Below are 143,310 nucleotides of genomic sequence, written 5' to 3'. Positions count from 1 at the left end.
TTCCAGCAGCCACGATTTAGGCTTGGTTTAGTACTGAGGTGATTCTGAAAAAATCTGATATCAAAAAAAGCTCGGAGCTGTTTTTGTGTTTGGTAAACATTCAGCTTCAGTTTTTTTTCACAGTTTTGGGCGAAAAAAAGCCAAAAACAAGAAGCTGCAAAACCCAGCTTTGAAAAATCGGCTTTTTTCACATCTGCTTTACATAAAAGTTTACCAAACACTATAATACTGTTTTTTTTTTTCAAAAGCACTTTTACAAAAAAGTTTACTAAACACTCTGTTGCTTTATTTCACAGCTGCTTATTCTTACAGCACAGCATAAGCAATTTTTTTTCAAAGCACAGCAATACCAAACTAGCCTTTATACAACAACAATACTAGGCTATTCAAAACATGAATATGAGCTCTTACTCAAAATTATTCATTATTAATTTATAAAACTTCGTGTTTATAATCCAAATCATTCATACTATAAATCATCCTATAAAGATTATTTCTGCAAAAAAATAATTAAAACTAAGGTTGTTTATTCATCGAACTATATAAAAACAAATGAATGAAATTAGTAAAAGCAATACGAACCGTCTATGTATTTACTAGAATATATTGACTAAACGATCCTAATTTTAATTTACTTTTTGCAGAGATGATATTTACAGTGTGATTGATAATATCAATGATTTTAATTATATGCACAAAGCACTATGATTCAAATACTAAAAGTTTTGACTATGAGTTCCTAGTCTAAATATTGTAATGCAGTTTCCATGTAGACTAGGAAAGGTTGGGTTGTTAATATTTACCCAACATGCCACTAATCCCAATCGGTTGCCCATTGATTTGAAGTTTCCTACCTATTTGAAATATAAAATCAAACAGTCTCTATTCTCCGCCCATCACCGTCTGTCAATCTGGAGCCGTCGTTGTTTGAGATATCGCAGTTTTCTGGAATTTTGGGACTTGGTGTGCTGTGCATGAACTGATTTTATATGATTATGATATGTCCCTTCCAGTATATAGCTTCCAATGGATGAACCTAATTCAGCATGTGATTTCTATTAACAAACATGATATTTATTGATTTTCTAATTAATAAATCTGAGTATTTCAAAGCCCCTGGTGGTAACTAAAAGATTTAAGGTATGTGATTACCTGATGGAGAGGTGAATAGAACCAGTGCAAAAGCAATCAACGTGAAAGTGAAAATGCCATAAACAAATAACTGCAACAAATCAGGTCATTAATCAGATAACGCTGCGTTGGAACCATTTATTTCATAATTTTTAACCCCCAAAGCATCGAAAGGGTATAAACGGTAATTACGAAAGAATTGTGAAAGTATACCCTTAAAATTAGGCTGAATCATCATTACAAAGATTAGAGCTATGTTCGCCCTAGTGTTTATCTCCGCACTCACTTTATATTTACACCCATTGTAAAAAGTGAAAAAATACATAAACTCTTCCTCCACTCACCATTATTCACCTAATACATATTTCTTGTCCAATTTTTCCTTGCTTTAAAAGTTATTATAGTTAAGATAAAAATACCATTAAACAAAATTACCCCCAACACCTAATGCCCCTCCTCGGTCACCAACCATCGCAGCACCACCACATCTCATAAATTGCTCCGATACCCAATTTCCATTGTTTCCCAATTTAAATTCATATCACACAAGACAGAGAGTGATTAAATTTGAAAAGTAATGAAAATTCAGTAATTGAATAGAAAATTGAAAAAGCTTGGCAATAGATTTGAGGCAATTAGAAGAGCTTCACTCATAGTTTGGTGCTATTCCGGCTTTTTCTCTAACATCATATTTCTCCATATTCAAAATATGGTAGGTATCCAAATTGTTCCAAAACATCAAATACGGATTGGGGTTCTAATTGTGGAGGTGGAGGGGTTTATGGTTTTTTTGGTTTTTTGGTCAATATAACTAATAATTATGTGGTAAGACGTGGTTGGTTATTTTTAGGTCTTTGAAGGTCATTTTTTATACAAGGATAAATTTGTCAATAAAATTATCATTTTAAAGTGGCTCGGAAAATAAGATATTGGGGTGCATTTATGACACACCCCGACCGAGGCCAAGGCATGCTGGCCGTCACGTGAGAATGAGGTAGCCATGTGCACAGTGAGGAAGCGATAAAGATAGCAAACATACGAATAATTAAAAACCATATTAATAGAGTGCACTACTAGCAGGGAGTGATAAGAGTTAGTTACAATCGTAAACTCTCCTAATCAGAGCATAATAAGTCTACGTGCAGTCCAGTAGGACAAGTACTAGTTACACAGTACCAGGAATGTCCTACTATAATATAGAATAGTCTTAACAGTCGATGTCCTTCAGCCACCAACGGCAACTTAAAACTTGGAGGGGCGCAAAACAGAAAACGTGAGTGAGTAAAAACAAATGTTTTACAAAATCATTTCATTTATCAACATACTAACCACTCGATGTAAAACATGTAAAATTTTCCCAGAATTGAGTTATAAGCATATACGTATATATATATATATAATCAAATCAATTCAGTTCATGCTTCACATAATCATATTCATAGGTATATATACCATGTCAAGATATAATAGAGTAAACAATTCAGGTAAGAATAATTTCATAGAAATGTGATATGTTAGCCATAACTCCTGTGGTAGTCTGTACGGCTGAATTCATAGCTCAAACTCAATCTGGCCGAAGTCACTACTATGACCTATACGGCAATATACTGCACATAAGTCGGAACCCCTAGACAGGGTCTGTACGACAAGGTTAGGTGTAATATAATTATGCTTAACTCTATTCTTTCATAATAGCCGGGCGATAAATCGCTAGTCACCTACGAGTCGGAACCATGAATAAGGTCTGTACGACAAGACTGTGCACTTAAGTTGGATCCAATATGAGCATATAGTGCAAGAGGTGACGTAAATAAACAGACATGTACCTCATATCTCTGGCTAATTCACAATCACTCTAGGTGCAGCTTTATGAGCTCAACATTACTTAATCACATATCACATATCACATCATCGATGATTCACACAACCAAACATAACTTACCTGAACTCACCTGTGCCTCCACATCACCACATTTATTTATATATATATATATATATATATATATGCAACCATGCAATGCATATTCAAAATATAGAAGCATTTGGCATATTATTTCTAAGCATACTTTCCTTAAAAAAATGCATTTATGGGAAATATATCAAGTATATAAGTATGTACTAAAAACAAAAGCTCACTCACTGATATGTCAAAGGGTCGTAGCCCCCGAGTCACCCGTGGATACGCTCGTCCTCAGGATAAGCCTCACCTATATGCGAATTAACTATAAAAACGTTATTTTAAAGCACATATACAAAACTAGCTAATAACTTCTCATACATTGCTCAATTTTGGTATTTAAATATACCAACATGACCTACACAGCCTCACGAACATCGTGATATTTTTAGATAAATTTTTAGGTGGCTCACGCGCCCCCACGCGCCCAACACGCGCATCATCTTCAACCTCTAGACGCCAGAACTGTTCACCGGCGCTGGATTCTGGGCAGACCTTCAAACTCACTATTCTCATTCGTTTCTCAACCATTTTTCATGCAATTGGTACCAAAATGAAGGTAGGGACATCTACAATCACGTTATACTACTTTTAAGCCTTGAATTCCACTAGAATCTACCTGAGGAAGCTCGATAATCCGGTCGACTTGAAAAGCTTCGATCTCGGCCCTCCGACGTCCAAACTCTTCCAACGAACTACCCCAAGGCTCGTGAGGACCTCCTTAAGCCTTCTATGAGCTTAGAATTCCCTGAAAATCGAAGAATAAAAGTTGCATGAACAGTGCATGGAATCGGATTTTGTGGTTCTACGTGAAATCGAAGGTAACCTTACCTATTTTTGGTACTTTTGAACTCACGAGGACCTTAGGAACACAATGATACCATTTTCAACCTCGATCTGCAAGGTTTGGGGTGTTCTTGCCCTTGTCCGTACGTAAGAAGGAAGAGAGAGAGTGAGAGTCCGAGATAGGTGAGAGGACACGGGGGGGGGGGGGGAGATGAGAGAGGGAAAGTGTGTGTGGCCTAGGATTGGTCAACCACCAAAAGAAAACATAACTTAATCCTAATTGGTTCCAAACAATTAGGATTTAAGTATATTAACCCAAAGCTACCCTTAAACCACATTACACAACTAACATTCAAAGGTATTTTCGTTAATTCACGCCGTCGATAAATATATATTTGGGACAGGCTGTGACAATTTAGCAGCACTCATCACAAAATAGGACTGTTAGTCGGATCATAAGTCTACATGATTAGTCTTATACCTAACTATCTCGTAAATTTATGAAGTTTTGGCACTAGACATTTTACTTATTGATTTTGACAACTTAAAATCACTTACAAATTATATCAACCTTTAAATATAATTATATAGCTAGTTTATTGCTTTGATGAAATTGTTAAAATTACGCCAACGAGAGAAGGTAGAGTTGGTGATGATCATTTTTTTTGTTAGACTATGGCCTAAATTCGAGTCCTGTTACCGACAATCTTTCTTAATGGGTGATCTATAAAAACCAAAAAAAGAGCTGAGACCACATCAGTAAGTCCTCAAAGAGGTTTGTGATATACCCTAGCCCTAGGATGGGGTAGCCTCCTCTCCCACTAAATATTTTTTTTTTAAATTGTTAAAATTATTGTCTTGATAATTTTGGCTTCTATAGAATAGAAAGAACTAAAAAGAATAATTGATTTGGTTGTTTCAACTTTCAAATACAGAATTATTATGCTTCACTCAACACCACTACCATTAGAAACTGAGACATATAAATACGATTGCGCTAAATCACTAAAACAAATTAAATATATTGAGCTTAGACCTAACCGATAAACCGCCCAAATCAAACAATCCACTTTAGTGATTTTGTTTGGGTTGGTTTCTTTCCTTATTTAAACTCGAACTACATTGGCTGCGTTTAAGGTAAAATCGATCTTTAAATATCTTGATTTTTTCTGGATCTACCTACCAAGATTCCTTGGACCAAAGGTGGCCAATGTTTAATAATTTGGTCTTTAAGCACTAGCTAGCACTGCTGAAACAAAACACCATAGCAAACTTTGTTTGTCAGACGTAGGATTAGGTATATCAAAATTCAAAATTACGCGCAGTACGTAACTGTTACTTGTTTTAGTTAGTCACTCTCGGGCATCTTACTATACTTCCCACCTATCCATCCATTTTTGTTTGGTTTTTCACCACCACCATTCACCGTCCCATCACCACTTATATTATATACAAATACGTTCCGAGACCGACTTGAATCTGACCATGCCGACTGCCATGCGTCCACAAATAATATGTGTTAATAATATTGTAACTTCTTTAGTTAATCACTGCAACACTTGATTAGATGCATATATATTCTGTGGTGCAATTCACATGCATGTTCTCAGTAAAAGAAAAAGAAAGTAAAGGAGGCGCTGATTTCTTTTGTTTGTAAGAAGCAGTTGACCGGCATTTGGCATTTGATTTCCTACAACTTTCTCACTTTTATGGAGTTTTCTAACAAAACTTTAATTAGTCTTCCTCACTTTTACTGAGTTTTCTAACAAAACTTTAGTTAGTCTTCTCATTTTTACTGAGTTAGTCTACGGCTAAAATAGAAAAATTAGTATTTGGTCAATTGTTACTAATGTTTATTAATTTATACTTTATTAGTTTTTAGATTTTAGTCGAAGTCTTTAAAAAAATATAATAACGTACATAAAAATAAAAAAAATTAGTATTCGGTCCATTGTTATTAATGTTCATTAATTTAGACTTTATTAGTTTTTAGATTTTGGTCGAAGTCTCTAAAAAAAAATAGTAATGTACGTAAAAATACTTATTACATTAACGTCAAGGACTTTGATAAAAAACTGAAAACCAACAAGATTTCAGTCATAGAACATTGATAACCAGGGCCACCTCTAAAGTCTCTCTAAAAAAAAAAGATATTGGTATTCTTTAATTTGAACGATGATTTTGTTAGGTAATAACGTTTACATATGCTTAACAACCTACATTAATAGAAGACGTCCTTAACAAAACACTAATTTTGTTATGTAATAACATTTTTTTTTTGTGATCTTGACATTGAGTGTTAACATGATGTAAAATCATTAAACGTGAAGATATAAATTTCAAAAGCAAATAATGAGGATGAGTAATTATGTGACATCCACAAATAATTATATTAAAACAAGAGAGACTAGACTAATATTTACAAAAACAGTTATTAATTCATCTAGAATAAGCAACAATACATCACGACATAATGTTAAATTCATAACATATTAAATTCTTAACATATGTGTCAATTGAATTCAAAACCTACACCAACAATGATGAGGACATCATTGTAGAATTATCAGAGAAGGCCTACTTCCAGATTCCAGTAATATTGATATTGGCTCAAACTTGGTAATTACCATATGCACAAACCTTTAGGTGTCGGGTTTTATTATAAAAAGTCTCGGTATTAGTTAAAGTATGGTTATGATATTTAAACTATTACTTTTGTTTTTCTACGACAGATGTGGGATTTAACATGCCCCATCATGTGAGACCCAATTAGTGGGTCACACGTGGGAGATCCACACATTGACAACCATGTAGAGCCAAGGGGATTCACCCTACACGCGGGGTTAAGGGACCCACCATCATTGTGAGGGGTCGGAACCTACCATCATCGAGCGGGACCAGGGGGACCCATCCACCACGTGGTAGTACGGGTCCGCTCCCTGACTCTGATACCATGTAGAATTAGAGAGACAGGCCAAAGACCAACTTCCAACAACACCGATTTTGCCTCCAACTTGGTAATTACCACCTGTACAATCCGTTAGGTGTGAGATTTTATAATAAAAGGTCTCGGTATTAGTTGGAGTACGATTAAGATATTTAAACTCTTCTTTTATCAAAGATACGGTCGATGTGGGATGTTTAACACTCCCCCTCACGTGAGCCCAATTAGTGGGTCACACGTGGGAGATCCACACATTGACAACCACATGGAGCTAAAGGAACTCACCTTACGGGCCCAGGTGACCCAGCTTCTTCGCGCAGGGCCAAAGGGACCCATCCATCACGTGGCACTATAGTATGGGCCCACTTCTTGGCTCTGATACCATTTAGAATTATCAAAGAGACTGGCCAAAGATCCACTTCCAACGATACTGATATTGTCCCCAACTTGGTAATTACCACCTACACATTCCGTCAAGTGTGAAGTTTTATCATAAAAGACCTCAGTATGAGTTAGAGTAAGGTTATGATATACTATTACTTTTGTTTTTCTATGACAGATATGGGATTCAACAATACCACATATAATATTATTAAATAATTTGGTTAAGAAAAGAATAACAAGAAAGTCCATCATATTATATGTATGAAGAGATTTTTTAGTGTGTCCAAAATATGGAACGGTATGCCACATATTATTATACAATTAGAAGAAAATTTTATTTTCAAATGTTTCTTTAATTGTATAATAACATGTAATGTTTCACTCCTGTTCCGAGCACATTAAAGAAAAGTTCATATGTTTGAGAAATTTTTTAATGTGTTTAAAATACAGAACGATACACTACATATCGTTATGCAATTAAAATGACACTTTAAATAAAAAACAAAAATTTTCTCTACTTACAATAATAACATGTGACGTGACTTTAATTTCGAGCACATTGAATTTTTTTTTCATTTGTCTGAGTCGTGAGAGGAGATGGATATTAGACAACACACATCAATCCCCGCCGAGTGTTGCTCCTTTGCTGGCCATACTTTTCTACGCTCTTCTCATGCTTTTTGACTTTTCCGTATTCAAACTTGTCTTCGTGTTCCTTCTCACTTCCTTCTGCTGCATGCTCTGCCTTCTTCCTCCTCCTCCTCCTCTCCTATATATATACCCATCTACCCCTCGAATTTTAATCCCAAAATATCTCCAAACCCACATCTCTTTTTCTTTCCACTGTTTTTCACAACTTGTTGAATAATTAAATCGACAAAACTTTTGGATATTGTGAGAAAAATCTGAGCAATGAACGGTCATCACGACGAGGAAGGGATGCTTACGTCCTCGGAGTACAACTCCGACACCGAGTCGACTCAGTCCACCGCGCTCGGAGGTAGCACCCGGTTCGAAAGACGAGCTTTCAGCGGCCCGCTGGGAACGTCTAACTACGCACCGACCACGTCCTCCAACTCCAGCCGCGCGTGGCGGCGGAATAAGAGCACCAAGGTTGACAACTCCGGCGGCACGGATAAGACTACTAGTACTACTTCCGACAAAAACAACGACAATGATTACGTGGAGATCACTCTCGACATCCGAGACGACTCCGTCGCCGTCCACAGCGTCCAGGCCGCCGGCGGTGCCAGCAGCGAAGATCCCGAGCTGGCTCTGCTCGCCAAGCGGACGCTGGAGGGGAAGAAGTCGTCGTCGTTCCGGTCGTCACTTTTTCGGAACACGTCGTCGCACATCCGGCAGGTCTCTCAGGAGCTGAAGCGGCTGGCTTCCTTCACCAAGAGGCCCTCCAACGCGAAGCGGTTCGATCGGACTAAGTCAGCAACTGCCTACGCCTTGAAGAACCTCAAGTTCATCACCGCCAAGACCGGCGCCGCCTCCACCTCCGGCTGGGCCGCCGTAGACAAGCGCTACGACGAGCTCACCGCCAAATCCAACTGGCTCCTCCACTCCTCCCTCTTTGGCGAATGCATAGGTCCGTTCATCTCTCATTTCTCCTGTTGCACTCTATATCTAGACCTCCGGCTGAATAAATCAAAGGAGAATTAAAACCACCGAAACAAGAGTGGGATTAGAAATTTAGAAAGGAGTGTGAAAATCACTAGGTTAATTAATTAGTAAATTTTGAAAGCTAAATTAGTCAACTAACGCGGTTTAATACTTTGCAGGGATGAACAAGGAGTCCAAGGAGTTTGCCGGAGAACTTTTCCGGGCACTTGCTCGGAGGCGGAACATAACCGGCGATATTATCAACAAGGCGCAACTGAGAGAATTCTGGGAGCAAATCTCCGATGAAAGTTTTGACTCCAGACTCCTAACATTCTTTGACATGTACTACACTAACACATCATCATTACATAACCATTTAATTTTCATTTATTAGGCTTCTTAATTAAGTTAATCTTGGTCAATAAATTAATTGGTGCATTAAATAAGGGAACTTTAACGAAAAGCAGCCGGTACTATTTATTTTAACGAAAAATCACATTTTTACACTAAAAATTCAATCATGGTACTATTCATTTTACCCTTTATTTTGTTTTAATACTCAAAGTTTTCAAGTCATTTTCATCAGTTTCTTAAATATATTAACTATTATTAATGTGTGTGTAAATGCAGGGTGGATAGAGACGCCGATGGAAGAATCACTGAAGAAGAAGTCACAGAGGTAGGCCACCGGCGGTTTACTGATTACCGCCGGCCACATTTCTTAATTTTTTATTAACTTAACCACCGAGCTAAATATGCTTGGAATTATGTAATCGAGTTTTTACTTGCCGACGACATTTTTTAAAATGCTAATAACAGTTTCTTAAATTAATGGCATATGTGTTGCAGATTATAAGCATGAGTGCTTCCGCAAACAAGCTCTCAAACATTCAGAAACAAGCAAAGGAATATGCAGCTTTGATCATGGAAGAACTCGACCCGGACAATGTCGGTTACATCATGGTTGAAAATTTGGAAACTTTGTTGCTGCAAGCTCCGGTTAGCCAATCTGTGAGCGTAAACGAAAGCCGGGTTTTGAGTCAGCTTCTGAGCCAGAAGCTGAAGCCGACGCAGGAGGACAACCCAATCCGAAGATGCTACCAGAAAACCAAGTACTTCGTGCTAGATAACTGGCAGAGAGTCTGGGTTATGATGCTCTGGCTTGTCATAGTTTCCGGTTTATTTGCATACAAGTTTCTGCAGTACCGCGAAAAAGAGGCGGCGTTCGAGGTGATGGGATATTGTGTCTGCATTGCCAAAGGAGGAGCAGAGATTCTCAAGTTCAACATGGCCTTGATTCTGCTTCCCGTCTGCCGAAACACAATTACTTGGCTCCGAAACAGGACCAAATTAGGCGTTGTCGTCCCGTTTGATGACAACTTAAATTTCCACAAGGTAGTAACAAAAACAAAATGTCACTCTCTCATTCGGAGAATCCAATTTTGTGTCCAAAATTGAGTGAAATTGAATTGGTCTCGCAGGTCATTGCTGTTGGAATCATAGTTGGAGTTGGACTACATGCGGGGTCGCATTTGACGTGCGATTTTCCACGGATTCTACACGCGACCGAAGATGAGTACGAGGACTTGAAACCTTACTTCGGCGAGGAGCAGCCTCCGAACTACTGGTGGTTTGTGAAGGGAGTGGAAGGGTGGACAGGTATTTTGATGGTGGTATTGATGACCATAGCCTTCACATTGGCAACTCCTTGGTTCAGAAGAAACAAACTCAATTTGCCAAAGCCTCTCAAGAAGCTCACTGGCTTCAATGCCTTCTGGTATTCCCACCACCTGTTTGTCATTGTCTATGGTCTCCTCATTGTCCACGGCATCAAGCTCTACCTTACCAAGGAGTGGTATAACAAAACGGTCAGTCCCTTGCACCCGAGTTTGAATTCTTTTACCTGTAGATTAAAATAGTTGAGAATATCGCATTGACAAAGACAAACCGTTAGTTCCTTAAAGGTAATTGAGTTGCATGATTTTGAGAGTGGATTTACTTCTTTTGGTGGCAGACATGGATGTATTTGGCGGTTCCGGTCACCCTCTACGCTTGCGAAAGGTTGATTAGAGCTTTTAGATCAAGCATCAAGCCAGTCAAGATTATTAAGGTACTTAATTAGTTGATAATATTTTGGCGACCAAGCTATTTGGTTCAAATTTTATCATCATTTTCTTAATTATCTGTTACATTGTTATGAACATTGAAGGTTGCTGTTTATCCTGGAAATGTTCTTGCACTGCACATGTCGAAACCTCAGGGCTTCAAATACAAGAGCGGGCAGTACATGTTTGTCAACTGCGCTGCGGTTTCTCCTTTCGAATGGTAAACACTCATACATTTTGTGCACAAAATGTTCTAACCATGTCTAATTAAACACACTAATTATGTTCTAACTTTATCGACAGGCACCCGTTTTCCATCACCTCAGCGCCTGGAGACGACTACCTGAGTGTACACATTCGAACACTAGGCGATTGGACGCGGCAGCTCAAAACTGTTTTCTCTGAGGTTCGTTTGAAATTGTCCGATCACAACTTCTTAATCTTAGAATTTCTTGCTTTAAACCCTCCAAAACTTGTGCATGATCACTAATTATTTGTTTGTGTTGGTTGATTAGATTTGTCAGCCACCAACTGGTGGGAGGAGTGGCCTACTCAGAGCTGATATGCAAGGAGGAAACAATCCCAGGTACATTTTTAATTTTACATACATACCTTTAAAACAAAAGGAGGATTTAATTAAAGTGAATAATGTGGATTGATTTGTTAATTAATGGGTGTTACAGCTTCCCTAAGATATTGATAGACGGTCCATACGGAGCACCGGCACAGGACTACAAGAAATACGACGTCGTATTGCTTGTAGGGCTCGGAATCGGAGCCACTCCCATGGTGAGCATTGTGAAGGACATCATCAACAACATGAAGATGAAGGGCAAGGAAGATGATGATTCGGAGTCCGCCCTAGAAAGCGGCAGGGCCACTCCGAATGCCTCGAGCCATAACAACAGCAACACTGGGAAGAACAAGAGCAACAAAGGGTTCAAGACCAGAAAAGCCTACTACTATTGGGTGACGAGAGAACAAGGCTCGTTTGAGTGGTTCAAAGGGATTCTGAATGAGGTGGCGGACATGGACGAGAAGGGTGTGATCGAGATGCACAACTACTGCACCAGTGTGTACGAGGAAGGGGATGCCAGGTCAGCCCTCATTGCCATGCTGCAGTCCCTCCACCACGCCAAGAACGGCGTCGACGTGGTGTCCGGCACACGCGTCAAATCCCACTTCGCCAAACCCAACTGGCGCCAAGTTTACAAGGATATCGCCCGCCACCATCCGGGCAGCCGAGTGGGTGAGTATAGTAGAAACGTGCTCACCAACCTCAGTCCACCTTCTCTTGCCTACCACTTCATGTTTTCAAAATTCACAACCAACTAAAATATAATGTCAAAGTCAGTCGTATGTCGGCGCATAACTGATTCTTAATCGTTCATGTGAGCGAGCTTTACTATGAAACGCACATTCAACAGCGATTAAGAATCATGGCCGCCCTCTTAATCAAATCCAACATCTTTAGCATAATTATAGTTAACATCATTCATCGTAATCATGACGAAATTGATGATTATGCTGCAGGGGTGTTCTACTGTGGGGCACCAGCACTAACGAAGGACCTGAAGGAGTTGGCGTTGTACTTTTCACACAAGACGACCACAAAGTTCGAGTTCCACAAAGAGAATTTCTAACTGTTCAAACAAAGTAGATGGATTACAGAAGGAGAGAAAGAGATTAGAGCCTGTAATTATCATTAGCTGATCTAATGCTTATTATGCAAGTGTAATCAAATTAGAGGATTTGGGTTTTTGCGCACCCAAAAGTAGAGCAAAAGGAGTGAGAAATAATGGGGTGAGGTGAGGGTCCACCGCATGTGGTGGGTGTCGGTGCAATAATACCTACTGCAAGTAAGTACCATCTGACATCTGTGAGGAAGGTGGGGACATCGAGAAAAAAGGGGACCCGCCGCAACAAGTGACCACCGATAATGGAGAAGATTGACATCACCACACCAGTCACGAGTCACCAGTCAGCAGCACCACCCAATTGCATATATGATTATGTTTTGTTTTTTTTTGGTATTTTGGATAAGTTTTTGTCCGCATTTTATTAGTGTATTCTTTATACAATAATTGGATGTCATTCTTTGAATTGAAAGAGTTTAATGCCATTTGCCTGATCGCATGCAGAAGTGTTTGGGTAAAAAAATTACTTCAATTATTGGTGTCACGATATTTTCATACTTCATCTTTTAAAATTAAAAATGTCATACCTCATTTTACTAATTTATGACAATGGTATACCTTCCATTAGGGTTGGAGTGAATTTCTCAATTAAATGCTGATATGGCTTGATCTGGGGTCCATTTTCTATTAAAAAATTAATAAAATATTATTTAAAACTAAAAAAATATATTTAATATTTTTTAAATATTAAAATAATAAAAAAAAGTTAAAAAAAAAAAAACATACTCAGTCAATTTGTCCTCTCCCCCTTCTCTCTCTTCTCCCCCATCATCTTCTTCCCCGTTCCTGCAACTGCAACCTAGAAAAAAGAAGAGAAAATAAATAAATATCAATTTGTCTTCCCCCCTCCCCACCCTCCCCCTCTTCTCCCTGCACTCACTCTCCGCACCCAACCTCCCCACCTTCGCACCCAACCTCGCACCCACTACCTGCAACCCAAAAAAAAAAAAAAAAAAAAAACCCCAAGAAAACCCAGATCCCATTGAGGTGGAATCGGGAAACCTTCACCAGGCCGATTTCGAATGTTGAGAACCTAGGCGCGAAGAAAATGGGGGGAATGGGTGTGGAGGGAAGAGGGTGGGTGCGGCGGGGGACGGACGAACTGGGTTTTTTTTTGTTTTTTTTTTCTTCTCTCTTCTTCTTCTTCTTCTTCCTCCTTCTTTCTGGGTTTGTTGGGGAGGGGGGGGGAGAACTGGGTTGGGTTGGGTTTTTTTTTTTTCCTTCCTCCTCTTCTTCTTTCTGGGTTGCAGGAAGATGGGGGTGAGAGAGAGAAGGGGGAAGGACGAACTGAACTTAGGTTTTTATTTTATTTTTTTACTTTTCTTTATTATTTTAATATTTAAAAAATATTAAATAATTTTTTTTAGTTTTTAATAAAATTTTATTAATTTTTTAATAGAAAATAGGTCACAGATCAAGCCACGTCAGCATTTAACTGAGAAATTCACGCCAACCCTAATTGGCACAAATTCGTAAGATGAGGTATGACATTGTCAATTTTAAAAGATGAGGTATGAAAGTGTCGTGACATCAATAGTTGAGGTAGTTTTTTGTACTTTACCCTTAATTAATTGAGGATTAGATACTTTGTTAATTTAGATTATATCTACACCTTAGTGTTCACTGCATTAAGCATTGTTTATAGTGCTCTCCAAAACCACAAGGCACAAGTTGAATACATTCTCCTATCCGATAGCCGGATCACGTTGCCCATTCGACGATAGTCACAATCAAGAGGCCGCCTTATTGAGGACGGTGAGATCGGAGTCGTGTGAGATCTTAATACAGAGAAAATCCCTCCTCTTATATGTATTTGTCGCGGAAAAGTTGACGTGATCGGAAGAGACAGACCTAAGAAATTTTCCACAAGCTGGCCTTGATTTTTAAAGTCAATTTAATATCACAAACAAATTGGAATTTGGTCTCTCATTTTTGGTGTTGAAGTTGAGCATATAGTTTTGAAATTCCTTGCTCAATCATGATGATGTATTTTCCTTTAGTCTTAATTCTTGAGTTCTACGGACCTCCCATGTCCCAAAAACAGTAAAGCTTCCTTTTTTCGATCATTTATGTGGGGTAGTGTTACAACACGCTCATTTTTATTTCTCACACCTCTTTTAATTTTCAGTTGTCGGATCCAATAAATTGAAGAAGATTAATAATAAAAACTTTACGAGGAGGTGGGAGAAGTAAAAATTGATGTGTAGATAACACTTTTTTTTTTTAATGTGTATGAGAGCTCATGCCTATAAATTGTTTCAAAAAGTGATTCTTACGTCAAATGATGATAATTATCAATGATTATGAGTAGTAACACTTGATTAAGATATATTTCAAATTTCTTAACCCTATCCAAACAAATGAATGTGACATCAAGACTAAGAAAGAAGTTATCCTTTAGTTGATGACATCTTGCTTCCATTAACTTCTAATGGAGGGAGAAAAGTTAAGAACCACCACAAATATCAGATGCATGTGGCAGAAGACAAAATGTGATGGTGAAAGGGGCATTGTGGCCTATGTCATATTCAACATTTGACATGGTAGGAAGTCGATTATGTTAACAAAAAAGGCAAGGAGATATTATTGTCGACGGCTACTGCGTCAGCTCTTTCATAAGAGGCGAGGCCTTCGTGTGGATCTCACCTTGCATGAGAGAGCTGACACGTGCCGCCGCCGGACGCATCTCTAGGGAGTCAATTTGGTAGAGCACATGGATTTTGTATGAAATACCATTTTGAAATGGCAAGATGGCATTGTGTGTTTCAACATGTGGGTTTGGTGGTGTTAAATAATGGCAGGAGCTGAATTTTTCACGAGGAATGCTAGCTTCCTTCACCATTTGATTTTCTCTACTTACATTTCTTATTTGTTGTATGACATGTGGCTTCCACTATAACTTAAAACTAAGAATTTAATGTGTTTGAAAATTAAAAATTTATTTTCCATGCATCCCCTCATAAATCAAATATAACTCATTTTGCTTTTATTCTTAATAATAATAACTTTTATTAGGAAGAATAAAAGTAAGAAAACTTTTATGAAAAGAGTTTGGACTAAGTTTATTTTAACAAAAAACTATGCTATAATTTTATTTAATGAAAAAAGACTTAAATTTTAATGAAAATGACAAAAAAACTTAAATTTTAACGAAAAAAACATAATTTTATTATTAAATAAAAAAACTACTCGCGCGTTCTCACACAAACTGTTTATGAAACTTACTACACTGTTTATGAAACTTAACGGTACTACACTGTTTATGAAACTTAACGCTGTTTATGAAACTTAACGATACTAAACTATTTATGAAACTTAACGGTACTACACTGTTTACGAAACTTAATGGTACTATGTTTATAAACCTTAACGGTATTACATTGTTTATGAAACTTACTACACTGTTTATGAAACTTAACGGTACTACGGTACTATACTGTTTATGAAATTTACTACACTATTTATAAAACTTAACGATACTACACTGTGTATATACGTATATCATTTCTTTTGCCTTAAGTAGGTACGAGTGAGAATATATATATTATTTATTATGCACATGAAAATACACCTTACGAGATTACAATACTAGACGTGTGTTTGTGTTATCTTGCTTTGTCAAAGGCCAAGTTTGTGAATGGAAGTGACATGTTTTGCAATGCAAGATTAAAGTTAATTCCAAGTATTGTTGAAGAATATTGGATGGTCAAGTGCGTGTGATATTGGAACAAATGCTTACCTATCGAGGAAGGTTGTATCCTATAGTATATGAGGCAAGCCAATTTCCTAGAAATTGATGTAGATATTTGACCATCATTTGTGGCGAGGAGTATCATCTTTACTAATCATCTTTGATTTTTATCAAAGAGATCGCTGCAATGACGAGGAAGAAAGGTTTTTGGTCGCCAATGTTTTTTTTTAATTCTCTAGTCCTTATCATTAAATAAAGTTATTAGGTGGTTTTTTTTTATTAAAATGCAAAATTTTGAAGTCATTTTTATTAGTTTCCTTAAAAATGGAACTTTTATGAAAAGGGTTTGGGCTAAGATTATTTTAACCAAAAACTATGTTATAACTTTATTTAATGAAAAAGACTTAAATTTTAATGAAAAACTCTTAAATTTTAATAAAAATGACAAAAGAATTTAAATTTTAATGACAAAGACATAATTTTAATATTAAAAAAAAAAACTGACGTGCAGGACCTGTGCGTCCTCACGCAAACTGTTTATAAAACTTATTACACTGTTTATGAAACTTAACGATACTACATTGTTTAAGAACCTTAACGATAATACACTGTTTATGAAACTTAACGGTACTACACTGTTTATGAAACTTAACGGTACTACATTGTTTATAAACCTTAACGGTACTACACTATTTATGAAACTTAATGGTATTATGGTACTACACTGTTTATGAACTTTAATGGTACTAAACTGTTTATGAAACTTACTACACTATTTATGAAACTTCACGGTACTACACCGTGTATATACGTACATTATTTCTTTTGCCTTAAGTAGGTACGAGTGAAATCTACATATATCACTTATATAAATATATATATATATATTATTTATTATACACATGAAAATACACCTTACAAGACAATACTAGACGTGTGTTTGTGTTATCTTGCTGTGTCAAAGGCTAAGTTTGTGAATGGAAGTGACATGTTTTGCAATGCAAGATTAAAGTTAATTCCAAGTATTGTTGAATGATATTGGATGGTCAAGTGCGTGTGATGTTGGAACAAAAACTTGTCTACCGAGGAAGGTTGTATCCCGTAGTACTTGAGGCAAGCCAATTTCTTAGAAATTGATATAGATATTTGACCATCATTTGTGGCGAGGAGTATCATCTTTACTAATCATCTTTGATTTTTATCAAAGATTTGATCGCAATGACGAGGAAGAAAGGGTATTGGTTTGGTGGGAGGCGTTGGGCCAAGGTTTTTTTTTTAATTCTCTAGTCCTTATCATCAAATAAAGTTATTAGGTGGTTTTTGATTAAAATGCAAAGTTTTGAAGTCTTTTTTATTAGTTTTCTTTAAAAATAAAAGTTATTATTAAGGATAAAAACAAGAATTGAGTTAAATTTGATTTGTGCGGGGATGATGTATGGAAAAGTAATTTTCAATTTTCATACACATTAAATTCTTAGTTTCAAGTTAGTGGATGCCATATTTCACACAATGAATGGAAAAGGCAAGTAAGGAAAATCAAATGGAGAAGGTAGCTAAAATTCCTCATTTTCCACATCATATATGAGAAATGCTAAGGAGACTCTCAAAGTGAGATTTTGTACTCTCTGTCATTTCACAGCTTCATGTTAATTCCTACACCAACATTATAAATCATTGTGCAAAAAACATAAGATGACAGAGGGTACATAAAGAATCTCACTTTTCAATCAATCTCCTTACCATTCCTCTACATATATTTCAAAAGGAATATCTATCGGCTTGACATACATAAAAAAATATCATTCATGATCTTCAAATTCCAAGAGCTAATGCTTTGAATTGCCCTTTTTGACCCACAAGACAAACTAGAATGAAACCAGTGTTTGAATTTCAGGGGGGTTAATGCTAATATATGAAACAACAATTTTGATCAAATTAACACTAATGCTAGAAGGTAAAGTCAACGATCTTCAATCCTGAAGCCTCGTACCTTTCTTGCAGCATGTCTATGTGCGTCAGTGTGTGTGTGCGGAGATTAACAGTTGTAATTAGTACCTTAATTCTATGACAAATACGAATCATACCCTACCCCAACCTTAAAATCAACATAAACCATCATTTGAATGAACAGCAGCAAATTCTAAATGCACATTATGGCTAAACAGCAAAAAGAAAGAAATGCTACGATCAGTGCATTAGTAACAGTGGCATTAGAAACATACCTTGTTCGTTTCACATCATCGATGTAATTGGCCCTTGTCGTGCCATATAATGCACAGAGTCAACGTGCACAAGTCCTTGCTGCCTCAGACAAAAATCATTATTCAGCATTTAGTGTCACTAAACCAAAGAAAGGTATAACGGAAACTTCGCAGACACGACAAAGCCAAGACTTATACAGTTCTACCATTGCAACTGAAAATAGCAACAACAATACACAGCCATTATTTATTCCACAAGATCTTTCAGCTTTGCAATAACAATTGTAATGGTACCTTCATCTTGCTACGTAAACCACTTTCAGTTTATAGCATGCATGAGAACATAGGAACTTTGAGCTAATCACAAAATTACTCGTATAAGTAGAATTAACTAACCAATTTTCGGTAAAAAATGGGACCATCCAACTGTCTTCCCTACGGTACCTCCTACTACCTGAACATGCCCTTGCTTAGTTTTCAAGAAACTCCACAATGTGATTAGAGTAGGCTAAGGGAAGAATGGAGGACCTAATGGAAACAATAAAATAGCATATCATCCAACAATAATCATCCAACAATGCAGATTGCAGATAACAACGAGGGACCTCAACAGCAAAACTTGCATCAGCAGCAGAAAATGGTAACATTCTACCAAATTTAGGGTTTACAAATCTATTACTGACCCTTTTTCAGGTCCTTGTCATTAGAGCTAACTATGTTACTAGAGTCGTGACTTGGAGATGATTTAGCCACTAAATTTTCAGTAGAGTACTTCTTAATTCTCAAGGAAATAACAACGCTTGACACAATTCCTAGTAGAGGAAAAAGGTACGACCAAATTTGAGATTTCTGAGAGCCAGATGCCGAAGAAACAGTAGCACCAGCCAGGCTGCCAATGGATGTGTTTTGTAAAATCATCGGCATGCATCCAATAACCGTTGGCAGCAGAAAATCCACAACAAACCGAACTTTTGTAGCAGCAAGGGCGTAATTTATAATGTAAGATGGCATCGGCGAGAACCGGGCGAGTAGGACAAACCTCCAACCATCTCGCTCAACTCCTCTTGATAGGACATTGAAGTACTTATTCTTCTGGACCCAGTCCATTGCTGAACTTGAGCTCTTGAATATTAACCTGGAAACGGCACAACATCAAAGCAGTTCCTAGAACCAATCGCTGAAAACACACAAATTTAAACTGCAGCCTAATTAACAGAGCATAATCCCAACAAACTGGCACAGGGGCAATTAGGCCATCTCCAACCAAAGGGTCCAGAGGGCCAGAGGGCTGAAAATAACCCTAAAACCGTCTCCAACCGAGGGCTAGGCCAGAGGGCTCTGGAATCTGCGAGGGCCCCACGGGATCGGAGAGGGCTGGAGGGCTGGAGGGCTGGCTATTTTTTTTTTTAATGTTTCCTATTGTTGTCGGTTAAAACCGACAGCATTAAAGAGCTTTTTTTTTTTTTAATAGTTCTACTAACCGACACTAATAGTTTAAAATGTTTTTTAATGTAACGGCTAGCTGAGTCAGCTAGCCGTTGCAACTAGCCGTTGGTTTTTTTTTTTTTTTTTTTTTAATTTTTTTTAAACATTTTTTTCTTCTATAAATATGGTGAAGTTCTTTCAATTCTTCACTTCATTTGCAATATTTCCTTCTTCAATATTTTTCAATATTTCCTTCAATATATTTCTCAATATTTCCTTCAATATATTTTCTAATATTTCCTTCATCTATAATATTTGTTTCAATTTTTCAATATTTATTTCAATATATTTTCCAATATTTCCTTCATCTATAATATTTGTTTCAATATTTCCTTCATCTATAATATTTCTTCATTTCATTTGCAATATTTCCTTCAATATTTCCTTCATTTTTTTTCAAAAAAAATGGCCTCATCTGCAATGAAAGGTAGGGCTTGGACCCGAAAAGAAGATGAAGCTCTTTGCAAGGCTTATAGATGGATCTCAGAAGATAGTGTGAGGGGGATTTCTCAAACAAGTGAAGGTGTTTGGACTCGTGTGTCCAAAAAATACTTAGAGTTCTACGAAGGCACCATTCCACCGAATACCCGAAACCACGAAAGTTGTTCTTCAAGATGGAAGAAACATCTTCATCCAAGTTTGAATAAATGGCATCAAGCACTATTAGCAGCAGCAAGTAGACATGAAAGCGGCGCCAATTACTATGACGAAGTTAGTGTTTTTACAGTTTATTTTAAATGTTTAATTATATTACATTAATTTCGTGAATTAATTTCCTAAAATTTTTTTAATTATATTTTCTAGGTACGCCAAGCGGAGAAATTGTATATGGAGAGCAGCTCAAAACCCTTTCAGTTTCACGGTTGTTGGGAAATTTGTAAAGGGTGGGTGTTATTTGAAGATCCACCTCAACATAGAGTGGATTATTTGGAGGCTGCATCCCCATCTGTAGATATGAATGAAGATGGATCTCCTACCATTCAACAAACAAGGGTAGAAAATCCGACTCCGTCCGAAATTTCTTCACCTAGGGCTATGGGACGAAACAAGGCCCGAAGGTTGAGGGAAAAGGGCAAGGCAAATGCTGATTACGCCGCTCAACATGAAGTGGCGGCCTCATTTCGATTACTGGCGGAGCAAAATGCCCGTGAGGCGGAAGAAAGGAAGTGTAGACATGAAGAGCGAGCCAAACAAATACAAGAAGAGATGGATGATAAGAATATGGAAAGGAACACTTCGAATTACACTCCAATGAGTAAGGCCTATTTTGATAGGAAAAAAAAAGAAATTATGGTTCGGCGGCAATTGTTTACCTCTGACTATACTCCTACAATGCCGGATGATGAAGATGATATTGATTATGGATATTAAATTTAAGTCGTCGTAATTTTTAAATTTAAGTTAATGTTGTTTTTAAATTTAATTTGTAGTGTTTAAATATAAGTTGTTGTTTTTAAATTTAAGTTGTTGTAGTTTTTAAATTTAAATAATAAATTATGTTTGACCCTATGGCCCTTTGGCCCTCGGTTGGAGACGGTTTTTTGTGACAGGGCTAAAACGAGTCCTTTGGCCCTCTGGCCCTCGGTTGGAGACAGAGGCAAATATGGCCCTGTACTGTTCATTAAAATATTAATATCTTGGAGAATCTTGGAGGGCCAAAGGGCTCAAATGAGCCCTCTGGCCAGCCTTCGGTTGGAGATGGCCTTAGAGTTGATGAGGTCTTACATATTAGCACACCTCCCGTTATGGTACTGATACCTCTTCAAAGGTATTAATATGCATTCCCCATTGCAGCAGGGAGGTTAATTCTTTTGCATAGGCCCTCATCTAAATCAAAATTCAAAACAAACCCGTCCTCACTCAAAATCGAACCTGATTCTCTCAACGAATGGGGTGGACAACTCAACATAAAGCTAACAATTTTAACTACATCCAATCCTCTATTACTTAGAAGCTTAGAGCCACCTCTACGGAATCATAAGTATCCCGGCATTCTCTCACTAAATAGTGAAAAGGGTATTAGTCATTTTGTGCTGGGGTGATTCCAATTGTAATTTTGCAATAAAGTTTTCACCTTTCACCCATCACAACAAGAAAAAGCATAAAACTTGCATAAACTTTGTTTCACAGCAATTGAAAAATGATCACTGTCCAGTGTCTAATGTCTATCAGTTACCAAATATAAGAGTGATATTCTCTATATTTAGATTAAAGGGAGACTAAGTTACCCAAATCATTTGTCAAATTGCTCAAACGAAAAGGGAAAGCATTAAAATTTGAGTAATACCTGCCAATCCAGAACGAGAGGGAAGCGCCGAGCAGCTTGGCGGCAAAGACGCAGAGGATAGCCGGGAAGAAGCCGAAGAGCATTGAAGCGGCGGCCTCGAAGAAGACGGCGTAGGGCAGGCAGAGAGCGAGAGTGAGAGTGTGGATCGCAACGTACAGTGGGATGGCCCATACTCCCAGCCGATCGGACAATTCAGCAAACACCTTGAGCAAAGCGTCCTTGTCCAACCCGTAGTGCTTGCTCAGCTCCCTCCCTGTTCCGATTATCGCCACCGCAGCCCCGATTGTCCACCACCTCTTCGCCATTTTGCCTACTCTCGTCAACTCCCTCTCTCTGCGGGATACGGAATACAATACTCAGATGAGTCCTGATGGGCCGGACGCAGTTTCATGAAGGCTAATGCATCATATTTGGGCCACTTTCTTTTTGGGTTTTTTGGGCTTTGGCCTCACGTCTTCTATAATATTTTTTTTTACAACTAATAATCTATAATCCAAGGCTTTTATGCACTAATGACGGGCTTACTTATATGCAATCGAAGTTGGAATTATTTGTATTCTTGACTTCCTTCCATCTGCTAAAACATTAGTATTGAAATAAAAGAAAGATGAACTTCGGCTTTCACTTTCATGCTACATAGTATTAAAGGTTACGAGCATTAGATGGTCGGGATTTATAGGAACACAATAAAATAAATAATTCAAATGAATCTATGGCATCCAATACTCGTAGCATGAAAGAATTTTCTGTTAACTTCACCTTAAAATCATAATCCAATACCTAAAAAGTTAATAATCAAATCAAGTAAAGGAGACTAATGGATATCACTTTCTCCCCCATGATTCATGGCTTCCTTCCTTCCGACTTCCATGTAATTAAACATATTTTTAGAAAAAAACCACGAGCTTCAAATTTGTATAATGTTTCGTCATGACAACGGCAAAACGGATAGAACGCACAAAGACAATTACTTTTGAGAATAAATAGTAAATATCATTGACTGACCTTGCCTGAACAATGGCAAATGGGTGGGAGTGCTCTGGTAAACTGGTCAGGCAATTGGCACCGACATGTGTCGTATTTACCAATTTGCTCGACTTGGCTTTCAGTCCTTTTCCTTGAACACCTTTGTGATGAGTAATTTTCCTTCAACTTGAACATCTGAACACGTGCGTTTCCACTCGGCTAGCCTGGTCAAAGACAGAATGATCGTTCCACTTGAAGAAAAACAAATGATATTCAACACGTTTCATTTTATGGTTGTACTGTGGTTGTACTGTGTTTTTCCAAAGCGGACGAGACCGGATTGGTGGATGAGATGTCGATGAAGCTTTTGTATGTGTGGTAATGCTAGTGTGCATTTGCGTGACTCAACGACAACTTCCTTCTTATTAAGCTTCAAAACAATCTCCCCGCACATAGTATTTGGTTCATCGTATCAAAAGACTTTTATGTAGAAAGTTTGACTTATTGTTGGCGATTTATACTTATTTATATTTGTGAGTTCACGTGATGAGTGTTGTAAAATCATACGTCGGTGATTTATACTTATTTATATTTGTGAGTTAACATGATAAATGTTGTAAACTCATACATAGAAATTAAAAATATGTTCTGATCATGTGACAAGTGTTGTAAATTCGTATGTGAAAATAAGAATATATTATGGTAATAGCAAAAGCTCTTCCTTTATGTATGTAAAATCAAAATAAAATAGTTGGATCCACCAAGATAACACCATGAGAAGTTGTATATTGACTCAGTTTAGAAAAATTAAAATTAAAAACCATCATCACAATAGAAAATTTGAATTTCAATATCTCTATTGACACCCCATGTTAGTTTATTGTCTCTTATCTTTTCTAATAATAATTATTTGTTATGGGTGAGGGTTTCTAATGTTTAGTTGGGTCGTACTTCTTGTTCCATCAAACTTGTCGATGTATACTTTTACTCTAACAAAATGAAACAGAAGTGTTTCTTCTGGTGGGCTGAGACACCTATATTGACACTGTTTTAGTGCAAAATTCTGCACGGACAATTTTGGAAATGCAGGCTGGAACGTAGGCCTTGCCAACTTTGCTTGACTTGCAAGTTGAGGAGAGACTATAATTATAATACAAGACAAGCGAGCTCTAAAATCATAAACATATGATAATTAAGAATTTTCATGTCATGTGAGGGGATAGATAGTTAAATATAGAGTGTTATAGAACGACTGATACTTGAGTTTTGGTTCATTTTTAATCAAAAACAGGTAAGTTTTGTTAAACTTGACATTTGTAGAGTAGTTTGTTATGTTTCATTGGTGAAAGCACCAAATTTGTAAAAAATCTATAGCGCGTGAGGAAAAGATGAAAGTATAGTAAGAGAAGAACCACCATGCAATTGAGTTCGCAGCACATGATAAGATTGGAATACTTTGTTTTTGTCAAATTTCCATTGACAAGCTTCTCTAAGTAAGACGAGAATGTGACGATACAAAAAAATACGTACGATTAGTATGTTAAATAGTTAATTATTATGGGAAGAAAAATTAGTGAGAATCGAACCCATACTAAACTTAAATATGATTGTTTTTTGTCATGGCGATCAAGCGTCACTTGCGAAGGTGGTAAGATTTAAGAATTCCTTGTAGTGTGGATAGTTTATATTTCAAGCGTAAAAGTACATCTTCAGAATTTTGTTGAAGTTTTCACAGTTGAGTGCATGCCAAGTGCCAACAAAGAAACACAAATCCTTGTCGTACCGCAACCTAATTAATTTTAATTCTAAGTTATATGGAGGTAGCTGAAAGGGGAAACCACAATCCAGCAGTGTGTTGGTTAAAGTGAGACTCCTCTGGTACAAATTTGAACAACCGTGCATATATTTTTATCGAAGTGCTACCATTTGCTTAAAATATTGTCTAAACCATGTGTACGTCGCATATTTTTAAAAAAAAAAATTATGAAGTAAGCGCGATATTTTATTGATAACCAACGCATTACATAAGATCATAGATGAGGAGGTCCTGAATGAAATCAGGAGGATCCTCTAACCATATAAATTCATTACCAATGGAAATGGCAAACTTAGCTAATCTATGGGCAACCCCATTACAAGTTCTTGGCACATGCACAAATTGGACCGGGGAAACCAACTCCGCCACAGACCTGACATCCTCCGCTAGCAAACAAAACTCGGACAAACCCCGAAAGTTGTTGTTGATAGTAGCAATAGCAAGTGCAAAATCACTCTCCACAATAACCCGAACTGATAAGATGCAGTCGTTTGAATTTAACAGGTGATAATCTCTTTGTGATAATCTCTTCTGACTACAAATGTTTATAAAAATCATTTTTGAACTCTAATGCAAGCGTAAAATTAGCCGATGTGGGATTATACTCAAAGGAGGATTCTCTCCCTTTCTTTTTTATCTTATTTGAATGGTTACGGTTAAATCATGTCAATATCTTATTTTGATTTTTTAATATAGACAATAAGACAAAAGACAAAGTGTGAGAGGAGGTGGGGGCAGGGGATGAAAATAGTAGGAGATAAAATCCTATTCCATTACACTATCTACAATCTGCACATATATTAAAAGTAAACGTTTTAGTGGTCATGAGATTTGAAATTGATAAAAGTTATCCCTGAGTTTGTTCACCATTAATCATTTTGGTCATTCCGTAAAAAAATCTCCATTAAACAAGGATAAAATGATAAAAAAAAATACCCTCAAATTTTTGTCAAATCATTTTGGCCAAGTATTTTTGTCATTTTGGTCCAAATTTATCACAATTTTTCACAAAGTACCAAAATGATTGGTGGTGGATGAAGTCAGAGACCATTTTTATTGATTTTAAAGTGAGGAGTTATGTCAATCTCAATGACCAAATTTGTAAATGAAATGATGTGTCGCTAATAGGAAATAAGCATGTGAATCAACATTTAAGTAATAGTTCAATCATTAACGTCCATATCACTTGGTTTACAAAATCTGATTTAAAATTTTAGTCTCCCTAGCATTACCCAAAATATAATATTTAAAGATACGCACATGAGAGATGTTATATAGACACTCTTAAAAGTAGAACTCTCTGTGAACTATTGGCTACCTCATATTTTTGGCACAATTGACTAATACAAATGGGGAAATGGATTCTCTCCGGATCCCTTCCTCCTAATCCACCAAATCTCGGGATTTGGACCGTTGAAATTTGATCCAACGGCTAAAGTTATTATAACTTTTAAAGTGGACCCCTGTTTGTAGCCGTTTGATCAAATTTCAACGGTCCGAATCCCCAAACTTGATGGATTAGGAGGATACAAAGTTTTCTAGAAGGAGTTATGGCAGTTTTAGTACATGAAAGTTGGGCTACGCGCGAATACAAAGTTTTCTAGAAACGTGTATCAATGTGGCAGACTAAAGGAAGATTAAAATTCCTATTTATTAGGAGTTTTAACCAGTTGAAGAAAGCCAAAACATCTGAGAAAAAGTAAATAAAAAGTCTTTAATATAATGAGACTTTAAAACTCATTAAGCTTGATAAGGAAAAGAAGGCTAATTGCCTTGTCGGATACAACTAGAAGGGGAATGAAGGAGGATCCCTAATCAGACCAGCATAGGGAGCGTGAGATATAAAAAGCTGAGAAACAAAAGAGAAAAAAAGGAAGATAGGCAGCAGCAGCCACTAAAACAGAAAAAGAACAACCCACGGCGAAAGGGAGAAAAATGAAGGACCAGAGCACCGTTCTGCAATTCGTCATCGAAGAGTTTCTTGTTCTCCTTTTACTTCCTGTTTTGTTTGTCCTTACTCCCCATTTAAATTATGAGTAACTAAATTTCATAGTTGGGACTTGGTTGAAGTCCTAATCATGTTTCCTTGAGTATTTTCGATACACTTTTGTTACAAGACAATTTGTTGATGCTTTAGTGATTAATTCCAGTTTTAATTCCAATCATATTGAGTTATTTTATGATTGATCACCATAGAATAGCTTTGTAATTGAGTTCGCTACATGGGTAAATTTGGATGATCGAGTCTTGTACCTATGCCAAGTAACAAGAGAACTAGTTACGGTTCTTGGAATTCATTATTTCGGATAACCGAAATAGATACTATGTTCTAGGATTCGTGTGTTTGTCGATTTCCATTGTATTATACTTTCTTGGAGTGCAACTTAGTAGATACCATACTAAATACTTCGAGAATGAAAAAAGTTAGTGTAGACACCCATGCCTAATTCGTTGTTTAGGGAAATCAATAGCTTAAAGAGTAGATACCATGCCTTTAGGTTGACAAACGTTAAGCATCTATAATCTGTTTTGGATCATAGTGTGTATCAGTTGCATAGGCGAAAAAGATTCGAGATGGAAGTCAAGTTTTAACCGTTCAAATATCGTTTTCAAAACCTTTATTGCTAAATACTTTTATTTGCCTACGTTCTTTATATTGAGTTTTAATACTTAAACTTAAGGCATCTCAAACTATTTTGTTAAACCTTTATGTGCATATTCACTAGTTTTGTGAATTAATTAATTTAAATGGTTAGGAATCATACTCTAGATACATATTAGTGCAATCCTCGTGAGAATAATCTTGTACTTGCTTTCTATACTATGTGTTTGATCGTATGCACTTACGAGTTTAAAATGTGCGAATAGTAGCTTAATATTTAGGTTGCTAAATGTATAACATAATGGTAGTGTGCGCGTCACATCTTGGGTGGTGTTACTCTTACGTCCATCGGGAAATGCATTCTCCTCTCCTCTCACCCTTCCTTTAAACCATGCAACGCATAAAGGACCAGTCCCACAGAAATTACAGATATATTCTTTTTCACCTAAGCAACAAAAAATATATAAAATAAAGATTTCTATATTTGGTACTCTTGGTTTCTTATTTCAACCCAAGAATATTCTAAACTAATAGTCTTATCTTATCCACGTAAAGAAAATAAAAAATAAAAACAAACATTGTGTTGACCAACTTGCATAACTCATATCTTAACGTTTTTGATAACCTTTCGTATTTTTCTTATTTATATTGGGGTATAGATTGACATTCGTGTCTATTTGAATTCTTAACTAGTAATTATATGGCTACACACCTAATACTTCTTGTACATTGCTGTATACTACAGACTGAAATTCGTAGATGACGCACGTCGAACCGTATATATACATCTTCGCTCCTTTTCTCTCCATAATAATTTTATGTGCTCATCTGGCTCTTCTGACTGCAATAAGTTGATGTTCCCTCATGCATATCGTGCCAAATATAAGGATAAAATTATGAATCGAGCATGGCCGCATATGGAATAGTATAAAGCATATCCTGTCAAATTACTATTTAGTATCTACACTAAATTATTTTTCTCAAAGCCGATTTATTTTGCAAGTAATCATTAACCATTGTAGTGAAAAGATGTTGAGTTTTTGTATGACGGCGTGAGTTCGAACCATGTCGTTAACTAATATAACATTTAATCTCATAAAATCTACCCTTGACCAAAAAAAAAAAAACCGATTTATTTTTTTTATATTTATTCAATACAGAAAAATGTGAGTAATTTATGAGGGTGGGTGGGGTTTGGAGTTTTGCATAAATATAAGGCGGGATCTGGGATTTAAAAACTAGGCCTCAATTGGCGTTCGAGAAGAAATTGCAGTCAAACCAAAGTGTCAAACTTTCAAATTAAAAATAAAAAAAAGTAGAAAGCAAAGCTTTACCCGGGTCTACCGCCCCCCCTCCTCTCTCTCTCTCTCTCTCTCTTCAGTCCTGCTCTAAAATCCAAGCTGTCTAATTGGAAAACTTGTATGAATGCAATCGTGACATTTCGTGTTAATGATTGAACGTTATATGAATGAAAATTTATATATATTCTTGTATCTTTAGGACAGAAGCTAAAATAAGGATTACTCCTGAATTGAACAGTATACAGTCTGCATCTAATGTTTGAAATATCTTTGATAAGGTCGATATTTCCGTAAAAATATAAAAAAAAAATCAGATAAAGATATGAAAAGTGGAGTGAAATTTAGACTTCACCCATATTTTAGAAACTCTTAAATTTCGGCTAAATTCGATAAATTTCGTCGATATTTCCATTATATAAGTAAATATCAACAAACTGCCAAATGACATTCCTTAAAGATTTATTTTAAATTTCCACATTTTTGAACAAATTTTTATTATTTCCATCGAGAGTAACTAAAATCGATATATCTGTCGATACTTTCACAAATTTATATATTGATATTTCCACCGACACTGATTTTTAAACATTGCCTACAGCTTAATCAAGATATACTCTCTCTACATTTAGTTCTAATTTCCTATGGATAATTTTAGATTAAATTAAAATAATGTTGGAATTAAAATAAACTATAATGTATTTTACTAGTCTTGTTTCCATTTGAAATTATATATAAACCCCAAGAAACCCACCTCATATCTTGTTAGCTTCTAATCAATTTTCTCAACCCCACACACCATACCCAAAAGCCACAACCCTTTTCGCTCCCTCACTAATTTAATCGAACACCTTATCATCATCCATCTTTCTGCAATCAACGTATATGCTCAAGGTTCCCAACCAATTACATCTCTCCGATCTCACTCATTGACAAATGAAGTTGCGGTTCTTCGCACACCAAATGGTGCCGTGGTGCTTCCAATTAATGGGCAGCCACCACGTATCTCGCGCGCAGCTCCGTTCCAAAGACAAAGCCCGCCCGATCGGCACCATCAAGCTCATCAAATCGGACGGGCTTGTGTTGGTCTACCACCAACCAATCCACGTTTCGGAAGTCACGTCGGAGTTTCCGAAACACCAAGTGTGCCGGTCCGATTCTTTTTACATCGGGCAGAAGATCCCGGCACTGTCGGAGGATGACCAGCTCCAGCTCGGCCACAAGTACTTTCTCCTCCCCCAGCAGTTTTTCCAATCCGTGCTTTCGTTCGTCACCATTGCTTCCTTCAGCAACACCAAAGACTCGTCCAGAAACGCGTTTCTTAGAAAGGCCGCGAGCTGCGAGCCGTTCGATATACAGAAAACGCCTTCTGGGTGTTTGAGAATACGCGTTTCGGATGAGTTTATATCGCAGCTGCTGGAGGAAAAAAAGCTCAATGAGGAAGAGGACACGGCGGCGACGGAAGCCAAGAGCAGGGTCTGCACAACGGCTCAGCTGCAGAAGGACTACACGCAGCTTGTTGGGTCGCGGCTGTGGAAGCCGAGGCTCGAGCCCATCAGAGAGGTTCGGGAGAAGAGAAGAAAGCTTTCTTCTTTTGGGATGAGAAGATCTTGCAAGAAGAAATCTCAGCTGAATTCATCCAAAGCTTCTCAGAAGCAAAAGAGTAGTTCTGCTAATGGTTCTTCCAAAGCCAAGATCAAGATTAAATCATCAAGAAAATGATGATTAGTGCAGTTTTAATTGATGATTAGGATTTAGATGTTAATTAGGAGCACCTCTTTTGATTTTCATTGGATTGAAGTGAATATACTGATTGGTAAATACATGACTGTTTTCATGCTTCTTTCTTAGTACAATTACTTTCTAATTGCACTTTTTGCTAATCATATTACAATTAAATTCTTCTTCTTTATTTTCTCAAATGTCACTAGTCCGTGGACATGATTTTCGCACATGTCAAATTATTTTTCTTCATTAATTCTCTTTTGAATATCCGTTGCAGAATTTACTTCAATCTTTAAATGCTTGTATGTAATCGAAGTATATCTTCGTATTCTTATAGCACTTGACAATCGACATATAATTCATATTTTCGGTTGTATATTAGTTTCTCTCCTACCATATCAGCTGGTTTTTTGATGTGAATCTAATTCTGCTAAGTACAAAATCAACCCAAGTTGGAGGAGCTTGGGTTGTGCAGATTCTCCAGAAAGGAATGTAATGGGAGATGGGTTGGTAGGGTTGAGTGGTGCTGGCGCGTGGGTGGGTTTGGCGGAGTTGGACCGGCTGGCCAAGGCGACGAACTGGCAGTGCCAACTTTAACTTAGTTGTTTAAGATTTTGAGATAATTGGGATATCGACAAATTAGCAGTCAAAATGGGTCACCTATAGCTTTCAATCTACTCGTTTGGAAATTGGAAATATATTTACAATTGCGTTGCATGAATGAGAATGACGTGATTTGCATTCCAATCCTTGATTTGCAACGTGGACCAATGGGAGAAAATCTCGCTGATATGCATCCGCGTTATTTATGAGAATATTTTTGCTCATTACAAGTACCGTTGATTCTCATTACTTTATTTATTTTAAGATCTGTGTAATAGATAGATATAAATCTCAAATTTTAAATTTATCAAATGATAATAAATAGGGTGATAACATTACCACCCTTGAGAGTGGTGAGAAAAAATACGAGACAGGATCCTCGTTGGATCATCTTACATCGTGTGACTAATTTTTGTCAGATACTGTTTATATTCAATTTTAAATAAAAAAATTACGATGATTTTTTACCGCATGATGTACGATGTACGATGAACGGATGTAATTGGAGAATTCTCATGATCCTTACAAAGAGAATCCGACGAGGATTCGGCTAGCAAAAATACACCTATCATTTATAAGAGAAGGACTTTGACTGCTTTGACTGGGACACCACGTGTAACTCAATTTATCATGTCCATTTAAGTTGTTTTTATTTACAAGACACCTCTAATAAAAGTATGAGATTTTTAAGGTCTGGATCTAAGGTCTTTAACTCAAAAACAATTTTTGAGTCTAAAGTTAATAATTCTTGTTTGGTATGACTATTTTTAAAAAGTGAACTCAAAACTAACTTAAAAATTAGCTTGCTTATAAAAAACACAAAAAATCAGTTTTTAAACTCATTTTCCTCTCATTTTTTCTTTCTATCCTATCTCTTCCTATTTTTTTTTCTTTCCCCTCTCTTCGTATCTATTATGATTTTTCTCTCACCTCTCACCTCATTTTTTTTCTCCTCTCCCTCATTCAGTCATTTTCTTCTCTCTCCCCTCTCTTCCAATCTATTATGATTTTTCTATTTTCTCTCTCTTCCAATCTTTCCCCCCTCCCCAGCTTTCTGTGTCTTTATTACTCTAGATTCTCTCTATTCGTTCTTTTTCCTCTCCTTCTCTCTCCCTTTAAAGCAAGTCCACCGGGAGTGGATTGCCCGACACACAGCACCCAAAACAGGCCGGCCCCCAGCCAAATCACTTCACCCTAGCCTTATAAGCTGGCACCCAGCCCAAGCTAGGCAAGAGAACAGCCCATAATCGACATACCCAACAGCCAGGCCATCTGACGTAAGCAATCCAATGCTCGACGGCCGCAACGGTGTTGGTTGTGGGGGCTTTCACCACCAAGCACCCGAACTCAGTCGCCGCAGCCAGATCCAAGTTGTTGATGCCGACACCAGCTCTTCCCACAACCTTCAACCTCCCGCTAGAGGACTCAAACACCTCGTGGGTGACATTGGTCTCGCTACGCACAATCAACACGTCGCTGATTCAAGATCCACATTTTGGAGGCAATCGTAACCACAACAACAACTTTAATAGTCTTCTTGGACCTGGTCCTAATTCAAGATCCACATTTTCTGGTCAGAACTTCAATAATTATTCTTCTGGGAGATATTTTCAGTGTCAATTATGTCTCAAATATGGCCATGAAGCTCTCAATTGTGAGAAACTCATTCAGTTTGCATCTCAAAGATCAAACACTGGACCTCCTGTTGGCATGCCTGCTGCTACTTCTCCTCCACCGAGCTATTAGTTAACTGATAGTGAAGCTTCTCACTATGTGACACCTGATCCATCTTCTCTTAATTCTGCCATTCCCTACACTGGTAGTGATCAGCTGTTTGTTGGTAATGGCAAAGGTCTGTATATTTCTCATACTGGATCTGTTTTAATTCATACTTCCAATGCTACATTTAAACTCAATGATGTGCTTAGTTCCAAAAGCATCACATAACCTATTATCAGTTTACAAATTTGTCTATGACAATTGGGCTTCTTTGACCTTTGATCCATTTGGATTCTATATAAAGGACCTAAGCACTGGGAATATGCTTTTCCAGGGCCTCTGTGAAGATGGCTTATATCCTTTATACTGGAATGCATCTAATGGTACTTTTGGAATTGCACTCTCTCCTAAGGCATTGATGATAGCTAAGGCAGATGTTCATATCTGGCATAAAAGACTCGGACATCCATCGAGCTTAGTATTACATAATGTTGTAAATAAAAATCAACTCCCTATTATTGGTTCTGTCAATTCAGGGTCCATTTGTACTGATTGTAAGATGGGGAAGACCTCTAGATTACCATTTTCTACTTTGCCTTGTACCTCCACTAGGCCATTTCACTTACTGCATACATATGTTTATGGTCATTCTCCCACTCTTTCATGTACTAGTTACAAGTACTACCTCATTTTGGTAGATGACTATACTAAATACAGCTGGTTATATCCTATGGTTTATAAATATGATGTCCACTCAATTTTCAAGACTTTTGTTCTCAAAGTTCAAAATTTCTTTTTCTGTAAGATACAATGTCTCAAGTCCGATTCAGGGGGTGTTAAGCAAGAATTTTCAGAATTTTCTCAATGACCAGAGCATTACACATCAGTTAAGTTGTCTCCATACACCTGAATAAAACGACTATGCAGAAAGGAAGCATAGGCATGTTGTTGAAATGGGTCGGACCCTTCTTTTTCAGAGTGGTTTGGCACAAACTTTTTGGGTAGAGGATTTTCAGACTGCTATCTACATCATGAATATACTACCTCCTCAATCCTCATCTACTAGTCCTTGGGAAAAACTTTTCAATGCCATTCCTCAGTATCATACTCTCAAAGTTTTTGGATGTGCTTGCTATCCATGGTTGCAGCCCTACTCATCTAATAAACTTGATCCAAAGAGCAAGTTGTGTATTTTTCTCAGGTATAGTCTCAATCATTGTGGTTATCGCTGTTTTGATCCTGTGGCTAATAAAGTTTATATCTCAAGGCATGTTACTTTTGATGAACACTTGTTTCCTTTTAAGCAAGGCATGTTTTCTGCCTCTATTTCACCACAAGTTGCATCATCTCCCAGCTCTTCTCCTATTACTGTAACCATTCCAGTTTCTTCTTCAACATGTACTTCACATATTGCTAGTCATGATAGTTCATCACAACATCAAGCTTTTTCTATCCCTGCTAGCCATTCTTCCTCCACAGATGACACTTCACATATTCACACAGATTGCTCCACTTCTCATTAGTCTACTCAATTTCTGCCATCTGCCTATGTACCTGCACCTGTTCTACATAACTCTCATCATATGATTATAAGGGCTAAGGCTGGAATTCACAAACCAAAAGTTTTCACAGCAACAAAGCATTCCCTTCCCGCATCTGTTGATCCCCTTGCTTGTCTTCTTTCCACACCTACAACATTTTTACAAGCTTCCAAGAATTCAAACTAGATGAAAGCCATGGAGGATGAGTTTCAAGCTTTGCAATCAACTGGAACTTGGGATTTAGTTCCTTTTCATCCTAGTTTGAACTTGGTAGGTTGCAAGTGGGTGTTTAGACTCAAACATAAACCAGATGGCTCTATTGAACGGTATAAGGCCCGTCTTGTAGCTAAAGGGTTTCATCAATAAGAGGGTCTTGATTTCTCTGAGACATTCAGTCCTATTGCTAAGCCGACTACTATCATAATTCTCTTATCCATTGCTGTTTCTTATGACTGGTTTGTACATCAGCTTGATGTTAGTAATGCGTTTTTGCATGGTACATTAAAGGAAGATGTTTACATGGTCCAACCTCCTGGCTTTGTTGATCAGTCCAAACCTCAACATGTATGCAAACTCAACCGGTCTCTCTATGGTTTAAAATAGGCACATCGAGCCTGGTATGAAGCATTTCACAAGGCCACATCTTATTGGGTTTCTCACATTCCTAATCTGACACCAGTCTGTTTATAAAAAATGATTCCACCATTACTTTCATCTTGGTCTATGTTGATGATATCATAATCACTGGCAGTTCTAGCACAGTCTGTCAGTCCATTATTGCTCAGTTACAAACTATGTTTCCTGTGAAAGACTTGAGTGATATTCACTACTTTATCGGCATTGAGGTTCATAGGTCTACTAAGGATTTATTTATGCATCAGTCTAAATATGCACTGGATTTGTTAAAGAAAACTGATATGATTGGTGTCAAGCCTTGCTCCATTCCTATTGGTTCTGCTAAACTGGATCACTCAGGTTCTCATTTCTTCGATCCTACATTTTATCGCTCCACTGTTAGGGCTTTGCAGTATCTAACATGGACTTGGCCTAATTTGGCCTTTGCTGTTAATAAAGTATGTCAGTATATGCATTCTCCTCGGACAATTCACTCACAGGCAGTTAAACGGATACTTCGATATTTGAAGGGTACCCTTGATTCCGGTCTTTGGTTTACTAAAGGTCCTCAATATCTAACTACGTGGTTTAATGCAGATTGGGCAGGATGTCCTGTTGACAGAAGATCAACTAGTGACTACTGTGTCTTTCTTGGACTGAATCTCATATCCTGGAGTGCAAAGAAGCAATGCACTGTTGCCCAATTGTCTATTGAGGCCGAGTACCGGTCTCTGGCTAATACAGCCACTGAACTCAATTGGGTTTGTAAAGTATTGCAGGACATTTCCTTTCATATTCTCAAAACTCTTGCAATTTTTTGTGATAATAAAAGTGCAATTGCACTGGCCTTCAATCCTGTATTTCATGCCAGGACTAAACATGTTGAAATCGACTATCACTATATTCGAGAAAAGGTTCTCTGTGGCAAAGTCAGTGTGCATCATGTTGCTTCTCTTTTTCAACTTGCTGACATTTTTACTAAATCTTTGCCCTCTGATCTGTTTGCAGAATTGACTTCCATGCTTTCAGTGAGCTCTTCTCACTTCAGCTTGAGGGGGTGTGTTAGGAATATAATAGGACCATCAACTAGTTCTGTATGTGATTAAAGCCTTATCCTTACTTAGCTGTTAAGCTAATTGTACCTATTTATATGTATTGTACTCATTCAGTTGAATGTAATGAAATCATTCTATTCAACCATTTCTCTCTCTAGAATTCTTTCTCTCTCTATATCTAACTTTTCTCTCTCAGAGTCATGAGTTTCTACAATACCAATATCCATCATCCAATTGCTAGCCTTACCAGCGAGAGATTTTTCAGTGTGATTGGTGTATGAGATGATGTATCACGTGTCATTATACAAATGGTGGGATATGTGTGTTAAAAAGTTAATAACTTAAAAAATAAAATTTCCCATTACTTGTATAAAAATATGTAATGTACTACACATGTTCCTATCACAATAAAAAATTTCTCTTCACGAGCAAGGACATGAAATGAAGCATGGTCAAAGTTGGCCTGGTCATCAATCTAGACTGTATATTACTTTACAATCTGGACCCCTACCTATTTTTGCCCATTTCTGGTCATTCATATTATTTGACTGGGGAGTGGTGAGGTGAATTGTTTTCTACTTATCTTCTAGAGCCCCGTGGGGGTTTCCTGTGGCTATAATTTTAATGCCAGTTTACTTCCAAGACCGATATAACGGCCGTTTCCTTTCATGACTGCCAAACGCTTTGTTGACCTTCAAATATTTTTGTGTGGAACACATGCTCTGCAAAGAACAATGGTTAAAATATTGTGGTATATTGGTTTGCCAAGTAGTCCACTTGCTTCAAGATTGTATTTCTAGAAAATCTAAGGAAAGATACATGCACAATAGAAAGAGTTGGAACATTATTTACGTGTCAAATCTATATTTTTGAATTTTATTTTGGTCAATACTTGTTACAGGCTTGTGCAGTCTAGTTTGCCTTACCACTAATCGATTTGGTTCAACGAATCAATTTTGTTTGTGTTTGTACTCAAATTTACACTATTCGGTCTAATTAATTATCGATTTTAAATTGGAAATTTAATTAGCGGAATACGAGAATGTACGATTTAAGTAGGGTTTGGGCCAAGATCCAAGACGAAATCATAATCTAAATTGAACTATGTTTTGGACCAAAATGAGTCAGTGTTATTGCGGCCATTACATAATTGATCTTAAAAATCAAGTCAAGCCTTAAGATTTTAAATTAAATGTTTGTCAAAGCCCGTGATCCAGAAACGAAGAATGCCTTGACATATAGAAGATCTTTGCCTAGAAAATCTAAAATTGGCAAGAACCAAGATCCGAAGAGTAAATTGATGTCCAATCCAAGTCAATCAAAGTTAATGATTCAAAGTAGAAGGTCCACGATCTTTTCAAAGAAGTCCGGAGGAGATAAGCACAAGGAGAAATTCACTGAGGCAAGGATCGAGGCCAATCAATCCGACATGGATGAACATTACAAAATAAGTTGATAAATCATATCCCAAGATTGGAGTGGCCGCGGAAGAAAAGTTTTCAAATGAGCAAGACTAACAGGCCGGACAAATGATCGATCAAGGGCTAATGTTGCCCTATAAATACAAGATTAGAATAAGAGTAGAGGATCCCTGATCAAACACAACTAGTCTTTTACATTCTATTCAATTCCTAATCCTAGGTTTAGTGTAATGTAGTTCATAGTCTAGTTTTTACTTTTTTCGTTTTAGTTTATTTCTAATTGTACTAGTCTAATCTACTTTTTGACACGCTCGATGAGACACTCTATATGAGCAACCAATATGGATCAAAATATCCACATCAGCTGATAGATTTGCAAATCCCACATTTTGCAAATCCCACTTTGAAAATGTGCAAAAATCACTTTTGTATTTTTAATAACTTATTTATGTGTGAAGCTAATTTATAAAAAATGAAAAATAACTTATTCCTAAAAAGCTTAGAAAAGAGTAGTAACCTGCTTGTAGTTTACACTAATGTTCGGTTTCATTCATGTATGTAAACATATATATATATATATATATATATATATATATATATAGTGGTGTGCTGTCCACATATTCTTTTTTACTTTTCACACATCCTTCTAATTTTCGACCATCGGATTGGATAGATTGAAGAATATCAAATGACAGAAATTAACAAGGAATGTATGTGAAGTTAAAAGAGATGTGTGGATAGCACAACCCGATGTATAATGTGTTAAGATTCGGAGACACGTTTTTGACACATAATTAAACACACTTTTTTTGGAGTTCACTTCATAACGTAGTTGAACAATCTAACTATCTATCTTTTATGTTTTATCTCAAATATCATGTCTCACAAATCACACAAATCCGAAACCAAGCACTTCGCCCAAAGGTGTCGTTTCTTTATTAGGACTTGTGACCTGACAAAAAGCACGACATGTCGTTGATATTTGACCAAACTTAACTGCTCAAAGGAAAGCCTCTTCTCCCGAAAAAGAAACTCCTCCTCGATAACTGCGCTCGAATCCGTACGGGCAATGCTGAATTGGGTGCGACTGAACTGAAATGGAAGCCCTTCCATCCGCCCAAATCCAGCGCTTGATCGTCACCGAGAACCCAATCAACACCGCCCACTACAAGCACTCCCGAAATGCTAAACCCACCACGAAGGTAGCCGTCACCCACAAGGTGTTCGACAAAATGCCCCACTCAGACACCTTCGCATGGAACAGACTTATCCAGACCCATATCGCCAATGCCGACTTCCACCACGCCCTCGCCACTTACCACCAAATGCTCCTCCGCGGCGTTCGCCCCGACAGACACACTCTCCCTCGCGTCTTGTCTGCCTCTCGGCTTTCGGCTGATCTCTCCCTCGGCAAGCAACTCCATGCCCACGCTCACAAGCTCGGCTGCTCTGGTGACCGGTACGTGGTTGCTGCTCTCATTGAGTTGTACGGTCGCCTCGACAGCGCGGACTCCGCGAAAGGGCTGTTTGACAAGTCCCTGGTTAAGGACTCTGTTTCATGGACAATGCTGGCCAGGCTGTACATTGCGGAAGGTAAACCCGGCAAGGCGGTTCATGTGTTTGAGAGAATGGTGGAGTCCGGAGCACAGATAGATTCTGTAGCTGTGGCGACGGCGGCTGGTGCCTGTGGCATGTTGAGATCGTTGATTGATGGAACAAAAGTACACAGGGTTGCCAAGGAACGTGGATTGGAGTATGATGTGTTGGTGAGCAATACCCTCTTGAAAATGTACATGGACTGTGGCTGTGTCGACGAAGCTTGGGCAGTTTTCAACCAAATGCCGGAGAAAGATGTCATTTCTTGGACAGAAATGATTCATGCCAATGTGAAGAGGGGAGGCTTCAATGAGGGTCTTAAGCTGTTTAGGCAGATGGTTGGAGACGGGGTGAAACCTGATCCGCTCTCGGTCTCTAGTGTTCTCCCAGCATGCGCAAGAATGTCTGCAGGTAAACATGGCAAAGAGACTCATGGATTCTTGCTGCGACATGGTATTCGAATGAATCTCACCGTTCTGAATGCTCTTATGGACATGTATGTCAAGTCGGGATTTATCGAATCAGCTGCAAAAGTTTTTGCCAGGTTGAAGTACAGAGATCTTGTTTCGTGGACAGTGATGATAACCGGGTACAGCTTACACGGACAAGGAAAGATCGGAGTAGATTTATTCTGCCAAATGGAGAAGGAAACGAGTATACAGATCGATGAAATCACCTATGCTGCTGTCCTTCATGCTTGCGTTGCAGCACGCATGGTCGAGGAAGGGAAGTTTTATTTCAACTGCATCAAGACACCTACAGTTGCACATTGTGCTTTGTTCGTAACTCTTCTATCGCGTTCTGGGCTGTTTGATGAGGCAAATAACTTTATTGCCGATAAAAAGATCGAAGGAGATCCCGAGGTACTGAGAGCACTGCTAGACGGCTGTAGGATTCACCGGCAACTGAAATTGGGAAGGCGGGTTATCGAGCAGCTCTGTGACTGGGAACCTCTTAATGCCGACAACTATGTGTTGCTTGCCAACTGGTATGCCGAAAATGCAAAACGGGACATGGTCGATGAGGTTCGAGGAATGATGACAGACATGGGTTTGAGACCTAATAGAGCTTATACTTGGACAGAAATCAGAAACAAAATTCATGTGTTCGGGACGGGGGACGTAACGCACCCAAGATCACAGGGAATATACTGGGAGTTGCAGTGTTTGATGCAGAAAATGGAAGACGGAGGAGATCGACCTGATTCGGATTTTAGTTTCCATGATGTGGATGAAGAGCGCGAGTGCATTCCGACTGGCCACAGTGAAATGCTGGCTATTTCTTTCGGACTCATCAGTACACAATCCAGGACAACGATACGTGTAACTAAGAACCTACGGGTGTGTCGCAGGTGCCATGATTCTGCAAAAATTATATCCCGGATGGAAGGACGAGAAATCATACTCAAGGACCCAAATTGTTTCCACCATTTTAAGGATGGTTATTGTACATGTGATGATTTTTGGTGATTAACTTATCTATATGTTGCTGTTATATCATCTGGAACAACATCTAATACAGAGTGGATCAACATCTACCTCCAACAAAATAACGATCAGCACAAGAGTATCGCTAATCCGTACTTAAACAAGTGTTCTAATAAGAAGTAAAAAAGGAAGTTTCGGAAACATACTAGCAGGAAATCAAGCCATGTAGGCTCTATCTCAAGATTTTGCGAGTATAACAACCACATACTACATATATGCTCATGTTTCCCTTCTGGCAGACCGCCTGCGGGGAGGAGGAGCAGCAGCTTCTTCTTTCTCAATCTCATCTTCCTTCTCGCCGCTGCTTCCTTCATCATGGGAAGTCCGTGCAGCCGCAGCCCTGCTTGGTTCTGGAACAGTGACCTGAAAAGCACAGGGCAGAAGAGTTTACAAGTGCACTAGTTTATGAGATCAAAAGTCATTACCACTACAGAAAAGTGAATCTATGCTAGATGTATACCACCGCCGGTTTCTTGCCACCAAACAGGATTTTAAAGAAAATTGACAAGAGAACAACCACGACAGAGACGATAACACCAATTGTAATATTGGGCTGTTTTTCTCCCTTCTCAATCAATTCCTGCGTGAGCATTGCAAAAACAAATGATTATCATCTTCTACGATTCAATTAAGCATAACCTTTGAGAAAAAAGTTGTTATGATGCTGCAATGGCAAGCCAAGCACTTACAATGATCCTGGGTTTGTATGCATCCAAGAAAGAAACATCTGCTATCTTGTAAAGAAGGTCGAATACTTTCTTCTGCAAGTATTTGTTCTTAACACTGATTAGCTTATGATATACCAAAAATCAATCAATATGAAGGAAACTCAAATATAAAATGAAAAAAAAAAATTAGATCACCTGGTAGCTTGAGAGTCCATCGGAAAGACCTGCAGCTTCTTCCTCAGCCTTCTGTTTCTCTTTCTCAGTTTCAAACTTCGGCTTCCACGTTGTTAGCCTAACAGATTCAGCAACCTTCTCATCATCAGCTATGAGCATATTGTCAAACAATATTCCGTCCTGCATTGTCCAGATCTCAATGCCAATAGCAGCAATGGGCTCAAAGTTGGGCTTCTCAGTCTCGAAGTAATCAGGGTTTGGAATTTCTCGAGGCTTCCAGATGCCCTTGTAACTGGGGTTGTCAATCATAGGAGGGCTCCATTTTCCTTTATAAGCAGGATTATGTTTCATTGGCTTCTTCCATTCTCCACAACCAGGTGCCAATGAACACTTGGGGTTATCCGTCTTTGTCGGTTCCCATACACCATCCTCTTCATCGTCCCAATCTTCTGGCCTTGTCGCCTCAGGGTCATCAATCTCTTCAGGCTCATCATCCAACCACCCTTCAGGTTTCACAGCATCCTCGTCCTCAATTTCCATTGGTGCATCCTCGTCCCAATCATCAGGCTTAACGGCATTGGGGTCTGGAATCTTCAGCCGCTCATCCCAATCCTCTGGCTTTTGATCCTCTGGGTCAGGAATTGTCTTGGCTGGAATCAATGCAGGCTCAAAATCTTTATTCGACAGGAAATTCGCCTTCTTCTTCTCCTCCCCATCTATCAAAATCCTAACTTCGTTATCAGGTTTCAGTATGGCAGTGTAAACATGAGACAGCTTATCGGAGGGCACGGATGGAGGGTCCTTGAGATGGTGCTCAACATACTCTCCACTCTTGGGGTTCTTGTGCTTAAAAATGAAATGAACCTTGTTTGTGGAACCACATTTGTCCGGTCCAAACATAATAGAATATGGCGACTCATTGTCAAATTCCTCCGCTTTCCATCCAGCCTCCTGTGGCCGGAGGTACTTCAAGTAAGCACCGCCACATTCAAGCCCGTTCTGGAGCCGGACCTCAAACTGTAGGACAACAGTTCCATCAGCAAGGCTCACAGCCTTGTCCATCTCTTTCACCACTGCATACTTCCTCGCCTTCTCACTTACCAGAAGCCCGTAATCATCATGTCCCTCACTCTTGGACAGTTTCCATACCCCTAAACTCGACATAAATAAATAAAATTAAGCACTCAAAATTCACTGAAAAAATAAATTTGACAACACTCGGAGAGTAAAAGACTCAAATTGCACAGAAAAACAATTTAGGAAAACATAGATAACAGAAAACAGTTAATTACTGCGAATAGCTGATATTAAAACAATCAAACAAAAAACTGGACACCTTGGTACTCATCTTTCGAAGAAACAATCCATCTGCCTTCAAACGACTCAGAAAATGGCTCGTAAAAGATCTGTAAATCATAAATTCTCTGTAAACATTCATGAAAAATAAAGATTATTATGAATAAATAAGAAAATGGAAGGGAATGGTTACCGAATCGACTTCGTATTCTGAAGAAGCGTGGATCTGGGAAGCAGAGCAGCCAATCAGCAGCAGAAGAAGAAGGAGGTCAGTGATTCGACGCCACCGTGTTCCTGCCATGAGGACCGTCGCGCCTTAACCCTAAGCGCGCCTTCGATTTTGCCTACACACTGGAACAGCTGATTTGAAAGCTTTCCTTTACTAGGAGAATAAATTTTATTTCTTTATTTTATTGTTTGGCGGCCGTTTGAAGGGAAGAAATTTTAATAAAGTAGGAACGATAATATTGGACGATGCATGAGTTGTGAAAAATATAGTTTAATTATAATGAATATCATAATTAGAACCATTTAATTTTTAAAAATTTTAACGAAAAGATTTCGATACTGTTTATCTTAACAAAAAATCACAATTTTACACTAAGAAATCAATCTTAATACTATTCACTTTACTCTTTATTTTATCCTTAAAACTCAAAGTTTTCAAATTTTTTTTATTAATTTTCCTTTAATTTTGTTTTTGTTGGGCTGTTTTTTTGCGGTGCATTCGGATCTACTTTTTAGTTTTGTGCCCTTATTTATTGTAATTGAATATCAACATGTGTTTGGTATTGAATTTTACCTTTGAGAAAGAAAAAAAGCATAAGATTAGTAATTGAATTGTATTTGTTGGAGCAAATTAGGACATTTGCAATCATATAGTTTAGCAAATGAAAATTGTGAGATTTAGTTCATAATCTGCATTTAAACTAATGCAACATATTTGCTGGTGCTTCTTTCCATCATCATCATCTTGCAAGGTGATGCCTTATAAATCCACGCTCTTCATCCAACTCAAAGTTGGCTCCTGAGAAACTAGCGCTTGTAAAGAAGGGTCGCAGATCAAGAATCTCATACTCCTGCGCCTGCAAAGAACAAATCAAATCCGAAAAGCTCGATTATCGAGTACCTATTTCGGTTAGGAAAGTAAAAAATTACAAGTTCCAAAAGCAGGATTTCATGTCTGCATTACCATCCTCTGCAAATCTGCCACTTTTACATCAATGTGGGTGAGCCCTGCGGCTGATCCGGAAACAATTTCTTCAAAGCGGATTGCATCCCTCACGAGCTGACGGAGTAAATGAAGGACCGCACTGTTGTAATCCTTCTTGTAAGTCATGTATTCTCTGAATTTCTGCATAATACAAAACAAATCCTTCAGTAATCAACTACACAAAAAACTAAAAAAATTTTGCCAAGTGATCTACAAATTCTTCAGCTAGGCACAAAGTACAAACAAGATCAGATCGTGCTTGGCAATGATTTAATTGTGAAAATGCATATATATAGTTATGGTATTAAAAAATTAAGGGCATACACATTTGGCAAAGACCTACAGATGATTATCATGAGTCATTTGCAACTTGATTTTTGGCCGGGAGTAATTGAAAGCTTATCAGAGCATTAACAAGCAACAAATACAAAAAAAATAGTAATGGAAAGTTGGCCGCGGTGGAACACTCAAGAATCCTCACATATATAATAGATCATACTCACGATACCGTAAATTTCCATTGCCGAGCTAAATAATTGCTAAAACCTTAATAATTCAATGTGTCAAGTAGAGTTGCCATTCTGTCATAATATCAGAAGCTTTGGAAGACTAAAAACACCAGAGTAAAGATGGGAAAAGGAAAGTGAAGATGTGCAGTTTTTTATACCTTTTGCAGAGCTTTCTGCACCCCAAATTTTTGTGTTGAGATGAATGAATCAAGTAATACACGAATCGCCATGTCCACGTCTTCTTGTATTACATGCTGTCTAAGGTGCATTCTTGCATGTGCTTCAGACATTCTGATCATTGATTCAATATGCCTTACAGCTATGGGTACTCCTTGTCCATGCTAAGAATAACAGTAAAAAAGTGAGTCTCCTATAAGGTTAAACCCAAAGCTCAAACTCTCAAGATAAAACACGTAAGAAAAGAAACTAACTGAAGATTCTCTCCGCATATCAGCATAAACACGTGTGATCTTTTCCAAATCAGCATCGTGCAACCTTGGGAATACATTTAACTTGGCATATGTTATGTATTTCTTCAGCATATCTTGAGGAATTATCTGAAAATGAAAGATCCAAAAACTAATGAATTAAAAAGAAAGAAAATCAAGTGCATACAAACCAAGCAAGTACAAGTTGATAGACTGGGTAGAGTATGAAGTATAAAACCTCTGGATCTACTGGGTTGGCAGAGGCTTCACTATCTTCGTGGGATTCGCTTATAGGCATATCATCCATGTTAGCTCCCTTGGCTTGTGACTTGAAGTGACTATCAACGACAAACTTTGCAAGCATTTCATCAGTGACTGGGTCAACCACATCCTGCATATTATTATTTTTTTTTCCACCCTGTCAAAATGAACTGACATAGAAATGTGGTAAAGAAGACTAGAGTTTGTAGAATCCTGACCTTAACAACACAGAGGATGTCAAAACGAGAGATGATCGGATCTGTTAACTCAACATTTTGTGCAAAGGTTTTAGAGGAATCATATCTGGAATGCAGACATACAGGTCAGATTGTTCTCAGAAACGCAAGGGAGTTTGTGTCCCGATGGCTATTTTTAATAAATTTTTGCACTAACACACCTTCCTCCAACAGGGTTTGCAGCTGCAATGACAGAGCAGCGTGCTTGGAGAGAAGTGACAATCCCAGCTTTTGATATGCTAATGCTTTGCTGCTCCATTGCTTCATGAATACTCACCCTAATTGCAGATGAAAATGTTAGTGCTCAAATCCTCAACATAAAGGGGGAAGGGGGTGAGTCAGCTTTCATAATTGGAAGTTGACATATGCAGTAGCATTTCAGTACCTATCCTGATCGTTCATTTTGTCAAATTCATCAATAAGACATATTCCCTTGTCAGCTAGAACAAGCGCCCCTCCTTCAAGAGTCCACTCCCTTGTAACAGGATCCTTGTGAACAGCTGCTGTGAGCCCCACAGCAGATGCTCCTTTACCAGTAGTATACACAGCCCTTTGCCCAGTCTTCTCAACATACCTTTTAAAAGGAAAATTGAATAATTAAATAGATCTTCACTATGAAAAAATTGGATACACTTTTAAGTGAATGATGGTAGCTCTTACTTAAGAAACTGTGATTTTGCCGTGCCAGGATCACCTAAGAGAAGTACATTTATATCCCCTCTTAGCCTGTGTTTTCCCTCAACATTTTTCTCTTGGCCTCCAAACATAGCAAGAGCTATTGCAGTCTTTATGTCCTCATGGCCATAGATTGATGGCGCAATTGACTTTATAAGCTGCATTCATTAAACTTGTAGTTATTTCATGGTAATACAAAGAGGTACGTAGTTTAGAAACCTTAGAATGAGGGTTTTGGTAACATACCCTTTCTCCTATTCTTGGGTCTTTTGACAACTTTTCAATCTCTTCTTTGTCTTCCTGAGTAAGTTTGTAAGCAGAAAAGAGGTCTTGCTTCTTAGTGATATAATTTGCTTCAACCACAGTGGCAAATACAGGAAACCCGTTCTTTGTATTCAAAGACAAGTCAAAATTATTTGAATAAATGCCAGTGACCTCCTGGAATATATCAAATAGAAAAGAAAACAGAATAGGAGTGAGTGATTATTCACTAAAACAAAGCGAAAAAGAGCAAGACAAAGATGAGGATCCTACAATCTCTTCCCCTGGACGAGCACAATCAATTAGATCATTCAATAGTATCACTTCCTTGTATCTTGGAAGCCGACCTGCGGGGACAATTCCAGGGCTCTCTTGGAGTGTAAGTTTTTGATAGTTCCTGTATATTGTCTGAAGCAAGAAATGAATGTATATGAGGTTCAATTTGTGTTTCGCTTATACTCTTCACTAAGAAAAGGGATGGAAACAGAAAAGGGATGGAAACAGAAAAGGAAAGGCTAATTTAGACCAATGTTTTTTTACATATAAGTTGAACCCAGAACAAAAACCTTAACTCAACTACGTCCTCCTACAGCTGTTCAACCTAATTCAAGTGCAATACTAACTATAAATTCCATAACATTAATAAAAAATAACTGAAAGCAGATGTGAATTTGTAAATTTTCACCTGCTCAATATTGACACTGAATGGTCCTTTTGATTGGCATTCAGGGCAAGAACCAACTTTGACTTCAGAATAAGAATTCTGAAAGAATGGCCCCAAGATTGCCCCACATTTATTGCAATCATACTTTACTTGCTGCAACTGGGGAAACACCCCAGAGCGTCGGGTCACAACCCCTCCAATACGAATCATGGTATTCAAATGGACCTGCCTGCACATCATTAGAGATGAAATTGTCACCACAAAGGAAAAGGCAAGGAAAGGTTTCACCAAACAATAAAATCCCCAGCATACCTAATGTTGCGAATCTGATCGTAAACAGGTAAGTTAGTTATCCGAACATAGATCTTTTGATGGATACGTTTGTAATTGGGGTGTAAAGTAAACACAACATTCTTGGCAACATCTTCCATAACTTCAAGGACAGACTGGGGGGCATCAGCCAACCAAATGGCAATATTGGGATGAACATGGATGAATTGCTTGTAATCAATCTCCAGACTACACTTATTGGCTGCAAAATGCAACAGTAAATTCATTCAAATCCAAAATCCAAGGCACTATTAGCTTCCTGCTTGCACAAACAATGGGGTAAAAAGTAGAACAGTTAATAGACCATAACAGTCATGAAAGAAGCTACGCATTTACCTAACACCATCTCATTAATGAGGCGCACACATTCGATATCACTGTGATCCTTTTTCACATAGGTGAGTAAAAACTCTTTGAATTTTCTGCCTATGAATCTTCGCACTTCGTCTCTCGTAACCCACTCTCTAAGCGTTCCCTGAACACAATACATATTAAAGTCTTCGTCTTCATCATCCTACACATGAAACCCACAACCAGTGATAAGAATTTGACATACGAGAAAAGGGTTTGCAACGCAAGTTAAGGATGATTTGTATAACTAAACCTCATCGCCGTCAACATCAGTCTCTCTGGAGTGTTCAGGCTGTGACTGTGATCTTCCGGGTGAACTCTGCATTCCATCTGTATCATCGTAGCTTCTCGGAGGCCTGAAATCTGCCCTTGCTCTCTTCGAAGGCCGGTAGCTATCATCATCAGTATCTGCAACCACAATGCCAACACACTCTCAACATTTCACCAACACCAACATCAAAAACCTAATTCTGAAATTGTTAATTAAATTCAGAGAAACAAAATTTACTCACCTTGGTCATGGAGAAGATGGGGGAGCTTGCGGGAGGTGTGGACGCCGTCGCGGGTATCAAGCTCGACTTCCGCGGCCCGGCGGTCGGCCATGATCTGATCCAAATCCCTCTCGTCCTCAACGGAATCATCCAGCCCCACCGACTCGTATTGATCGTGCCCATCCAATCTCCGATAATCACTAATTAATCATCCACAACAATCATTTCTCGAAAATCAAAACTAGGAAAATAAAATAAATTGAAAAACATCATGCTTTTTAGAGAGAGAGGAAACTGAAGTACTGACTCCAAGAAATTGTCGTGGAAGAGATCCTCTCCCTCCTCCTCTTCAAGGAGGGGGTCGTCGTCGGGTTCATCTCGGACGATTTCGGGGTCGACGGCGGCCTCGTCGTCGGAAGAGGAGGATGAGAAGTTCTCGGAGGTGCGGCTCGTGTGCGGCAGCTGGTCGGTGTTGAACCCGACCGACGTCGGCGAATCCGGCGTCGACGGATGATTATCTGCCATTTCCTTAAATTAAAGTTCTTTTCTTTCTCTCTCACGCTCTGTGATTCTCTCTTTCTCTCTATGCGGCTGAAATTGCAATTCAGAAATTGGAATTCTGCTGCCCTTAGGGCTCATACGGGAGGAGGCCTCTACTTTTTGGCGGGAACCTTTCCCGCCATTTTGGCTCGCGTGGGCTGCCACGTCGCATGATGAATCGACCTCATTTTGGGCTTTCAGAATTCAGTTGAGACCCCATGGTCTGGACCTGGGCTTTGGATTCGGAAACTCAAATTCTTGGCGGGCTTGGATCAACCCAAATTATAAACCGACTGAAAACTCGTCAAGACACGACAACTTGGTATCGGCGCATCATGTATATACAAAAGGAAACTTGTACATGTCATTGTATTGTCGATACAAAATGTTATGGTATATCCGTACCATGAGGTATCGTTTAGTACACATACGGAACAGGACGGAACGGATGTTTTATGTTATGTTTGGTACGAGTAGGACAGAATGAGATGGTTGTTCCATTTTACGTTTGGTAGCGCATGGACGGAACGGAACCGAAAGATTAAATGGCTAAAATACCCATATTTCGTCTGTTGTTTGGTACAATATTTATGCGTGGAATGGGACGAGACTTTTTTATGTTTTTTTAACTTGTTCAAATTTGAACACTATATGCTTATCCATTAGTTGTTTTTCTTGGTCCAAATTTTATTAGGTATATGTTGTATTCCACATGCAAACCCCTTTAAAATTTGTACTGTACCGAATAAGAGAACTTAGAACTAATATTTTTTTAAGAGAAAAAAAAATAATCATTAATGAAAAAGAAAAAGATTAAAAAACAAAGAACCTGTCAAATGCAAGAACCCAGTTTGATGATTAATGGAAAAGAAAAAGAATAGAAAAAAAAAAAACAAAGTTGACAGAGGCTTGTCAAATGCAGAAAGAACCCAGCAACCATTACACCAGCGTGGGTGGATGGTGTCAAGTAGCGGCGTGGAGTACAGACAGCGGGTTCAAGTGGTACATGCTGAAGCCGAGGATGCGACAGTAGGTTTCCAGGAGTGAGGTTCTCAGATTTGGGTTTTGGCAAACGACGACAACAAATTGTGACAGATACGGGGTCTAGGTTTTGGGCTTCAACTCAACGCAGCTTGGTTTCAGACTTCCAACTCCCACATGAAATCTCTCCCAATTTTGAATTTAATCCCCACACCCCAACAAAATCAATTAGCAATTAAGCCACAAGCCTAGATATTCGAATCGTGATGCCCAGGAACGGAGGTCACAGTGCCCACCTGGGTTCGATCTGCTACCTCTAGTTCTATGTGCATATCTGCTTGATGTGGATCGTTCGATCTGCTACCTCTAAATCTCTAGTCGTATCTGCTTGGTGTTAATCGGAGGTTGCGACCTCCAAGAGCTGATGGTGTAAATAGTGAAAAAGTCAAGGGGTATTTTTGTCTTAAAATGTTATAAATTTGTGTTCTACGGGCGTGGAACAAGTCATTCTAGGGGGAGGCAGAACGAAAAAGTACCCAAAACTTGTCCTGTGAAACAATGCGTTTCATCTGTTTTAGGCGCACCAAACGGGAGACGGAAGACCTCATCCCACTTGGTTTCGTCCTTTCTCGTGTACCAAACGGTACCAGAAAGTCTTTTAAAGATAAAGGAGAGGAAAATGATGCGGAGATTTTTGCGATGCTTTCCAGCATAAACTGTTTACAATTTTCTTTCCGCCATCTACATTGGTAAGCGGAGATATCATCAATTCTACATCTTAAACTATAAACTCGTTGTCCGCCTTATAACAAGGCTTGTGTATTGGGCCACGTACTAAAAAAATGTCTCATTTTTAAAAGGGGTGTGTTATCCACACATCCCTTTTTACTTCTCACACATCCCTTGTTAACTTCTGTTCGTTGATCTTCTTCAATTCATCCGATCTGACGGCTGAAAACTAAAAAGGTATGGGAGAAGTAAAAAGGGGTGTGTGGATATCACACCCCTTTTTAAAACAGCTCTATATATGCGTATCATTTTGTATAACAATATTCGTATTCTAAGTTGTTAAGGGAAGGAGAGAGGGATTGAAGTCGAGATGTAGTGGGTTAAAAAGTAAGACGACAATCTAGCACTTGCAACTAAATTTTATTCCTTTTTAAATATTAATTGTTTTTACTCAACCATGAAATAAATATTAGGGTTAAGAGCACCCAACCTTCTGGAGTGATTCCAAATTAATCTCTCAACCTTTTAAAACTTCAAAATAACTACCTAACATTTGAAAAGTTAGACACCCGTTAGGTCACTAACATTAAATGATAACTTTACCAACACTAAGTGATGATGATTTGAGCATTAAATGATGAGGTGAACAAATAATAAATTTTTTTTGTTTGTTTTGGTAACGAAGAAATACTAAACTTTGTCTCTACTAATTGTTGTCTTTGGAGATATAATTCCTCAAATCGGCTTCTTTTAGCAAAGTTAAGTCATACATTTGTTTAGCTAAACTGTGTCAATTTGAAGATTCAAAGCTCTGTAGATGACTTGAGAATAAAAAAACCTATTTAATAGTTGTCCACATCATCAACATTTGATAGTTGTTAATTTTTTTAAAAGGATAGGACCAATTTTGAATCTTCGCTGAAAATTGGGTAGTTATCCGAACTTAACCCTAAATATTGTATCGGGAAGGCATGCGTGGCCTCTTTCTAATTGTTGTCTAAGGCCTTAGGTTGAGCCGTCTCAAACATCACAAATCAACTAATTTGTGTGTATAGTTTTCACAAAACACAGTCCATTTGTTTATCACCTTCTTTACTACGTGTGGATCTAACTTTTGTTACATTTTTTTTTTTTTTGAGGAAACCTTTATATTGAATAAGACTAAAGTTGGTTAATTACAAGTATATCGACTTTGTGACTGGGAGAAGAAAAAAGAAGCACCACCAACAACTTGACATGCATACGTTACCAGAACTAGCAGTGGCAGTGCGCACTGGAATCTAACTCCAACCTTTATTCCATTCCAAAAAGTATACATTACTAACAGCTTTACAGCTACATTTATACTTGTAAAATTACAAGGCAATAGAAAGAAAAAAAGCCCCAGAGCCCTAAGCACTTTCCAGCCATGTTCAAATTTTCTGAAAAGCTGGGCCAATAATAGATGCATGAGATAGCCAAATCAGATAAGTTTAACCTGTTTGATGGCAAATAATAGGGTTCGATCGATTCATCCTACACGTAATTATTTAGAGAATTGTTATAAGCACTCTAAAATAATCATCTTACACTCTTGCCTTTCTTGTTTTCTTTCATGAAAAAAAAGTGCAAGATATGATTATATTGGAATGCTAATAACAATACTTCTTGTCAATTAATGTAAACAACATGTAATTATTTTGAGTTGATTTGTCAGAATATTCAGACGCTTCTGTCGAGCATTTCTTGATGCCTTTTGAAGGATAGAAGCTTTTGCAAGCGCATTTGTTTGTGAAACCTGTTAATGAACAAATCCGCAACGTGGTCTATCTCGTCTTCCAGCTTGAAATCCTGTCCTTCCTCTTTGGAATTCTTCACCAGATCGATCACAGACCCGCCAGCTTTGACATCGTCAAAGTTCTCATTTTCATCGAACAACGAGTGAGTGAGATCAGGGTACTTATCATCGTCATCGTCCTCCTCCTCATCTTCACCATTGTACCTTCGCATGTAGCTTGAAGTACCAGCTGTATGCGAGTACTCATTGGCCATGGCATTGTAGAGAACAAGCGCCTTGTTTTGGTCTCCTTCCTCCTCCTCCCCTTGATCACGGTGATCGTGACCTAAAAGGCTATGGATCTTGTGCGACACAGTGTCCATCAAAACCTTCTTGTTCTTCACCAATGAAAACATTATCAGGCGAGCTTTAGCGGCGCTGGTTTTGCTCTTGTTTTGGTCTCCTTCCTCCTCCTCCTCCTCTTGATCACGGTGATCGTGACCTAAAAGGCTATGGATCTTGTGCGACACAGTGTCCATCAAAACCTTCTTGTTCTTCACCAATGAAAACATTATCAGGCGAGCTTTAGCGGCGCTGGTTTTGCTCTTGATGGCGAGGGACTTGGCTTTGGCTATTGAGCTCAACAATGTGATTATCTGCTTCAAGAAAACAGAAGCCTTATTCTTCATGATTATTTTCTTGCTTAATTAGTCACAATTGCGATGAGTTAGTAAGGAAACCCTAGATTTCGATCAAAAAAGCAAGGAAACACTATATATTCAAGTGAACGAAACCTTTTGAAGAAAGAGTATGTAAGGAAATGTGAGATGCTCAAGAGAAAGAATATGATGGAAGCTTGATTATTTTGCATGAAGGAATACAAGAGCCTTAGGGGGGTTTATATAGAAAGCAAAAAGCTTCTACTTTTTTGGTGAAGGAGTGGGGTGAAAGTGTAAAGCAAAAAATAAGAAAAATATTTAGAACAAAATCAGAAACGGAAACTTCTTGTAGCACTGTACAGTGTGCCACATGGAGTTCATGATCTTTTTACGCAAGTGGAACCAAGCATCCTCGTCGAACACGACCTGTGGACAAATATGTGGGACGTACGATCGACTTTTTTTGGAGAAAAAGCTTGATGACGATGGTTATTTTAGGTGCACAAAACATATGTTAATTAATGGTTGAAGACGATTATGTCCCTGGGATTAGCCAACTAAGTAATGTCATGCAGGTGGGTATATAAAGTGGTTCTGAGGATATGAAACTCTCCCAGTTGGGGGTAAATATTTCACTTTATTAGGGTGCTAAGAAATTAAAGGTAATGAAAAGGAGTTTGGACGGTGGGAGTTAAGTAAAGCGGCCAGTGAAAAGTAATATTCAACGGAAAAAAGTGAAGCTATATATTCGTTGCTCATGCACTAAGTTTTGGAGTTAGGTGCATAAAAAAATGCAATAATGTTATATGAGTTATGTGCATGCTGAATGTGAATGTACTGAAATAATCCTACATATTATAATGCATGTTGTGTTATGCCCATGTATACAAATCAAACTTAATCATCAAAGTTAACAACTTATATAAAAACCATCAGGAAGTGGATTAGTAGTTGGGGACAAATTCTAAACCTGTATTTCACACGACACGTCATGAGTTCAATTTCTGACATTGGTGAATCACCTGATGATGGTTATGGGAATGCTGAAATGGTCTTTCGAACTTTCAAAATGGTGGATTGCCGCCCTTTTTAAAAAAAAATTACTTATAAAGAAAAAGTAAATATTAAATTAATTTTCCATGATAAAATAATTGATTACAAGTGGTGGCGTTACAAAGTGAAGTCAATACAAATTGCTCAATAAGAAATAAAGAACAAATCAATTTTACATATAAACAGCCAGGGTCATTTGTCATCGATTTCTCTTTTGAAGGACGATTGTATCGCTTGCTATTCTGGCAGAAATTTGATTCTGCACCTTGATAGCACTGTTTCATCATAGGAAATGGGTAGGAGATTATCTCCGCAGTGCTTTCATTGAATCATCCACAATTCGGTTGTCCCCTTGAACCTAGATCTTGGGATCTCCAGTCAGCTAGGTTGGGTTGCCATTATGGCGATTCTTAAAGATGTAGGCTTTTAACCGATTCTTCTCGATGATACAACTTACTCTCTGACCAAACATTTAAAAATTGGTACCACTAGGTTGACTACTCATTATATGGCCACCACAAACTTTATATCCATGCATGGAAATAACTTTCGTTTGAGAGTAGTTGTTTTCCAACGTTAAGTCCTCCAAACATATATTAGGACTTACTAAGTAATTTGATAACATTTGGGTTAACTCCCCCACATTTAAGGTATTTGCTAGAAGATCTCCAGCCTTTCAATACCTTAAAACTTCAATTATAAGTAATCGTTATCTCTTTCTAGAAGCAAATTACTTTTGCATTATTTTTAAGTATATCATATTTCTCAAAAATTGCTAAACCACCCCCACAATTCACACACATTGTGGTTGCTTTAATGCTATTAATAACTCTTTCATCATACATCATGCTTGAGAAGAAAGCCGATGAAAATAGATTTTCTATATCATATCTATCTTCACCTGTTAGGGCTCTGTCTTGACAACTTTCAAAGTTCCCATTGTTAAAGACTCATCTATAGAGTGCTTTAAGTCTTTCAAATAGACCTTGGCCCCCACAGTCTAATTGTCATCTTCCAAAGTTGAATAACTCATGCAAAATGAGTTTTACATGCATATGTTACAATGTAATAATGAGTTCTGACTACACCAAAAGACGTGTGTCCAGTTCTCTTAGGGTTATAACTTATATACCCTTTCATTTGAATACAACTCATTCCAACGAATCAGGTTTGACAATGTATTTTATCAATTAGAAATGCAAGTTGTTCGTGTGAAGTAAATTTTCTTGCGAACACTAAACTCAAACTTCACTTGAAATCACACACACATGGTAAAGCCTCTCAATTAGTTATGACTCATGGTACGATTCATGTAATCCCACATATGTGTTTGGATGTTTTACCAATTAACGTATCTTTTCATTTTAAATGCAAAAGATACACCATTTACGTTTTTAGCATGAAGACATGATTGCCAACTGCAAACTGGTGCCATTCATAGACACCATTGATCTCTTTCGTTAGTCTGAAAAGGATCAAATCATAACCACATCTCTGTAACTCAATATAGTTACCGTCTGACATAAGTCATCATGCCCTTTCAACATTTTTGGAAAGATGGCATCTGTTTAGTCTTTCATGCATTTGTTCGAATTTGAACAGTCATGGCCGTTCCCTTTTTGGGCTTAGCAGGGATGTAATTTCCAGCCTACCACATCCTTTCACCAATCAGTAGCCAATCTAGGCAAACGTTATGATTTATATTCAGATAATTAAACATATGCATGCCTGATGACATATGGTTTGAATTGTCAAACCGTTCTACCACTTTGTTTTATTCCAAGAAACCAATATGCACTCAAAAGGTTTAACATGAAAATTGCAATCAATTGTTCCAGATACATTCCTTCAAATCTGTGTGGCGCATTCTTTGGTAAATTAAAATTGCCAAATAATAACATCTGAAGTTGGTTTTTCAAACAAAGAGATAACTAAATAATTAATTGTCAGCATGCACCAAGATTAATATCATAATCATGGATCGTGATTCATATATAAAAACGGAAATATCAGTCAGTACTATGGTAAGAATACGATTCATTAGACAAGCAAATGTACCGCTTCACAATATATATGTCTTTGAATAGTCAATTAATATATGATATATAGGCAGCACTATTGTAATCAATATACATAACAATATTGGACGCAAGGATGAACATACAAAATTCTATCTCGCCAACATATTATAACAAATAAACCAATAAACTTGTCTTAAGATTGTTAGAGAAAAAAAATTAGGGTTTAAAAGCACTCATGAGAAACCAAGAATTGTTTAGGGCCAAAATGAACACAACCGAGCAACCACGAGGTGTCTGGAAGGGTATTGTGTGATTACTATTGTCTTAGTTTACACAAACGGCTGAGCAGGTCAAGACATTGTGTTCACTGATTATCCAAGTAAATCCGATAGTAATTCACTACGGAAGGTTCAAAGCCAAAAGCCACCTATCCCGATGCGGTACTTTTCCTATTGAATTCTCTCTCTGGTGTCTGCATTGTCATTTGCATGGTATTGAGTCAATTTCCATTCATGTGGGGGATTGTTGGAAAATTTAATAATATTATTATTATTTTAAATTTATTAATTGAATGGAAATTAGAATTGGAGCATTTTGGTAGAAAAATATGTCTACTCAGTTGCAACTTTTGACTCTTCATGAATAGTCACATACTTTCCAAAAAGGTATTTCACATTCTATAAATAGGGAAGCCCCCTTTAATCACAAAATAACTTTCATTTATATATATATATATATATATAATCATACATAGAGTGCACTAAATATTAGAGAGTTTCATTTAGTCCATATGAGAAAGTTTTCAACACAATCGTAGTTTATGGAGCCTTGTGATTTGGAGTGCTACTAAGGACGTGGTCATTGTATCTTGGGAGACATACGCCGATTAATCATGAGCACTGTAGTGGGGCGTAAATTTGTCTCAAGGACAAAGTGTCTAACACTTGCCTCGACCGTATTTTCAGGTTTTTCTAATCCATTATGTCATGTTCATTTAATATTAATTACTCATGTGCATGCATTACTTTGATATATAATTGCATAAATTATTTATTGATTTTCCATGTGAATTACACCCTAATTTTTGTTTCTAACAGGTTAATGGTTCTGTTGAAATCAATATCGAAGTTTGTGACAGATGAATGATAGGATCAATCGAGCACACACGTATACTAATCAAATGCATATAATATTTTGCATTTCATGACTTTTATGGGTACGTTTATGCATTATGCATGGTCTCCTTTCACACGCTGCAGCTATGTCATCAGTACATTGTGAACGTTAGAAAGGAATTCGAAGTTCTATTATATACGACATCGGTTCAAAATCAACCATTGTTTGATAGATTGACAAATCACAATCTACTTGTAATGAATCTAATGACGTATATAAGTTATAAGTTAGACTCCTTTGTACAATTAATTAGTATCCCACTTGAGATCTTAGTGATGAAAGTTTATTTAAAATTAATTTATCTACATCAACAACATCTAGCTTGACGTAGAACGGATGGTTGAGCGTATCGAAGAGGACAAACGTAAGGTTGGCAACAAAGCTCAAGGAGTGCAGGTCTGGGCTCAAGCGTTAGAATTGGGTGCATAATACATTTTTCGAAAGGAACGATGTAAGGAAGGGAAATGAATCATCTCAGGATCCCTTCCTCCTAATCCACCAAATCAGGGAATCTGTACCATTAAAATTTGATCTAACGGCTGAAATTATTATTACTTTTAAAGTGACCCCCTATTTGTAGTCGTTGAATTAAATTTCAATGATACGGATTCCCTGATTTGGTGATTAGGGGGAAGGGATCCGGAGAGGATCCCTTTCCGTAAGGAATAACATGGCTGGATCACCAGTTTTGCTTATGACATAGGGGTGATTTGGCCAATTTCCTTCGTTTACTATCCCAAAGCAGTATTTTAAGTTTTGAGGCTATTTTCGGAGGACTAGGTTTCTCTCCCCTCCTTTGTCCATCATCTTCAATCCCCTCCTCTCACATTCTCTTATTTTGTATTTCTCTTGCCATAAGAATTAATATAAGATGTTGATTTGGCTTAATCGTGATCGTTCAAATAGGAGAGGAGGGAAGATGAGGGAAGGGGAGGGAAAAAAAGAGGGGAGAGAATCCTACTTCATTTTCGGAACTTTGTTGATTATGTGTTTTGTTTCCTTTTAAGTTTCCAAACCCTATTAGGGTTTTGGTCGTTTTGGTCCCTTTTCTTACATCTGGAGATATGGAAGATAGAATATTTCAAGCCATGGCAGATTTCTACCTTTGCAAGGAAAAGAGTACTGAACAAACAATGGAAGCTTTATAGCTGTCATTCAGAGCAACTCCACCCATGGAGCCCTTTCCCCTGGCAATCCACTATTGAATTCACCTTATTGAACAATAACTGCATTTAATGAATAGTAACTACCCTTAAGAACAGTAATTGCCATTTGCATCTCCACCCTTGGAGCCCTCCCCCTGGCAATAGGCAATAAAATATTATTATTTTTTGTTTGTTTAAATAATACAAAATAAAATTATTTGTAATTTCGGATAAGATTTTTTAAATCGTTCTCGTTGCGCCACGTGTCATTTTATAAAAAAAACAAGTATTTAGCGATGGATTTCGATAAGATTTTTATCCAATGTCATCGTGCCACGTGTTGTTATCTTTTGAGAATCTTTGACGATAGATTTCGATCAGATTTTAACTCGTTCAAAATTGCGCCACATGTCATTATCCGAAAAAATAATTATTGGAGATCGATTTCGATAAGATTTTTATCCAATACGATCGTGCCACGTGTCATTATCTTTTCAGAATCTTTGATGATAGATTTCGATCCGATTTTTAACGAATGACGGCATGCCACATGACCTTATCTACAATCCAATCCTTTCTGAATCGTCCATATAATCCACCATCCATCCTCACAAATCTCACACCAATTTTCTCAACATCTCTATCTCATTATTCATAGTTTTTGCTTCTTCTTCACCATCCATCCTTACAATGTCTTCTTCTTCATCAAGGATGATGTGAGAAATCAATCAGTAAGAGGAAGAATTGTTTAACCAATATGAAGAAATGTTCAACCTTCAGATAGCCGAAAATGAGATGGAAGAGGATGAGGAGCGTACAAGGAGAGATGACAAAACAAGAATGGCCAGAGCCTCACATTCCCGTCGAGTCATCCAGACTGTTGCTCAGATATGCAAGCCCAGCCATTCAAGAAACTTTGATAGAAGCACAACTTTGATATGCAGGCCCAGCTGTGTAGAGGGGTGCTGTTCATGCATACTTCTGGACCAACAGGCATAACTTTGAATTTAGGACAATCTTTAACAATATTCCAACATTCTCACCGGTTGAATGATTTGTTTCTTGATTTGATTTTGGCAGCATACCATGCTTGTGCTTGAAGTTGCTACAAATGAATAAAAATGAAATTATTAGGTAACAAATAAATAATACAAACAAATAATAATAATGAAATTATTAGGTAACAAATAAATAATACAAACAAATAATAATAATCAAATTATTAGGTAACAAATAATAATAATGAAATTAGGTCACAAATAAATAATACAAACAAATAATAATAATCAAATTATTAGGTAACAAACAAATAATACAAACAAATAATAATTATGAAATTAGGTCACAAATAAATAATACAAACAAATAATAATAATGAAATTAGGTAACAAATAATAATAATGAAATTATTAGGTAACAAATAAATAATACAAACAAATAATAATAATGAAATTAGGTAACAAATAAATAATACAAACAAATAATTATAATCAAATTAGGTAACAAAATAATAATACAAACAAATAATTATAATATATTCTTACCTCATCCGCATAATTTGCCCCACTTCGAACATTACTACTAGCTTGTGTCAAGGCATCTTTCCACGTACTAAATGAATGGCTAAGTATTTTCCAACGACTGGACATCGATTCTTTGATTCTTTTCCCACTCATTTGCTCAAGAAATTTGGTATAAATTAAACTCCACATTTCTCGCAACTGCATCTCATTACCCGTATGGGAATTATGAGTAACTTCAACCCAGCTAGTGCACAACGCAACATCTTCAAGAAGCGACCAATTCGTACCTGCATCAGTAGTCATTTTGTGGAAAAAAATTGGATTGAAACTTTGAGAGAAAGATAGGAATTTGATTGAAAGTAGTTGAGAAAATATGAAATTGTGGTGTAAGGTAGATGGAGAAGAAGTGGTATTTATAGAAAAGTAAAAACAATTTTTTACAAATTTTTTTTCAGTTTTTTACATTTTTTTTGGATTTTTTACAATTTTTTTAATTTTTATTCAAATAATTAATCTCTGCCGTTGGATTTTAAAATTTTTGAATTCCAACATTCCAGATTGTGCCACGTGTCACAACGGTAACTTTTCTTAATTTTAAAACTATTTTTTCTTTTTTTTTAATTTATAAAGCAGATTAATATCAACCGTTGATCTCAGATCGAATGGTTGATATAAAATCAGTTTTTTTTAATTATCGTTACAAATCGGACGGCTCGTATTAAAGAGTCGTTGGGATCGAACGGACCGTGGGAAGCCACGTGGCTTCCCAACGGTCACTGGAATTTTGAGGATCGCGGGCCCGTGCCCTGAATTCCGTTCGGGTGACGCGCCCCCACTCGCGAGTGAGGGGCACGCGCCTAACACAAATTTTTTTTTTAAAAAAGGCCGGACGCAAGCCTTGCGTCAGCCTGACGTCACAGGCCTCGAGCACCAGGCCTGTCAATCCTTCACGACCCTGCAACTCGGGCTCTCCAAGGCTGGAGGCCTACCCACCGGCCCTCGGGCCCTTTCCTGGACCCTGTCCCCCGAGCAACCACCATGGGTGGAGTTGCTCTCACAAAAGCAAAACACCTAATTACTTTAATTATTTCCATTAAATAAACAACACAAGTTGATATTATTTGCTAAGCTAAGGTAGCTCTTTCATAACTTAATTAGTGTTTAAACATTGTGGTCTAATAGTATTCATTTTCACTTGTAAGTGAGAGAATTTAGGTTTGATTATTGCCAAAGATGAATTTGAATAACATTATTGCTTGCCTATTGTGAAACTTAACTCATTTTCCCACTCCTTAGTGTATATAATATCGTTTGGTGAAAAAAATAATAATATATATATATATAACCACGTTTAGGTCATCTCCTAATAGAATACTGCCAAGAAACTAAACCTTAAATGTACCTTCCTAATTGTACTTAAAAATACACAATTAGAGATAAACCATATGGTCAAAGTTCATTTGCTGAGATTCTTTTTCAATAAATTGAATGGGCATGGTAAAAAATCATATTAGTTGTGTTGATGCACAAAATCGGAGGTCTTGGAACAACGTAAATCCGACCGTGAATCTGCATGTATGTAAATAACACAAGATGTATCATGGTTCACCCCAAAGTTTGGGCTACGTCCACATTGATTGTATTTATCCGAGAGTATTTGTGAGGGAGAGAGTGTGAGAGCTTTGTTCTAGATAGGAGAGACTTAGGGTTTGTGAGGGTGAAGAGGCCCTTTTATAGAATAAGGGTTCCTCCCCTAATTACATATTTGCCCCTTCCTTTATTACATAATTACATTTAAGTCCCCTGAGTATTTATATGAGGTCTAAATACGAGGCCATAAATATGGTATAAACAGTAGTCCCCCAAGTCTTCAGTCAAGAGAGTCTTTTGGCTGGAGACTTGAAATTCAGTCCATGTGTGGGCCGAAGTAACTAGATGCTGTCTTGAACTGATGCTCGATATGAGGCAGTGCTCAATCTGAAATGACGCTCAACTAGAAGTAGCACACGCTGCTCGGCTGCTCGGTTCGTGGCTTATGTTGCCTTGGTTGGCTCGGCTTGCGGCGTTTGAAGATGAGGGAGTCCTTTTTATAGAATAAGGGCTCGCTCCTCAATACATGAATGATGGGCTAGAGTTGATGCTCTCTAATGGTGGTGAGGGAGTCCTTTTATAGAATAAGGGTTCGCTCCTCAATACATAAGTGATGGGTTAGGAGTGATGCTCGCGGCGGGCGGTTGCTCAGCTAGCGCCGTTGCTCTCTAATGATGTTGAGGGAGTCCCTTTTATAAAATAAGGGATCGCTCCTCAGTACATGAATAATGGGTGCTCTCTAATGAAAGTGAGGGAGTCCCTTTTATAGAATAGGGGCTCGCTCCTTGATACATAAATAATGGGCTAAGTCCCTCAAGTATTTTTCATGAGGCCTAGTTGAGGCCCAATATATGGTACATAATGTAGTCCCCCAAGTCTTCGGTCAATAGAGTCTGTTGGCTGGAGACTTCAAATTGAATCCATGTATGGGCCGAAGTGGCTAGATGTTCGGAGGCGGTATTTGTATACCCTGCCCTGAAACTTTGTGGGTGAAGCTTTGCAAGTGAAGCTTTTGAAGCTAGAGCTCTGTAAATGAAGCTTTTGAAGCTAGAGCTTTTGTAAATGAAGCTTTTGAAACTGATTGACATGAGTGATGCTCATGAATGTTTATGTTGATTGACATAAGTGATGCTTATGAATGTTGTCATGAGTGATGCTCATGGATGTTGTCATGAGTGATGCTCATGAATGTTGACATGAATGATGATCATGAATGTTTATGTATGATTGTCATGAGTGATGCTCATGAATGTTTATGTATGAATGACATGAGTAATGCTCATGTATAATTTGGAGTACTGGGCGTACTTTTGATCACCTGGTTGGTGGCATGAATGGCTAGTTGCCAATTTAGAGTACGGGTTGTACATCTCATCACCTGGTTGGTGGCAATAGCAGCGGGTTGCCGAATAATTGGGGAGTACTGGCGTACTTTTGATGACCTGGTTGGTGCTATTTTGGGCTTATGGGCCTTTGCTCTCCACAACATGTCAGCCCATTATTTTGGGCTTTTTTTTTACCCTCTAATGGGGTTTATACAGATGTCTCCAAAAGATAACAAATAAATCACATCATACAAAAACAAGAAAAGTAAATCACATCATTCTGGTGGGGTGTTTATTCCTTGCTTTTGCTTTCTGCTTTTCTTTTTGGTTTTTGCTTTTCTTTTTGCTTTCTACTTTGGATATGTCGTTTGATAACATGATTAAGGGCAGTAGGGGTCATCGTGACAGAAATAGAAAACATCGTGGTAGGGGCTCTCATGGCCTCGGTGCAGCACGTGGCTCCTTTAATGCTGAAGGGATGGCCTCGTTGATTTCGGCATGGTTGCTTTGCTTTTGCTTTTGCTCCTGTCTGTGCACAAAAGCTGCAACTTCATCGTCACCTTCACGTGAAGCCCACCATGTATCTATGACTTTGAGAACACTGACATTCTTTATCTTTGCTGCTCCTTTCTGGTGGGTCGAATGGTGGCTTCACAAAATTCCCAACGAACCTTGGTCGGAAAAACAACGGTTTCTCTCTGCGACTCGCCGGAGTTCTGCAATGGACCTTCACTAGATTCCATGGATCCTAATAATTTTGGGGCATTTTCCTCTCTTCCTTTATCCTTTTAAAGACACCAACCCAGCCAACTAAAGCTTCTTCCCAGTCATCTCGATTGTCATCCGAGTATTCCAGGAAATCAAGACATTCATCAAATCCCCCTAGAAAGGTTTTTTGTTATTTTTCGAACCCAATGGCTTGGATATCCGTTGATTGTGTGGAACATAGCCCTCAATAACGTTAAAGGGACCAACCATGCCTACATCCCCTAACTGCACTTCACTATTTTCTTCAATCTTCAACTTCGAAATCCCCAAATCCCCAATCTCCGCTTCGCTCTTTTCTTCGATCTTCAACTTCGAAATTCCCAAATCCCCAGTTTCCCACAATCCCACTTCCTCTTTGTCCAAACCCACATCCTCAAAAGCTCTCAAGACCTTCTCAACCTTGCCATAATCCAAGACATCGCGCCTCTCCTAGCTCAAACTCTGAGCAAAAGCCTTGCTTCCGATGAGACAGCTCGAAGAGCAGTACATGTAGGTCTCATGAAGGTCGTAAACCTTGTGCTCTTTGAGTGAAATGCGATAGTGGCCTTTGCGGGGGCGGGAGGATTCCGAAGGCAAGGCACTGGGGCAACGAGGGTAGCCGCAGTGGTCGGCTATGGTGCGCTCCGTGACGACGTCACTGTAATCGGAGCGGGAGATGATTGAACCGGCCAAGGAGAGTTGGTTAAGGGTTTTGACTCCTTCGAGGAGATCAAGTTGGAGCTTGTACACTGTCTTTCATTGACATGTGTTGCTGCTGCGGCGGCGGCGGTTGGCTCTTCCCCATCATTTTGCTTAAAAAATGGGTTTTCCGATCGCAATTAGGAAGTTGGAATTTGAAGCTATCTAACACCGATTCTGTATGATGGTAGCACTGTTTTAGGGAGGGCAGCCGATACAGTTGTTGGCAGGTTTTGACGAGTCTAGGGAGCCAATGCTGGTGGCCATGGCAGAAAACGGAGAGCTTCAAAACAGGGTTTGGGATTCAGAGACTGTGTTTTGTTAATCATACAAAGTGTTGATGGAACAAAAATGGGAGAAAGGATTGGATTTTTCTGTTTCCGGGATTTTTGTGATTTTGCAGATTCACGGCGGAGGTGAAAAAAAACGAAAGAGAAACGACACAACTTTTTGTATTGATTCCCACAGACGGCGCCAAATGTTGATGCACAAAACCGGAGGTCTTGGAACAACGTAAATCCGACCATGAATCTGCATGTAATGTAAATAACACAAGATGTATCGTGGTTCACCTCAAGGTTTGGGCTACGTCCACATTGATTGTATTTATCCGAGAGTATTTGTGAGGGAGAGAGTGTGAGAGCTTTGCTCTAGATAGGAGAGACTTATGGTTTGTGAGGGTGAGGAGGCCCTTTTATAGAATAAGGGCTCCTCCCCTAATTACATATTTGCCCCTTACTTTATTACATAATTACATTTAAGTTCCCCGAGTATTTATACGAGGTCTAAATACGAGGCCCTAAATATGGTATAAACAAGTTGATCAACATATAAGTTAATTAATTGGCTTGGTGAAATTACAGTCATCAAATAAGTTCACATCGTGCATATGCTTCTCCATCAACATCAAGTCCACCCTTTGGGTTAGAGTAGTACTTGAGTCACCATAACAGCATTGCCTAGGTTGATGTTACTCTGAGTTAATTAATATTTGATTAATATTCAAATGCGTCTAACCTGACTTAATTTGCAATAATTGGATTAACTTCTTTAAATTAAGTTATGCTCAAGTGCTTATTTGGGACTTCTTCTGTATAAAATAAAAAAAACACTTTCGTTTGTAAGCGTTTTGATTAAAAGTGTTTAAACAACAACTTCAAGTGTTTTATTGAAGAAAATGTTCTCCAAAAGTGATAAAAACACTTATAATTTTTTTGGTTTTTCGATACAGCGTACTTGTAAATTTTATTGTCAAATGTTATCAGAAGTGGTTTATTTTCGTAGTTATGAAGTAGCCCATTAATTTGATATATTTATAGTTTTACAATAACTACTAGTGATGCGCATGAAAAGAAAAATTCACTTTTCTTGAAGGACCGCAATGGACAAGAAAAGCGTTGAAGTTCCTTTGAAAATGGTGGGACTTCTTTCCCTTTCTAATCAAAGGGGTTTTCTGTTCTTAAGTGGGTGGTTAAGTATGCTTACTTACCAACTAGTTCAAAACATTTTGTATACTCTAGGTCCATATTCAATTCTAAAGCTTCTTAACTCTCATGGTTCTAGAACTCTCTTAGGACATTGAGGGAAGATTTCGCATTCTTGTTGGATGTATACAACCGCGTGACATATTACTCTGTACGACTAATGACATACAAGATCTTTACTGTTGAGAAGGGAGTGAGTCACAACTGTATCCACCCGTATGTCGCTATCTATATTCACCCAAATGACACAAGAAATTCTCTGTGGCAGACCCGGTGGCGGGCGTGGGAGCTCCTTCCGTCGTGAAAAGAGGCAGCGCATGTATCGTACTTCAAATGAATCCAAAAGGAAAGGCTGCCTAGCTAGCTAGCACCGTCGACAAACCGAGAAAATGAACAATGCAATAAAAATGGTGAATGAAATAATGGACGTTAGAAACTAGGCGTGCAGTTAATCAAAATTATGACATGCGCCGGTGTATTGAGATTGCACCGATGCATCTCACATACCGATGTGCGGTAGAAAAAAACCCTGCATTTATATCAATAAATCGTGAAGTGCAAGTACATAGATAAGCCCTCATGAACTAAACTCAGTTACGTACCAACAGTGCCATTCCTAGTTCCCATCCCCAACTCTGGGACTGGAAGGATAACATCACTACTTATAATCCCTGGACTACTAATCCATCCATCATGACCAGTACTGTTCTCAACCATTCCAAATTGTCCAGTTCCCAGCAGGATTCCCATAGCAACTGCAATTACCAAAATATGACCTTGGAGTTGGAGACTGTACAAATGGCAAGGGCTGACATGGATTACAAGACACACCTGGGGTAGATTTATCAGTGTGCCAGGAATACGGCCCTCTACAACAAATGTCATAATACAAGTGATACTTGAACAAAAAAAAATTCAACTTGTATTATAACACTTGGTGTCGTGTTCCCAACCCTCCACACCTTTAGGCCCAGTTGCTGGCAGAGAAAACAGCAGCAGAGATGGCAGCCATGTGATATCATAGGGGTTTGGTCTCCAATGGCAATTGAACTTTGGAGAAGGAACTGAAATTCTCGGCAAAGGAGCCCGAACACCGGATAGCAAAGGATAGGATATGTTTATATCCCGGGACAGGAGTTCCACGTCCAAGGCGGGGTAAAGAGATTGGACTGTATTAACAGCCGGATCAGGAGAAACACTGGCTGTGGTTAATTCAGACGAGGAATCGGATTCCTGGGAATCATAGATTCCAACTCTACTGTTGTTGTTGTCCTTGATCACCTTGTAAGAAAAATTCAGGACCCCATTAGGCTTACCAAGGCTACTCCGAACCTGGTAGCTCACAAACCGGACTGCCTCATTGCACTGTTCATCGATCAAGTCCACGAATGGCACCCGGACTTTTCCAATGCTCTTCTTGCCAAAGACGCTCTCACATTGCATGTGGAATCCTACAAAGGAATTATCAAACTCGTCAACCAGGCACACGTCATTCATGTTGAATTGCATTGTGTGGTTCCATTCAGGGTTGCAGTCCCCAGTCCCCTTCTCTATCAACCAGCGTCTTATGGCGCTGCTGCAGATGTTTCTTCTGTTTTTCTTTCTTCGCTTCATCGTTGAAGATGGAGACAGCAGAGTGGACGGACAGCTTGTTTAAAAAATTGAAGGCACTGAGATCCTTGCAGTCTTGCAGAAGATTACCTTCAGTTCTATGGAGCTGCAATCTTTCAGTTCCTGATTTTCTCAACTGTTAAGTTATAGTTAGTTAGCATTTTGTAAATTTGTTGCGGATCAAACCATTGAAAACAAAGTCCCGTAAATAGTTCAGACATGTAACCACCACGGTTGATCATGAGATAACGCCCCGCCAGACTTGGAGTCATTGATCGCTTAACCGTTGATTATGTTAGGAATGTCGGTACTACAAGATAGAGAATGCACAAGGTAAAGTAGAAAATGGACACCAAGAATTTATGTGGTTCGGCAATTTATGCCTACGTCCACCAAACAAGGATCAATCTTCACTATATGAAAAAGATGAATACAACAAGAGTAGTCTTACCAAGCCAAAGACAAGGCTTGATGGATACAAGAAAGTATAACACACACTTTCTATCACTCTAAACTTCACTCACACAATGTGTAGTGGAACACTCTCACTCTCACTCTTGGAGTGGAACTCTAGCTTTGGACTTGATCCTTTGCTACTCACTCTTTCTCTTGATTTGTTGTTTCACTACAACATCACACCCATATTTATAGGTGAGGGTTTGGCATTCTACTAGTTTCTAGTGTATTCTTCAAACCTCTAGCATAGAAAAATCTAGACTAGCCACATACTTGTAGCGTCTAGATCTTTCCATTTGCAACCAAGGAAGCTAGTACTCTCTAGCTTCTTCCATCAACTTAATAACATGCTAGAATTGTCTAGCAAGCTCCAGCCTCATCTCTTGCTTACTAGAATAATCTAGAACATTGATCATGGGCTGGACCATATACCAACAATCTCCCCCTCCAGTCCATGAGGGAGGAATTCCGATCATGACTCCAAGTTACCTGGAGTTCATCCCAGCAGCTTTAATGCAGAATTCCAACTTTGATTTTGTGACTACCTTTGTCAACATGTCTGAAGAATTATTATCGGTATGAATCTTCTTCAGCTGCAGCAACTTGTTCTCGATAGCGTCTCTAATCCAGTGATAACGAATATCAATGTGCTTAGTGCGTGAATGATATGTAGTGTTCTTGCTCAAGTCCAGAGCACTCTGACTATCACAATAAACGCCATAATCACTTTGCTTCAAACCCAACTCTTGGAGAAACCGCTTCAGCCACAACAACTCCTTGCATGCTTCTGTAGCGGCTATGTATTCAGCCTCGGTTGTGGACAAAGCAATGCACTTTTGTAACTTGGATTGCCAAGACACGGCTCCTCCTGCAAAAGTAAACAAGTACCCAGACGTAGATTTTCTACCATCCAGGTCACCTCCCATGTCAGCATCTGTAAATCCTTCCAAGATTGGTTTGGAACCGCCAAAGCACAAGCACATCTTAGAAGTCCCTTTCAAATATCTGAGAATCCACTTAACAGCTTCCCAGTGGTCCTTCCCTGGATTAGAGAGAAACCTGCTCACCACACCTACTGCATGAGCAATATCTGGCCGTGTGCACACCATTGCATACATGATACTTCCTACTGCTGAAGAGTAGGGAACAACTGCCATTTTCTCCTTTTCTTCATATGTTTTTGGACATGACTCTTTGCTCAACTTGATATGATTGGCTAAAGGTGAGCTTACCGGTTTGGCTGCTTTCATGTTGAACCTTTCAAGCACCCGTTCAACATACTTTTCTTGTGACAGCCACAACTTCTTGGATTTTCTGTCACGAATTATCTCCATGCCCAAAATCTGCTTGGCTGGCCCTAAGTCCTTCATGTCAAAGGACTTAGATAACTCTTCTTTGAGCTTTTTAATCATAGAAGCATCTTGTCCGACAATCAACATGTCATTAACATAAAGCAATAAGATGATGAATGTACCTCCAGAAAATTGTTTGATATAGACACAAGAGTCAGCATGAGTTCTCTTGTACCCATTACTCACCATGAATGAGTTGAACTTCTTATTCCACTGTCTCGGAGCCTGCTTAAGACCATATAAACTTTTCTTGAGCTTGCACACCAAATTTTCTTTACCTTTGACTTCAAAGCCTTTGGGTTGCTCCATGTATATCTCCTCTTCTAAATTGCCGTGGAGAAATGCAGTTTTAACATCTAACTGCTCGAGCTCAAGATCCATGCTTGCTGCCATACCAAGGATAACTCGAATGGAAGTCATCTTCACCACCGGTGAGAAAATCTCATCGAAGTCAACTCTTTTTTTTTGACCAAAACCTTTGACAACCAAACGAGCCTTGTACCTTGTCATGTTGTCGTCTCTTTTCAATTTGAACACCCACTTGTTTTTCAATGCTTTCCTGCCCTTTGGAAGCTCCACCAGCTCATAGGTATCATTCTTTGATAAGGAATCCATCTCCGACTCCATTGCCTTCATCCATTTGTCACTGTCGTTATGAGCTCTGGCCTCCTCATATGTTTCAGGCTCTCCATAATTAGTCAACATGATATACTCTGATGAAGAATACTTGGTAGACGGTCTTCGATTTCTGATGGATCTTCTGACTTGATCTTCATTCTCTTGTAGGGCTGGAGGCTCCCCCTGATTGGGTTTTCCTTGAATCTGCTCTTCTTGACTAGGCTCCACCTGATCAGCAATCTCATGGTCTGGCACATCTTGATCAGGCTCCCCATGATCAGCATTATCTGGTTCTGCAGGCACTTCATTGGCAGCTGCTTCAGGGATGTCATCGTGACTTTCTTCATCTGAAGCTAATGGATCAACTCCTCTGTCTGCACCATCTGGTTGTGCTTCTTTATCCGAATCCCCAATTGTTTGATCTTCATAAAAGACCACGTCTCTACTTCGGATAAACTTCTTCTGGTATGGGTCCCATAATCTGTAACCAAAATCTTCACCGCCATAACCAAGAAAGATGCACGGTGTAGCTTTGTAGTCTAACTTCGATCTCTGCTCTTTGGGCACATGCACAAAAGCTTTGCAACCAAACACTTTCAGATGAGAGTAAGACACATCATTACCAGCCCATACTCTCTCTGGAACATCAAGACCTAATGGTACTGATGGAGATCGGTTGATCAAATAGCAGGCTGTCCTTACAGCTTCACCCCAGAACTGCTTAGATAACTTTGCAGTCCTCAGCATACACCTGACTTTCTCCATGATGGTTCGGTTCATTCTTTCAGCAACACCATTATGTTGTGGAGTTCCAGGAACTGTCTTCTCATGACGTATGCCATGTTTCACACAATACTCTCTAAACTGGTGAGATGTGTACTCGCCGCCGTTGTCGCTACGAAGGCACTTGAGAGGTTTCCCAGTTTCCCTCTCCACCATGGCATGGAACTCCTGGAATGTCTGAAACACCTGGTCTTTGGATTTCAACAAATACACCCACACCCTTCGTGAAGCATCATCAATATAAGTAACAAAATATTTATTTCTTCCAAGTGACTCGACTTCCATGGGACCACACACATCTGAATAAACAAGATCTAACAAGTTTCCTTTCTTTGTAGATGGAACAGAAAAACTAACTCTTCTTTGTTTTCCGAATAAACAATGTTCACAAGAGTTTAACGACGTACCTTTGGCAAAGGGAATATGAGACTTCTTTGCCAAAACTTGTAGGCCTTTCTCGCTCATGTGGCCTAGCCTCTTATGCCACAAGTCTAGAGATGAGTCCTCCACAGCATTCAACTCACCTTTCAAAACCTTGGCATTTGACCGGTACAACGTACAACAAAGTCGTGCTTTTGCTACCACCATTAAGCCTTTAGTAAGCTTCAATTTTCCTTCGCCAATATGGTGATAATATCCTTGTCGATCAAGGGTACCGATGGATATCAGATTGAGACGTATATCAGGAATATGTCTCACATCTTTCAACATCAATTGGCAGCCGAGATTAGTTCTTAAGCAGATATCACCAATTCCAAGAATTTTGGAATAGCTTTCATTCCCCATCTTCACTATGCCAAAGTCACCTTCTTTGTATGTACTGAAGAACTCCCGTTTGGACGTAGCATGGAAGGAAGCTCCATTATCAAAAATCCATTCAATGTCTCTGTCAGAGTTGCCCATATGCAGACATTCACCAACAGACAATATTTCTGGTACATCACCACAGATGACAGCGGTGGTATTGCCAGTATCATCTTTCTTCTGATTGTTTCCTTCCCTTTGCTCTCTCTTCCAAACTCGACAATTTTTCTTCATATGGCCTTCTTTGCCACAATGGTGGCATGCACCCCTGAACCTTGACTTGGATTGGCTAGGACTCCTGCCATGACCTCTAGGCCCTCTACTCTTGCTTCTTCCGCGGTTCTCTGTGACAAATACTTGGCTGCTATCTGTGCCAGAAGTCTTTCTCCTTGTTTCTTCATTGAGCATGCTATTTTTAACATTATCAAGGGTAAGAACACCATTAGAAGCAGAGTTACTTATACTCACCACAAAGGTCTCCCAACTGTCTGGCAAGGATCCAAGTAACAAGAGCGCTTGTAGCTCGTCCTCAATCGTCATTTTCATAGTAGCCAACTGGTTGATGATATTCTGGAAATTGTTCAAGTGTTCTGCTACACTTAAACCATCCTTGTACTTCACATTGATGAGCTCTTTGATCAAGAAGGCTTTCTTAGCTGGAGTCTTCTTCTCGAACAAGGACTCAAGCTTTGTCCAAAACTCGCGAGCATTGGTTTCATTAGACACATGGTGAAAAACACTATCGTCCACCCATTGTCTAATTGTGCCAATAGCCTTGCGATTCATCTTCTTCCACTCGGCATCGGACATGCTCTCTGGCTTAGCGGCATCTCCTTCAATTGGCTCATGCAAATCCTTGCAATAGAGAATGTCCTCCATCCTTGGCTTCCATGTTACCCAATTGGAGTTGGTGAGTTTGATCATAGTGCCACTTCCTTCCATCTCGCAGTACGAGCCAACCTGGCTCTGATACCACTTGTTAGGAATGTCGGTACTACAAGATAGAGAATGCACAAGGTAAAGTAGAAAATGGACACCAAGAATTTATGTGGTTCGGCAATTTATGCCTACGTCCACCAAACAAGGATCAATCTTCACTATATGAAAAAGATGAATACAACAAGAGTAGTCTTACCAAGCCAAAGACAAGGCTTGATGGATACAAGAAAGTATAACACACACTTTCTATCACTCTAAACTTCACTCACACAATGTGTAGTGGAACACTCTCACTCTCACTCTTGGAGTGGAACTCTAGCTTTGGACTTGATCCTTTGCTACTCACTCTTTCTCTTGATTTGTTGTTTCACTACAACATCACACCCATATTTATAGGTGAGGGTTTGGCATTCTACTAGTTTCTAGTGTATTCTTCAAACCTCTAGCATAGAAAAATCTAGACTAGCCACATACTTGTAGCGTCTAGATCTTTCCATTTGCAACCAAGGAAGCTAGTACTCTCTAGCTTCTTCCATCAACTTAATAACATGCTAGAATTGTCTAGCAAGCTCCAGCCTCATCTCTTGCTTACTAGAATAATCTAGAACATTGATCATGGGCTGGACCATATACCAACAGATTATACGATAACAGGCCACCAGAGTTAATTGCGGATTCCTTAATGTTAACACAGATGTTAGAGGCACATTAGTCTCTCAACAAGGAGAGGGACTTCACGAAACCCCAGGAGATCACAATAGTGTCATGGACCAATGATATAATAACATGTGAGAAAATTAAAACACATGACATTGTATCATTGATCTAGAACGCCATGGTGACGTTCTGAGGTTAGGCTAGTCCTTTCCCTCAAAGAATCAAGACTATGACGACTACCCTTTGCACATTTGGAAAACAGAGCAACTGCGATTTACAGTCATGAGGTCCGTGGTTTTTGTCTCTCATTGCTGTTTGGAAGAAGAGAAAATATGGTAATGACACAACTCCTGGAACAGGGTAGTCTTGGTGGCCCCGGGAATACACGCAACGAGTGTATAGGGCCCTGGTGGTATGCAAGTTTCTCCCCGAAAACAAGGGCACTCGATGTCATAGGTACTAAAGTACCTAGTCAATTAACACAATGAACCTAGCCTTCCCATAAAAATGTAATAAATCTACAAACTCACATAAGAGATTACACCTATCGCTGATTCCGAACATATGAGCAGTATCAAACAATCAAATCCATACCAATTAATCTCAGTGCAAGAAACCATTCATCGTTTGTAAATCTTTGGGGTCAAAACTCCAAAAAAAAATATCGTCTTTACAGATTGAAATACTTGATTGACTGTTTCATGATCCAAAATTATTTCGATGAAGCCATAGCATAACTTGAAACCACAAAAATCTTCTTAAAAGGTTAATGATCTGGAGTCAAGCTCAGCGAGTTTTGTTCTTTTTCTGGTCTTGGCCTTGGGCTTGAACTTGTACTGCTGCAGAAATCTTCTTCCAACAGCGGATGGAAATGAGCGTCGGTATTACAACCCAGGAGGCGTTTGCAGCAATGTAGTATGCGTAGTAGTAAAACGAATTTGTAGCAAATTTGTCACCTTCCAAGTAGGCTGTTATGAAATATACAGCAGTTCCATAGAGCTGACCCAACGAAATGGCAAACTGAAGTATGTAGCTATATGGCTTGCCTTTAGATATTGCATATCTGCCAAGAATCAGAAATCGTGTTCAGAATATCAAATTTTGCATTGCACAGCAATATAAACTTTGTGATAATCAAAACTCAAAATCTTACACTGCAAGAAGGCTAGCGGGACCTTCTATAACTGCGGTTAATCCTTCGACAGAAACGACCCCTGCATCCCTCGCTGCATATCTTGAATCACCTTTGCTATACTCTTTCCCTGCCAATTTTTATCTATCAGCATAAGAACTATATAATCCAACAAGCCCCAACAGTTATAAAACTGCGCAAATTGTATCCAATGCTAATCTTATAGATTAAGAAAGAATGTGAGACAGAACTTACAAACTTCAGCCAGGTAACAAGCAGTCTTATCCTTGTAAAACTCGGGCGAAAATGCAAAATAGCCTTCGAGTATCAAGTGCGTAAGGCCGGTGAAAGCCCACCAACACATTAGCCATCTTTCAAGTTTTGATTTCCTCGGTGACCTCCCTGGTACATAGCAAAAAGTAAAACATGTCGATTGAGGCATTCCTATGTCTCCCTCAAAATGTCAAATTTGTTGACTTGAACAAAAACTATAACATCTACAGCTACATAGCATTCAATTATCAATGCCAAGACGTAGAAAACATCAAATCAACAAGCACACAGCATGAATCCAAAACGAACCCAAGAACTAAAATGCCACACTAGAATTATTGGGTTTTCCTTATTGGAGATTTGTCGAGTTTTAACAACCAGTAATCACCACAGACGGGTGTACCAACATTGGCTAGAGCGGATGTAATCAGTAATAACAGTATAAGTAGGCATAGCCACATTGCCTAGAGCGGATGTGCTCCTCTATGCACCCGAGTTCCAATCCCCCTCTTTCTGCACTTTAGATTAAAAGTTTAAGGTAGAATATTTAATCGCCACATTCAAAAATCAAGCCAAAGAATTTGAGATCATACAAAAAAGTTGAAAAAAAATATGAACTTTTTGGACCTCAAAAGTCTCAACTTTCTGTGCTCTGTACACAAACCCAATTCACGCATCAAATTACTAGAGCAAATTACAATGTGCAGAGAAGTGAAATGAATTGAGCTGAACAAAATTTGGATCTGATAGGAAGTGGAGTGGAAGGAGGAGTACCGGAGAAGAGCCAGGTGAGGGAAACGACGAGTAGGGAGGAGACGCCGTAGACGCCAAGAATGGTGGACTGTGAGAGAAATCCGGGTACGAATCCGGGTAGCTTTAGATCCCTCGGGGCGTACGGATGATTCCCATAAATCCCAGAGTCTGATCCCTCCATTTTCACTCGCTGCCTGGTACACTCTGTCTCCCAAATGCAAGTCAAACCTCCAAAACAATGAGTGATAAGGCTGCCAACTGTCTTCCTTTTTGCCTTTTAAATTCTTTTAGATTGGATCTCACAATCTTTTTATGGCTGGGATAAAGGCCCAATATCCATGGATCTCACAAACCTCCCAAACCTTACAATTACCCAATGTTCTAAAAATTGGGGCTAACTACCGTTCCGATTAGTCCCTAAACGTCTAAAAATTAAGAAAGTGTTTTTAAAACTGCTTAGGCGCCCACCTAACCCGCCTAGGCAATGTTAGGTCGCGACTTTCATTCAGACAGAATGACACGCCCCAACCTCGATATCCCTAAATACCAGGATAGGCACATGTTGACCGACACCCGAGGATGACAAATCCATTTTAACATGCATGCAAGTGATAATGGTAACTGAAATTAAATAAAATACACAAATATAAAGAATTATGCAAAAGAGAGCATACAACTAATCAAGAATACTACGAAAGTATTATTATAAAAAAAGGTACGAACAAAGGAATGAGTCCTACATTGAGAAGACTTGAAGATACCTATGCGAGAGTGCCTTGACGCTGGGATCGTATGCCTCGATTCTAACTCTTGAAGGAGGTGCAAAACAAAAGATGAGTGAACCAAAGTTTATAATAATAATACTAAATTAATAATAAGAAAATCATTTTCTTTCTGAATATACTAACCCTCTGTTTTGAAAACACATATATAATACTACATACTAGGTTTTTCTGAAAACCCAAACATACCATAAAAACATTTGTAGATAATAAAACCATATCTAAAAGTGGTACCGAAATTGCCCAAAGGCAAATCCAAGAAAGCTCGTAAACCCAAAATAATAAAGTACTCAACTAGGGGTATCATAGTCACCCGAAGGCATATCCACCACCCGAGGGTGAAACTGTACGACTTTGGGTTACGCTAGAGAAGAAATATAACATAACACACCGACACTAGCCGTGGCTAGTGAAGCTATCCGACACTGGTTTTGTCAGTGAAGCTAGGAGTATGTCATAAATATCCTCGACTATGTCCTATGACCATAGTCATATACATACTCGTGTGTGTATGTGTCGTATAAATACTTGCTAAATAAGCACAGAAAACATAAAACATATCTTTCACATCAAATCATCGAAGCTCAAAAGCTAAAAGCGTCATCTCATAAACCATCATAAATCAATCATGTGAAAACATAAATTCATATTCATGAATCCATCATATTTCGTTAAGCCTAAAAAGCCATGGTTCGTAAATCTTTCGTAAACGTAAATTCAATAAATCGTAAATAAATTATAAATAATGCATAGAACGTAAAATCATGAAATCATGTTTTTCATGAATGTAATCCTAGCATTGAAAATCATGCAATTTAAGAAGGGGTCCACTCACAAATATTCCGCTACCGGGGAGCTGATCGAACTAGGGAGGATGGGGTCACTTCCAACCAACGCACCTAAACACAAATAGGGACCGTTTATTAAAACTCTACTAAAATGATTGAATTTGGAAAAACGGACGGCGGATTTGGATTCGGCATGTCGAAAAACCTAACGAGGGATCTCGGCTTCCACCACGCGCCACCACACCCGCTGAGATAGGGTCGTCGGAAAATTCTCCTGCGCTGCCTTAGCCGCTGTCGTGAAAGGCGGCAGAGCACAATGCCTCTGCGTGGAGGCGTGTGCACTCCACGCTCCACCCTATGACAACCCCACGTGCCGCGAGTACACTTGTACTCGCCTTCTTCAAATTTCTGGAATTTTTCCAGATTTTTCCTCCAACTTCAAAAGCTCATTCCGAGCTTGATACGAGCCCAAATCAAGTGATTCAAAAGCCAAAATGTTGTTAGGTTGTGGAGAAGAGATTCATACCCTTATATCGGAGCTGGTCGAAGAAATGGCTAGAAGGTGGCCAAATGACCATAGTTTCGAAATTCCAGATTTTAAACAGTGACTTCCCTTGTATTTTCCGAGTTTCTACACCACCAAAACCACCCCAAACTTTACTAATCGTGAACCTAAACACAATCTACAATGATAATGACCAATTTCGAGGCTTACCTTCGCCGAAAATGGTGAGAATTCGCCGGAGAAAAGGGTTACACAGTGAAGGGGTCGATGTGCATAGTAAGGAAGAAAGAATCCAATGGTGGTCTCGACTCCGTCTAGGCTTCGTGGTGGTGGTTTATGCGGGAGAAATAAGGTGGTCGTGGTGGTGATTTGTGGTTGTATGAAGAGGAGAGGGTGGAGGGAATAGGGCATAGAAAGGAAGGAAATAAGTGAGAGGGAGAGAGTGAGAGATAAAAAAGAAGTAGGGAACAAAATAAGAAAAAAGAGAGGGAGAGTCTCGGGATACAAAGGAACACCCCAAAAAATGGGGGTAATCCTGCCACGTGTCACCCCATGAATAGCTCATGATGGAGAAATATCTCTAATTATGAAATTACCAAAATGCCCTTGACATTCAAAAATCCGTAGAAACTTAGTTTTAGCTCCGATTTCGATTTCCTTCATGCACACACGTTTGTATCGACAAATACAACGTGAATAAATTAAAAGAAAAATTCATAAGCAGAAGTCAACGAAAGTCAATGCTTCAGTCGTTAGGGGTATTTTCGTAAATTTAACTAATTAAAACGTAAAATTTAAGATGGGTTGTTACACAGAAAATTGATAACTTTCAATTTGCATTTTATTTTGTCAATAAAATGTAAGAGACTTGTTAAATACTTAACATTCATTATATGCTTGTTTCCTATGTTTTCAATATGTTATAATACTTTATAATGTATATATTATTTTATTTTGCAATTGATGTATCACAATACAACCATGTGTTTTCTAAGTATAAATAGACACTTATTTACACAATATATAATAAATTTACTTAAAACCGACTAGCCCACCTAGGTACTAGGCCCCAGCCCGTCTCTCAACTAACACTTAGCGTCTTTTAGAACCTTGAATTTGCGGATATACTATAAAAGACTTGACTATGAATCTGTTATAACCTCAATAGACGCACACATACTACATCACGACGCACATTGTGCATGCATGGTTTGTAGAATTAGGGTTAAACATACTGAATTTATTTATTTCTCTCTCTTCCTAATTATTCCAAATTCTGAGATAGATCTTGATGTTGTATCAAGTACATCAGAAACAACATAAAAATGCCGATCTTGTTTGCTCCATCACCAGTCTCCTAGCTTTCTCCGACAGATTCAACTTCTCCTCTATCTGGACCTTGCTTTTTTTCACCGCAGTGGCAGAGCCAGCATGTGATCATTGGTTGTTCATGACTCCAACAACTTTAAAATCTGATATATATTTGCATGTGTATTTTATTTGACCTTATAAACAGCTAGGGCAAACTAAATACAACCGCATTCTCCTACTTTTTCTTCTTCTATTTTTTTTTATCTTGTCTTCCTTTTCTCTCTTCTTGTGTCCGACTCTGTTGTGCGCACAAAACGCTCGAATGAAATGCCTCAGTTGACAAGCCTTTGCAGTATTCAACATTACTCTACAGTTTCTTGTAGTCATCCTTGACAAGCCTCTACGTATCATAGTAATTGTTGACATATGTTGGCATAAGCCTTAAGCAGATGTTGGCAAGAATTGACATATTTTTACTAGGTGCTCAACGAAATAGTACACTGCAGTTTTTTTTTTATCGAAATCATGACCCCATTATTTAAAAATCTTGGCTACAACATTGGTTGGGGGCCTTTATATCAAAACCTTAAATGGAACTTAGAACCAATAAAGCTTATGTCTTTACGTTTTTACTAGGTGCTCAATGAAATGGTCCAATGTAGTTTTATTTGTTGAAATCATGACCTCATTATTTGAAAATCCTGGCTACGCCAATGCTTCACCATAGAGTTACCAACTGGAATGAGTCCTTTGGATTTTCGTCTGGAAATGCCATTATGCATACAGATGCATTATTCGTAATCAAAATATGCACGGAGTGAAAAAAGGCCTATCCGCACTCTCGTTAGCACATTTAGAGAAACTAGTTTACAAGATATTAACATTAGATCAGATGGGTTAACCTGGGCGCGAGATCATTATTGTCTTTATCTGAAACTATCGGAATTCTTATATCATATGCAGGTAATATGCAAATTGTTCGGCCCGAAAGTTTGCATCCTGCAAAGTGATTATCCCCTTCATGTTAGACACACTAATAAATAAATACAACATTAAAGGGTTCATCTAACAATCATTTTGATTTTCAGTATTTATCTATTTGACATGAAAAATGAAATTAGTTAACAAATAAAAACTAAAAACTGAAAAAAAAAGAAAAAAAAGAATAGCCCAACAAAACAAAAGAAGTTATCAGGTGGGCTGTTAATTAAAACTACTATATTTGAATTTATGAACAAGTTTCTGTTGTTGCGTGCTTACATTAAGAAGGAGTGGTTTGAAAAGCATAAGGCTGCCCAAAAAGTCACTGAAGCATATGATAATTGGTCTTTATCCCTGCAAATAATGAATTGGATATAATTAACAGAAAATTAATCAATAGAAATATAAGAAGAATAGAATGATCAAGCAGTTAATTAGAATATAAGTTCACTATCTATTTCGTTGCTTTGAGAGCGAGGGGCACAAAAAGGACTTCAGATTCTTCGGGAGCACATCGGAAATCGGAAAGGAGCCGCAATCGTGGAATTGCTTTTTGACTAGCCTTTTCTCTTTCAGGCTTTGAGCCACATGAGGCAGATTTTCTGCGCTCCTACTTCCCGTGTCTTTTCGTACCTTCTTATTTTGTACAATCACGGTTAAATCACGTTAATATTTTATATTTTTTTATAAAGATATTAAGACAAACATGAATAATAATATAAAATATTAACGTGACTTAACTATGACCACAAAAATAAAAAGATAAAGAAAGACACGAAAAATGAGAGGACAGAAAATCTACCTCTACATGCGACATGCTCACTCCCTCATTTCCTTAATTTACTTCCCCTTTTATTTTCGTTATTCCCCTTTGGAGTTTGGATCTTCACCTCACATCATATACCAAGTTAATACCAACGATTAGTCCATTACCAACCAAGAAATCTACATTTTGTTAAAACATATATATAAGTTTTACTGCAAAACTTATCCCAAAAATTGATTGGATCTCTTTTCAAACGCCTAGTTGAGATTGTTATTAAAAACTAAAAACGTTTTTTATCAGCTGCATTTAATAAAGAAAAGTTCGAAGTTCTTTTGAATAATGAATAAGCACTTTTAGTTTCAAACATTTTAAAGTAATTTCTAAGAAATACTTTAGATTTTTATGTTTGCAAATGCTTTGGTAATTAGGCCATATATTCTTCTCCAACTTATCGTGTCTCAATTTCAAACCCACTATAATTTAGAGTAGTAATATCACAAATAAAAGAATAATCAAAATGTTTCTGGTGAAACCATGTATAAGCATAAGCACTTCCTACAGAAATGATTCCATATGAACCCTAAGTCTAATATGATAAATATCTTGGTCTTTTAATTTATACCTCAAACTGTTGTAAAACAATTTACTTTGGTAACATATATAAGCATATAGGGTACGTAGTGTATGCTTATATAGAATTAAATAGAATTAAAGATTAATGAGTTAGTTTTCAAGCCTTCCAACCATTTTTTCAATTTGAAAATGTAACATGTTCCAAGAATACAATTTTTTTTTTCATGGTAGTGTTACTGGGAATTGGATCCTCTCCTGAGCACAAGCTCAGGAGCCTCTTGACCATCGCACGAATTTTGATCAAACGGCTACAAACAGAAGGTCCCTTCAAAAGTTATAATAATTGTAGTAGTTGGATCAAAATCCAACATGCCACATGCGTTGGTCAGCAGGTTCCTGAGCAAAGCTTAGGAGAGGATCCAATCCCGTGTTACTGAGTGGTTTGAAAAAGCAATTAAATATTGCATATAAAAACCTAATAAATCTATTACTTATGCAAGAATTAAATTTTGTATAAAACTTGTATCTCTGAATAACACGTACTATTATAGCCAATCTAAAAAATAATGAAAAAAAAATAAAGGTTGCCTAACCAGAAAAACATTGACAACTTTAGGAAAGTGATTTGCCGGCTTGCCGCTGAAATTTGTAGGCTCAAAATGGATACATTGGGCAGCCTTATAAACGTATCTTATGCTTTTTTAATATGTGAAATCAAATCATATAATTAAAGAAAAAGATAAAGACAAAAGACAAAGCAAAACTAAAGGAAAAAGATGCCTTGGAGCGGCATGCCAAGCCAAATGGCCCAACTAAAGTGGGCATTCATCAAACACTTTAATTAGTGGTTTAATTACAAATTTTAATCAATGACCATACTTGGGGCATATTGTTCATCCAAACGTTTATACATCATGATCGGATTTGTTCATTTTCTATATTCTAATTTAACGACAATGGCTATAAAAAGTTAAACAAATTAATGCCTATAAAAAGTTAAACAAATTAATCATCGTTTAATAATATGTTAGTAGCGATCAAATGACAATTTTAGTAACAATAGAAAAAAAAAAATTAATGAAAAATGTTTGAAAACTTTGAGTTTTAACAATAAAGACAAAATAAATGGTATAATAAATAATACTATGATTGATTTTATAGTGTAAAAATGTAATTTTTCGTTAAAATGAATAGTATCATAAATTTTTCGTTAAAATTCTCTAAAAAAAGATAAATGTGAGCAGACGTGAGCGTAACAACATGGGCTATAGCGAAGAGGTATGTATAGCATGTTTGTTTCATGTTAGTTTTAGTTGGTGTCTCGTGGCAAGCAGGAAAACAAAGCTCCAATCCTCGTAGCAGAAGACAGAGTCAGCTACTACATCCTACAGTACGAGAAAGCTCCGGCGAATACCACGTTGCCCTCGTTCCTTTATCCTCCTAAGCTCTTTTTTTTTGCCCCAAAAAATAAAATTACACAGCAAAATTCAACAGACAAAAAGAGCGCAAAAAGAAAAAAGAAAAATATTCGGAAAAAACGGCGAACCGAGTCGTTGGGAGGGAAATCGCCACGGGAGCAGAGAGCATTGTCCCTCTCGGACGGACTTGTAATCAGTATCCACCCTCTTCATACACCTCTTTGGGTTTGGAGGCAACCGGTTTCCCACCCCGAGTCTCGTCCCCGATCCGCACCCACTTTCCGATTTCCAGCCCAGCTGCTCGTTTTCATGGCGTTTCATCAAATGCATTGAACAGAAAACCCCTGAAAATTTTGAAATAAACCCGTACACTTTTAGGGCGACAGAGCTTCGGATTCGGTTCTCTCCTCCTCCTCATCGAAAACCCAGAAAAGAAAAATTCAAACTGGCAAAAAGGTACGTTAAAGATTTCATTTTTTGACAAATTTGTATCGGTTCGGGAATTTTTGGAGAAGTTTTTGTTTTGTTAATATGGGCGTGTTTGATTCTAGTTGGATGCGACGGGCATTGTGTTTTCCGAGCTGGGGCGTTGAGGGTTGGGGTGGTTGTTTGAGCGGCGGATCGTACGGTGGCTGGTGGGTTGGAATCAAATGCATTGAGGTGGAGGGATTATAGGGAGGGAGGGGCCATGAGAAACAACGACATGGTCAGAACGCAGCAGGAAAGAATGTACGGAAATGCTCTGCCTCCTCAGCATTCTGACTCCGACCGTCGGATTATCGACGCCCCTGGCCCGTCCCTGCGGCTTTATCAAGTTTGGAAAGGAAACAATGTAGGTCATTAATCTGTAAAAACGTCAAATTCCAATTGCATTACATGTAAAAACAACAGAAAATGAATACAAATATATATATATATATATATATATATATTTATCAGTTAATTTTCATAATTCTTGCATTTCGTAGATTGACCTGTCTTTGGATTGAATTTTGTAAAAGATGGACCTTACAATGAACTCATTTTCGTGTGATTTCTTGCAGAAATTTTGCTTTAATGGAAGAATTATATTGGGTCCAGATTCGAGGTCATTAATCCTTACTGTGTCCCTAATTGTGGTTCCAGTGATCCTGTTCTGCGCTTTTGTTTCACAAGGACTAATTCATCAATTCCCGAACTACATTGGCAATCTTATTGTGGCTATATGTCCTGTATTAGCAGTATATGTGAGTTCTTCATCTTAGATGACTTGTTTTTCAATTCTTACAACTATCAGAGATGTCACGGTAGGAGGAAAATGAGAGAAAAGAGGAGAAATTTCCAGCCATATACTTTGTAACTTTATTACTAAAGTTTATTCGAGTTAACTATCATATTGTTGTATTTTGGACACCAGAATATGATAATGTAAGCTTGAAACTCAGATGGAGCATAAGTACTTAAAGATTTATTTCCGCTTTAAGGCAGACACAATCGGTAATTTCATTGGTTTGGAGAGATGTTGGGAAATCACAATATGTTCTGCACATGGTGTTGATGTTGGTCAAGTTTTGATTTTTCCACTCATCCATGAAGGATGGGTTTTCCACCTAAACCTGAGGGTCAGCACAATCACCACCTACTTGGTGTGGCATAGGGACATAGCGCCACACTAAGAAAGAAGTAAACTTGTGGACATATGCGGGCAACAAGACCTGCCTGGTCAAACTCATCGGTTGATGGAACCCCTTAAATGAGTCAGTCCTACCTGTTAGTATATGATTTTGATAAAGTTGGTGTTGTGAAGTTTATTTGCTCGACTTTTCTTTAAAGAGCATTTACGTTGTTTGCAGCGGTGAACTTTTGTATGTATTTATAACTGAAGGTTACTTTTGTATGTATTTATAACTGAAGGTTTTTGGCCTATCAACTAGTGCAGGTTGTTATTCTTCTCTTGATTACATCTGCAAGAGATCCTGGCATTATTCCTCGTAGCTTGCATCCTCCAGAACCAGAAGATGACGGCTATGTCTCTAGTATCTCTTCTGATTGGCCAGGAAGCCAGAATGGACCTCCAGGCATACCACCCACAAAAGAAGTTATCATTAATGGCGTGATAGTTAAAACCAAATACTGTCAAACATGCATGCTATATCGCCCACCCCGCTGCTCTCATTGCTCTATATGCAACAACTGCGTTGAGCGTTTTGATCACCATTGTCCATGGGTGGGGCAATGTATTGGCAAAGTATGCTTCATTTTGATTGAACTAACATTATCGCTTGTATTTACTTAGTTATTCTATTTTTGAACTTTGTGTTTATCTTTTGTAATATGATGTGAGGTGTAACCTTTTAGCAGAAGAAGCTCTCTCAGATTTTTTTTTTTTGAATTTTAGGTTAAATTATTCCCGTGCAAATAAATTAACACACACACACACACACACACATATACATATTAAAATTCAAAAAAGACTGATGACAATGTTATCTCCTTGTGCTATGCTTTTATCAACCAAATCTCTTAGTTGTATCTGTCTATCGTGACTTGCTGAGATGAATGTCTTTCTTTCACTCACTATTTGAACAGTTCATGCATCTAGGGGGTGAGTTTCCAACACTCGATTCATCTCTAGCTTACGTCATTGCCCTGCATATAATCATACTCCTGCATTCATGATCTATGCTTCCTCTCCTTGTTTGAGTTTTTTTCTCACTAATGTCTTTGTTGATACGTTGTTATCTTTTTATAATCCTTACACTGTTAATTTTTTTTTTTTTTACAGAGGAATTACAGATTATTTTTCATGTTTGTGTCCTCCACGACTGTTCTGTGTCTCTATGTCTTTGCCTTCTGCTGGGTAAACGTCATGAAGATAATGGATTATTACCATTGCAGTCTCTGGAGAGCTTTATCAAAGTCACCTGTTTCAGGAGCTCTAATTCTCTATACATTTGGAGCTGCTTGGTTTGTTGGAGGTCTCACAGGATTCCATCTCTATTTAATTCTCACCAATCAGGTTCATTGCTCTTTACCTTTGTTTCTGTTTGGTTTTCCCTCTCTCTTTATCTCTCTTAGAGATAATTTCCACTTGTATACAGACAACATATGAAAACTTTCGGTACCGGTACAACGTGAAGACGAACCCTTACAATCGTGGGTGTTTTAGCAATGTTGCGGAAGTCTTCTTCTCTGAAATTCCAAGATCTAAACATAACTTCAGGGAAGTGGTCAAGGGTGATACTTCTTCTGTCTACACCACTTCAATGCCATCAGGCCATCCCATGAGCCCAGAGATGCCCAAAGCAAGTTCTGACATAGAAATGGGAAAACGACAAGCTGTTGCTGCTGAAGATCTGGAGGATATACAGACTCAGATTGATAGTGTTGGTGGATTGCAGCGGTGCGAGACCCAGCCAAGACATACAAACTGGGATCACAAAGCCAACTGGGAGAGCTCACCTGATATACAAATGTTGGCTGCGGAGTTTGGAATGGAACATGGTTCAACAGGCAGACAGAAAATTGAAGGGAGTATTGATCTGAAGAGCTAAATTATTGGTTAGAAATTGTTTGTTCTGCTCTTACAGCCAAGATAATAGCTGCTAACCTGGAGGATCGTATTTGGTTAACTCGTAGTGCTAAACTCCACGCAGGAAGGATGATGTCACAATCCTTTTCTGTTGTAGGAATGAAGGCTCTGATTCTTTAAATAGGAAGATACACTTGCATAGAATCGAGCTGCCTTTATGGATACTTTGGGTCAAGTGTAGTGCTATAACGTTTTCAGCAAAACTAAGGTCTGCATCTACTCTATACATTATTCTTTATCGAATCACGGAAGAGCCTGTACATTGTGGTTAGAGGTCTGTGGGTGGCTTTGGTTCATGCGAGGGTTCAAGGTCCATAGACGTATATGTGAGTTGTTTTCCATTTTTAAGTTGAGAAAAACTGAAACTATTGGTTCCCCCAGAAATTAGACATATGTAATCACTTCTCCTATAAAAACTGTGTAATATATAGATGAACTTTATGTCTTAAAGCTTTGAGGCACTCGGGACTCTAAGGTAGGAGAGAATGTACAAGGGTAGCAGCTAGATGTCTAGATAATGCTGCTTGTGTGTTCACCGAAAATGCCAAAGCCTTTTCTGCTAGAGATCGAGCAAATTACGCAGGTGCTGGGGACAACCTTTTTTACAAGCCATTTTTGAAGGTTACTCTACCGAGCTAATAGTGATAGATAATGTTTTTGTCGAAAGTTTTACGCACGTTCATAGAGGGAAATAGTGTAGTCCCCAGATTGGCTTGTTAGGGTTGAGGAGCCTTCTGACTTGTGCGCTTTATTTGGATGATTTATGTATTCAGATCATCCAGCTTAATGAAAATTCATTCCCTTTTGAAAGAAAAAGAAAAGAAGTTAGAACACGAACTCTAATTCCCTTTATCGAGCATAATGATGCGAATTCAACATTTTCAGCAACAAACACTACTATTTTCCGGTGTGTTGCGACCACCATAGGTGCATATTTTTCTCTTTAAACTTTAAACTACTGCAACAAATTTTTAGGAAATGGCACTGAGAATCTAGAAACTACAGAAAGCAGATATTCGAAAGAACTGAGAGACTAGAGAGTGTAGAGACGGAAGAAATATCCGAGACCGCCGAAAGAGAAATGGAGAACCCGAGAAACCAGTCACCAAAAAAGCTAAGCCAGCTAGTTCAACATGGAGGTCGGAAGAGCCTCCATGACTATAAGCCACGCCTCACAGGTTGAATGAGTCGACCTGGCTTCAGCTTTCCCGGCGACTGGCTTCGAAGCCCAAGTTACCGGGGCCAAATCTTTTGACAACAGAGAGAGTACCATAGAAATTCCCACAGCATCATTTGAAATAATAGTACCCTAGGTTACCAAAGTGCCATTAAACGTTTGTCACGCTGCACCAACTTTTGAAATCAAATATATTATGAAATTGAGGACAAAGGAAGGTATCTGCCTTCGATGAATTTGAACAGAACGCAGGTAAATAAAACCCCTCTAGTTTCAAGTTACTGGAATCTAAAAAGATTGTCATCTGATATTCTCTCATATCTCATACATCATTCCGACCCTCAGAAGCCTTGTCCGTGGGACTGCCATTACTTCCTCCTCATGCCTAAAATTTTTCCTCAAGAAATTGTAGGCATAGTTGACAATTATCTTCTTGAACAATGATGATTTCTCTTCTGCCACCACTTCTGCCTCTCCCAACAGATAAACTATATCCTTGTCCATAGCTTCTTGCACAAACTGCATTTCCTCCTCAGCTCCTCTACTGGGTGCAGAGACAATTCTCCTGGACGGATTCGTTGAGCTAGCAGCACTAAGTGACTGAATGGACCCTGATGAAACCCGAGGTGGGTTAACTTGTTGTATTTCTTTTTCAGTATTGAATGACTGTCCATTTGTCACTGCCTCCTCGAATTTCTCTGTTGTTCCTCCACCAAGTATGAAGTGTTCGTTCTGGATAAATTCTTTCAAATTCTCAACCAATTGTTGCTCGAAATCTTTGGGTTCCTCAATTCTGTCGTTGTAGCCATACCTAACTACACAACGAAACATCCGGTACTCCCTTGGCTCCAACGGTCGAAATATAAACCTCTCTTCCAACGCAACTTTGCTGATCGGGATAGGCTTGACCGACACAATCACTACAACCGAGTGGATGGATGATATGTTAGAAACATAGTGTTTGGGTTAAAACTTGAACTTTGGGTTCAAAAGGGGATAGCCCAAAAGAAGATCCAAAAGGAAGGAAGCCGAAATCCAGAAGAAGGGAGAAGCCCTTTTCCTGACTAAGTGCAGATCACTTAAGCCACTTGCTCACCTACCTAGAGATCAAGTGGTGTAGACTAGCCAGCTAATCAGCCAAAAAGTACTTTACAATGGCAGTACAAGTAAAAAGCTGATGAGTCACTACCCTTTAGCAGCATGCGGGCAAGATTAATGCCGCAGGCAGTCAAGCCAAATCATCTATAAAAGGGGAAAGAGAAATAAAAGATAGGGACACTCAAACAAACAAACAAATACATAAACTTTGCTCAAGCCAGATTTGCATATGAAACTGTAGTTAGCATCAAGCCTTCATCATTTTCGGGATCAACCTTCACCAAAAAAACCTTGGTAAAAGCTCTGCTACCCTGTCTAAATCTTGTTGTAGTATCGATTCCCTCCTGTAAACTCATCCCCAAATCTCCTCTTCTAGCACTCAAATCCTTTGTAAATCACAAAGCGAGGAAGTTGTAAGACGATCAGCCTCGCCCGACCCTCTTTGTTTTGTCTTTTCAGTCATAAATCTAGTAATATGATGTATACTTCCATCTGGATCCAAGTTATTTTTAGCAAGTTTATGATTAAAAGGCTTCTAAGTTCTAACCTCTCGGGCATACAAGATTGATCAATTAAAAGTCCTTGGTCTCAAGGCATGAACAAGAACTTTTTGTGGACTTAACCCATCCACGACAGTCCTTGATAACAAGAAGTCCAAAGTTACTTAGGGTGCAAGTAATCAGCCTATTTCTCAGTTTTACTACTGTTATACTATGATTGCCATAGAACGCTTGAGTATAGAATTAACTCTGATGGGAAGCCTCAAGACCTATACCTAAGGCCCTATAAATGCACCTATCTGGGTTCGTTCTGCTCTTCGGGCACGGGTAATTAAAGGATAACAGTTATGATACTTCTGCAACAATGAAACAACCAATATATATTTGAGTACTTAGTTAGTTTTGATTGGAAGCCTCAAGGCCTACACCTAAGGCCCTACAAAGATGGCAGTGGCAGTGGCACGCTTGAGCACTTAAAGTTAATTTTGAGCAGTGGCACGCTTGAGCACTTAAAGTTAATTTTGATTGTGAGCCTCAATGCCTACACATAAGGCCCTACAAAGGCACATTTCAGAAGTAACTCTGTCTTTCTCTTACAACCCGCCAATAAGCAGAAGCCCGACAAACAATATCAATCGGCGCCAACCTCTTGAGGAGCTGTGTGCTCGTTGGCCAGGAAACTTCCCCATTGGAAATTCCTCCAGACGAACATAGTTTTGGCACGCCCAGTGGGATACATATTGAAAACTTGTATGTCAAAGAAGAAAAGCCATAAAACTTTTCAAAAGAGTACAAAGTACGAAGCATCTCAACCTTCGTTAAAGATGACAGATCAGCCAGGAAATCCTTCTTCTCCATCAGGACAGGTGATCCTGGAAAGCCCGACTTCATCTGGAAGGTCTGAAGGAAAAGGAACTAACGAAGAACTATAGGCTACTATGATACAAGTGTTGAAGAGCATGGAAAAGATTTCTTTGGAAACCAAGGGAGAAGTAAGCAGACTTTGTACCTTAACAGGGAATTTACAGAGGAGACTAGATCTGGAGTTCTCTACCCTAAGAAGTGCTCAAGGAGGTGTGATGAGTCAGGCTACCTCTAGAAGTGAACCAGTTCTTCCTCTATTTCCGTTATTTGAAGAAGAAAAAGATAGGGGAAAGAAAAAGGAAGTTCTTGAAGGAGGTGAACCCATGATTGAATCGGTTCTAGAGAAAGAATTCTCTAGCTTCCTATTATTATCATTTAATAATAGGAAGTAGAGTGAACAAAGACCAAAGTATGGGATGCCCATAATGATTGGAAAATCCAGCGGAAAAGAAAGCTTCACAACTTCAGATAAGCCTCCTCCTTATAGACCACCCCCGTTGGCTAATAAGGGAGGAGGAGGAGTCAACTGGAGAAAGCCCGAATCAAAGAAGGAAGCAGGTGCGGGCACTGACCGAAGCCTAAGGAATGAGTTTGCTTTTATCTTTCATGATAATAGGATTACTCAGCAACTGAGGGAGGAGTTGGTTGAATTAAGGAGGACGGTGGCTCATAATGCTCAACCACGAGCTCGTCCAGTATTCAGGGTTACCTATCAAAAACCTTATCCTGAATACATTGATGAGCAAAACCCTTTTCCTCTCAACTTCAAAATGCCTACATTCCCAACATTCACAGGAGAAGATGGCAGTGTATCCTTTAGAGATCACATTTTCAAATTCTCAAATCATTTGTGTGGCATATGAAGACAACCCGAATTACAAGTTGAGGTTGTTTGGAAATTCATTGGTAGGGCTAGCATCTCAATGGTACTCTCTATTGCCCCTTAACTTTATTGCCAACTGGGGGCAAATGAAGATGGCCTTCCATGAACAGTTTTACAAAATAGAGCCAGAAATGACTATTAATGACCTGGTTGAAGTCAAACAATACGACCATGAGTCCACAGAAGATTTCATGATGAGGTTCAGAAAGACAAGAATGAGATGCCAATTCCCTGTTAACCAAGCTCAACTTATATCGATTGCTCAAAGGGCTTTGAGATTACCTCTGAGGAAAAGGTTTTATGACACGCAATTCAACGAGTTACATGAGTTGGTAATCGCCGCCACCAAGTATGAAAGGTTGCTACTAGAAGAACAGCAAGTGAAGCATACTTCCAAGGTGCCTTCTTTTTATAAGAACAAAGCCGCAATTCATCATGTGGAGGTGGAAGAAGCAAGGCCAGAGCATGAAGATGATCATGATAGAGGGGAAATTGATGTTTGTGTTGCTAAAATGACCACGCCTTTCAAACAATTGACAGTGAAATGGTTGGTTCAACCCATCAAAGACCAGAAAATCGTAATGAACGATGGAGGGTTCGTCCCTATGAAACCTCCCAAGTACCAGAGTTATTCATTTGATTTGGCCAAAGCACCTGAAATCTATGAAGAACTGGTGTGGGCAAGAGTAATTTTGCCCGACATTACTAAAAAGATGCCTAAACCAGAAAAGCTAAGGGGGAAGAAATATTGCAAGTTGCACTATACCTTTAACCATTCCATAGCCAATTGTGTCCAGTTCAAAGATTGGATACAAGACCTTATAGTGAAGGGAAAGCTGTTGCTGGACAAACCCCAAGGCAGTATGATGGTTGATACAAACATTTTCCCAGAAGCCCCTATCAACGCGATCAACCTGATTTGGGGGTCATCATTTGTTGCTCCAATGCCCCCACGACAATAATAATTGCACCAGAAGAGGGACCAAGTGATCATGATCAGGTCCTGAAATTGGTATAAGTAAGGGAAGCAGAAAAGAAAATAAAGAGGGGGCAGGGAGTTGCCCAAATATATAAACATGGGGTTTTTGTTCAGACAATTCCATGAGCAAGGCAAGTAGAGGTAAAACACATGTTCATTCTGATAAAAAAAAAAGGGTTACAAGTGATCATAATCCAACAGATTTACATCTTCACTCAAAGTAATTATTCGGGAATGATAAGTCTGCATGATTGTAAAAATTCTACTAGGTTCAGCCAGAACAGTGTTGCTATTGATAAGTTGAGACCTAGTGTGCTCTAGCTCTAAGTTTGACTTCTTCAATTTGATGTTTAAGGGTGCCAAGAAGAGATGTTTGCTCAGCTTTCAGAGCAACAAGTTGTTCTTCTAGCTTTTGGATTTCAGAAGTTACCACTTAAATTTTTTTTTTGTCAGCAAGCCCTCATCCATCAACTGTTCAACCTGAGCAGAAGTACTTGATTCTTTCTTCTTAAAACATCTTACACGATTGGCTTGTCTCTCAGCTCTCTGATGTTGATCCCTGAGAGCCCTCAAGTTCTCAAAGAAAGAGAGGAATGAATCATGTTGAGTTTTGGATAGCTGGCCGGCTTTAAAAAGCTCTATCGTAACCTTTTCTATGTCGTGAAGAGCCTTGAGGCTGAATGATGCTGAAAAGTCCTTCTTCACCCATTCTTGAAACGATCGGGGTTGCTCTTGAAGGCCGGAAGATTCAGAAGAACGCTTTGAAAATTTCAGCCTTGTCTCAAGTTGCCCGAATTCTTCAAAAAGTTCGGGCAAGTTAGTAGTTGTTGAAAATGAAAAAGAAAGAGGAGGGGTTCGTACTCCAGTTTCTTTTAAAGAGGGAGTTACCATTGATTAAGCCAAATCTCCAGTTTCGGTCCCGATCCTCTCAATTCCAGGAAAGGAAATCCCTGTATCTCTAGAAGTTGAAAGAGGCCAGGGGAACTTCGTTTTATGCACCAAACATAGGGGAGATTTGCTCGAAGCCTCTCTTAGGGCCTACTGCAAGAACCAAAGAAGAGCAGGTTACAACAAAAAAGACAGTTTAAGGTAGAGAGAAGCTTTGGAAAGAAGAAATATACCTGAATAGGACCTGGGGTTTTAAAAAGAGAAGAATCACTACCACCGGTAGAGGAAGAAAAAGCTATGCCCGAACCTTCACCAATGCCCTAAGAGCATCAAAAAATTGTAGCAGTTGTTAGTAAACAGGTTATGAGAAGAAAACAGAAAGAGAAAATGCCTCCATACCTGGGTATGAGGAGAAGAAGGAGTTTCATCGGTAGTAGCTATTGGGCAAGGAAGCACCTGCAAGATAGCTACCCTTAGGGTCACAGGAATCTCAGAGGCTACGGGTTTTCCAAAAGTCACCACTGATGGTCGTTGTGATTCATGCATTGGAGATGGCTAGAGAAAGGATAAATAGAAAGTGAATATGGGCACAATGTATAGAAGTTCAATGTCAGGATAACTGCCCACCAAACTGATGTCTTCATCTACAAAATGCAACATGACCTTTGTTGCTGGATTAAATTGAGAAGCGGGAGTTGCCTCCAGGGCAGAAGGAGAAATAGGAGACTTTTGGGGGGGGGGGGGGAACCTTGGCTAGGCAAGAGGGCATATACCCCAACCTGGATAAAAGAGAGGAAGAGAAAGTTCGGTCATCTGTTCGAGAGACTATAAAGTTATTCAAGATTCAAGAATGAGGGAAATGCACTTCTAAAGGATTAGCCTGAGGAAAAAAGACACTTGTTTTTCGGGCAAATGATAAAGAGGCCTCGGGTGGAAGAATCTTTTCCCTTATGGCCTGAATTAAGCAATCATGTTCAAAGTACAAGCAAATACCTCAAGCTTCCTAAGGGTGATATTCTGCGGATCTTCAGCTTTTTGATGCATTTCAGCTCCCAGTGGATCCTTCCTGAATGCAGTAGTTGGTTTCTTGGAAGCCTGAGGCTCTAATTTCAAAGCAAACAGGGACAATTAGATAAAGAAGAAGGATGGCAGTCCGATAAAAAAAAAACACTTACTTGAAGACTTTTGTTTCTTTATGCCTGCCTTAGAAACTAGAATCGACGAGGCTGAAGACTTGGAAGCCTGAATAGTCTTTGACCTCTTATTCTTTCTGGTGGGGATTGACCGTTTAAGTTTGGGTGGTGATGCAGGTTCAGATTCTGAGGTCTCGACCACAACTACTTTCCTCTGCTTAGGCGTTTTGATGTTTGCCTCAGGTACGTCTTTAGCTTCTGAATCTCCAAAAGATTCTGAAACATCTCCACCTTTTCCAGTTTCTTGTCTTTGAGCCTCTACTGCGGCTCCATGAAGAACTGCTACATCAGCTGAATCATCCTCTGATTCAATGGATGCTGATTCAACATCTACTTGAGCTGTAGGATCAAGAAAAATGAGACTTAAATAAAGTTTACGGTAGATAGAGAGAAAAAAATTTGAAGGAAGACAGATTCGAATCAGGGAGAGAAATACCTATCAAAAGTAACTGGTTTTTTGGCTGAATCATTTCCTTCCAGTTTTCAAGTTCGCCCGAACTTGGGTATGATTTGAGGGAGAGTTGGCTAAAAAGACGGCCGTGAGTTTCTCGCAAATCTCCTCCATATTTCTTAGTCCATTTGGCTTCCCACCAGGTGGAGAAGAGTGAAGTGCATTCGAAGTTAAGAACTATAGACTTTCGGGCAACCTGATTCATAACTTCAAGACTTCATTGGGCCGCTCGAAAGGTCACATTTGAAGGGGATAGTAACCTAAAGGAAGTGCCACAGTGAACAGAATCAAAGAATAGGATGGGAATGGCTTGCCTAAAGCCTAATTGCCTGCTACAAAAATTAGGGTGATATACTTCCAACCCACGATCATAACGGTTGCCACGAACTCCCCAGGCTATGTCTCTTGGTTGAATACAATTGATAAATTTTTTCCTGTAAAATGAGGTGGCATCTTCCCCGGAAGCATCTTGGAAGGCTTGGTCCGAGAACCAAGGATATCTCCTCAAAACTGAAGCGCCCCACTCCAAGTATGATCGGGCTCTACAAACTTTGAAGAAATAAAAACAGGCAAAAGTAAAGTGATCTATGGGAGCGGCTTCAGCTCATATTCGGGCAGGGCCCACACCTTCTGGGAATTCTAAGTTAACATCCCGAAATTCTGGGAAATACCATTGGAGCCATATTTGGATCATCCATATGGGTCCATTCAGATTGGTTTCAAATGGCTCACCTTGATTCATTTCAAAGATGAGGTGATAAAGATGAGAAAGAAGAAACGGACCTGTGGCTACATCATCAAAGTTATGGATCCATTCAACCTTCACCCCTTTAGATTTATTTGGGAAAACATGCTTGTTGAGCCAATATAAGAGGAAGTACATATGTTCCTGATCTTTATTGGCATGAGAGGAATCTACACCAAAATTCTCCTTTACAAAGGGGATGAATCCCTTGTAAGAGGTCCCGTAACTCTTAAAAGTCGCAGAGTTATATTCTAATCGGAGAAAAGATGTGGAGGAACCGGAGCTTTCAGCAATTAAAGAAGAAAAAGGAACCCAGTCTTAAGTAACATCTTCAATCTTGCCCGATGGTCTTAGCCCGAAAATTTGGGCCATATCTAGAATAGTTGGAGACATGGGACCCATGTGAAAATCAAAAGTATTTGTGCTCGAGTTCCAGAAAAGAAGAGAAGTAACAAGCAGTTCGGGCTTGGGAATAATGGTAGTTTTTGAAAGCATTATTAGTTCATAAATACCATTGTTCATCCACTTCTTCTTGAAGGTTGGTTCTAGTTCATCAATCCACTGAGTCTAAGCTGGGTCGTTCATTAGAGGAAAGCCACGACGATATGATGAACACTTAGATGAAAAGATGCCGGACTTGGCCAAGAAAGGATTTGGGGTAAACCAGTTACCCTTGGGCATATTACTCTTTATCACAACAGGGACGCGAGAAATCCATGTAGGACCCAACGATTGTACCCCGTGTGCTTCAAAGAAAAGTTCAGAGTACAAACCTGCCCGAGGGTGATGCAATCTGTTGAGTAAGCGGAGTAAAGTAGCGATGCCTTCACCAGATTCGTATGATAGCTGAACTTGGTCAGATCCTGAAGCCATTTAATAAGTTTGGAAGAGGTGTGACAAGAAGCTGATGGGAGCAAAAGATATAGGGTGAAAAGCAAAAGGAAGTCGAAAATGGGGGGATTTCGTATTAGGGATATTTGATGTTTCGTGGGTCAGTAGAGAGATCGCAGGTAAGCGACAGTTGTTTTTTAAAAGGGTACAAATCCCAAGGAAAGACGTGGGTATGAAGAGCGCCTATTTAATCAATATTGGCGCCTGGAATTCCAGCCTGAATTTTAATTGAAGGGGGGTACTGTTTGGGTTAAAACTTGAACTTTGGGCTCAAAAGGGGATAGCCCAAAAGAAGATCCAGAAGGAAGGAAGCCGAAATCCAGAAGAAAGGAGAAGCCCTTTTCCCGACTAAGTGCAGATCACTTAAGCCACTTGCTCACCCATCTAGAGATCAAGTGGTGTAGACTAGCCAGCTAATCAGCCTAAAAGTACTTTATAATGGCAGTACAAGTAAAAAGCTGATGAGTCACTACCCTTTAACAGCATGCGGGCAAGATTAATGCCGCAGGCAGTCAAGCCAAATCATCTATAAAAGGGGAAAGAAAAATAAAAGATAGGGACACTCAAACAAACAAACAAATACATAAACTCTGCTCAAGCCAGATTTGCATACGAAACTGTAGTCAGCATCAAACCTTTATCCTTTTCGGGATCAACCTTCACCAAAAAAACCTTTGTAAAAGCTCTGCTGCTCTGTCTAAATCTTGTTGTAGTATCGATTCTCTCTTGTAAACTCATCCCCTAATCTCCCCTTCTAGCACTCAAATCCTTTGTAAATCACAAAGAGAAGAAGTTGTAAGACGATCAGCCTTGCCCGACAAGGTGAAAACCTTGCCCGACCCTCTTTGTTTTGTCTTTTCAGTCATAAATCTAGTAATATGATGTATACTTCCATTTGCATCCAAGTTATTTTTAGCAAGTTTATGATTAAAAGGCTTCTAAGTTCTAACCTCTCGGGCATACAAGATTGATCAATTAAAAGTCCTTGGTCTCAAGGCATGAACAAGAACTTTATGTGGACTTAACCCATCCACGATAGTCCTTGATAACAAGAAGTCCAAAGTTACTTAGGGTGCAAGTAATCAGCCTATTTCTTAGTTTTACTACTGTTATACTATGATTGCCATTGAACGCTTGAGTATAGAATTAACTCTGATGGGAAGCCTCAAGGCCTATACCTAAGGCCCTATAAAGGCACCTATCTGGGTTCGTTCTGCTCTTCGGGCACGGGCAATTAAAGGATAACAATTGTGATACTTCTGCAACAATGAAACAACCAATATATATTCGAATACTTAGTTAGTTTTGATTGGAAGCCTTAAGGCCTACACCTAAGGCCCTACAAAGGCACATTTCAGAGCTAATTCGGTCTCTCGAGCATATATAACATATGTTTTACATCTGTCATGCTAAAGATGGCAGTGGCACGCCTAAACACTTAAAGTTAGTTTTGATTGTGAGCCTCAAGACCTACACCTAAGGCCCCATAAAGGCACATTTCAGAAGTAACTCTGTCATTCTCTTACAACCCGTCAATAAGCAGAAGCCCGACATACAATATCAACTGGCGCCAACCTCTTGGGGAGCTGCATGCTCGTTGGCCAGGAAACTTCCCCATCGGAAATTCCTCCAGACGAACACATACTGAGAGACTATAGGAGGAATTCCCTGAACAAGCTCAGAATATAGAAGTCCAACACCTGGCACACGATTTATATTAGGGTCAGAAGCCAACTGTTTCATGTGTTCACTAAAAACCTTATTTTTGAGCTCAAACATGTATCTTTGCTTGTGCACATGATGCCAAATCCCCATAACCACCATGAGGACAACAGCAAAGCACAAAGGAGGGTATCCACCTTCAAAGAATTTGAACAAGACTGCAGATAAATAAGTCCCTTTGATGCCAATGGACACCATAAAGAAGACAGCAATCAACCACATGCTCGTCTTCCATACAACTAACATTATTAGAGTGAGCAAACATGTGGTTATCACCATTACACTAACAACCGCAATTCCTGCATCACAAGAAGATGCATGTCATTTTGCAAATTTATATGTTCAGTTCTTTACTATTCAAATTTTGGTGCATATGGTAAAAATATTTTTAAGAAGGGATTTTTGTAATATTTTGGGTGCTTAATTACCATATGTGTTGCTAATTTGATCACCAGTCTTGAATATGGCAGTGACTGTAACACAAGCAATCATAAGCATGTAGTTGACCTCCGGTATGTAAACCTGGCCCTCATATTTAGCGGAGGTGTGAACAACCTTAACCTTAGGGAAACAACCCAGACTTAAGGATTGAGAGATAATTGAAAATGTTGCAGATATCATATATTGGCTTCCAACAATAGCAGCAGCTATAGTCACGCCGAACATTGGCCAGTACAAAGTTTCTGCATAGTGCCTGTAACATCCCACATCATCTAGGGGAGTGATCCTTATATGTATATTCTCATCCTTACCTAGCACGAGGCTTTTTGGGAGCTCACTGGTTTCGGGTTCCATCGGAACTCCGAAGTTAAGCGAGTAGCGCGCGACAGCAATCCCATGATGGGTGACCCACTGGAAAGTTGCTCGTGAGTTCCCAAAAAATAAAACTGTGAAGGCGTGGTCAGGGCCCAAAGCGGACAATATGTCATATCTTGGCCTGGGGCGGATCACTTCCCGGGCCTGCTCCACCACCGTAGCACGATATTGTCCGCTTTGGGCTCTGACCACGCCCTCACGGTTTTGTTTCTGGAAACTCATAAGCAACTTCCCAGTGGGTCACCCATCATGGGATTGCTCTCGCGTGCTACTAGCTTAACTTCGAAGTTCCGATGGAACCTGAAGCTAGTGAGCTTCCAAAAAACCTCGTGCTAGGTAAGGATGAGAATATACATATAAGGATCATTCCCTTAGGTGATGTGGGATGTTACAGTGCCAACTCAAGAAAGATTAATACATCAAACAAAAATAATTATTCAAGCATATAGTTAAATATGATCTCGATAAACAAATTTTCCGGTTTGGAATTTGAGAATGATGCTTGTGTGGTGAGAACTCACTTGGTATAGAATTGTAGAATTTATTCTCCACCTTCTCTGGGAACTTGCTGAGGTACGCGGCTTGACTGCCATATGCCATTATCAATGCAGGAAATATGATGCAAGAGAAACTGATTTGCATTATTAGGGTTTATGAGTTAAGGTGCACTGAAGTACTTAAAAGAACGCAGTTCAATAGTAATAATTTGAATGCTGTTAGTTGATACTCTGTAGGTAATTTATAATAGTTGGTCCTTTATAAAAATTTCCTCGTTTCCTTTTCCTAAAGAAACCAACATTAGATCCACAAGTCTATGTACAACAATAATGGCTTGGGTAGTACTATTCGCTTACCTGTATTGCTTGGACATTAAAGTGACCAAGATCCGCAAACATGGCCTCATTGCCTGCATGTTTATGCCTCTTGCTAGTTAAACAATTCAGAAGGAGAAACATGGTTAAAAATAAAATATATCTATTTCTAGATAAATTTGTACTTACCAGTAGTGCAGAGAACTACTCCCCCAAGTGAAATCCATGCTTGTTTTCCATTTCTATGGAAGTAACAAAAGATGTAGATTGGATTAACAGCACTTAATACAGAAATGTCATGTGTGATTAAGTTGTAAACGCCGATGCCACTTATGAACAAGAACCATAAGATGAGAATAGGAGCAAATGTGAATCCCACTTTATCAGTTCCAAATTGTTGAAAAGTGAAGAGAATGATCAGTATTGCTATGGAGACCCCAACAACAACATTTGAAGTAATAGCCAATGTTACTGTTGACCCTAAAAACTATCAAGCCTACGTGGCGCACAGGCCGAGTAACTAATGAGCTAATTACATCCTTCGGTTGATGCGGGGCGTGCCAACTTGTCGGCCGAGCTCGGCCGAGGAGTAACATGTGTTGATGTTGCGTTGAATGCGTGGCTGACTTCTTGATTTTTCGATTGCGGCCAAGGAAGGAACACATCTCGACCTTTGGGTTCTAAAGTCTGAAGACAAGGCTACTAATTTTGTGAAGTTCACAAATCGTTGGCGCCGGATTCGGTCACAGTAATTATATTTATAAAGGTATAAGCACGTCGAATCGACACCAGAGTATAGGGGCACATATACTCAAAACAGATATACATCTTGATGGTAAATGTGGTTCGGCCGTCAGAATGCTTAACTCTAAAGCTTACTTGTGAGTATCCAATCATAAAACAACTCGGCGTTCAATGTGCCGAACCCTAGTAAATTGTAACACCTCACCTCGCCGAAAAGGCTAATGAGATGACCTCTGCCAATAAAGACCCTAAAGTCTTTCTCGACCAAGACTTGGATAGATAACCAATCGGCCTTGACGCAATGCTGTTTATCTAAACTAAAGGTGTTCCGCGATTGGCTGGTTCTACGGCGATAGTGCTGTTTATCCAAACTGAAGGTATCACCAGTTGCCTTCACAATGCTATTTATCTAAACTGAAGATGTGTTGGCGGAAAAGGAAAATAAAAATCTCAAGGTTGTTGAGAGGTTTCGCGAAAGCGAGGGTTTGCGCAAGGCAATTTGTGTTTTGAATTAGAGGGGGCATTAATGATGTCCTCCTCCCTCTATTTATAGTAGTCAACCTGCTTCCAATCGAATCACAACCATACTCGAATTAGAACTCCTTCCCCTGATCCAACCTTATCTCGGCCAATCCTTCTCCTACTAGGACTTTGAACTCAACCCCCTTATCGGGCCGCATTCAATCCCAAACTTCAACATCCTTATCTTGTCGAAACTCCTTCTCATATCAGGATTCAACTACCCATGGATTCCTCATAGGACACGGCCGGCCTTGGCTATGTGGCCCATAAACCGGATGACCCCCAGCGACTCCTAAGTACGGCCTCTGGGCCGAGAATAACTCTAAACTCGGCCCAAACTGATATTTTGGGCCCAAACAGTTACCAAATGTATCACTAAACGTTTAAGATACCAACAAAAATAAATAAATTTAATATGATTTGCATAGATATATAAGTGATTCAAAACGCTAATTTAAAGCCTCCTTTTCTTCCACTTTATTAGTAGGCATTTTATGGCGGTGTTACGATCGCATATAAATATTTCTCTACCTGTGCTTAATGATTTGATGCCTACTGATTGGATCCCGATCACTGCAGAAAGAACTGCATACACGCACATTAAAATGTTTTGTCAGTTCTCTAGCAAGAAAATATTTATGCTAAAGTATACAATCACAATGCATTTATTCGTTCAATAAGTTCAGAATTCTATGCCATGAAACTAGTATTCAATTACCTGAAATGCAAGGAGTAAGAACCCCATCTCCAAGTACCATGGAAGTTCCCATAATGGTTACAAGGAAATGAACATATTGGGCTATCTTACTATTCTCGAGCTTCTTCTTGATGGCTTGCGATCGTTTTAACCCGTTGGATGGCGTTCCAAGTTTGTAGTTTGATAGCCCCTTTCTTCTGGCTGGTTGTTTGGAATTAAGCTCACCTTCGCATGCCGGCACAACAATGAATACAGTGCAAATGTCCCCCCCCTACGAATTCAACAAACTTAATAAAAAAAATTCAGAAGATTTGTGAAGGTTGATGCCATCATGTGGTATGATTGAGTGCTATCGTTAATTCAGTACTAGAAATCTGGTCACAGGACACCAAAGTATATTGTGTCTTTTGACTCTAAAGACACAAATATTGGTGTCCTACAACAATAAAAAAGGTGCAGCTAGCCACTAATAATGTTATCTTAACATCACCATTATCATTGGCCCACAAGACGATTAAGGCATACTTAATCAGGGGTATGAGTGTTAGGGTGTAGAAGATGAGAGACAGGATTCCCACAACGTCTTCATGGGGGCCACTTCCTTGGGCGAAAGTGCTATTAAGCACAAAGAGTGGAGACGTCCCCAAGTCGCCATACACAACACCTGTGCACTGAAATACCAAACTCTAAGTTCTCCGCCAACTTACATGCTGCTGAACACAAATAAGTAAATTAAAGTGGAGCAAACTAATTAATTAGTATAAATCTCAAGACTATGTCAAACTAAACCCTCAAGAAGCAAATGGTTGATCTGCGGTTGGGTTCAAATCATCCCTTTCAATTTAAAGTGGTAATATCGCTTGTAATTAAAGAAAAACTATTAAAAAATATTGAAATGAACAAATAGAGACGTGCCCGTAGCTTTGAGCTTTGGGGCGTCGAAACTTTTCCTGCCTCCAAATTGAGGGAGTCGAAATGGCTCACAACTTTATTCTCTACCATGGACATCTGTCGAGCCTTCTTTCTTCTTGCTTTTCAACTTCTCTACCAATTCTCTGAATTGGGTTTTATTTAAACACGATTTATACGCTTAGCTAGTTTTTGTACCATTCCCAAAATTTGATTGTGCCTCTACAATATCCATTGTACTTGAACTGTTATAAAAAATGTAATAAATATAAAACGTGTGTCATAATCTCTTTTTTTATTTTTTGTTGTTGTTGTCCGATCATAATTTAATTAGTTCTCTGAATCTCTACCCATTTACATACTTAATTTGTCAAGGCGTGTCATTTCAATCGGTTTCCTTATTTTCTAACCCTACATGGAAGTTATCAATAAGAACTTTTGGCATGCATGGATGGTTACACTAGTACAAAAACATGTTTGCGCAATGGAAACTTGCGCGACGCAGAAAATTTCGTTGCACAAAGTATGTTTGTGCGACGCTAAACACAAAACGTCGCGCAAAATAGCTTTGCGTGATGCAAGCCTTCATTGCGCAAAGGCTATTTGCGCGACATTTTGTGTTTAGCGTCGCGCAAAATTTTGGTGCCAAACCATCCCACTTTGAACCTGTGTTGCGCAAAGTATGTGGCATTGCCCAAAGTCAACGATGGTTTTTTTTCTTTCTAAAATAACCACACACAAGGGCATTTTTCTTCACATTCAACCTCTCTCTTTTAGACTTTCCATCTCTCTTAACCCTCACCATCATCACCTTCAGGTATTGTAGTTATTTGATTAATTAATTAACTATTTATTGATTACATTTATGTTTGAATTTGTTTATTTTTGTGTATTTATGTTTTTCTTTAATTATCTTTGTCAATGCTTATTTTTAACAAGTTGAGTTTTGATTTTAAACAATTGAATGAGTAGAATGTATGACTAGGAGTATGAATGATTTTGATAGGTTTAGGGAAACAAAAGCTAAGAAACTGCAAGCTGCTCAATTAACTTGATCTAATTTAGGGATAGATTGATGTGTGCTAAAAAATGGATAGATTTCATTTCTCACAAAATTGGGAGGAGGAAACTAGAATGTTAGAGATTTAGAGAAGAAGCCAGTTTACAGTTTTGTCAAACCACTATTCTATTATGTGGTTAGTAATCATTTTAGGTGTAGTCTCTACCATTTACGATTTAGTATACGTGGTCTCATCATAAAGGTCCTTAAACAATAATTTTAAGGCAGGAGTGGAAGGGGTAAACGAGAAGTTAAAACTGTGGAACATAGAAAAAACAAAAAATAAAAACAAAAAACAAAAAAAAACTTTGCGAGACGTAGGAACACATGTGTATGATTTAGAATACGTGGTCTCATCATATAGGTCCTTAAACAATAATTTTAAGGCAGGAGTGGAAGGGGTAAACAAGAAGTTAAAACTGCGGAAGACGTAGGTCCACATGCGTCGCGCAAAGCTATTTTGCACGACGCATGTGTACCTACGTTGCGCAAAGTGTTTTTTTTTTCCTTTTGCTTTTCTTTTGGGGTTGCCTTTTTCTTTTGTGGTATCTACTTGTGTAAATGTTTTAAATTGACGATCGAATTAGTTCCTTGTATTCATATAGGATCCAAGAGTGTAGCTATAAAAAATCATCACAATCGGAGTTAAAATAACCGTTAAATCGTGATTTTTTTGTTTATAACCGTCGAAAATTTTTGTCCTGTTACTTGATCTCTGAAGGTCTGTTTTTTGCCATTTTTGGCGTATGCGATCTCGAAGCATATACAAACAAGTTTGACGGTTGGATCGTTGAAACTAGTTTTGTACAATGTATCCCATTAAAACGATAGATTCCCTAACACTTATATTTTATTTATACTTTCATCAAGTATAACATAAGATTTTGTGGTATCCACTTGTGTAAATGTTTTAAAGTGACGATCGGATCGGTTCCTTGTATTCATATAGGATCCAGGAGTGTAGCGGTAAAAAATCAGAAAAATCGGAGTTAAAATAACCGTTAAATTGTGATTTTTTCGTTTATAATCGTCGAAAAGTTTTGTCCCGTTACTTGATCTCTGAAAGTTTGTTTTTTTTTTCCATTTTTGGCCTATGCGATCTCGAAGCATATACAAATAAGTTTGACGGTTGGATAGTTGAAACTCATTTTGTACAATGCGTATCCCATTAAAACAATAGATTCCCTAACACTTATATTTTATTTATACTTTCATCAAGTATTACATAAGATTTTGTGGTATCCACTTGTGTAAATGTTTTAAGTTGACGATCGGATTAGTTCCTTGTATTCATATAGGATCCAAGAGTGTAGCTGTAAAAAATCATCAAAATTGGAGTTAAAATAACCGTTAAATTGTGATTTTTCGTTTATAACCGTTGAAAATTTTTGTCCCTTTACTTGATATTTGAATGTTTGTTTTTTGCGATTGTTTTCGTATGCGATCTTGAGGCATATACAAACAATTTTGACGGTTGGATCGTTGAAATTAGTTTCGTACAATGCGTACCCCATCAAAATGATAAACTCACTAACACTTAGAGTTTATTTATACTTTCATTAAGTATAACATAAGATTTTGTGGTATCCACTAGTGTAAATGTTTTAAATTAATGATCGAATTAGTTCATTGTATTCATATAGGATCAAGGAGTGTAGTGGTAAAAAATATCAAAATCGGAGTTAAAACTACCATTAAATCTTGATTTTTTGTTTATAACCGTCGAAAAGTTTTGTCTCGTTATTTGATCTCTGAATGTTTGTTTTTTACGATTTTTGGCATATGCGATCTCGAAGTATTTACAAACAAGTTTAATGGTTGGATCGTTGAAATTAGTTTCGTATAATGCGTATCCCATCAAAACAATAGATTCACTAACACTTAGAGTTTATTTATACTTAAGTATAACATAAGATTTTTGTGGTATCTAGTAGTGTAAATATTTTAAACTGATGATTGAATTAGTTCATTGTATTCATATAGGATCAAGGAGTGTAGCTGTAAAAAATTATCAAAATCGGAGTTAAAATTACCGTTAAATCGTGATTTTTTGTTTATAACCGTCGAAAAGTTTTGTCTTGTTACTTCATCTTTGAATGTTTGTTTTTTGCGATTTTTGGCATATGCGATCTCGAAGTATATACAAGCAAGTTTGACAGTTGGATCGTTGAAATTAGTTTCGTACAATGCGTATCCCATCAAATTCAATGTTATATATACATTAAGTAGACTTAAATTTATTTATTTTGTATGTATAACATTTAAGAAATTGAATGGTATGTATATTTATTAAGTAGCTTTAAATTTATTGTTGTAGTTCGGATCGGATTTTTGTTAGAAAAATATATTCTTGTGGGTTTTATGTAAAAATAAATAAATTTAAAAAGAATAAAGTCACTTTTTTGTAAATTTTATAACTTTTTTTTTTAAAATACCTTGCGCGACGTCATGATGTGATCGTTGCGCAAAAACACTTTGCGCAACGTCCAAATGTATATCTCCGTCGCACAATTCCTGATAATTTTGGCGGTGCTATTGTTAAAAATGGGCGCCTTTTTAAAATTTTCCCAACTCTGGACAAAAGTTTTCCACACCCGAACTCTCTCTCACTCGGTCTCTGTCTTCCCTCTTGCTCATCTCGTCCTCTCTCTCCCTCTCTCTCCCACCCTCCCCATCCTTCATCCTCATCCTCTCCTCATTCTCTCCCGTAGCCTTCCTCCTCATCTTCTTTATTTTGAACTCAGACCTCTCTCTCTTCTTCGCAAGCTCGAACCCCAAATCTTGAACCCGGACCCCTCTTTCCTCTTCCCATTCTTAAATCCAACCACCACCACCACTCTGTCGGTTGTCTTTCTCCCTCTTGTTCTAAACGACGGGCAGCCACCGCCCATTCGTCATGCTCGGAGGCTCTCTTTGAAAGTAAGTCTAATTACAAATTATGAAATTGTGAAATTAAGGAATTTGATTGTGAATTGAGATGAATTTTATAATTTAGGGTTTTAATTTGGGATAAATTAGTAGGGCATGGGATGTATTTTAAGGTTTAAAAATTTGTGAATGGGAATTAGGGTTTTAATTTTGAAATGGGGATTGAATTAGGGTTTTTATTCGTTTTAAAAATCTCATCCCTTCAACTTCTGGTGGATCATTGGGTTCTATTGGGTATCGGCAGGTGGTCAATCTTTAGCACGCGCTTCCCCTCAGCTTTACTGCTTTTTGCTCTTTATCTCTTTCTCTCATCTATTTATTTGAAAATCAAGGATAAACTCCTAACTATGGCAATGTGGCTTTGTCTGCAGGTTATGTATAATTTTCCTGGGTTTTGATGTGTTTTTTGTTGTTTTCTGTGTTACACTGGCATGTATGATTGGTATCGCAGTTTGTTGCTGTCTTTCGTGCATTTTTTCACTTTTATATGCTATCATAGATCAGGTAGTTCTCATCCCCAGTAATCTCTATTTTTTGTGTGTGGGGGTGTGTTGGTTTTCATGTTCATTGTTGATGCACAAAATCAGTGAGGACTTTGGTACAAAAAAAAATGTTAAGTTTATGACCTTAGCTAGATTGCTTCGGTCACTAGTGTGGATAAGTATGTAAATGGATAGGGGTAGGGAAGCAAACACAAGATGTATGTGGTTCACCCAGATTGGCTACTTCCACGGAGTAGATGAGTTCTCATTAATTGTGAAGGGTTTACACTAGTACATAGGTTCAAACTCTCCTTTAGTGAATACTAGTGAATGATTTAGTACAAATGACATTAGAAAATATTGTGAGAGAATGATCTATATTTATAGAAGAGAGTTTCTAGTTTCATTCTGACATTGACACGTGTCGTGTTGTGATTGGCTTCTGATGTTGACACGTGTCACGCTATGATTGGTTCTAATGTCGACATGTGTCGCGCTGTGATTGGCCTCTTGATTGGAGGGAAACTCTTCTGGGTCCTTGACAGTATACCGTTGACCGGTGCTTAGTAGTTTCAGGATTGGTCAAGTATGGTACAAACATCCATAACTATCAGTGTCTTCTATCATTATCATTTTGTCTGTTCGGTGAATATTGATGTATTACTGGTTGAAAAATGAAACCGGAAACTGACAAGTTCTATATGTTTCTACAATAGCAAAATTTATTTACCAGTTATTTGACAATAACAAAAATTAGTCAAATCTTGTTAGTTTGAACGGAAATATCAATGTATCAAGATTTTCAGTAGGAAGATTTGGACTCTAAAATGGAACTCAACTAAGATGGGCTTGATTCCGGTTTAGCATAACTTTATCTGGGGTGGGTTGGCAAGTGATGTTTTGTATAGAAGTTTGTTTATAGCCTTCATGAGCTCAACTAAACGGGTGAGTTCCCGTGTTGGTAAAATAGGCTGCACTAAATCAAACCATACCCTTCTCCCATTCACTGCTAAACTTTCATCTCCTCAGAAATATCTAGTATATCCTCTTAAATTTGATAGTATTGATAGATAGTTGAATTACATGGTTCTATTTCTATTGATAAAAAAGGGTTGGAAAAATTGATGTATAGTAGTTTCCCTTGGAGCACTTCAGGATGAAAGATTTATTATTGTTATACTAATTCGTTTCATTTAATTTGTTCTGGCTCTTTTAGTTGCATCAAACTTAATGGGCCTGACAAAAAAATTTGATGGGACAGTGCTTGATGTTTTGTTGTTGTAACTAAAACTTGGAAGTGTTGTTTACTCTTATTAGTTTGCCTCCTCATTGTTTATAAATTTAATGGAGTGTAGTTGGAAGAATTATATAGAATATTGATGCCTTATTTTCTCATTCCCTTGTATATTTGTTTGACCTGTTATTGAAACAGGATGGAGCATCTAAGGAAGACATCGAACAACTTTCAAAATTTAGATTTAGAAAAGTTGCCAATGAGAAAGTTGCCGGTGATGTACAAGGTGGAGTAATGACTGAATGTGGAACAGATTCACCCATCGAACATGTTCTTTCTTAGGAGGATGCGGTAAGGGGCTGTTGACTTTTGGCTCATTCTCTTCTTTACTCTCTTGAGTTCCGGTAGTTAAGGAGGAACGTTTTCTACTTGACCGGTTATATAATTGGATTTGTTTTGTATTCAAATGCAATGTGTGGACTAACGAAATCTTTGGAGCAGTCAAGAGATTCTTGTTACATTTGAATGATGATCATTGTGATTTACAGGAGTGCTGCATCTGCCTTTCTTGTTATGATGATGGAGTGGAACTAAGGCAACTTCCTTGTGCCCACCATTTTCACTGTTTCTACATCAACAAGTGGCTTTTTATCAACACTACCTATCCTCTCTACAAGTACAATATCTTGAAGAGTAGCAGCCAGAACCAAGGGGAAGTGTAGAATTCTTCTAAATAAAGACAAATGCCGGGCACACTGCGGAATTACATAAAATCCTTGCTCGGGGACTTAGTGTAATGTTATGCAAAGCTTGGCATTGGACGATACCAAGTAGCCTGATGTATCGATCCTAGAGGACTAGTTGTTGTAGTTTTTTCTTTTTTGTTTGCACATTTTGTATGTACATTTTCATATATTTTATAATTAAATACTTTTTCTTGATTTATTAATTATTGTTTAGAATTTAATTATAATATTTATAAAAATTTAAATAAAAAATATTTTTACCATAAAAAAGAAAAGAAAAAACAAGGGTTTGCGCGACGCAGGTGGTCTTAACTTCGCGCAAAGACACTTTGCGCGACGTAGGATCTTCGTTGTGCAAAATGTCTTTGCGCAACGTAGGTTTTGCGTCGCACAAACCCTTCTGTCACTGTCCTTGCGCGACGGTTGGTGCGCGACGAAGGTTCGTTGGGCTAATTTTTGCGCGATGTTTTTTTGACTTTGCACGACGAATGACCTTCGTCGCGCAAAGTGTTTTTATATGATTGGATGATATAATAAGAAAAGGAAGATATTCATGGATTTTAAAGTATTGGTTGCATGTAGTCATTTCAAAAGTGATTTTTTTCTTTCTTTTAACTATTTGAAATGTTCTATATCTAGTTATTTCATTTACATTCAATATATGAATATTTTCTAGTTTTCATAGTAAAAAATTAGCCTTGTTGTCCATTGAAAAAAATTTATAGTATTTGGTGAAATCTAAATTTTTTACTAATAATATCTTTCTCTCTCCATACTGGGCATCATTTCCTCACAAGTTGGTTTCATTGAATCATTGTTAATAAGAATCCATGAATAGAAGCTTTTTCTACCCATATATATGTGTCATCATATCAATAGTGTCGTCGATCATTTAGCTTGCTATGCTTTTCATACGGTACTTTCTTGTAACTTGTTTGAGGAGCCCTCAGACCTCATATCATATTTGTTGTTGGAAGAATCTCTTATGCGGTGGGCGGTCAAGCTTTTGTTGTATTTTGGTTCTTTCTCGGTAATGAAATGCCATTGATGTTTCTAAAAGTAGAAAATCAAAAGGAATTAAAAGTAAACCCAAAACCCTAAATAGATATGTTCCAGTCTTCCAGAGATAAATTGGGCGTACGATTAAAAAAAAAACAATTTGCATACTCCGAAACATGTGCGATTAGTGGCATGAAGTGAGCGTAGTATGTTTGGAGTCCAAAAATTATATTAAACTATTAATTTAACGTAAATTCAAATACATTACTCATTTGTTCTCTCTTGTTTTTATTTATTTATTTATTTTTTTAAGAAAAGGGAGACAACTGGTGGTAATCATGGTTATCCATCCATTCTGAAGGCTGGAAAAGACTTACAGAGACAACGGTACTCTGTATTGTTTCTCAATATGAATTGAAAGATTATCGTGTGACATGCCAAATATCGTATGCTTTTACTGTGCAACTTAATAGGAAGGAAGGATCCCATGAAAATTTTTAGGGGTGGAAAAAAATACCGAAAATTCTGAACTATACTAAAAAAATCTCGAAATAGACTCGAAAAAATCCCAAACTGAAAATCCCGAAAATTTTGGTACCGATCTCGAACCATTCGGTACAAGAATCGGTCTCACAATCTGACTTTTTCGGTAATCCCAAACCGAACCGAAGTTAAAATAAATGTAGTTTTAGATATTATAGACTGTTGGATTGGTTGAGAATTAATATCAGCCGTTCATTCAAAATGAAACCCAAAATCTCTCAGCGACCTCACCTTCACTTTCAGTCTGTATCTGAGTTTGAAACTGTCTGCCCAAACCCGACCTTCACTCCTTAACTCTCTCTCTCGACCTCCACTCTTTCACTCTCTCCCCCTTACCTTCACACTACATCCAGTCTTCCATTTCCTTTTTGCATTTGACAACTTCCTTTGCATTCGATAATCAATACAGCCACCTTTGCTTCCTTCTACTTCTCTCTTCATTAAGGTAATCTTCTTGTCTTCATCACGTAATCTTGATGTGGTAAAGTCTGTTTGTGGCTTCAATTCATTTTTAATTTGGGCATTTGAATTCTAGGGTTTTGGATTGGGGGGTTTTCAATTTCGTGTTACATTTCATTTGAAATTTGGGGTTTTTAATCATATGGTTCTTCTATAATTCGTTTATTTCCTCCTCGAAGCTAGCAGAACCGAGCCCCTTCGCCTCCTCTTCGAACTCTCTATGTGAAATCGGAACTTGCAGCCAAGCACAGAGAGCCGATACAATAATCAGAGCTTTCAAAACGACAATCCGCGTAGGAGATTTGGGAAATACTGAACTGTACAAAAAACACGAAAAATATTCGGAAATCCCAAAATTCGAGAATATTGAAATTTCAGTTCGATTTTGGTTTGAGGTTTGCTATCCACACACCCTTTTTTTATTTCTCACACACCCCTTGTTAATTTCTACCTTTTGATTTTCTTCAATTCACTCGATCTAACGGCTGAAACTTAGAAGGGTGTGTGAGAAGTAAAAAGGGATGTGTGGATATCACACCCCTTTTGGTTTTTAGAATCTCGTCCCAAAAATTTTCGGTTTGAGATTTGGGATACCATTTTCGATTTGAGATCCCATACCGAACCAGCTCTAAAAAATTTAGAGAACCGACCAATGACAAATTGAGTAATAAAATCTTAGGGCAAAGTGAAGGCTGGATTTTTTAAGCCTATGGGTCCAGCCCGAAGTGGTAAGGATGAACATAATATGGGATTTTGTGGAATGTCAATATGTTTGTTTGACTTCATGGTTTTGATGTTAGTCAAGTTTTGGTGTGGCATAGGGCCATATTTTGTGCTTCTTTTTTTATTTTATTTTTTATAAGAAATCTACTTTGAAGTACTTGGACTAAAAACTTAATTATATCTTCATCAAGTGGAAAGATTTACACATATACATAAACCAAACTGCTCACAACAATTTCATGGCTAATCCAATGGCATGCATGAACAACATTGCTTTTGAATTGGTGTCGTGCCTGATATGATCCAAATGTCAGTCCTTATTCAACCTTAACCGATACACAGAAATGGGGTGGAAGGAAGAAAAAGAAAGAGAGAAGAAGCAGAGCTCCAATATATTTTTGTATTTAATTTCTTTTGTAAAATATTTCTCATACCAACAACACTCCAAGCTAGTGTCTTATACAAGTTATGACTGACTCTTGCCAGCTCGCCATTATAACAAACTTTACTAAAACACGAATAAGCCTAATAATTCAGAATTGAACCCCTAATAGTCATGAAGCTAATCACTTAATTATAGTTCGTATCAGGGCCATACATTAGGCAATCTTGTTTGTTCATTTGAGATCACAGATTCACACACACACTGTGATCTCATATTTCATAGGTCATTCCAACCCTGAGAAGCCTACTCCGTGGGATTCTCATGACTTGCTCCCCTTGCCTAAAGTTTTTCCTCAAGAAACTGTAGACATGATTGACCACTATCCTCTTGAACAATGACGAGTTTGCTTCTGCCACCACTTCCGTCTGTCCCAGCAGATAAACTATGCCTTTCTCCATAGCCTCTTGAACGAACTGCATTTCCTCCACAGCTCCTTTGACGGGTGCAGAGACTATTCCGTTAGATGTTGATCCGGCAGTATTAAATGATAGAATGCGCCCTGATGAACCACGAGGTTGGTTAACTTGTTCAGCTGATTCTTCCGCGTTAGATGACTGTCCAGTTGAAACAGCCTCGTTTGTTATTTCTCCTTCATGTGCGAAGTGCTCATGGCGGATAAATTCTTTCAAATGCTCAACTAGTTGTTCCTCAAACTCTTTGGGTTCCCCCATTCTATCATTATAACCATACCTGGCGACACAACGGAATATTCGGTAATCTCTTGGCTCCAACTGTCGAAATAGAAACCTTTCCTCCAATGCGACTTTGCTGAATGGAATAGGCTTGACCGACACAATCACTATAACAGAGTGGATGGACGGTATGTTGTTAACAAAGTGAGAAAATATAGGGGGAATACCTTGCACAAGCTCAGAATATAGAAGTCCAATTCCTGGCACACGGTTTATGTTGGGGTTAGAGGCCAATTGTTTCATGTATTCACTAGAAACCTTATTCTTGAGCTCGAACATGTATCTTTGATGGTGCACATAATGCCAAATCCCCATGATTACCATAAGGAAAAAAGAAAAGACCAGAGGAAGGAAACCGCCTTGAACGAATTTGTACATCACCGCAGATGCATAAACCACCTCGACACAAAAGAACACCACAAAGAACAGACCAATCAACCATATGCTAGTCTTCCATATCACCAACATTATTAGAGTAAGCAAACATGTTGTGATCACCATTACACTGACCACTGCAATTCCTGCATCACGAAAGTTATATGTCATAAATTTTCTGTTGTACAACTTAAATGTTAGTACACTAGCTATCTACTTCAGATAATGTACGTTTTGTGCTTACCATATGCATTACCAATTTTTTCTGTGGTCTTAAAGGCTGCAGTGACAATTACACAAGCAACCATGAGTATGTAGTTGATCTCAGGTATGTATACTTGGCCCTCATACTTAGCAGAGGTATGAACAACCTTAACTCTTGGAAAACAACCCAAACTCAGGGATTGAGAGATAATTGAAAATGCTCCAGATATCATAGCTTGGCTGGCAATGATGGCAGCTGCTACCGCCACAACGAACGTTGGCCAGTACAAAGGGTCTGCATATTACATACCAGTGAAGTTATTTAACTAAATAATCGTTCAATCCGTGTAACCACAAGATATGGATAACTATAATCACCTGGTATTGAGTCATAGAATGTCTGGTCCACCTTCCCTGGGAACTTTCTGAGGAACGCTGCTTGCCCACTATATGCAAGTACTAATGCAGGAAATGTGATGCAAGAGAAACTCACCTGAAAACGTATTATGGTGCAACAATGTTGGTTACCTACAGTTCTCTACTGGTTAATTATTTTCCTATACGTATTTTGGACATTGTCGTTCTCTACTCTTAAAATTATTCATCTCTAACTTAAAATTTAGTTTTTTTTTTTTTTTTGGAGAAACCAATATCAGATCCACCTAATTCATAAATAATAAAAAAAAACTTTATAAAAGAATCAATCCACGCATTATGAAAAAATTAAAGCGTACAAGGTAATACTTACTTGGATAGCCTTGACGGTGAAGTGACCCAGATCAGCAAACATGGCCTCGGTCCCTAGTTTAATTTATGTAATTAGTTAAATCCATATATTCACAAGGAGATTAGGTAATTTAAAAATATATAAAAGGGGTTAATAATAAATATATATTTACCAGTAATGCAGAGGAATATTCCCCCAAGGGAAATCCATCCCCTTTTCCCATTTCGTCTAAAGAAATCGATGATATATTTTGGATTGAAAGCACGTAATACACCAACGTCATGTTTGAATAAGTTGTAAAGTCCGATGCCACCGATGAACAAGAACCACACAAGGATAATAGGTGCGAAGGTGAATCCCACTTTGTCAGTGCCAAATCTTTGAGCAGAAAAGAGTATGATCAAGATTACTATAGAAATCCCCACGACAGTATCTGGATTGTTCCAAGTCGATGTTAGCAAGTGTCTGAAACTGCTAACAGAAAATAAATGGGAACCCTCTAAGACTTGTATATATGATTTTTTTTAATTTTTTTATTACACAAGATATTAATGCAGGGATAAATATTTTAAAGGAACTTTAACGAAAAACACCTAGTACTATTCATTTTAACGAAAAACCACATTTTTACACTAAAAAGTCAATCCTGGTACTATTCACTTTACCCTTTATTTTATCTTTATCATTAAAACTCAAAGTTTTCAAATTCTTTTCATTAGTTTTCCTATATTTTAACCGAGTTATATGATTTTTGGCACATTAAATTCACATTACCTGTGCCTAATGATTTGATCCCGCTCACAGCAGAAAGGACTGCACGCAAATTAAACCTTTAGGTCAACTCTTGTAGGAAAATATATAGGGATGTGATATCCACACACCATATTTTACTTCTCACACACCTTTTTAATTTTCGGCCTATTCAGATCAGATGAATTGAAGAAGATCAACGGACATAAATTATCAAGAGGTGTGTGAGAAGTAAAATAGGATGTGTGGATAACATACCCCAAATATATATATGTATTTGTACAGTTAGTTACCAATATACTATTATGTATATAAAATTATAAATAAGGGTATAACTAATAATTAATTGTTCAATAAGTAAGGAAGTCCATGTTGTGTGCCAATTTAAATACTAGTTAATTACCTGAAATGCAAGGAGTAAGAACCCCATCTCCAATAACCATTGAAGTTCCCATAATGGTGACAAGGAAAAGGCTGTATTTGGCAATTTTACTATTCTCGAGCTTCTTCTTGATGGTTTGGGATCGTTTTAACTCGTTGGATGGTGTTTCAAGTTTGTAGTTTGATAGCTCCCTGTCTTCTGGTTGGTTATTTGGAGTTAAGCTCACCTTTGCATGTCGGCACATCAAGGAATACAATGCAAATGTCCCTCCTACAGATTAATGCTTAATCAGTTTGTCAAGGTCATTAATGATATGTTCATTAAGTTAAATGTGGTATCATATATGAATGAGATTTAAGACGTTGAATATGTAAAAAAAAATGAAACACTTCCACATCAGATAGATATTAAACTTGATGCTTATCAATCTTACCATCACCGTTGTCATTAGCCCATAGCACGATGAAGACATACTTAAGTAGAGGCAGGAGCGCTATGGTATAGATAATGAGAGATAGTACCCCTATAATGTCGTCATTGTTGTCAATACCATCAGTGAAAGTGCTCTCATACACATAGAGCGGCGACGTTCCTATGTCCCCATACACAATCCCAATGCTCTGAAATGCCAAACTCAACGTTCTATGCCAGTTATTTACCTGCAACAAAAGTGGATCAAAGTATAAATTTCAAGAAGTCTTACTATTTGTACCAGGACCATCTCTGAGATTTTCGGAGCTCTGTGCAAAATTTATAAAAGGTCACTCCTTAAGATAGTTTTAAAAAAAAGTAGAACAATGCATTGAAGTTAAAAAACAATCACTTAAATTAAAACAAAATTTAGCACTCACTGTTTGCAAGTTTACAAATGTCATTAATTATAAGTAAAAAAGCACAAAGATAACCTTCACTAAATAATCCAAAGTAATTCAATCTTAAACAACCAAACATGCGAAGAAAAAAAAACCCTTTAAAACTATAACTTTATTGATTATTATATGATAAAATTGAAAACTATTGTTTTTTAGGATGTTATTATTGACAATCGGAATATCTCATTTTACTCCAAATTTTTATATTGAGTAATGTTAGAGAGACTAAATTTGTTGACAAAATTTTGTAAATTAAATGAAGTGTAAGTTGATGATTGAATTATTACTTAAGTATTGATAAACGTGCTCATTTCTTATTGATGACATATCATTTAGTCTTCATAGCATTAGCCCTTTATATTTAGAAAGGAAGATTTTAAAATGCTAAGAAAATCAATTTTCTAAATATAAAAACTGATTTGTGGCGCGCCCACGGACAACCCCCCCCAAAAAAAAAAAAAAAATGATTTGTACCATGCTATCTGATCACTTGTCGTACTCTATATTTCGTTGATGCTATATCACACGGTGTACTATTTTTTTACATTACAAGGCAATACCATACATGGACAGTTGAGATTGTAGTAGCCCATAAATTGGGGGTATTTTGCATGCAATAAAAATAAAGCAGTGATCAATCAAGAAAAATAATTGGATAATTGGTAATTTAAAAGTTAATTGACTTAAAAGGTTATTTGCTGATGTCAGATCCCAAAATTGGATATTTTGGACTTTTTGAGTTGTTTGGATTGAAGTAGCTAGTTTTTGTTTGGAGTGTTAGATTTAGGTCTGTAATATATGGTTTCGAAAACAACGACGGTTGAGAGTAAGAATCTCATATCGAAAAAAAAAAAAAATCTTGCATGAGCTTATAAGTAATTAGACTACTTATTATATTGCCAATTGGTTTTATGATGGAACCTCAACTTTTTTCAATAACGATATCTACAAGACAAGTTGCTATGCAACAAGCCTAGTTAGAATGTGGACAGATTTCAACGATTTCAATATTCTAGGATGTTTTTGGTATTTAACTATTTGTTTTATTTATTTCCTATTGATACTCTTAGATTTCTAAAGTTATGTTACATTTTAAATAGGAGAAATTAGGTTTATATCCCTATTTTTTCCCATTTCATTTATTGAAACATTACTCTTTTTTAATTTTTTATTTGTTTGGTTTTTATCCATGTCATTATTTCAATAATAAATATTTACATGTCAGCATAATTAAATTTTACAATAATAATTATTAGACTATTTCTAAATAGACCCATTTATTATCAAAAACGTTATATTTAATATATTTATATTCATGCTTAAATTTTGGCATCATATATTTCTTTTTATATGTACCCATTCTTAATTTGTTGTAACCAATTTTCTTTTTAGTTTTAATTTGTACATATATATTCATTTTTTTTTTGTGAACATGAGGAAAAAAAATTAAAAAAATCACTATTTTGTATTAATATTTGCGTGATTTCAAGAAGGATTTCATAATATTGGTTATTAAATTTCTTAATTAATACTGAAATTTAACATTTTATCATTTAATCAAAGTATTCACATTAATAAAGTTTCAATCTAAAATTTTAGCCAATCATAGACCGGTACCAAATTTTTCCTTATAAATAAGTCAAATTGGCCTTTAGATTGTAATCTTATTCATACTACCAATTACACTTTTGAGATTTTTAAAATTTTCTAGTAGGCTTCAGATTGTTGATGAATTTCAACTTATCTTATCGGACTTGTCCGCTTTGTCAGAGATGGAAGATGGTACAAATATTTCAAGTAACTAAAAGTACGAAACGCATGCAATATGCATACATGGTATCTAATAATCTAGACTGACCTGTGAGCCATGCCTTCCATTCATGGAAACCCTTCCGGCCTCCAAATTGAGAGAGTCGACACGGCGCAACTTTGCCCATGACACTTTTCTCTCCTTCAGTTGCTGGTTCGTTATTTCTTTTGCTTCTTCTGTCTCTTCCTCTTTCAAGCTCACCACTTTCTCCGCCATCTCCTCTCTGTTTTTCTACGACTCTTTCTGTACTTGTCCGTCTACAAACTCACTGCCTTTCGTTTTATAGGCAAAATCAAACACGGTTGGGACACTGATTGTACTTCTGACGTCTTACCTTGATTTATTTATTTGTTCTTCATCAACCGGCGAATTGATTCTTGTAGACGTGTCAATTAAATCATTATTGTTTTAATTATAATTTTTTTAGGTTTTCCACCGCACGTTGTTTCTTTTAAGTGCATACCGTACGTTGTTGGAGTGACTAACTCGCATATTCTCGTATTTTATAGTAATTTTTTATGCACTAATGTTTTTGTCTTTTGTGGCAATTAGTTTGTGTTGCCGCCAATTACGATTAACATGTAGGGGTGTGCTATTCACACACTTTATTTTACTTCTCACACACCCCTTGATAATTTATGTTCGTTAGATCTTATTCAATTCATCCAATCCGACGGCCGAAAATTTAAAAGGTGTGTGAGAAGTAAAATGGTGTGTGTGGATATCACACCCCTAACATGTATATTTGGATAATAATTCATGGATATACCGTCATTCAGTACTAAGGTTTTGTGGTATTCTTCTTCACTTGAAAGTGAGAGGTCTTAGGTTCGAATCTCGTAGAGGGCGAATTCGATATCAAATTAAGCTGCCCATTATGTGGCTTTACCGAACTCCCCCTCCCCTTAGTGTAAAAAATCGATGTACTAAAAAAAGTCCTGGATATACCATTTTGATAAGGGTAAGGCTAGGAGACGAAATGTTTAAACTAAACTTGCAGACCAAGTAATGTGTCACCAATAGAAAATAAGAACGTTAATCAACACTTAAGTAATAATCCAATCATCAACTTCCACATCATTTGATTTACAAAATTTGGTTTAGAAATTTGGTCTCCCTACCTTTTGATAATCATGCACTATTGGAATTAAGCGTGTCGACCTTAACAGTTTCATAGCTATGTTGTTGGGAAATAGGCAAAAATGACCCATTTTCTTAATCTTGGGACATAAACAGGATTTTTCGAATATGCACATGCCATGCACAACAATAGGACATAAATATGATTTTTCTTACACCTTGAAATGACCTAATTGCCCTCATATAGAAATGAGTTATTTCCTCTCACCCATAGGTCATTTGTAGAAAAATCTCTCTCCCACTCTCTCAGCTCTCTCTTTTCTCTCATTTTCTCCCTCATGCACTCTCTCTACTGTTCTCACTGTGCACACACGATGCATAGTCATCCTGACCAACACCATCCAAAACGAAGTCACCACCAATTTCATCTCATTCTCACGAGTCCAAAACACCTAACCTTGTCACGAATCTCATCCCCGATCATTGGGATTGAAACTCAGGCCGTGACTTTTCTGACCATTTTTCAGCAAAATGGCAAACAATCGAGGCTCAAGACCACCACCACTGGACTCGCCTCGAAGGTGGGAATAAAACCCAGTAATCAACTGTTGGTGCCTACTACCTGGGAACAAAACCCTCTCCCTCTCTAACCAAAAACACAAAAATGTATAAGTTAAGAGAAAGCTAGCAAAGCAAAGAGAGAACTCCAAACTGCTATCTAGTTGTAAAATGCAACGGAAACAAAAGCTCTCTAATTTCTTTGGGTTTTTACTCTTTCTCTCTCTCCACGAAAAGCCTGGGGAATGAGGGGTCAACACCACCAAAACAAGAAAACCCATTTGTTTTTTTTTACCAAAAATAAGAGAACTCATTTGTTGTTTGCTCTCTTCCTTCCAATATTTATAGATTAGTGGGATTAAAGAAGTGAGCTTTTCATATTTGGGGAATGGGAGAATAAACCCAGAAATTGTATGAAGTAATAGTGAAACAAAATTTAATCAATTTTTCCCTCTTCTATATCATGGGATTCCCTACCTTGTTTGAATGTTGTGATGGTGTTTACTAAAAATTGGCAAAAAATAGTGTTTTGTTAGATGAATTTTTCAAGATATGCTCATTGTATGTACACGACATGCACATGATATGCTCACAGATTTGAGCTCAAGCCAAAAACCCAAAGCTCATAGGTCTCTCTTAGAAATCTATTAAAATCATGCAATGAGCTGTGACTTTCTACTATTTTATATGTGGGTATATTTGTCATTTTGTTTTTGTGTATTGTGTGCACGTCTTGTGCATGATTGATTTGTTCTATTTATGTCCCAAGATTAAGAAAATTGGTCATTTTTGTCTATTTCCCTATTTTGTTAGCACTACTGGAATTATACAAAGACGGTTTACAAATTCAATGGATTTCTTGATAGGTCCATATCTTTTTTTTTCATTCTATTTTATTCAAGGGAGAAGATATTATACTATAATGAAAAAAAGATGATCAGTCTAAGTCACACAATGAGTTAGACATAACTAACTATAAAATCCGGCTAAGTCACTATCTATGTGAATCAAACCTCTCGATTATTTTTTTGAATAAACGATATTATCTACACTAAGACCATCTCCAAACATGGGCTAAAAGCCAAATTACCCCCCAAACACTCTCCAACCCATGTTAAAATTTTAGGCTAAATGCCAAATGTTATGTCTGGGCCAAATACCCCCCAGCTTTCCCCCCGGGCTAAATGCCAAATGCTTATCGGAATTTAAATTTTTTTAGATTAAAATGTTCATAAAATTAATTTACAATAATCTACATATTTATTTTTAAAAAAAAATTGATTTAAGAAAAAAATTAGCCTAAGTTCATTCTTTAATAATTCCGGGCTAAAATTTTAGGGCAGAAGAGTTGGAGCAGAAAAGATGTTTTTGTTTTTGGGCTAAAAGCCAAATTTTCCGGACTAAAAAATTTGGCTTTTAGCCCAAAGGTTGGAGATGGTCTAAGGGAGAAGGGGTGGGTTTAACCTTAAGTAGTATTAAACTAATAGTTGGTAATATATATATAATATTGTTAAGCAGCTAATTGTGTAGCATTTGACCAACTAACAGTGTGCCTCGTGTATAACCCCATCCCCCACGCCCACCACACCCCCACCCCCCCCACGCGGGGGCGAAAAAAAAAAAAAAAAAAAAAACTCACACTTCGGTGTTAACGTTTAATACCACATTCATGTTTTTAGAGGAAAAGTTATTGACAACTTCAAAAAATATATTATGCATTCCTCGAAATGCAATTTTTTTTCTTTTAAGTTTTTATAAGACATGAGTCTAAAACGAGTTAGACTGCTGGTTCCTTATTTGTATTGAGCATTTGAAAATAGGAAGTTAAAAATTGAGTTAAAAAACAAAAAACAAAAAAAGAATGGAAATTAAAATTAAAAAGAATATGAAGAAATATAAGAAAAACATTTGTTTAGATAGAAAAGTAGGATAAATTTGTTTTCAAAATGTGGTGAGCATTGTGGTAATTTGAATCAAACTAATGAGATGACATGGCTATATTAAATTTCAGGCACCAAGAATTCATCCCAATTGTACATGCAAAAGTAAGAAATATTATTTTGTCAAACATTACCGCTATGATTACCAATATTATATCCTACATGATTGGTGAAAGTCAACCAACATATAGTGTCTTGATGAAGTAAGACATCCACGAAAAAACACCTCCATTATTGATACAGGAAAGGTGTAAAACAATTGAATAATAAAGCTGAAAGAATCAAATACATATGCAGTTTTTTCAACAAAATAAATACATATGCAATTTTTAAATTCACAGTACATGAAATGTCATTGTGGAAAAATATAAAAACAAAAGAAATGAGATTATGAAGGAGCAGGGGATATGTCAAATAAGGATGAGGATCCTCTTTAGATCATTTTTGTGAGGATCTTAGGGATCCTCACATCATGATTGTTCTACAGTCAGTTTTCGTTAGTACTATTTGTGTTTAATCTTAAATAAAAAAATTCAAAACTCTTTAGGACCACACAATGTATGATAAACGGTTAGGATGTGAAGATCCCTAGAATCTCCACAATTTGAATCCGGATGAGATCCAAATCTGTCACATAACGCCTTAACCTTTGTTTGACGTCCCTTGTGATTGAAGGTAATGCCTTCGCGAGGATTTGCAAAGATTACTAATATTGAATCCCTAGTAATTGGCGAGGTTGTAAATCTTCATTGATGCACATTCTCACTTCTTAGTACTTACAAATAACATATTTTTATTATTATAAATTTTATAGATAAGTGAAACAAATATCATTGAGACAGCAATGCTTGTGACTTTAATTATTAATTTTTTTAGTGTCTAATATTTTTCAGTTCTGAATACTATAGGCGTCCCATGTATGATTGGCTGCCAAGTGTCAAGTCATTTATTTATTTTTTTGTTTGGTAATGCAAGTCAATATTTGTTTTAATTTGCAAACTTGTTTTCTATATGAACTAAGAGTATAAATAAATAATTATTTAAAGCTCTAAGGTTTTTATATTTTATTTTACATGAGTGATGTCGGAGGAGTGAAAACCTGAACTCGTACTTACGACTAGAGTAAAAATGCTCCTACAAGCTCAAGCTTTAAAGGTGTTGAACTTTTGGTTGAGGCGAACAACTTAATGGTGCGAATAGACCGTCACGTGGCATTCTGTGCTAAAGAAATAAAAATATAAGGATAAAAATTTGCACATATTTTATTTTATTGACACTGAATACCACTGTGACGGTAAACTCATATCATATAAGTCTTTCTCGTAGTTGAGAGGTATTACACTCTGATGGCACCATAATCAAGGCCTTATTTAGAAAAAAAAAATACCTTTAATCTTTCTCTATAAATATATAACTAATGGCATTCGAACTTGAGCCTCTTACACTATTCAAAAAAAGTACCACTAAATTAACTAGATTTTTTTGTTGTTGTTGAAAAGAGCAATTTGGCTAATTGCCTCACAATGACTTAAAATTTATGGGTTATGACTTAAAATTTTTTGGGTTAAATTTTTAAGTTTTATCCCTAAAGATTGGAGATAGTCTAAGAAAAGGGGGATGGACTTTACCTCACAATGAGCTTAGCCTCACAATTGATGGCCTTTCTTAAGTTCAAAGAAGAAAATGTGGATTAAATTATTAACATAACAACATAAAAAGAAGAATTAGCAAATTAATTTTTTTTTCCTATAATTAATTTCAGAAAATAGAAACATAAGCTAGAATAAACTCATAAGTCTTTTCGGTTTGAGATTGTGAGTATGTCATGACGCTGATGGTGAAAGTAGTCAATCTCACCCTAAACTTTTTGTTAAAAAAAAAAAGAAAAAGAAAAGAACAGTCTCAACTATTAAGCAATTAAGCCACAAAAGTTGGAGGAGACAAACAATTTATGGATTATAACCTAAAATTTTCTAACTTAAATTTTTAAGCTTTATCTCTAAAGGTTGGAGATAGTCTAAGAGAAGGAAAATGAATTTTGCCTTAGCTTAGCTTCACAATTGATGGCCCTTTCTTAAGTTCAAAGAAGAAAATGCGGAATAAATTATGGACAATACTTGGGTCCTCACCATTCAGGAGCCTTTATACTGACCATCCTATGTGGAACAATCAAACAAAGACACGTGTTCTACTTAAACTTAACTAAAACTGGTTCCAAACAATCAATATTCTAGTATCCAAACACGTTCTTTCTCCCTCACCAACCTTAGCCCACCATTGCTCTCCTTCGCTGTCGTCGGCGGCCGATATCTCACCCCCACCTACTTCTCTCGTCCGGCTACCACATCCACGTCTCCTACTCCGACCTCCCTTCTCTATCCACCCCACTCACCACTCCTCTTCTAACCAACCTCGTGGACCCCGCCTTCAATCCATCCCCTTCTTTCCAGATGCGACCATGGCAGCAAGAAGAGGAAGATGGTGGCGAGTCGCGACCAGTAATTGGGCAGGTGTAGAGGTGCTCCCATGGCTTCCACAGAAAAGAACATGAGGGATTTGGGGTGGGGCCGACCGAGAGGTTGAAGGGGGATGTGGGCAGGTTCCACATAAAAGAATAGTAGGGATTTGGGGTTGGGCCGACCAAGAGGTTGGAAGGGAGATGTGGGTGGGTAGGGTCGACGTAGGAGAGGTTGGAGAAGCGGATGGGGTGGCCAGCTCTGCCATGGCATAGGAAAGGGGAAGAAGAAGATGGGTGCTTGGTTACAGGTTCAAAAGTGAGAGTTGGTGTTTGGTTATGAGGATTGCAATAGTCTGGAGGAGTATAAAATGAATAGGTGGTATAATTCTTTTGGGTCACATAATATGATCAACAAGTTGGGTTCTCCCTGGGGAGTACCCAAGTATTATCCATAAATTATTAACATAACAACATAAAAAGAAGAATTAGCAAATTATTATTATTTTTTTTCTATAAGCAAGTTCAGAAAATAGAAAGATAAGCTAGAAATAAACTCATAAGTCTTTTCGGTTTAAGATTGTGAGTATGTCATGATGCTGAAGGTGAAAGTAGTCAATCTCATCCTAAACTTTTTGTTTAAAAACAGAAAGAAAAGAAACTCTCTAAACTATTATTAGCTACAATATCTTTGCAATTTGGTTTCAAAGAGTGCCAACTTAACCTACAAACAGGTCACTGTTGTAACCCTGTCTAGGTGACGTCCACATATTAGCAACTGCCCAATCTAACCCAGTGCTGACCTTTTCCTTTTTTTTTTTGTTTTTTTTACAATTATCTCTAAAGGAAGAGAGGATAATGAAATGACTAGATTATGGGAAATTAGTTGTGATGTGTGTTTCTTTTTTGCGTGAGATTTTAGGGAGGTACAGAAAATAATTAATTCTCATACATAAAGCATCAAAATTATAAAATAAAAAAGTTTAATCAAATCTCTAAAAGACATAAATGTGAAGTCTAGAAAATTAAAAAATGAGGCGCCTATATCAAAAGATCCATTTCTTTTTCATATAACTAGTAGGTTTAGCATCATTCAAATTGTTTTCATATATAAGTACTTCATAACATCATAATTTAGATAAAACACTTCAAATAAATACTTAAGAAAAAAAACTCAACCGACTGTGTGGAGCCAAAAATATTCACAGGGCGACACGTGGATTTTTGGACGAAAATAGCAAAAATACCCTTGCAGTACAACGAGATTCCTACGCGCAAGCAGCGGGCAACCCTCTTTCAACCAAGACAGAAGTGCCCAAAATAGGTAACAATTCAAAGTCCATCTCATCAAATCCTTTCTACAAGGTAATTCTTGTGGAGCCAAAAATATTCACAAGGCGACACGTGGGTTTTTTGGACAAAAAGGAAAAAAATACCCTTGCAGTACAACGAGGTTCCTACGCGCAAGCAGCGGGCAACCCTCTTTCAACCAAGACAGAAGTGCCCAAAATAGGTAACAATTCAAAGTCCATCTCATCAAATCCTTTCTACAAGGTAATTCCCAAACACATTCCTTTTAAATTATGTTAATTGGCTAATTAATGGGTTTATTGCCTAATTAATCCATTAATTCTCAATTAAACCATCCATTATATCCAAATAACCACAAAATACAACCAATTCAACCCTAAAACATCACATGGCCGGCCATCCCCTTAAGCTTTCTACCTTCCCTATCTTTTCCCACTTTACTACCCCAATTAAGCTAGCTAATTGATTCTATAACCATCCATTTATTCCCTTTATGTTTAATTAGCAAATTTATCATAATAAATTGGCTAATTAAACCTAAATTAAACCTAAAAACCCTAGCCACCTCCTATCCCTATAAATATACTCCCATTCTCACCAAAAAGCTAATTCCAACACTTTGGCAAAAATCCCAAAATTCTCTAAACACTCTTTCTCTCTAAATTCTAACTTTGGCATTAGAGGTTCTTCGGCCAAAGCCCCCCCCATTCATCGTGGGCGCGTGAGGCTCTTGGCCTTAACCTAAGGTGTTAATTGTTTTGTAGGTGCAAAATCGTCCAAGATCGAGGAGGAAGAAATTTGCATCCACAATTCCCAAACACATTCCTTTTAAATTATGTTAATTGGCTAATTAATGGGTTTATTGCCTAATTAACCCATTAATTGTCAATTAAACCATCCATTATATCCAAATAACTACAAAATACATCCAATTCAACCCTAAAACACCACATGGCCGGCTATCCCCATTTTAAAACCTAATCCATCACTTTTTTCTACCCTTTTCACCATTTCTTCATTTTTATTACCCAATAAATTCAAAAACCACCAAAACATTCATCTTATGTTTAATAGCCAAATAAATTGGCTAATTAAACCTAAATTAAACCTAAAAACCCTAGCCACCTCCTATCCCTATAAGTATACTCCCATTCTCACCAAAAAGCTAATTCCAACACTTTGGCAAAAATCCCAAAATTCTCTAAACACTCTTTCTCTCTAAATTCTAACTTTGGCATCGGAGGTTCTTCGGCCAAAGCCCCCCCCATTCATCGTGGGCGCGTGAGGCTCTTGGCCTTAACCTAAGGTGTTAATTGTTTTGTAGGTGCAAAATCGTCCAAGATCGAGGAGGAAGAAATTTGCATCCACAAATTGGTGCTTTCATTGAGAGCTGAAATCCATACTCGTAGAAGACTCTCACACAAAAAAGGTTTTTTCTTTATTTTCTAGTCCATTTGAATATTTTTCATACGTTCTTATTATTATAATTTTTTATTTGCAAAGGTTCTTTGATAAAACGTATAAGCAAAATATAATGGCTAGAAATTTAGAAAATTCCATAAGTGAAAATTCTAGTGTTCAAGAAATGGGAGTGCGGAGATCCGTGAGGCAAAATGCGACAATAAGGGGAGCAGCATCACCACCACGAGTTTCCATCATGGGAACCACCGCGGTGGCTACCTCGGTAGCCACCCACGGCGAGGTCCATGGTGCCTTCACCACGGCCACCATGGGAACCACCGCGGTGGCTACTTCGGTAGCCATTCGTGGCGAGGTCCATGGAGCTTTCACCACGGCCCGAGCCGTGCCATCCAAGGCTCACGGTACCAAGACCACGACCCAAGCCGTGCCATCCAAGTTTACATGGACCCAAGCCCAAGCCTCGCATTCACATGCACCGCGCGTAGAGCAGCCTGCTTCCGTCGAGCAGCCCACTCCCGTAGCCCAGCCTGCTCCTGCCAAGCAGCCTGCTCTCGTGACCCAGCCTGCTCCCAACGAGCAGCCCACTCCTATGGTCCAGCCTGCTTCCGTCGAGCAGCCCACTCCCGTGGCCCAGCCTGCTCCTGCCAAGCAGCCTGCTCTCGTGACCCAGCCTGCTCCCGACGAGCAGCCCACTCCCGTGGTCCAGTCTGCTTCCGTCGAGCAGCCCACTCCTGTGGCCCAGCCTGCTCCTGCCAAGCAGCCTGCTCTCGTGACCTAGCCTGCTCCCGACGAGCAGCTCACTTCCGTGGTCCAGCCTGCTTCCGTCGAGCAGCCCACTCTCACGGCCCAACCTGCTCCTGTCGAGCAGCCTGCTCTCGTGACCCAGCCTGCTCCTGACGAGCAGCCCACTCTTACGGCCCATCATGCTCCAGTGGCTTTCCAAGCAGCCCAAGTCGACCCAAGACTATCTCAACCATCCGGACCTACCATCGAGCCGGGGGCATTCTTACCATATTTTTTCGTGGATTTGACATTTCCCAATTTAAATCTCGCGCCTGGAGTCTACCACATTTCCACTGCCCAAGGAGGCGCATTCCTTCCAAGCTCTTCCAATCCAAATGGCGAACAACACTTGTCTCGACAAGTCATAGAGTTGACGAGCGCCCTTGCACAACAGACAACTTTGGTGAATCAACTTTTGCAACGCATCGGGATCCAACGTGCCTCGGACGAGGTATCCCGAAGTAGGACAAGGGCAGATGAACTTTTCCAGCAGCGTCCCGGCAAGCAGCCATTCGACCAGCCATGGGTCGAACGTTCAGGCAGTGTACATTCCCTATTGGGCCCCCGAGATAGCGTATACTCCCGTCTTAGCGTGCGGAGGAGCGTGTACTCTCGACTAGGCCCACGGATGAGCATACATTCACGGTTGGGGTCACACTCCGATAGTCAACATGAGCAACCTTCCGGACAAAGTGTTCATTCGCGGCTAAGCCCACAAGGCGCATCATCCACCTCACATCAGAGTAGGCAGCACGACGGACGGAGAGAAGCAGTCACTCAATCCAGCTCAAGTTCAACCAGCAGCCTGCGAAGAACTCGCTCGCCTGCTAGGAACGCACCACATGCACTGCATCTGCAGCGTAGACGAGCCAAACACATGGAAGAGCAGCCTAGACCAGCAAGTCATGGCTGAGGGCAGCCGAGAGCTCCGCTACCCCAACAAAGGCAAATTCAGGAAGAAGTAGAGAGACTCTTGACCAAGCGATTGCATGATTTCCAACGTAACGAGGTCACCGACGAGGCACTACGACGGAACATGACCAACATAAGCAGGTCACCCTTCACGGACGAGATCGAGCAGGCAGAGCCTCCACGAGAGTTCAGCATGCCACATTTCACATCTTTCAAAGGGGATGAAGACCCGAAGAGACACTTAAAGCGCTACCGAAGCGCAATGATCCTTTATCGAAACAACGATGAGCTTATGTGCAAGATATTCGCCACCACTCTACAAGGCGAGGCGCAAGATTGGTTCTACACCCTGCCGCCACAATCCATCCGGAATTTCTATGAACTTTCTTTGGTTTTCACCAAAGAATATTCATCCTATCGCTCGATCAAAAAGAAATCTGATCATTTGTTCAACGTCAAGAAGAACCCAAAGGAGTCACTTCGTGACTATGTGAGGAGGTTCAAAGTAGAGAAGGTAAAAATAGTCGGATGCAACGACTTGATAGCTAGAGCAGCCTTCCAAAAAGGACTTCCAGCAGACCACCCGCTATTCGGAAAATTGATCATGAAAGAAGATCTAACTCTGGCAGACTCTTTTGCTTTGGTAGAGAAGTATGCACTTTGGGATGAGGCTCGCCAATGCACATTCAAGGACTTGAAGAAGTACCCGACATCACCTCCCTAGAAGCAGCGGATGACTTATTCACATGTTTGACGATATCTAAAGTAGCAATAAGCTCTACCATCATGCAAGAAGAGATGGGGGCCCGACTACCTGTATTCCACAGTTACCTGTATTCTATAGTTCAAAAGCTCTCCTCGATGTTATTAAAAATTCAAAAGCTAACTTTGGCGATAGATGTTGCAACCCAGAAGCACAAGTTTTACTTTCAAACGCATGCAATCATCCTACTGACGTACTATTCTGCCCAATCCAGACGCGCGACGATAAAGGCGTAGACCCTGGCGGATGTAAAGTTTTCTGACGAACGCAACACTGGAAGGACACACTCGAAAGCAAGTTTTGTCCTCGTCACCCTAAAAGATTCTACATAGGAGCAACATGTACCGGCAGTTGAGTACCATTTCTTGCTGCGCATCACACGGCCCTAGCCGACCCTTGCTCAATGATTCAACTCTAGAGTGGCCCAATACCGGCAGTTGAGCATCTCATGTTGCGTATGACATGGCCCCATCTCCACAGCTCCCTACTGCGTCTTCACGCTGAGCCTAGGTGACGCAACAGAGCGGCCCAACGATGCCTCAGAAGTAGCCGAGCACACTCTAGCTGCGCCTACTTCACCCGATGGAGACTTCTGGCATTTGCATGTCGACGACGCAGAAAAGCCTTCATCACTGCCGGCAGAGAAGGCTCAAAAAAGATGGATCCCATCTGGGAAGGTCCGTACAAGATCAGCAGAGTAGAGGGCAAGAGTAATTACACCCTCACCACCATGAAGCGGCAAAAAGATTGAAAAGAAATAGATGGCCTACAATCTGAAGAAGTACCATGTGTGACCTCCCGCTACATCAAAACCCGAAGACTCAATAAGCTCGATGGGCACCACCTCACAAGCTGAGGACTATCCAGTTGTTATGCAGTTCCTACCTTACAGCTAAAGTTCTCGTTCGTTTCACTCGTTTTTCAATGAGGAATTTAGAAGTAATCACAACTTGGCTTGGCTGCATGCTTACAACAACTAATCACTCATGCACTTTAAAAGAAGACTGCGCCCTTCTTAGGGACTCATCGCAGGAATTGCGCCCCCCGAGGGACCAACCATGCCCTCCAGTGCGAGAGGGTAAACCAATTCTCCGACACCCATATGGGTCAGCTCTCCAAGACGGGAGGATAAACTTTACACTCCGAATATCCAGACGTGGATGAGCCTAGCTACCCTAGTATAACTAGATGCACGATGGCTTGCGCCGGGATTCCTAGAAGTAGCCGCAATGGTCTTTTTCAAGGCTTAGCTAACTGAAGGATTTTGGGTCTCTTGGCCTAATCCGTGGGGAACCGGGCCTAGAGACGGAGAGGGCATATTACGCAGTACATCCGATGGACGGCTGCCCTGGAATCCTAAAGCTGCTACCGAGTGCACTAAGGTAGCCTACGGATTCCGGAAGACTGCCTACGGCTTGCCCTTCGAGCAGTGAAGCCGCATTAGACTTATACAACCGCACATTCTTGTGAAAGGTTAAACAAGCTAGCGCGCATATACGAAGTTTTATCCACTGCCGACATGCTACGTAGTCAATAAGCTTCACCTCTGCCAAGCGCGGAACAGCCTACACCAAGTCCTAAAGTGTTGTGATACTTGCTACGTAACCTACGGAATTGAAGAAAGTCAAGGTTAACAGCCTAGTGGTTACGCGGACTTGTCTGCTTCTGTAAGTAAGGCATCCGGCTGCCAACCCTATGGCTAACAACTTTGCAAAGTTCTACACCAACACCTACGGCTGCATAGGCTACGCGAGTTTGTCTGCTTATAAAAAAGTAGCATGCCTGCCACTGGTCTATCAAGTCTAAAGGTTAGGGCATGAACAAAAGAAGTGAAGATGAAGAAAAACGAAGGAAAACATATTTATAAACAACTAGCAAAGGCCGAAGGAGTTCAAGCAAAACAAAAGCTACAAGGAAAAACAAAGAAAATCCTAAAGGCTACCTAAAATACTACACTACAGCAGCTTGGGTCTCTTGGCCTAATCCGTGGGGAACCGGGCCCTAGAGACGGAGAGGGCATATTACGCAGTACATCCGATGGACGGCTGCCCTGGAATCCTAAAGCTGCTACCGAGTGCACTAAGGTAGCCTACGGATTCCGGAAGACTGCCTACGGCTTGCCCTTCGAGCAGTGAAGCCGCATTAGACTTATACAACCGCACATTCTTGTGAAAGGTTAAACAAGCTAGCGCGCATATACGAAGTTTTATCCACTGCCGACATGCTACGTAGTCAATAAGCTTCACCTCTGCCAAGCGCGGAACAGCCTACACCAAGTCCTAAAGTGTTGTGATACTTGCTACGTAACCTACGGAATTGAAGAAAGTCAAGGTTAACAGCCTAGTGGTTACGCGGACTTGTCTGCTTCTGTAAGTAAGGCATCCGGCTGCCAACCCTATGGCTAACAACTTTGCAAAGTTCTACACCAACACCTACGGCTGCATAGGCTACGCGAGTTTGTCTGCTTATAAAAAAGTAGCATGCCTGCCACTGGTCTATCAAGTCTAAAGGTTAGGGCATGAAAAAAAGAAGTGAAGATGAAGAAAAACGAAGGAAAACATATTTATAAACAACTAGCAAAGGCCGAAGGAGTTCAAGCAAAACAAAAGCTACAAGGAAAAACAAAGAAAATCCTAAAGGCTACCTAAAATACTACACTACAGCAGCTTGGACATCCCACGACTACTCGGTCGCCACACCTTCAACAGCCGTAACGCTCTTAGCAGCAGCATCATCCGACGCTTCACCCTTGGCTGCCCCAGTCTGGGCACTAACTTCTCCAACTACTTCACCAATGGAAGCCTTAAAAGTAAAATCAAGCAAGTCTTCCGGAGAAATAGAGAAGGTCTTAAAACCTCAAGCCCATCCTTCTCACCCTTCAGTTGCTCATTCTTCTTAAGCAGACTAACACGGACGCGCTGCAACTCATCCACTCTCTTCTTAGCATAAGTAGCGAAATGAAGCTCAGAAATTGCAAGCTTAAGATCTTGAATTTGAGGCGAATCAATCTCAGCAGCAAAGGGAGTAGGCTTTGGCGCCACTTTAGCAGCAGAGTCCACCTTACCACTCTTCATAATAGCAAGTCTCTACAAAGGTGAACCGGACTTGGCTCCCAAAGAACGTCCTGGTACAGACTTCGGCACTGGGGGCATGATAAAACCTTTACGCTGAGTAATCTTATCCACAATTGTACTAGCCATTCTCAACATGGAAGACGTCACATGCTCAGATCTAGCAGCCTTACATTTCTTCCCATTGGAAGAAGTCATGTCAATCACATACCTCTTGGTAGCAAGCGGACCCTCATGAGCAGCGAAAGAAGTCTTTGGTTTTTTCTCAGCCGGCATCTCTTGAGCAAGCAGAGAAGATCCATTTTCCCACATTCACTTACAGCAGGATCCACAATAGTGATTGGACGAGCCAGTGCATCCACTTTGATCCTATTCCCCTCATCTTTTGGGAACAGCCCACGTTTCTCCTGACGAAAAGAGTTAAAGTAGCCAACGTCATTCGTGGTACCTAGCAGGGAAGTTCAGCCCAACATTCCAGCAGTTCATGAGGTTCGCAACCTCTTCATTTCTCTCAATCACCAGCCTAGCTCGAGTCATGTCCAAAAGCCTAAAAAGACATGAGCCATGTGACTTGCCTAACACTGCGCCCCAGTGCCACAATCCGAGGTCCCAACCACACAAGCTGCCCTTGGTTCTAGCCAAGTCGAGTAGCTTAAAGCAGTGGTCCCTGCCACAATACCTCATCGGCCCATGCCGAGTCGACTCCTGGCCCATGCCAGCCGACGTGCCGCACCACCCCGACGACTGCCCCGCGGTAGCACTATCCACGAAGAAGACGAAGAAATCAACGAAAGACGGTCCTTTGCACGGGCAAGATGTAGAAGATTGCTAGAGGAGGGGGAACAAATATCCTCTAAGCTATCTCTCTCTTGTAGGGTAGAATAAATCGCTCTCCAAAGTTGATTTAATAACCCACTTAAGGTGGATTTAAATAGGCTTTGAGAGAAATTTATTTCCCTTTCCTAGAAGGATCTAATTTCCTATTAAAGAGAGAATCTACATCAAAATAGGAAGCAGTCCTAAGTTTCCTAAAGCAAGAAGATCTCTACACCTGCTGCCCTTTTCTGCAAGTAGCCCAACAGGTGTGGGGGCATTTGTGGAGCCAAAAATATTCACAGGGCGACACGTGGATTTTTGGACGAAAATGACAAAAATACCCTTGCAGTGCAACGAGGTTCCTACGCGCAAGCAGCGGGTAACCCTCTTTCAACCAAGACAGAAGTGCCCAAAATAGGTAACAATTCAAAGTCCATCTCATCAAATCCTTTCTACAAGGTAATTCCCAAACACATTCCTTTTAAATTATGTTAATTGGCTAATTAATGGGGTTATTGCCTAATTAACCCATTAATTGTCAATTAAATCATCCATTATATCCAAATAACTACAAAATACATCAAATTCAACCCTAAAACACCACATGGCCGGCTATCCCCATTTTAAAACCTAATCCATCACTTTTTTCTACCTTTTCACCATTTCTTCCTTTTTATTACCCAATAAATTCAAAAACCACCAAAACATTCATCTTATGTTTAATAGCCAAATAAATTGGCTAATTAAACCTAAATTAAACCTAAAAACCCTAGCCACCTCCTATCCCTATAAATATACTCCCATTCTCACCAAAAAGCTAATTCCAACACTTTGGCAAAAATCCCAAAATTCTCTAAACACTCTTTCTCTCTAAATTCTAACTTTGGCATCGGAGGTTCTTCGGCCAAAGCCCCCCATTCATCGTGGGCGCGTGAGGCTCTTGGCCTAAACCTAAGGTGTTAATTGTTTTGTAGGTGCAAAATCGTCCAAGATCGAAGAGGAAGAAATTTGCATCCACAGACTGTGTATCATAAAAGAAGAGTTGTTTTATTAACACCCCACAAATTGTTAACTAAACCCAACTGTTAACTAAACCCCATATACTAAACACACTCCACACTTACTTTTTAAAAGAAGAATTGTTTTAATACACCCATATTAACTTCCTAAAATACCCTCATACTCCACTCCCACATAAATATGAAAAATAAAAAAACAAAAATTTTCTCTACGACGCGGTAGCCTGCGGAACTGCCACAACTCTTGCTTCCACGACTCTACTTCAAAACTACAGTAGGGGATATAAGTACATATCTATGATCATTCATATATAAGAGTAAAAGTCCTGGGAAAAGTCCGGCCCTATAAATCTGGCATGAATACATATTATCTTTCTCTAATGAGCATATATTTTGTAGTGGATGTGGCAAAACATTTACCCGATCAAACTTTCAATTATTAATATTTACATGGTAGTAATTGGTAATCCTAGTATCAAGTTTAATATTTCGTGTCAAATTGTGAATCAGTTACAGTAAAAAAAAAAAAAAAAAAAAAGGAAGTCTGAGAGTAAAGTTAATTTGAGAGCTCCAAGAAAAATATTTTTGGGGTGTAAGTTTTGAGATCACGTTGGATTTGTGGGGTTTATTAAGAAATCAAAATCTTAAATTTTAGGCCTACATAGTCATTTCATTTTAACATTTTATTAATTCAATATAAAAATTTTAAATGGGGTGTAATCAATAATTTATGAGTTGTCAATAAAAAAACCCTAAAAGAATTTCATAACTAAGAATCAATTAGACCATGATAAGTGGATAAATGAGGAGTTTTCTCACCAATTGAGCTCTTGCAGCATATGTGGTTAAATATTCTAGTGGATAAAGTGTTGGATTTCCACCCTTGTGTCCCGGGTTCGAAACTCTTCCTTCCTTAAATTATTGTAGTAGGTTCGAACCCTTGCCTTTTACTTAATAATACAAAAAAACTTGTAGCGTTTTGGGAAATTTGGAAAAGTAACTAAAAATTTGAATTCCATATAGAATTATAGCCACATTTTTGAGTTTATGATAATTATAACCAAAAGTTGATATAAAAGTGCTAATATACCCTTAAAATTAAATTTTCCTAAGCACATTACAGAGTTATGTAAGTATACAGAATTGGGTGATTGGAACACCAAACTCAAGAGCAAATCAAGCAAATATAAAGTATACCTTCGAACCCATTGTAGAAACTACATCTGGGTATCTTTGTTTTGTGAACCCGAAAGCTTGTTCTTTTGTCCGGTTGAGGGATTTTTGGCCGTTGCAACCATGCTTGTTAGCAAAGAAGTGGTAGCAGGGTCTTGTGTTTGTGTATGAAGGCTTCCTCGTCCACATGTTTTCATGGAGATCTTGGGAAACGAACATTTTATTATTATTCGGTTAGAAATTGCAGAAAGATTACAATTTTATTAAGAACAAAAGGGTAAATTTAATAGATTAATAGCCCAATAATAATAAAATTTGGGAAAGCAGATCCAAATTTCAGTGAAGAGATGGAGAAGTGTATTTTCTGATTATTCATGCATTACTGTTCGATATTATTGGTCATATAGTACATGAATTATGTGGCAAAGTATGTCGGGAATAGAAATTTAAATAGTACATGAATTATGCAGCAGTGGTAGTTTTTCACGGTAAGAGCAAATCAGGAAGTTTATTTGCTAGTAAGGGTATATTAATATTTTAATATCAAATTTTGGTTATAATTATTATAAAATTAAAATGTTGGTTATAATTCTATATGAGGTAAAAATTCTGGATATTTTTCCAAATATCCCCTAACGTTTTCCTATAAAACTTATAATTATCAAGATTTTTTTTTTCTTTCTAATTTACTATTTAAAATACCTTATACTCAGTTAGCTTTGCCGAGAAGCAAGGCACAAGCGTGCGTAATTTGAGTGCTTATGTATTGATAATTTTTTACTTTTTTTGTCGAATATTGATAATTTTTTACTTAAGTATCATACTAGTTGGCCTCCAAGCTGATTAAAACAAATATATTTGACTTTGCTTCATCATTTTAGGCTATTTTTGTCATTATATTTTATATCAACTCCTATCACTGCTAATCACTTTGTCGGGTCGGGGCTCAATAATAGAGTTGACTTCATATCTTTCACGAACCGAAAAAAAGAGTTGACTTCTAAAATAAATATTTGATTTTTTTTATTCCGGCAGGTCCGACGCAACACTTGAGAAAACAATGTGATTGTTTAATTTAACAATGCCATATTTTGTAAATAAAAATGACTAATAATAAACCATGAGGAGTCCCTTTCATTTTATTTTATTTTTTGAAGAAAATCCCTTTCATTTTCAATTATACGATTTACCTAACACATTCTGAATTCTGTTCATCTTATGCAATTAAGTTGTTGATAAGGTTTAAGTAGAGATACTATCCAATTTTTAAGAGTGCTTTTAAGTTGTTTCTATTTTTTTAGTAAACATTTCAAATAACTACATGATATTTTGAAAATTGACCACCTATTAGGTCATTAGCATTGAGAGATGACATGGACAAATATATTGCAATACATGTTTATAATTTTACTGACAGTCATCTACAAAGCTCTAAATATCCGAATTTAACTTTTTATCCAAGTTAAACCTTAAAACTTTTTAGATTAAAAGCAGTAGTGTTGTGGAGGACATGTGAGACTACTAGTGGTCGCAAGGTCGTGGATAAGTGAGGTTTAAGGGTATATAAAAGTGGCGGCTTACATAGTTTTTTCTTCTTTTTATTGTTTGGGCGAAGATTTCTTTGGAGAAGGATCCTCGGACCTCAGCACAGCTCCCTAAGGGATTGTCACTTTGGATGTGTAGTCAGGCTCTTGCTTGTTGATGTGCTACAAGAAGAGGACAAAGTTAGTTCTGAAATGTGCCTTTGTGGAGCCTTAGGTGTAGGCCTTGAGGCTTGCAATCAAAACTAACTGAGTGCTAGGCGTGCCATTGCTATCTCAGTATAGCAGATGTTGAACAAGAGTGTTTTAAGTCAATTACTTGCGCTCCAAGTTACTCGGACTTCTTGTTATCAAAGGATTGTCGCAAATGGGTTACGTCTACATTAAGTTCTTTTTCTTGCTTTGCAAACAAGGACTTTTAGTTCATAGTCTTGTATGTTTGAATGAAAGGAGTCCAAATCCCATTAAGTCATTTGTTTGGTCCTATATTGCTTTTAATGATAACATATCCATTAAACTAGCCGGATCCATATGCAAATGAGACTCTTAAAGTAGGAAAATAGGTGGAAATAACTTGAATACATATTGAAGAATGCATTAAGTAATAGATCTGCTAATTTAGAAAACAAACAAAGAGCGTCGAGCAAGATTTCACATTGTCTGCCAAGGTTGAACCTCTTGCAATCACTTCTCTTTAAATTAACAGGGGTTTCTATGCTAAAAAATGATGAGTGGTAAACAAGTTTACATAAGGGATTGATACTACGCCACTAAGGGAGATAACAGAGCTTTTAAACTAGACAAGAGATAGCTTGTTGCTAAAAATGACTGAATCTGGGTTGATTTCAGCTTTTGGATGCAAATCTGGCTTGAGAGCAGAGTTTGTATGTTTGTTTGTTTGATTGGTTGAGTGTCATTGTCTCTGGGCCTCTTCCTTCTTTTATAGGCCAATTAGCCCGACTGCTATAACTTTGCTCTTGCTCGAAAGCATCTAAAGGGTTGTGAGTCATTAGCTTTTTACTTAGAATGCCAATAGAAAGTGTTATTTGGCTGGTAGTAGGTTAATTTTTGTCACTTGTCACTTCAGTGGTAAGCGCGTGGTTTGTATCTTTGTTGAGAAGGCTTCACTGTGCCTTTGGGCTTGGGCAAATCCCCTTTTAGTTGGCATCCTTAAACTTTCCTTCATCTAGGTCCAATGTTCAAATATTAACCTAAACAGTGCCCCCTTTAATCAATGTTGAGTCTGCAACCCAAGTCGCTAATAATGATTAAATAGCCGCACGCCTTCACTCGGTACTTGCACCATTTAAAGCAGCTGTTGGTTTCCTAAAACCTTTGTACTAACCCACGAATTCCATCGTTAATTAATCACTTACTATATAATCCTCACTTAAACTCCTCGACAAAGTACCTTAGTCATTTTAAGCCTTCAAATTCCTAGAACTTCCCAGAATTCTCAAAGCCTTCAGATTTTCCAGAAACTTCTCTCGTTTTTAAGTTCTTGCCCTCTAATTCCAACTTTCTTCCCATCTTTTCCTCAAAATCATCCAATGACACCCAAAGTTGCTCGAACTCAATCTTCCTGCAAATCTGGTGAGGGCCTTTCCACCATGTGCCGTGCCATTTACTTAATGGTTTGCATTGCCATGGGCAGGCCTGCACACTAAACTTTTCTTCAAGGAGGGATGAGCGCACTCCTTGGGGCCTGCATTGACTTCTCAAGTCCTTGTAGTTGTAGAAAACAATATGCCCAAGGAGAATTGGTATACCCCAACCCATTTTAGGCTAAGTCGAGCATTTCATCTTCTAAATGGTCAAACCATCGTCGCGGCTTCCCACTTATGAAGGATGAGGCATGTACACAATGGATAAACGAGCTCGAGCCCATCTTTAAAAGGAAATGGATGAACAGCAGAATTTATGAGCTGATAGTGCTTTCGAAGACTACTGTCATTGCCAAGCCCAAGCTACTGACAACTGCACTCTTATTCTGGAACTCGGGCACCAACACTTTTGACTTTATGATGGGGCCCATGTCTCATACCATCCTTGACATGGCACAAGTCTTCAGGCTAAAGCCCTCAGGCAGGGTCGTAGATGTTACCCATGACTGGGCTCATCCTTCTCGCCTGATCGTTGATAGCTAGTAGCTCTGGTCCCATGATTCAATTGGAATATAATTCTGCAACTTTTGAGAGTTATGGAACTTCCTTCACGGGTTTTATCCCGTTTTCTAAGAAGGAATTTGGCCCTTCTTCCTCTAACACCAACAGAGACCAAGAGCATATGTAATTTCTACCGTACTGGCTCAATAAACATGTCCCAAACAAGTCTAAGGGAGTAAAAGTTGAACAGATCCCTCTAGTAGAATCACTACACAACTTTGATGATGTGGCCGCGAACCCCTTCATTCTCTTTCATCTCTACCATATCCTGCATGAGATTACCAAGGGTGAACCATTCGAAACCAACCTTAATGGTCTAACTTGGATGATTCAGCTTTGGCTTCAATGGTATTTCCTTGAGCTTCGGGCTCCTAACCTTGAATGCCCCGAGAGTGTTGCTTCTGCCCAAATTCTAGCCGAAGGTTCTCCAACCAATCACTCTACATTCGTTTGTCTCTATTTCTTTAGAGTTTGCAGGACTTGGGTAGACTTGGATTAGGGAGCTTCAGTTTTTAGAATGTATCATTGGTTTTCTGACCAAGCCTTTCAAAACGCCTTTGGAGAAGACGCCAGCCTCTTCTGTAGAGTGAAATTTATCAGCTGTATCCAGTCGAGAGACCTGGTTTGGGGTGTGAGGAGTGACCGCTACGAACGCGGGCTAGAAGTTTATCATCCAAACTTCTGTAGCTGGCAGATGGGTTTCAAACAAGCTATTCCAATCCCCTTCTTTGACTCTGTTCAGAAGTCATTTTCCGAGCTACCTGACGCAACCTTGAGGTCATAAGCAAGGTTGCCAGAAAACCTATAGCCCTCAATTTCTAATGTACTTCAAGCTTCGCTTTTTGGTGGGAAACAATGTGGACCAATAAGTATGGAGGAGACTTACGTGAAGCACATAATTTCCTTTTCAAGCATCTTTCCATCAAGTCTTATCCTAAGCCGAGTGAGCTTGAAAGTTGGAAGGAAATGATTCATCAGAAGAACCAACTTCTTCTGATAGGTACCTTTTACTTCTTTAACTTGTAATTTTATGAATATGCCATTTTCTAATACTTTTCTTGGTTTCCCTACACTTCCAGCTCAAGGCAACCCCGCCGAGATAGATGTTGGGCAAGATGAAGAAGTTGAGGATGCCTTTGTGCTTTAAGAAGCCACGGTTGAAGTAGAAAGACGAGGTGCTGGAGCAGGTGGGGACGTCTCCGAGTTACTTGGAGACTCTGAGGGCAAGGCAGAACCTGTAATGGAGCCTCGGGCAACGCATCGAACTTGGGCAACAGTAATAGAGACTTCAGGAGCCTGAAGAGCGACCTCAAGCTTAGCTTTCCATCCCTGGTCTGCGAGCAACCCCTTCCAAGAAGAGAACAATGGCACATGCCGCTAAATCTTCCAAGTTTTCTGCTTCTGTGGCTGAGTTGGACATGAAGAAACATAAGGCTTTTAGTAAGTGAATCTTGTTTCAACCCTCCCTTTTTACTTACATTTTGTGCTTAAGAGCTAACAACTTCATTTTCTTCTAATCTAGGGCCTTAAGTGTAATACCTAGTTTTTTTTTTTTTTTAAATGGAGAACTTGAGTATGTAATTTTGGATATCTCCATTTTCGATATTTTTATGGTATCTTATGTGGCAATTTGCAATCATTAGAAACTCATTATTATGGTGATTATTCACTACTCTATAGTGATGGAGTGGAAGTCTATATAACATACGTGCATGTGTCTAAGTGCATGAGTTTGGCTTTATTTTCTCACAAAGGCTAAGTAGAGTTTTGCCAACCATTAGAGAATAAAGAGGAGGGGTTAGTCACCACTTTAGATAGGTTGAGATGGAAGTTGGTAATTAATATAAGCTAATAATTAGGGTGTTGAGGTGGGAGGCCTTTGGCTTATACACGTGGCTAAGTGTTGAGTTTGGTTTGATATTTTTACCAATTAGGAGTGAGTTGGCAAGTTGAGTTAATGTAGTGAGATTACTCACCCCTAAACATTGGAGAGGTAGGAGTCTATATAGAGCCATAGACAAGGTATGTGTATGTATTGGCATGCATGTGGCAAGATGTTGTTGTTGTTTTAGAGTGTTTACTCACTAGCCTAGGGGAATTTTAATTAATTGTCTATATTCTCTCTTCAAAGCAAGGGGAGGAGAGAAATGAAAAGAGAACAACCACACCACCAACAACAACACACCGGGGAAACAAGAATAAAAACCTCATCTCCTTCCCAGATCATTTTTCTCGTTTTCCCTATTTACTTTACATCATGTAAAGGCTTTAAGCTATCTTTCATTGTATTTGTAAGTTTATCATATATGGTAAAATACAATGAAAGCAAACCCCCAGTGGATGTAGTCGATTTGGCGAACCACTTAAATCTGTGTGTATTTGCAAGCTTTCGTCCTAACCTCGAAGACAATTCTTCACTTCAAATTCCAAACCAAGATTGAGAGAAGGATGAGAAGACGTAGAAGTGGTGGGCTAAAATAAAAATAAAAGATGATGTTTGGAAAGGGAAAAGCTAGAGACATAATTTCATGCCTTGTGGTCTTTGAGACATATATTTCACTCTAACAATTATTTTCTCTAACATGAATGTCTATTCCTTTCTAATAAAAATAGGTTGCCCGACCAAGATGGATGAGACGATGGAAAAATATATAGAGTGGTCAACGAGCAACACTTTATGCGATAGATTATAAATTATTACTTTGTTATTAATATTATGATTATATTACTTTTGTTACTAATTAATTTGATTTATGTTAAAGCTTACAGGCTTGTTAGATAAAATGTGAGTATTGATATCTATGTGAACATGACATATACATATACATTGCAAAGCAAGAAAAAGAGTTGTGTTGTGTCAAGTGCTCAACTGTGTAAAGAGTTAAGTTGTGAGTGTGGATGCAAGTTTTCTCCTCCTCGCTCTTGGACGATTTTGCACTTACAAAACAACTAGCACCTTAGGTTAAGGTCAAAAGCCTCACGTGCTCATGATGAATGGGGGGGGGGGGCGGGGGGTTTGGCCGAAGAACCTCCGATGCCAAAGTTAGAATTTTAGAGAGAAATAGTGTATAGAGCATTTGTGATTTTTTGTAAGAGAATTGGAATTAGTTTTGGGTGAAAATAGGAGCCTATTTATAGGGATAGGGTTCTTGATTTAATATGATTTTGGGAGTTATGTGATTAATTGACTAATTAATTTGGCAAAAGGATTATTACCAAATGAATTAGCTGATTAATGGGATGAATAAGCAAAGTATGGCCAATTTCTTTTCTAGCAATAGATGGCCGGCCATTTAGTGCATATTTGGGGATATTTTGTGGTAATTGGGATTTTATGAAATAATTAGCTAATAATTCCCTATTTATCTTAGCTAATTATTATCATAAAAAGGAAAGATATGGTAGAAAAGGTAGGAAATAAAAGGAGATGGCCGGTTCCTTTGGGGGAGTGGGTAACCGGCCAAAAGAGGTATTTTTTGGGTGTGATTGGTGATTTAATTGGTTGATTAATAAATTTAGGAATTAATTCATTAATTAGCCAATTAATCTCTATTTATATGGAACAATTTATAGGTTATGAAGTAATTACCTAAAATGAGGATAGATGAGATAATTTGGAATTGGTTACCTTTTTTGGAGCATTTTTGACTTGGTTGAGGATGATTGTCTACTGCTCGCTGATAGGAGCATATTTATGCGACTTAGTTAGCTTGTTTCTTGGCATTTATGTTGTTAGTTCGTAGTTATTTTAGTATTTTAAGCTATTTTCGTGTGTTTGTAGGTCCAAAGGGTTAATGTGGCAAAAAAGTGCATTTTGGATCATTTTTTGGCATGGAATGGATAGCATATGCTTGGAGCAAAAGGAATGGACGAAATTTGAAGTTTGTGCATCATCCTCTCCCTATAAATAACCATTTTAGCACACTCATTTCACCCAACACATCCATTCACCTACCACTACATCCACTCATTTCACCCAACACATCAATTCTCCAAACATCCATCCACTACACCCATTACATCCACTCATTACCAAACATCCACCCACTACACCTATTACATCCACTCATTACCACAACCCATTACACCTATTACATCCACTCATTACCAAACATCCACCCACTTCACCCATTACATACACTCATTACCACAACACTCACCCACTACACCCATTACATACACTCATTACAACTCCATACACTCCTCTCCCTAGCCTATAAATACATCCACCCTTCACCATAATTTTGGGGGGCCATCATCCAAAGACACTACATTTTACATCTCACCAATCCATACACTTTCATCTCTTAGCCGTGCAAATCCATTCCATCCATATATCCATACACATCCTAGACACTTGTGCTACAACAAGGTGGTGAAAACAAAGGTCCTTGGTGTTTCAAGCTTGGAACTTTGGAGCGTTTTAGGTGTACTTCATTCTTGCTTTCAATGTCTACTTTGTTATTTTCTAATTTTGTTGCAATTATGAGTGGCTAAACCCCTATTTAGTTAGGGGGAAGTTTGAAGCCATGAACATGCTTGAGATATGAATTGATTTCTTCCAATTGTGATTTGATAAGTTGTGATTGCAATTCAATTATCTATTTTATTCATAACTGATTCTTGTATGTTTATTAAGGATGCATACTTAGTTTTCATGCATGAATTAGATGCTAGAATATAAATGAGTTTCACCTAATCGTTACAAGTTTATATTCATGAGTAGTGAAGGTTGTTTATCACAATCGCGTTAATTGAATTCTTGGCAATTGTATCATGCATTCATAGTTATAATTGCCTCGTCAACACTTATGATTTTCATTGAACGTAATGATCTCTGATTGTATCTCTATTATGCATTCATATAGGGGACTTTTAGAGAATGATTTGGGTTGTCGCATGCATTCATCCAATTCAATGAGTAAAGGAAAATCTGAGGGTTAATTTGTGCATCACGGTTAATCTGGGGTGTTGACCATCATAGTTTATTGAAAAACAATTGGAAATCGATTCATGTACAAGTGTGTCATGTGTGAAGAACGGACCTCTAACTAATCCATCCATCATTTTATTTCTCAAATTCATTTTATAATCTGCTTAGTTTCATAACTTGCTTGTTTATTTCAAATTCATCCAAATCAAAACCCCCATTTTACTTTCTTGTTCCAAAGTGTTTAAAATCTGTTTTGTTTGTGTTTTAG

The 143,310-nt window shown here is 38.4% G+C and overlaps 12 protein-coding genes and 2 pseudogenes across 14 annotated transcripts; 7 read left to right on the top strand and 7 right to left on the bottom strand.

The window, feature by feature from the left end:
- The first annotated feature begins 7,748 nt into the window (after positions 1-7,748).
- On the top strand, positions 7,749-13,024 carry LOC103441525 (respiratory burst oxidase homolog protein D-like). The gene is made up of 11 exons (XM_008380202.4): positions 7,749-8,796; positions 8,990-9,152; positions 9,441-9,489; positions 9,660-10,205; positions 10,292-10,678; positions 10,825-10,920; positions 11,020-11,135; positions 11,219-11,321; positions 11,431-11,501; positions 11,599-12,164; positions 12,449-13,024. The coding sequence occupies exons 1-11, from the start codon at positions 8,115-8,117 to the stop codon at positions 12,556-12,558; spliced, it is 2,889 nt and encodes a 962-aa protein (XP_008378424.2). The 5' UTR covers positions 7,749-8,114; the 3' UTR covers positions 12,559-13,024.
- Positions 13,025-19,036: 6,012 nt separating this feature from the next.
- Positions 19,037-23,565, bottom strand: LOC103423902 (uncharacterized). Of its 3 annotated transcripts, none has more exons than XM_070810795.1 (3): positions 23,282-23,565; positions 22,277-23,140; positions 19,037-19,639 (listed from the first exon to the last, which is right to left on the bottom strand). In XM_070810795.1, exons 2-3 carry the CDS (start codon positions 22,579-22,581, stop codon positions 19,180-19,182), a joined length of 765 nt encoding a protein of 254 aa, XP_070666896.1. In that variant the 5' UTR covers positions 22,582-23,140; positions 23,282-23,565; the 3' UTR covers positions 19,037-19,179. The 3 variants fall into 3 exon arrangements, with proteins under 3 accessions (XP_070666896.1, XP_008360199.2, XP_008360198.2); XM_008361977.4 differs by having other exon boundaries at positions 22,277-22,609; XM_008361976.4 differs by lacking the exon at positions 23,282-23,565 and having other exon boundaries at positions 22,277-23,227.
- On the top strand, positions 20,070-21,496 carry LOC139190478 (uncharacterized). The gene is made up of 2 exons (XM_070810794.1): positions 20,070-20,700; positions 20,794-21,496. The coding sequence occupies exons 1-2, from the start codon at positions 20,395-20,397 to the stop codon at positions 21,358-21,360; spliced, it is 873 nt and encodes a 290-aa protein (XP_070666895.1). The 5' UTR covers positions 20,070-20,394; the 3' UTR covers positions 21,361-21,496.
- Positions 23,566-29,945: 6,380 nt separating the features above from the next.
- On the top strand, positions 29,946-30,680 carry LOC103423903 (uncharacterized). Its single transcript, XM_008361978.2, has one exon. It carries the CDS (start codon positions 29,946-29,948, stop codon positions 30,678-30,680), a length of 735 nt encoding a protein of 244 aa, XP_008360200.2.
- Positions 30,681-34,741: 4,061 nt separating this feature from the next.
- Positions 34,742-36,267, top strand: LOC108172084 (uncharacterized mitochondrial protein AtMg00810-like). Its single transcript, XM_017329155.2, has 3 exons — positions 34,742-34,816; positions 35,015-35,127; positions 35,226-36,267. The coding sequence occupies exons 1-3, from the start codon at positions 34,742-34,744 to the stop codon at positions 36,265-36,267; spliced, it is 1,230 nt and encodes a 409-aa protein (XP_017184644.2).
- Positions 36,268-38,734: 2,467 nt separating this feature from the next.
- LOC103423905 (pentatricopeptide repeat-containing protein DOT4, chloroplastic-like) lies at positions 38,735-40,732 on the top strand. The gene has a single exon (XM_008361980.4). The coding sequence runs from the start codon at positions 38,735-38,737 to the stop codon at positions 40,700-40,702; it is 1,968 nt and encodes a 655-aa protein (XP_008360202.3). The 3' UTR covers positions 40,703-40,732.
- Positions 40,693-43,677, bottom strand: LOC103423904 (calnexin homolog 1-like). The gene is made up of 6 exons (XM_008361979.4): positions 43,052-43,677; positions 42,899-42,968; positions 41,584-42,713; positions 41,410-41,481; positions 41,181-41,300; positions 40,693-41,083 (listed from the first exon to the last, which is right to left on the bottom strand). Exons 1-6 carry the CDS (start codon positions 43,157-43,159, stop codon positions 40,940-40,942), a joined length of 1,644 nt encoding a protein of 547 aa, XP_008360201.3. The 5' UTR covers positions 43,160-43,677; the 3' UTR covers positions 40,693-40,939.
- A 9-nt stretch (positions 43,678-43,686) lies between these two features.
- On the bottom strand, positions 43,687-48,963 carry LOC103423906 (DNA replication licensing factor MCM2-like). Its single transcript, XM_008361981.4, has 17 exons — positions 48,585-48,963; positions 48,299-48,477; positions 48,040-48,194; positions 47,772-47,949; positions 47,418-47,637; positions 47,127-47,334; positions 46,715-46,849; positions 46,427-46,618; positions 46,166-46,338; positions 45,891-46,079; positions 45,667-45,783; positions 45,488-45,572; positions 45,247-45,399; positions 45,012-45,137; positions 44,739-44,921; positions 44,051-44,212; positions 43,687-43,943 (listed from the first exon to the last, which is right to left on the bottom strand). The coding sequence occupies exons 1-17, from the start codon at positions 48,800-48,802 to the stop codon at positions 43,827-43,829; spliced, it is 2,790 nt and encodes a 929-aa protein (XP_008360203.1). The 5' UTR covers positions 48,803-48,963; the 3' UTR covers positions 43,687-43,826.
- Positions 48,964-51,801: 2,838 nt separating this feature from the next.
- LOC103423901 (uncharacterized) lies at positions 51,802-53,150 on the bottom strand. Its single transcript, XM_008361975.4, has one exon. It carries the CDS (start codon positions 52,970-52,972, stop codon positions 52,229-52,231), a length of 744 nt encoding a protein of 247 aa, XP_008360197.1. The 5' UTR covers positions 52,973-53,150; the 3' UTR covers positions 51,802-52,228.
- Positions 53,151-73,497: 20,347 nt separating this feature from the next.
- On the bottom strand, positions 73,498-75,346 carry LOC103452509 (probable 3-beta-hydroxysteroid-Delta(8),Delta(7)-isomerase). The gene is made up of 4 exons (XM_008392010.4): positions 75,105-75,346; positions 74,313-74,459; positions 74,079-74,187; positions 73,498-73,988 (listed from the first exon to the last, which is right to left on the bottom strand). Exons 1-4 carry the CDS (start codon positions 75,262-75,264, stop codon positions 73,712-73,714), a joined length of 693 nt encoding a protein of 230 aa, XP_008390232.1. The 5' UTR covers positions 75,265-75,346; the 3' UTR covers positions 73,498-73,711.
- Positions 75,347-82,100: 6,754 nt separating this feature from the next.
- Positions 82,101-86,228, top strand: LOC103452508 (probable protein S-acyltransferase 6). Its single transcript, XM_008392009.4, has 6 exons — positions 82,101-82,663; positions 82,759-83,039; positions 83,251-83,433; positions 84,126-84,434; positions 84,972-85,205; positions 85,288-86,228. The coding sequence occupies exons 2-6, from the start codon at positions 82,896-82,898 to the stop codon at positions 85,738-85,740; spliced, it is 1,323 nt and encodes a 440-aa protein (XP_008390231.2). The 5' UTR covers positions 82,101-82,663; positions 82,759-82,895; the 3' UTR covers positions 85,741-86,228.
- Positions 86,229-87,132: 904 nt separating this feature from the next.
- On the bottom strand, positions 87,133-101,762 carry LOC103452537 (potassium transporter 5-like; annotated as a pseudogene).
- A 4,084-nt stretch (positions 101,763-105,846) lies between these two features.
- Positions 105,847-108,095, top strand: LOC103452536 (E3 ubiquitin-protein ligase At1g63170-like; annotated as a pseudogene).
- A 3,117-nt stretch (positions 108,096-111,212) lies between these two features.
- Positions 111,213-117,412, bottom strand: LOC103452507 (potassium transporter 5-like). Its single transcript, XM_008392007.4, has 9 exons — positions 117,149-117,412; positions 114,852-115,077; positions 114,440-114,688; positions 114,061-114,099; positions 113,459-113,719; positions 113,308-113,360; positions 112,938-113,052; positions 112,600-112,854; positions 111,213-112,501 (listed from the first exon to the last, which is right to left on the bottom strand). Exons 1-9 carry the CDS (start codon positions 117,314-117,316, stop codon positions 111,498-111,500), a joined length of 2,370 nt encoding a protein of 789 aa, XP_008390229.2. The 5' UTR covers positions 117,317-117,412; the 3' UTR covers positions 111,213-111,497.
- Between the last annotated feature and the right edge of the window lie 25,898 nt (positions 117,413-143,310).

Source organism: Malus domestica, chromosome 13 (genome assembly GCF_042453785.1).
Source record: "Malus domestica chromosome 13, GDT2T_hap1".
Lineage (NCBI taxonomy): Eukaryota > Viridiplantae > Streptophyta > Magnoliopsida > Rosales > Rosaceae > Malus > Malus domestica.
The sequence above is the reverse complement of the archived record's forward strand: the minus strand, read 5'-3'. Positions and strand labels throughout refer to the sequence as shown.

Excerpts from the sequence above, each read along its gene's own strand:
- LOC103441525 (XM_008380202.4), top strand. The coding sequence starts at position 8,115 with ATGAACGGTCATCACGACGAGGAAGGGATGCTTACGTCCTCGGAGTAC. Across the intron at positions 10,206-10,291 it reads ACAACTTAAATTTCCACAAG|GTCATTGCTGTTGGAATCAT; the intron begins GTAGTAACAAAA and ends TTGGTCTCGCAG. Across the intron at positions 11,136-11,218 it reads GCGGTTTCTCCTTTCGAATG|GCACCCGTTTTCCATCACCT; the intron begins GTAAACACTCAT and ends CTTTATCGACAG.
- LOC139190478 (XM_070810794.1), top strand. The coding sequence starts at position 20,395 with ATGGCCTCATCTGCAATGAAAGGTAGGGCTTGGACCCGAAAAGAAGAT. Across the intron at positions 20,701-20,793 it reads GCGCCAATTACTATGACGAA|GTACGCCAAGCGGAGAAATT; the intron begins GTTAGTGTTTTT and ends TATATTTTCTAG.
- LOC103423902 (XM_070810795.1), bottom strand. The coding sequence starts at position 22,581 with ATGGCGAAGAGGTGGTGGACAATCGGGGCTGCGGTGGCGATAATCGGA. Across the intron at positions 19,640-22,276 it reads CTCTCGTTCTGGATTGGCAG|GTTAATATTCAAGAGCTCAA; the intron begins GTATTACTCAAA and ends TGCCGTTTCCAG.
- LOC103423903 (XM_008361978.2), top strand. The coding sequence starts at position 29,946 with ATGGGCAGCCACCACGTATCTCGCGCGCAGCTCCGTTCCAAAGACAAA.
- LOC108172084 (XM_017329155.2), top strand. The coding sequence starts at position 34,742 with ATGGAGGATGAGTTTCAAGCTTTGCAATCAACTGGAACTTGGGATTTA. Across the intron at positions 34,817-35,014 it reads TTCATCCTAGTTTGAACTTG|CTTGATGTTAGTAATGCGTT; the intron begins GTAGGTTGCAAG and ends TTTGTACATCAG. Across the intron at positions 35,128-35,225 it reads CATGTATGCAAACTCAACCG|TCTGTTTATAAAAAATGATT; the intron begins GTCTCTCTATGG and ends ATCTGACACCAG.
- LOC103423905 (XM_008361980.4), top strand. The coding sequence starts at position 38,735 with ATGGAAGCCCTTCCATCCGCCCAAATCCAGCGCTTGATCGTCACCGAG.
- LOC103423904 (XM_008361979.4), bottom strand. The coding sequence starts at position 43,159 with ATGGCAGGAACACGGTGGCGTCGAATCACTGACCTCCTTCTTCTTCTG. Across the intron at positions 42,714-42,898 it reads TTCGAAAGATGAGTACCAAG|GGGTATGGAAACTGTCCAAG; the intron begins GTGTCCAGTTTT and ends TGTCGAGTTTAG. Across the intron at positions 41,482-41,583 it reads ATGGACTCTCAAGCTACCAG|AAGAAAGTATTCGACCTTCT; the intron begins GTGATCTAATTT and ends AAATACTTGCAG.
- LOC103423906 (XM_008361981.4), bottom strand. The coding sequence starts at position 48,802 with ATGGCAGATAATCATCCGTCGACGCCGGATTCGCCGACGTCGGTCGGG. Across the intron at positions 45,400-45,487 it reads ACATCCTCTGTGTTGTTAAG|GATGTGGTTGACCCAGTCAC; the intron begins GTCAGGATTCTA and ends AATAATATGCAG. Across the intron at positions 44,213-44,738 it reads TGCAGAAAGCTCTGCAAAAG|AAATTCAGAGAATACATGAC; the intron begins GTATAAAAAACT and ends TGTATTATGCAG.
- LOC103423901 (XM_008361975.4), bottom strand. The coding sequence starts at position 52,972 with ATGAAGAATAAGGCTTCTGTTTTCTTGAAGCAGATAATCACATTGTTG.
- LOC103452509 (XM_008392010.4), bottom strand. The coding sequence starts at position 75,264 with ATGGAGGGATCAGACTCTGGGATTTATGGGAATCATCCGTACGCCCCG. Across the intron at positions 74,188-74,312 it reads TTGTTACCTGGCTGAAGTTT|GGAAAGAGTATAGCAAAGGT; the intron begins GTAAGTTCTGTC and ends AAAAATTGGCAG. Across the intron at positions 73,989-74,078 it reads CCCGCTAGCCTTCTTGCAGT|ATATGCAATATCTAAAGGCA; the intron begins GTAAGATTTTGA and ends GATTCTTGGCAG.
- LOC103452508 (XM_008392009.4), top strand. The coding sequence starts at position 82,896 with ATGAGAAACAACGACATGGTCAGAACGCAGCAGGAAAGAATGTACGGA. Across the intron at positions 83,040-83,250 it reads AAGTTTGGAAAGGAAACAAT|AAATTTTGCTTTAATGGAAG; the intron begins GTAGGTCATTAA and ends GATTTCTTGCAG. Across the intron at positions 84,435-84,971 it reads TGGGGCAATGTATTGGCAAA|AGGAATTACAGATTATTTTT; the intron begins GTATGCTTCATT and ends TTTTTTTTACAG.
- LOC103452507 (XM_008392007.4), bottom strand. The coding sequence starts at position 117,316 with ATGGCGGAGAAAGTGGTGAGCTTGAAAGAGGAAGAGACAGAAGAAGCA. Across the intron at positions 113,053-113,307 it reads TCACCGTCAAGGCTATCCAA|GTGAGTTTCTCTTGCATCAC; the intron begins GTAAGTATTACC and ends ATACGTTTTCAG. Across the intron at positions 112,502-112,599 it reads AAAAATTGGTAATGCATATG|GAATTGCAGTGGTCAGTGTA; the intron begins GTAAGCACAAAA and ends TTCGTGATGCAG.